Source organism: Nyctibius grandis, chromosome 2 (genome assembly GCF_013368605.1).
Source record: "Nyctibius grandis isolate bNycGra1 chromosome 2, bNycGra1.pri, whole genome shotgun sequence".
Classification (NCBI taxonomy): domain Eukaryota; kingdom Metazoa; phylum Chordata; class Aves; order Nyctibiiformes; family Nyctibiidae; genus Nyctibius; species Nyctibius grandis.
Window position 1 is genome coordinate 109165062 of NC_090659.1, and position 144179 is coordinate 109309240.

General features: G+C 43.3%; 3 protein-coding genes across 8 annotated transcripts in view; 2 read left to right on the forward strand and 1 right to left on the reverse strand.

Moving 5' to 3' along the window:
* Positions 1–9117: 9117 nt before the first annotated feature.
* On the forward strand, positions 9118–56225 carry SLC35F2 (solute carrier family 35 member F2). Of its 3 annotated transcripts, none has more exons than XM_068423175.1 (8): positions 9118–9285; positions 16905–17080; positions 17630–17757; positions 23143–23302; positions 24949–25105; positions 25911–25963; positions 26637–26791; positions 56145–56225. In XM_068423175.1, exons 1-8 carry the CDS (start codon positions 9161–9163, stop codon positions 56148–56150), a joined length of 960 nt encoding a protein of 319 aa, XP_068279276.1. In that variant the 5' UTR covers positions 9118–9160; the 3' UTR covers positions 56151–56225. The 3 variants fall into 3 exon arrangements, with proteins under 3 accessions (XP_068279276.1, XP_068279258.1, XP_068279267.1); XM_068423157.1 differs by lacking the exon at positions 56145–56225 and adding an exon at positions 31231–32578; XM_068423166.1 differs by lacking the exons at positions 9118–9285; positions 56145–56225 and adding exons at positions 16648–16755; positions 31231–32578.
* Positions 56226–81636: 25411 nt separating this feature from the next.
* SLN (sarcolipin) lies at positions 81637–84093 on the forward strand. Of its 2 annotated transcripts, XR_011050316.1 has the most exons (3): positions 81637–81651; positions 82225–82357; positions 83429–83526. XR_011050316.1 is itself a non-coding variant. In XM_068425370.1 (2 exons), the coding sequence occupies exon 2, from the start codon at positions 83535–83537 to the stop codon at positions 83628–83630; it is 96 nt and encodes a 31-aa protein (XP_068281471.1). In that variant the 5' UTR covers positions 82221–82357; positions 83429–83534; the 3' UTR covers positions 83631–84093. The 2 variants fall into 2 exon arrangements, 1 of the variants encoding a protein (XP_068281471.1); XM_068425370.1 differs by lacking the exon at positions 81637–81651 and having other exon boundaries at positions 82221–82357; positions 83429–84093.
* Positions 84094–100487: 16394 nt separating this feature from the next.
* Positions 100488–144179, reverse strand: part of ELMOD1 (ELMO domain containing 1) — a 46209-nt gene continuing 2517 nt past the window's right edge. Inside the window, exons 2-12 of one of the 3 annotated variants that reach the window (XM_068424615.1) lie at positions 131030–131124; positions 119857–120002; positions 119668–119696; positions 118357–118454; positions 114101–114230; positions 110824–110957; positions 109545–109613; positions 109313–109336; positions 106936–106986; positions 105301–105434; positions 100488–102259 (exon numbers count right to left, since the gene is read on the reverse strand). In XM_068424615.1, the coding sequence (XP_068280716.1) occupies positions 102087–102259; positions 105301–105434; positions 106936–106986; positions 109313–109336; positions 109545–109613; positions 110824–110957; positions 114101–114230; positions 118357–118454; positions 119668–119696; positions 119857–120002; positions 131030–131046 (1005 nt within the window). In that variant the 5' untranslated portion in view covers positions 131047–131124 and the 3' untranslated portion in view covers positions 100488–102086. Of the gene's footprint in view, positions 102260–105300; positions 105435–106935; positions 106987–109312; positions 109337–109544; positions 109614–110823; positions 110958–114100; positions 114231–118356; positions 118455–119667; positions 119697–119856; positions 120003–123345; positions 123427–131029; positions 131125–144179 lie in introns of those variants that run through there. The other 2 variants (XM_068424623.1, XM_068424630.1) reach the window with 2 other exon arrangements.

A 144179-nucleotide genomic window follows, 5' to 3' on the forward strand; every position in this document is an offset into this window, starting at 1 on the left:
TTCATAGACTTACTGCTACCTTACACTGTTATAAATGAGATAAAATTCTGAAACATAGAGAACACTTTACCATGAAACAGCTAAGCTTTCAGATAAGGACATATTTTATTTTTGTAAACCCTCCCCCAACAAATCTCCAAGAATAATTCCTCTATCCTTAATTTATTTTTCAACATAACATTGATTTTACTAAGGCTGTGTATATATTAAGACTGTCAGATAAAAATAATTCTGTGATCAATCTTAGTCCTAATGGAATCATAATAGGAAAAGGAATAGGAATAGGAATGGCTAAAACTATCTGGTTACATTTCTTAGTAAAAATGTTTAGGAAAGCATTTCAGCACATGACGTTAAGTGGGTACTTAACATTTTCCTAACCTGGCAACTAAGCTCTGCAATTGTCTGGAAGACTAATATTGTCTGATACTCATATTGACAAAAAAAAAGTAAATTAACATTGCTTACTTTGTGTTCATTTATGAGAACAACTAAATTTCACTTTGCATGTATATTAAACTGTAGGTTCAAAATGTCTTCCAGTACCTTCCCACATGGTGAAAGTTCAACTAAAGTAATGCTATGTTAAAGGTGCAGATTACATAATTTACTCATTAGTGGACTGTCTTGCCAAGATTAAAACAGAGAGTGGAATGCTGTTCCACAGGTCTGGTTGACACCCAACCTCTTTAAATTTTATTCTACTTTTACAAAACATTTTCCTCTCTTTCCTCATTTAAAAAAGGTGTTTAGGAACTGTTCAGAATAAAAATACCAAGACCTAAACTCTAACATTGATAAAAGAGCAGACATATTTAAAAAAAATCTTTAAGTACTTAACACTGAAATAGAATGTTCTTGAGAAAAGGTAATTATTTTTCTAAGAAGGAATTGATATGAAACATGAGCATGTTACTTAACTAAAATTTCTTCAAGCAGGAAGTTTTAATGAAATGGCTTTTGTATATGTAGGAATTTTAGAAAAAAAGAATATAAAGCTGTTTACCTCTGCATTATTTGTATAACCTTATAGTATCTGTTTTCTACAGCATTTTATTATATGTAGAATAGTTTTATTTTACACCATTCAAACGTCTGGTATTACTCATGTCTTGTTGATATTGACAAAAACTGCAATGAAGAAAAAATAATTTGATCTTAGTTTCACATTGAAGTTGATACTCAACTTCTGCTTTTTCTTGTGTAACACCTAATATGCTACTACAGGTGCTGTTCCTCCAAGTCTGGTTTAAAGTGTCAGAAGGCATGTTTTGATTTTAAGAATAATGTCTTTTCTAAAAATAAGTAACACTTCTTCCAATATAGATACAAACAGCAAAAAGAAGAAAGAAAAATAGGTGAGACAATGTAAGACTTCAGAAAGGAACTGGCAGAAACCATGCGTCTGTTAAAACTACTGAAATCACCCTGCATGATCAACCTAATAAGCATTACTGTGTTTGGGTCTGGGCTCTCCAGTACAAGAAGGAAAGCAGCATATAGGAGGCTGTCCAGTGGAGGCCACCGAGATGGTCAGGGGGCTGCAGCATATGACATCCAAGAGAAGCTGAGGGAACCTGGAAAAGAGAAGGCTAAGGGGAATCTTATTGCAGTCTTCATCTTCCTGATGGGACGATGTAGAGAAGACTGAGCCTGACTTTTCTTGGAGGCATGCAGCAAAAGGACAAAGGATGACAATCACAATTTGCAACAAGGGCTTTTCTGACTAGATGTAAGGATTTGTTTTTATTTACCATAAGGACACTTAAACACTGGAACAGGAACACAGAGGGTTGTGGAATCTCCAACCTTGGAGATATTCAAGCTTAGCAGGACATGGCCCTGAACAACCTGTTCTAGGCTGACCCTGACTGAGCAGGGGGGTGGGCTAGATGGCCTCCAGAGATCCCTTCCAACCTAAATTATTCTGCAATTCTATGCATGTTTGTTGATAAACCCTAAGAAACACTTTGAAAGGAACATTCATTAGTGTGGAACAGTTGGAGAACTACATTCACTTGCTTACCTTATAAAAATTAGGACATTCATGTGCAAAATAAATAAAATAAAATTCAGAGCATATTTTAATACTTGAAGGACTGATAGTGTTAATACTGGAGACTACAGAGACTCACAGTGTGATTACTGGAAACTGAATGATGTAGCTGGGTTCTTATGAACAATATAAACCCCACAAATACTACACAGAGCATTTCAGGGTAGGCAGATTCGTTAAAGGGAAACTGTCATGACTTAAATACATACAATACAGAGATACTGTATTCAATACTTGAAAACAAGAATATGGCAAAAATGGATAGGAATGAAAGAACTAGTTTTTCTTTGCTGCTTCTCTCAGAGATGACCATTTATCTGTGCATTACAGTCTGTACAGCTGCATGATATAGTACCTCACACCCAGTCATTCACTGATGAGGTAAAATATGCTGGTGCAACCTCTTTCAGAGAACCACTTTCTCAGTTCCCTGTCTTAATAATATCACGTTGACGCAGCCCAAGTCTGCAACACTGCAAATCCAATTGGATGAACTGTTTGTGTGTCAGGCTAAACTGTCTTCAAATTATACCAATTAATCTAATGAAACAATTTCTTCTGCCTGCAAATCAGGTTTTGTTTGTGATGGACCATCACAATGTTGCCTTAGATGTTCTTACCTACAACTCTTTTGTCAAGGTGTGGAGGAAAAGTGATAGTGCCAGTAAGGTGTAAAAACAGCCTTTGAAAGACTGTCCCAACTCTTCTGCTATGTTAGGAGTGGAAACTGGAGTCTCATCTGCCTGTAAAATACTATCCTGCCCTTAAGCCTGTTTTTGCCAGGGCCTGGTTAGTCTCTTCTCAGCCCTGGTCTGCATACAAGTGGTGAGATTTAAAGATAACCCACACGATGCAAAGTCTGTCTTTCACACACATGCAGGCCGGATCAGCTGTGGATTGTGGCCTTCACCACAGTGAGTTTAGTCTCGATCATTTATGACGATATCCCATCACAGACAAGCAAGTAATCTGAAATGAATACTACAGAAACAATGCAGTCTGAGTTAAGAAAGATCTCAGAATGGAAAGGTTTGCAATTAAATATACACTTGTGTTTTTCCTGTAATATCAAGGCTGAGTGCAATGTCACAGGGTATTTTGATAAAATAATGGGATCAATGTAGTAAACAGACTACTCCATTAGTGATTTAAAGACTAAAATTCCTAATCTGATGATATTAAAAACAGAGCAGGAGCACAGCTAAAATGTGCTTCCCCAAGAAGAACCCAATCCTGAAAAAATGGATCTACATCAGAGCTGCTCTTGTTACCCCAACCCCTTACCCACTATGCCTCTGCCTTTGCACCGGAACTGGAGGTCCTCCCCTTGACAGGAATCTGATTCAGAGAGCTGAGTCAATAAAAGACTGATCTTACTTAAGAAAAAAACCCAACCCCCCAAATCCCACAATGTTTTCTGGTGGCTCAACCAGCTGCATGGGCTCCCTGCAGCATTAGATGGATACTGGAGAAGGGGCAGGACCACACAGCTCGAGGAGGAAGGCTCAGCATCATGCTTCATCCTGGAACAGGAAAGCCTGTCAGTGCCCGGGAGGGTACGGTTCCCAACATCCCATACCAGAGTGGGGCAGGGATCCCACGCTGAAGACATGAACTGGACGGTGGGCATAGCGCACACCAGAGTGTCAGATCCCAGGCCAGAATAACTGTTTTGTACGCTTTGCCCAGTCTGACAGAAATGCAGCCAAGTGCACCCATGTGATCCACACCAAATTCGCTTTGCCACGAGTGTCTCTCTGGAAAATAAAACACAAAGTCTTCCCAAACTTTGGGAATATTTATTGGGCTATAATTCCTAAATAATGTGGAAAGCTTTCACATAGGATTATGTCCCAGCCTGTATAGAGGAAACTCTAGGCAATTCACTGGGTCTTTTCAAATAATATTTTCATAGTCATCAGAGTGATCAACTAAAAACAATCAAAACAATTCTGTTTAGTCCAAACAGCAGAAGACGCCTGTTGTGAAGAGGTCTTACTGTAGGCTGCGGCTGGACAGTCAGAGGGGTGAAATGCTATTCTATGAAACCACTGGGAGAATATGGTTTTCTTAAGAGAAAGAAATCTGTCTGAGGATTGAAGAGCAATTTCCTTCATTTCAGGGAGAAGTGTTTGGGAAAAAAAAAATCATGCTATCAGCATGTGCTAAGTAGATTCAAATTTTGATGGTCCTTGAGCTTTATTATGTCTGCCTTTCTGAGACACAGCTCATGGTTTGAAGCTGTAATCTCCAGTTTTCTCATTAGCTCTTTCAATATCATTTATGTTGGTGTCAGTGCTGCAAGACTAAAGATTCGAGGGAGCTGTGTTTGGGCTGGGTGCAAAGCCAGTGTCCTCTGAGATTTTACTAGTTATTACTGAAATTAGCACCCACATCAGTTTGCTCCAGGGGCACTACATTTGTAGCAAAACCCCAATTATTTTCCTGGGTACAGTTCCAAGCGGGGCCCACATCCCAGGCGAACAGGAAGCAACGGTGGTGTGTGAGACCAGAACTGCTGGTGTATAAAGAGTTGTGTGATCCCATATTAATCACCCCAATAATGCCACCCTCTGTCTTACCATTTCTGTTGGCTCTGGTGGTTTTCAACCACAATCAAGTACCTAAATTCCATTCTTGATCTTTTATCTGAAACAAAACTCTCCATATATTGAAATTCACACCCTTCCTCCTTCCGTTGCTTTTGCTTTATTAATACCTTTTTTGACACTGTGATGCGGAAACGCATTCTGCTTCATATTCCTTCTTAGCAGAGACAGCAGACCCACCACTGCGCCGCAGGATATGTGGATGCAGCCATAAGGCGTGTTTTTGCACTGAGTAGCTTACTGTGATGTTTCTCAGATTCATTTTTTTATGGCTAATTTTAGAGAATAGTAGAATATGTTCATTTCAAAATTGTGATTTCCTTCATCTGCAAATCCTTTTTTTCTATAGATACAGGACGGGAAGGAATCTTCTGGCTATCATCAGGGCTAACGCTCTGCTGCCAGGTAGTTATTTTCTTGTTTCTGCTACTCCTATGGAAAATCTGTTCCAGGCCCTGGTGGTCCTAATAGAGACAGCTGTATTGCAAATATTACTGAGGAACTGCCTTCTCATTTTCAGCCTAAACCTAATAATATTTCATATATACATGTTTGTTCTTGTGCTAATGCCTTTTATTTTTAAAAGTGTCTTTCCTTTTATAGGGTTTGCTCTCGGTGCACTTTCTGACAGCAGTCACGTCCTATCTCAGTGTCCTTTGCCAGACTAGCAAGCCAAGCTCCCGTGGTTTCCTATAGACCCTTTTGCATCTTCTGCACATTTTTCTTGAACAGGAGTAACCAGCATATACACCATATTTCAGAAGAAGTGTCCCCAGGACTTTGTATAGTCCATCTTGACTCCAGCTGATGCATCCTAGGATTACATTTGCCCTTTGTGCAGCTATTAGGCCTTTTCAGCTCACGGCCACTCTGGGAACAGCAAGTATTTCTTTGCCTTAGCTCCTCTTAATCATTTCCAAATGATGACCTTATGCTACAAATCTTTGTTACTAGTTTCCCGATAAATGACATTGTGTTCTATAGTGATAAATTTAATCTCAGTCCTATCATTCAAGTTCCCAAGGCTGCATGGTTCTTCCAAATAGTTTTCAAAAATTTATAACTGGCTTCTAACTAGCAAAAACAAGAAGAAAATAATGAAGCAGCAGAGAAAAACTGCCTTACGTATTGTTTTATTGTTTCAGTTGTTTATCCTAATTTTGCTCATTAGTTTGGCCTTTTTTCCTTCTTTTTCTAAGAGAAAAGTGGTTATGTTGGAGAGGAGTGTAAGACGATGAAAAACTGGAAATGTGAAAATGCGCAATTGTTGAATTAAAAAATAAATAACATTGTATTTCATAATAAACCAGGAACTTTTATTAAATAAATTATATTTGAAAAATCCTTATATTGATATTTTCCCAGAAAAAGCTTAATCAAGGAAAACTCACTCTATTATTCTAAGAATGTATTATATTAAAAAAAGCAAATTTCTTTAGAGACCATAATTCTTGTATGTAGCATGGATAAAGAAACAGGAAAAAAAAAACCCGCTGTGGAGGAAATCATAATCCGACCTTGAAGGACCTCTAGTGGCATAAATACTTCCGATTAAAAAAACCCCTAAAATTATGTTTGCTCATTCTTTTACAAGGAATCTTTTAAGTTCAATTTCTGTGATATTTTTTGTCTTTCCTTTTGTGGATAAGGTAAATGCAGAAAATATAATTTTTATAGTAACAGACAACAAAGAGTCTAGGCGTACAATAGCATTGCACTTTTAAGTTCCCTGAAACTTAAAGCAGATGCTGTCAACTCAAAAATTATGTTCTGTTTTTTTACTTGTTATCATTGTTATCTACTTTTATCACCTATTCAAACTTATGATTTTCTTAGCAGGCAGAACAGCCTAATAGGACACAGTGAAATAAAACTGTTTAACAAAAAGGAGTTGAAAGCAGATGAAGATACCAGAGCTATGTCTGTGCCTCATTTGTTATGGCTGTGCTTATTCTTTTATTTGTTCTTAGCTCAAAAGCAATTTTTTTTGAAAAGCAGCAAAAAAAGCTATGCTGTTACTTTTGGGTTATCCTTTAACCATTCTAGAAGATAAGAAGCTGTAAGAATACTTAGATTCTTAGTTCCTTTCACATTTCAAAATAGTTTGAAATTTAGATACAAATTTTGAATAGAAAGAATTCATTTTTAGATAATTCTACAAATGTATTGCTAATAGTTCTTTGTGAACAGTTTTTCTAAGTCAAAAAAGAGAGATATACCTACTAGTCTGGAGGTGCATTAAGCATCCAAATACATCCTGCATGCAGATAAACTATAGCCACTCCCAGGGATTTCACTCACCCTGGAAAAGACACAGTAAACCATGTTACAGTGAAACTGGTTACTTCTGTAGAGCACCAAGAACAGCATTTCCGTATCTGAAAGAGGATGCACAACCTTAGATGCACACACTCCCAAGTTTCCATCAGTGGACAGCACTGGGGAGTGATAGGATAGGTGTCTCCGGAGCCCAGCAGCCTGGCCGGCACACACTCCAGGCAGCCGTGTTGCTTCGCTGTGGCAAACTCAGGGGCTGACAAAATCCAGAAACATACACCCATGGTAACACTTGAGGTGAACCCTGAATCGTAGTAAAAGCAGGAGCTGAACACAAAGTTGTGTTGAGACGTCTCAGATATCTCTGCATTCATGGCCATGGTTGTCCATAAGCCATAAAAATTTCCTGAGATAGCAAAGTTTATCATACTCAGAATTGAACTTTGTCCCCAAAGCTTAACAAAGCTATCAGCACTTTTTATAATCATTCTTGCTGTTTTTTTTTTAAATCTTCAATTTTTTTTTTGTTAAAGAAATTAAATTACAAAGAGGCTTAGACTGCCTGTTTAAACTCTTACTCCTTTGTTTCACATTTTAGCAGTACATAGATGCCCCCCTAGGACCCCAGTCCTGCAGCTGAGCAGCTCTGCAGTAAAGCCCCAGCCTGGCAGTGGCTTTCTCTTGCGAGGCTGCTGCAGCCTACCTGTAGCAAGGATTTCAGAGAGCTGAGCTTAAACAGAGACAAAAAGCACCAAAGATATGATTTTCCATCTTTGGAGAATCAGCAGCAGATCGCAGGTATAGGATGGATGAAATTAAAGGTGAAGATAATAGTACCACAGCTGTGGAGCTTAGATATGATGAAATGTGCAGGGTCTGATAGTTCTGCTTCTTTTTTTTTTTTAATCTTGTTTTTATACTAACTATCACAACACTGAAACTGATCTTGACAGACTGATTTCTTGTGGGAGTCACAGCAGGATTTTTATTGGATTAGGAATTCAACATTTAAAAATCCATTAACTATTCTGTATACAAGTGAAGGAAAAACATAAAATCCCAATGTAATATAGAAATGGGTATGTATATGTATGAATATAGCAGTATATTTATGAATGCTCTTTTAAGATATATAATTATACAGCTTTTCTCTCATGTTGGCCTACAGCTTTACTATTACATTATCGCAGAGTCAAAGAAGGGATTTGGGGACCAATCTTCTCCCACATAACCAATACCTTAGTGGTTAGGGCCTGGCCCTTGGGAAATGGAAGACTAAAATTCACGTTTCTGCTGAAAAGGGACTGGCAAGTACATGAAGTTATGAAGATGACCTGAAAATGGCAGAATAATGCCTCTTTCACACAGCTTGAATGTCAGAACTGTGATGCCAGCATATCCAGGAGAGTGACAAATATTTGCACCACCAAGAGCAGAAGATTGCTCTTCCTGGAGGCACCTCTGGGGTTTAATTCCATCACCTGTGACACATATAGAGCATCACTAAAAGTGAGAGTCATTAAAAAACCCACCAGGGTATGCTAAATGCCATCAGGTTCTCCAGGTGAGTTTGGCTGAGATGTGGATGAAGAAAACCAGGATGAGGTAAAACCTTAGGCATGGGAGTCATCAGCAAAAAGGTGGGAGTTGAAGCCTTCGAAATAGAGGAGCTCAAGGCTGTGCACAAAGCTGGGTGAAATTAAAATTTAAGGGTTTAGAGTAACTTTGCCTCATGTAACCAGAAGAAATGTGAGACTTGAACTGCCAGCACACGAGGCCAGCCGCAGTCAGGCCTCCACACGCCCTGGGGGTCGAAGCCTGCGGCAGGGCTGGGGCCAAAGCGGCCTTGCAGGGCTCCACGCCAGGGCACCAGGCTGGGGCTGCTGCCGGGAAGCCCCGCAGGCTGCTGAGCCGGAGAGCACCAATATGAACTTCCCGCTGGCGCTCCTGGAGCAGCTCCTCTGCTCTGCTCTGGCCTGCACCCAGGGGGTCGCAGGAAGCCTGCGGAGCGGGGCTGGGGCTCGCCGAGGGGAAGGAACACAACGAGCACCCCCGGCGCAGGGAGCGGAGCCCCGCCCCCTCCGCCCAGGGACGAGCCACGCCCCTCCTGGGGGCGGCCCCTCGGCGGGCAGTTCCGCTGCGCCGGTGCCGCGTTCTTCCCTCCGCGCAGCGTCCTCCCGCCCGCTCGGCGGGCGCAGGGCCGGGGCAGCGCCGCGGCATGGAGGCGCCCGCTGCTGCGGCGGACGCTGCGCCCGGGGCCGAGACCGAGACGCCGCCTGCGGCCCCCGCCGCAGCCCCTCGGCGCCGGCTGCTGGCGCTGCTTGGGGCCAAGCTCTGCACATGGTGAGTCCCTGGACGCGGCCCCCCCCCCCGGCCTCCACATGGAGCCGGGTAGCGCCGGCCTCCCTGCCCGCCTGCCCCCGCGGCTAGGGCGGCGGGGGGCCGTGCCCCGGGCCGGTATCGCTGCTCCCCCCCCGGGCCGCGGGAAGCAATCTTTCAGTGCTCGGCGCCTTGGCCGATAACGCGGTCGGGATGCGGTGGCTTATCTGTGCCGCCGGGAGAAGCCGTGTGGTGCCCGGCGCGGAGCCAACGCCGCCGTAGGGCACCCGCCGCGGGGGGAGGCCTCGGTGCGGGCCCGGGGCTGCGGCTGGGAGCGGAGCGTGGGGCTGAGCGGAGCCGGGATCCTTCGGGAGAATCCTCCAAGCCGTCGCCCTGGCAGAGGCGGGAGCGGCGGGGTGTGGGCGGCAACCGCGAGAGTTTCGGCTTTTGGGGGTGGAGGGCGGCGTGAACGGCGGTTTGGGTGTGGGGCCGCGGTGGGAGCGCAGCCGAGCTACAGCCTGCAGCTGCTGTCGGGCGAGTGTGAAGAGTCGCTTCAGCTAAGATAGGTGTGGAATTAGCGAGGGATGTATTTGATTTTGGTAAACTAAGAGTGTAATCTCCCATGTGCACGCATGCACTTGATTTTTTTTTTTTTTTAGTAATTCTGGCTTATATTTTTTTCTGTTTCCTATTTTTTCTGTGCTTTTATCTATTTCTTATTTTTCTGTACTTTAATGTGTTCTGTACTCTTTTATTAACATTGTTGCGAAGAACAGGTCATGGGGGGCAGAGAGGGTAACAGAACAGAATAGCTGAGAGGAGGTGTGGAGTCCAGAAAGAGCAATATCCGCTTTCCCTCCTCCCTTGAATCAACTTAGGACAGAGACCCGTTCAAGTGTGTCGCTTAAAATGTGAGCGCTGGTTCAGCATGGAAAACTTGGAGAAAAAAATCTGCCAAGGTGTGCAGGCATGGCATGTGTCCCAAAGCTGCCTTCAGTGAGAGCAGAACTACCTCTTCTGACTTGCAGCCTGCGAGAGCTACTGTTCACTTACAGCTTCAGTTTCCGTCTGGGGGAAAAAAAAAAAAAAATCCCTGTTTAAAAGTTTTTTTTGGCGCTCTAGGTTTGGTCTCTAATAACAATTGCATCAGATCTCCTCGGCTGACAAACGGGAGCTGCTGGCTCTCCTGCCAGCCTCATGCTCATGAGCTGGAGTCTCACGACTGGGCTGCGTGGAGGTTTGTGCTGGCCAAGCAGAGTCTTATTCCAACGGGCAAAGCCTGCCTTTCCTTTTGGTTATCAGTTTTTCTCTTTTCCTTACTCCTGCCTGTGAGGAATGCCCCAAAAGACAAGATTAGGACCTTGTTGAACTGTTCAGTAGCCTCACCTGTGCTAGAAGTTTTGCCGAAGTGTTGCCAGAGGGCTGCACTAAGCGAGTCTGTTGATGGCAGTTGAAAGAAAATGAAGAGCTCTGGCTGACTTTTGCAAAGTCTTGTCAGAGATATTGAGTTTTTTTTTCCTTCCTTTTTCCCCCCAGGTGCTGGAGGCTCAGCCGCTTCAGCTTTCTTAGAGGCCTTTCTGAGTCATAGGAAGGTTTAATACTTGTATGTAATAAACAGTTCTTAAAAATATTTTTTCCTGTCCAGGGCTGTCTGGTAATCATGGTGGAACATGGCTTCAGTCTGAGCCTGCATATTCCTTTAATTACTTGCGTGAAAATGTGAGGTCATTCAAATGAAATGGTACCCCCCCAACTCAGGAAGGGTTCGGTAGTTAAAGCTGAAGTGCAAGTGGACTGTCTACATGAAGAGTATTGCCAGGCTTTGCCTGTTAGTGTTGAACTGGTGGCATAAATAAATTTAATTTTTGAAAAGCTGTGTTTATTTTCGTGGGAAAAAAAATCACATTAAAATTACAGGATTTATTAAACTAATAGCCAATAAAACGTTTAACTGTGGGCTTATTAAATTTTCTTTAACTTCCTCAGATATGAACTCTGATTGTATTTTAATATCTTGGGGTATTTTTCTTCTGCATTCCACATGGAGCCAAAGAAAGCCAGCCTGACTCTCATGGTGTCAAGAGCGCACATTGTTCAGCATTGGCTTTAGACCAATTTGTGGCAAACTTTTAAGTTCTTAAAAATCCCAAAATGCCTCCTAGTTTTGCTCATAGACATAGAAACAGCTAGCTAAGATATGGTGGCTGAAGGGAGAGGAGCAGTAATTACTTAGTAGCCAACTACCAAGCAGTAAAAAACAACAACAAAAAACCCCCTGAACTATAAAACTAAAAGGCCTTTTCAGACCACTTAACCTTGCGTCATCTGAGAGTCCAAAGTGATTTAGTCCTTGCCAATGCATTAAAAAAAAGAGCAGAGAGGATCAAGTTCTGGCACAGAAAAGTTAATAATGAATATATTTCCAAAAATGGTGATAAATTATTAATAAGAAAATCACAGTCATCGATACTCATGTCAATACCGGAATGAATGGAAAACTCATGTCTTCGAAGCATTTTTCTTTTAAGAAATTGTCTTGCAAAATGAAACCAATAGGATTTAAAGTTTACTCTTAAATTTTACAGAGGGTAAAACAGGTGGGTTTTTTTTATTTGTGATGGGAATTTAGTGGGCACTGAAATAATTAGGCTCTTGAACCCACATTTAACGAGGGTCATCTTATTCTGTTCAGACTGCCTTAAGCGCAGTTTGTGTTGCACTGGGCACATGGTGTCACCTTCACAATTTGAAGAAATTAATTTTGACACCTTGGCAAATGGTGTGAGGGGAAACCATTGGTGCTTCACGCTGAGGCTTGCACCTGGTGCTGGGCGCGTGAGTCAGGGCGAGGGGCTGTTATTTTACGTGCAGCCGAGAAAGTCACCAGAAATGTAGCGTTTTGGGATTCACAGAGGACATTTTTGAGGGCAGCCTTCCACTGTCAGTGAACAGTGCCTTTATTTGGCTCTTTCAATCTTAACATTTTGAGCCTGTTCAGTAGAGGGAAGGAAAAAAATCCCTGAATTAAAATATAGAAAAATTAGGGAATGAGGCAGGATGGAGCCTGCTTGCCTTGTCAGATGCCTTCGGTACTATAGAAGTAAACGCTGTAGGACTGCTGAGACATACATTAACTAAATAGCAATGATTGCTGGTGCAGAAAGCACTAAGCAAACAGTTCTGTAGATTCTGGACCCGCGTCTCTTCCCATATGCAAAAACGCAAGGAGATAGTTCCCTAGGTACTTTGAACTGGAGAAACTTAGTTATGAGAAAAGCTGAGGATGAGCTTTGTGGAGTTATTCCACTGCAAGAGGGCAACAAGGTCTTTGTTCTTTTTAATAAATGATGGTTGAAGCTGATCAATCATTAGCAAATTTGAATGGCAGCAGATTTTCCCACTTTTAACCTCTGGCTGGAACATGGTTGCTATCTAGTTTGCTGAGGCATATAGAGTCCAGGCCTGTGCTATAGAGAGGGTGCTGTAGTTCAGAAGAAGCAAAGCTGCTCCTTGCGTATCATATCCTGGGGGAAAATGTTTAAAACGTTGCCCCACAGAGTCACAGAATGGTTGAGGTTGGAAGGGACCTCTGGAAATCATCGAGTCCAACCCCCTGCCAAAGCAGGTTCCCCTATAGCACGTTGCACAGGGCTGTGTCCAGGTGGATTTTGAATATCTCCTGAGAAGAAGACTCCACAACTTCCCTGGGCAGCCTGTTCCAGTTAAACAAGTCTATGTTAAACAAGCCAGATACTGTGGAGTAGTGTTGCCTGTGCTTCTGCCCATCTCTGTGGCACCACCTAGGAGGTGGGTGAAGGGGAGTTTGCATCCAGAAGAGCAGGGCTTCTACTAGCCAAGGCAGATTTAACCTCTCCTGGTAATGTTTTGATGAGCGCAATTCATTTTGTGGACTACACAGGCTTCATGGCTTTGTTCCAGTAAAACTGCAGTGGTTTTGCCCAGTCACACCTCTACACAGGTTTGGTCCCCACCTCCACACCCTTGTCCCAGCTAGTCCAAGCACAGGGTGAGTTTAGTCCAATAAATTGCTAAAGGCTTGCTCTGTGCCTCCTGCACTGAGGGTAAAGAAGAAGTATTTTCTGCTAGTTTGGAGCAAGAAACTTTATTTGAATGATAAAATATATATATGTATTTTGTAAATGCCTGAAACTGCATTTTTCATATGTTTTTCACCACATTATTTCTTCCTTGAAATTTCAACGGGTCTTCTGTCATCTTTATCTCCTGCAAGGGAGCCAGAGTTCACAGGGCTGGCAAAGGGCGAGCTGGAACCATCGTCCATGCCTGCTTGAGAGAAGAGGTAGTCTCATCCTGGAAATTTTAGCTAACCTATCTTACATTCTTTTTAATGGTACCTGATTAATTCTTTAGATGAGCATAAGAAGACATTTCTGCATCAGTCAGAATAATTAGCCAGAATGCGTCCCGATCATTGCTGATTTGTTCACCAAATAGCGCAATCAGATCTTTGACCAGAATAAAAATAAATTCAATATAACAGAAGTGAGGTAGCTTCAAAGTGGGGTTTTTTTTTTGCATACAAATACATATATATATAAAAATACATGTATGTATTTTATAGCACTATTTACAGTTAATGCTGTGCTACAAAGTAGCCATGGTAAATTTCTAGCTGAAACATGGTCTCTGTTGCTTACTTCAACATTCAGAATGCTAGAAATAAGAATGTTCGTTCTTTCACGCACCAGAAAGAGTTATTCACACGAGGCTGGATAGGACATGGGTAAAAAACTGGCTGGACAGCCGAGCCCAGAGAGTGGTAGTGAATGGAGTTAAATCCAGTTGGTGGCCGGTGACTAGTGGTGTCCCCCAGAGCTCAGTCTTGGGGCCAGTACTGTTTAATATCTTTATTGATGATCTGGACGAGGGGATTGAGTGCACCCTCAGTAAGTTTGCAGATGACACCAAGCTGGGTGGGAGTGTTGATCTGCTTGAGGGTAGGAAGGCTCTGCAGAGAGATCTGGAATTTCTTCACTGAAGGAGTCATTAGGCATTGGAACAGGCTGCCCAGGGAGGTGGTGGAGTCACCATCCCTGGAGGTGTTCAAAAAACGTCTAGATGTGGCGCTTCGGGACATGGTTTAGCGGGCATGGTGGCATTGGGTCGATGGTTGGACTTGATGATCTTTTAGGTCTTTTCCAACCTTAACAATTCTATGATTCTATGATCTTACAAGATTGTCACGATATATGAATAATATGGATGTGCACTGTTGCTGGGATGGGCAAGGCATGCTGTAGCAAAACATGGGACTCGAATCTTTTGAAAGTGCAGTGTGGCTGGACTTTGCAGAGATTTGCTATCTCATCAAAATGGACTTGGAGAGAAAAATGTGCCTAGCAGCATTTTTAAAGTCAGAAGAGCTTTGGTGTCAGGCTGAATTGAAAACGAGATTCATGCAGCTGAGTTAGGATCTGTGCAGAGATGTCTCCCTTCCAAAAGGAGGGATTGACTGTGTGATTGTAGTTGGCTTTAGCACCCCCAAACACACCCTTCTCATTGTCTGACAGCTGGATTGCACAGCATCACTGAGTGAGTTGGTGTTTATGATGTTAAAGTCACCCACCTTGGGAAAACAAACCGGTGTTACTGGCAGGTGGTGTGCCTGGCACGTGGGTGCCCTGCCAGAAAAGTACCTGGACAGGCTGGAGAGTTGGGCGGGGAGAAATTTAATGAAATATAACAAGGGCAAGTGTAGAGTCCTGCATCTGGGCAAGAACAACCCCATGTACCAGTACAAGTTGGGGGCAGACCTGTTGGAGAGCAGCGTAGGGGAAAGGGACCTGGGGGTCCTAGTGGACAATAGGATGACCATGAGCCAGCAGTGTGCCCTTGTGGCCAAGAAGGCCAATGGCATCCTGGGGTGTATTAGAAGGGGTGTGGTCAGCAGGTCGAGAGAGGTTCTCCTCCCCCTCTACTCTGCCCTGGTGAGGCCACATCTGGAGTATTGTGTCCAGTTCTGGGCCCCTCAGTTGAAGAAGGACAGGGAACTGCTAGAGAGAGTCCAGCGCAGAGCCACGAAGATGATTAAGGGAGTGGAACATCTCCCTTATGAGGAGAGGCTGAGGGAGCTGGGTCTCTTTAGCTTGGAGAGGAGGAGACTGAGGGGTGACCTCATTAATGTTTATAAATATGTAAAGGGCAAGTGTCAAGAGGATGGAGCCAGGCTCTTCTCAGTGACATCCCTTGACAGGACAAGGGGCAATGGGTGCAAGCTGGAACACAGGAGGTTCCACTTAAATTTGAGGAAAAACTTCTTTACGGTGAGGGTAACTGAACACTGGAACAGGCTGCCCAGAGAGGTTGTGGAGTCTCCTCCTCTGGAGACATTCAAAACCCGCCTGGACGCGTTCCTGTGTGATATGGTCTAGGCAATCCTGCCCCGGCAGGGGGATTGGACTAGATGATCTTTCGAGGTCCCTTCCAATCCCTAACATTCTGTGATTCTGTGTGATTCTGTGATTCTGTGAAATCATCGGGGAGAGATGTGGGCACAGGGTAGGTGCAGAATCCTAATGGGATGCTTTCTTCCCTTGCTCGATTACTTTGAGTAGAAACAAATGAATCAGTTGTGCAGACAGTTAAATTCTCATCAGTAGTCTTCAGAGTAAACAAATCAGGTGTGAACTTTGCAGACCTGTACAGTCAGCACAGCGCTGAGCCCCTCTCGCTGTATATTGTGAGTGTACAGGCAGAGCCTGGGATGGTACAAATTTGCATTGCTCCACTGGCAGGAAAAACAGCGAGCCAAAAGGTGCACAGCCATCTGTGTGAACTGCTGTTTGTCTAGGAACATCTGGAACAGTTCACTTTATATTAGGTGAAGAATTGATACTAAAAGCATGAGCTTTTTTTTTCCCCTTAGCTGTGGGTTGGACTTAAAAGGACTCATGTGAATGCTAACATGATCTTTGGCCAAAATGTGTTCTTAACTCCATCCTCAATTACAGCAGGACGTGATGGAATATAGCAGAAAAAAATCCACAATAAATATTAATTATAACAATTCTTATTGTAAGAAAGAAATTTTTTACAGTGAGAACAGTCAGTCACTGGAACAACCTCCCCAGGGACGTGGTGGAGTCTCCATCGCTGGAGGTTTTCAAGATGCAATTGGACAGTGCGCTAGATAATCTCATCTAGGCTCCCTTTCCCATGAAAGGTTGGACCAGAGGATCTTTCAAGGTGCTTCTGACCTGAGCTGTTCTGTGATTCTATGGTTAATGCTTTTGTATTTCCTTAGCACTGCTCAGCTTAGGGTCTCAGCTTACTTTCAAAGACTCAGGTCTTGGAAGAGTCTGAAGGCAGTCGTGCCTTATCTCCATGTTGCAGATTTCAGTTGACTGAAGTCTGAATGGGATTCAGTGGAGGACGAAGGATTTAACTCAGGCTGTGTGTGTCAAAACCTCTCTTGATGAGAATAGATCCTGCCATTGGTTTGAGCCTGCCCAGGTGAGCTGCTTGAAGATCCTTGTGAATTATTGCAGTCTCTATCAGTGTCAATCTAAAAAATGGCATTTTCCCTGTGCAACTAGCAAATATATTTTTAAAAACTTGAATGTTTAATTCTGAGCTTACTCTGTTGTCTTTTGTATTCACAGGTATATTTTGAAAACCATAGTTCTGGGCCAGATGCTCTCCTTGTTTATCTGTGGGACTGCTGTTACAAGCCAGTACCTAGCAGAACAATACCAAGTGAATACTCCAATGTTGCAAAGTTTTATCAACTATTCTTTGCTTCTTCTAGTTTATACAACAATGCTGGCATTTAGAACTGGTATGTGAAATACAGGATGGGAGATTCTGGTTCATAATATTTTTTCTCTTCCACATTTTCCTTTCAGATTTTGAAACTAAAGAACTTAATATTTGTTGTAGTTTTTTGAAGTTCTGCTGAAATTCCTGCCTTGTAATAACACATGGAAATGAGTTTCACAGGTTAAATGTGCATTTAATTTGATTTCATTTCGTGTCTGTTTAAAATTATGTGCTCTTTGGTTTCAAGTCCTATGTTATATTAGGGAAAATAGGCTTTGTTGTAACAAGCTTCTTTAGCAGAGGCTATTTAATATTCCTCCTATTCTTATTAATTTACTCTTTAAACAACTTTAGCCTTATGGTTTTTTTCCTCATGTGGAAGAATTTCTGTGCTTTTCATCATTTGCATTGTCTCCTCCCAGGCTGCATTTTCTGTTATTGTCTCTTTCTTAAGGAGGGGCAACCAAAATCGACATTTCAGTATTATCTATGCTTCTAAAAAGCAATATTCCTGTGCAACATTTAGTTGGAAAGAAACACATATTGATTGCTGCTTTCTTCTAAACAGGCAGTGACAATCTTTGGCAAATTTTGAAACAGCGGTGGTGGAAGTACATTTTTTTGGGACTGGCTGATGTTGAAGCCAATTACATGATTGTAAAAGCCTACCAATACACAACCCTCACAAGTGTGCAGGTAAGGACCAATCTCTCTTTTTGAACTGTTGCTTTTATTACATTTTTGGACCGGTTTCTGAAATGAGATTCATAGGATAGACATGGAAGCGATTTAAGCCTGAAAAAGCTCTCCAATATCTATTTTCTCTCTGCAGTACAGAGAAGAGCATCCTGCATCATGAATTACATTTCCAGGAAGCAGAGAAAATTGACTGGTATTACCGAGTGCCAGCTCTTGAGTTGAACTCTAATTATTTTTAGAGAAAGCACTTCTAAGACTTTGCTGACAGCCACTCAGGTTTTTTCTTCGTGACACAAAATAAAGATTCATGACCAGATAACACTCACTCAGCACAGGTTCTTGCTGATGAGTGGGGTAGATCTCTTGCCTAGTCCTAGAAGCTGTGGGAGGTGTTGTGAGACGTAACCCGACACGTGAGGATGTACTGATGGTTAGCTGGTGTTGCTGACTATGCAGTGAGGGACCAGCCCTATGGCTTTTGGATGTGGCACTGCAGTTCACTCCCCCTCATTGGAAAAGCTGGAAGGGAGGTCAGCGTGCCAGGCTCCTGAAATGCCAGTAGACATCCTATGCAATGCCAGTGCTTGGTGCTGCATTGCTGCGCCAGGATAAATCTTATGTTCTGAAATAGCTCTACAAGCAGGAGGCTGAGGCTGGTGTTTCTTTGCCACCCTACACAGACATAAGCTGCTGGAAGAGTTCCTACTGCCTCCAACTGAAGTTGCATGGCCAAATCCCTTGAGCAAGCTGGCTCAGGGCACTGAGCAAAGTCAGAGTAAACCCTGTCTTTTGCTGTACTATTGGCGAGCCATGTCAGGCCCCCGAGTTAGCTCCCTGTGGGACTTCACAGCTGCTGCTGCTGCTGGAGCAAGGGAGGGGATGGTGCAGAAGCAAGGAGTGAGTGTGTCCGGGGCCGTGCCAGCCTATGCCTGCTCTTACCGATGGTGGATCTGTGGCTGGTGTCATGGCCCTGCTTACCTGAATAAAAAAAAAAAAATGTACCATACAGAATTGGCTGTTAGTTGGAAAGGAGTGTTTAGGTGTCGGTGTTTTACAGAGTCAAAGTAACAAGGGTTAATATTTAAAAGAATTATCTGTAAAGCAGTAAACTCCTGTGGTCTGGGCTCCCTTTAAAGAACTGCAGTAACTTTTCCGTGCACTAGTTAAAGACCAGTAACATGTGCCTGATGGGTTATTATTCTCATGTTTCCACTTCATACTTACGTGTTATAACTCATTAGGCCTCTAATTGCCTTACAAATAATGCCTAAGAAATCAAAGCTTTACGAGTGACACATTTCAGTCTCAAGATCAAGTTAAGCTGATAATTGAGATGCTGTTTGATCATATACTTTACAGCTGAAAAAGCCAGGACTTTGATCCAAATACTCAGAAGTAGTAAAGCTATTCCTATGATTTCTTTCATAGAAATTAAGAAAGAGTAGGTACAGTAGGTTGTACTGTCCAGTTGCCAAACTTGAGCAGTTGCTGAACCTTCTTGCCATGTGGTAACCTTCAGACTGATGCTTCTTTCAGTGTCAGTTCAGTAATTGCGAATCTGTTGTAACTGCCTGTTGCAGTAAGGTTTCTTGCACATTCTCTGAAGTCACCAGTTTCTCACCACTGTCAGAAATGAGATACCAGACAAAAAAAAGCCTGTGATTTGCTCCAGTGCAAGGCATTTGCTATCTGTCAGTAGCAAGCAGTTCTGCAGTTACATCAGAACCTGTGGTTCAGAGCACCCAGCCTGATAGCCTGTCTGCAGTACTGGCTGTGAGTGGGTGGCCCAGGGAGCATAAAAGCAATGCAGGAGTATATGGCACCTTCCTGAATACAGGGTAATTGCTGTTAAAATGCTAGCTGGCTGGAGCTTCAGCTCAGCCCTATGAAACTTACCTTCAAAGATAAGTTTTCTCTGCTCAGCAAGGAACTTCCATGTATTTTCTCACACATGCACACAAAAGCAGAACTGATTTTCCTTTAGTTAGAAAATACCAGCATTGCACGAAAGGGGTTGGAAGATCTTCAAGGAGATAACATTGGAATGGCAGCTCTTATTTCTCTGTAAATAAAGAAAAAGACTTTGGTCCACAACTGAACTCTTTCTGTTTGGCTGTGGCTGAGGCAATGCCGGGGAGACTTCTGTCTGCCAGTGTCTGTCAGTCTTGTGGCAGGACTTGACTGTGCCGCTGTTTGACCACATATTTCATAGCAAAAAACAAGCAGCATAGCTGTGGTTTCATGTTGTTAACATGTTATGTGGCACAATTAGCATTTGCTCTGTAGATAATTCGAGTGGAGGCATTTTATAGGCAGCTGTTGACAGAGTATCAGCTGATGGAAGAGCGTTAACCTCCACAGGAGAAAATGCAGGATGAGCCCCTGGGGCTCAGCTGGAGGCTGCCTGAAGGGAGCCATGCGGGGAAGTGAGCAGGATGAGCTGTTGAGCTTTCTTGCTCACAAAGCTGTCTGGAGCAGGCAATTATAAGCAAACCAATGACCTCCAACAGTCTATGATCATTTATTAACCATGTATTAAAACATCTTTTAATAATTTACTCACCCTACCTTTAAAACCTTCCTATAAACAGTGTGGCCAAGGCTGGCTTGAGTCAAAACATTTGTAAATCAAATCGACAGGTTACTTTTTTTTTTCCCTTGTAAAAATACAGACTAGAATTGCATAAGATGAGAGTTTGCTGAGGCTCTGCTGGCAGTAGTAATCAGTACTGCAGTACTGGCATAAATGTCATAAAACCTGAATAAATAAACTTTATTCTTTTAAATGATTCCATTGACACAATTCATTGCGATGTTACATCTGCTTTGCACCTCTTTGATCTTGATCCTGTACAGAAGAGAGCATTTTCCACCAAAGAGCTCTGTTAACGTAGTAGATGAAAGGAAGGCAAGATCCAGTAGTTGGAAATCAGATTTCTTCTGTCGGTAACTGAGGTTAATTGTTCCCTGGAACAGATAACCAGGGTGTGTTCTTCATCATTTGGTGCCTGTATGTCCTGGCTGCAAGTCCTCCAACCAGGATGCTGTAGCTCTACAGTATGTTATTGGTCTGGATGTAGCAATTCCCCATCTGGCATTACTGAAAGAGCTTGTGGCTCATTATCTGCTACTCCCTTACATCCTAATTAAGATTTTTCTTTTTTTTAAAGTGTTTTTGTTCCACTCTTTCTCTTTGGGTCGAAAAACTGCTTGGGAGGTTGGAAAGCTACATGGTAACATCTCAATAAATGGGGAAGTGAAAGCTTATATATTAATAAAAGAGATGTTTACTATCAGGGGTGTAAAATCTTTGCTTTCTGATTTTTGTAATATTTCTTAATTTCCATGATTGCAACTTCACACCAGAGAGATCAAATACATTTCCATACTCAGGACAGAACTGGTTCAGACCAAAGGTAGAAAAACAGAGTTATGAGAGCTAAACTGGATGTTTTGCAGAAACAGATAAATGATACTTGTTTGATACTCATTAAAACAGTGAAATTCAGAGGAAATGTTAGAATGTTTTTTTTTTCAGCCTAGACAAAAGGTAAGATAGAAGAAAAGGGCCTGGGACTAGATAGAAGCTCACAGCATGATAACCTTTCTGATAGAGCAAAGTTGTATTGAAATATGTGGTATCACATACTGGGACTCATGTGGCTCTAACGTCTCCTGATGCAGCCTGGGCAAGTGCTTTTGCACAGACTGCTCAAACTGGACAAGCTGGAGGCAATCCAAGGAACAAAGACAAATGGAAGGATTAGAGAGCGTTAGGATTTAATCTGTAATAATTCCTCTTAATGCTGTGCTGGTAAGACTTTAATATGTGTAGTTATGAGCGTGTAAAACCAAACTTACCATGAAAGTTTTAAGAGTTTGGTTAAAACCCTTGGGGACGATGGCTGAACTAACGGAAGCCATCACAGCAGAAGGCTGTGGTGGTGCACTCAGGGACGCAGAAGTTAGCTGTGACCGATAATGACTAAGGGCTCTTGCCTTCATTGTAGTGCTTATACCCCAGTCCTGTTGACCTGGCCCTCATACTTCTTAGTGACTTCAAGAGGCCACGTGTGAAGCGCTGACATTTAAGAGTAATTTGTGAGCAGTCTTTGGAAGGCTGACTATATGTTCTACTGCAGACTGTTCCCTTATATATTCTCATGGCACTCTACTGAGGCAGGACAGAAAATACACCTCTTTTCTGCTTGGACAAATTCAGAAACAAAGTCTGTTTTGTTGAGTATCAAACCAATTATGATTAGCTCAATATTCTTGGTATTATTTGGTTATTCTGGAACATTATGACCATCTTATGCTGCAGTGTATTTTTCTGTATTAAGTACACAGCTAACTCTTGATTTTTTTCTGTAATAAAGGAGAATGGGTAGAAGATGGGTGGGTCTAACAAGGCAAAGATAGATAAGATTTTGGGAACACACAGAGAGGGAGTAGTGAAGAAAGGAAAGAAGTCAGTGTCACTGCTTGTCATGGAGTGCAGACATCCTTGAACCGTAGCTATTAAGTCTGCTCAGGGCAGTGTCTGCAAACACATCCAAAGTGCTTCTGTACTCCAGCTGCCTTGTGTGTCTCTGCTGCAGTGGCATGGGTGAGTTAGAGTGGGTTACCTGCTTCTGACTGATGGAGAGTCAGCTCTAACAGGGTAGTGAAAATGCATTGGTGGATTGCAGGTGATTTTGTGGGAAGTTGGAAGATTGGGAAGGTGGCTTTAGGAAAGCTATTCTTCCGTTCGTGTCTTCCTTCTACCAATTTTGCACGTGGCTTCCAGCTCATGTACCTTTTTTTTTTTTTTCAGTAGGATCCGCTTGGGAAAATAAAACTAAAACTGCAGGGTCAGATTCTTGCCCTATTCACTTTGATGTAAAATCAGATCACTTGTATCCTTTAATAGTTTCAGATTTTTACTTTGTGTACATGGAGCCCTAAATTCTCATTGCAGATTTGAGGAGGAGTGAAAAGACAAGCTAGACGAAACTGGCTGGGGAGAAAAGGAAATGTCAGTGAACTGCCTCCTTGTATTGGTGTCATGGGGAGCAATGTGGTTTCAGAGCAACATCCTAGCATTCATTTGTGAAGCTGCAAAGACTGATTAGATCCATCATTAGAAGAGTTTCTACATCAGTGCCTGCCTTCCAGGAGAGCGTGGACCCCCACACCGAGCTCCTCCTTCCCTTGCAAAATGCTTTTCATGGTAAAATGTGGGTCTGACCCCGCTTTTAAATGAATCCACTGGGGTTGCTTTGCAGCTTTTATTAACATCTGAGAGCAATGGAAAGTAAAATCCTGTACATTTGTTTTCAGGATAGTGCAATCCAGATTTGGGGTGGGTTTCTAATTCAAACCATTTCTCTGTACACACAGCTGCTGGACTGTTTTGGGATTCCTGTGCTGATGGCTTTGTCGTGGTTCGTCCTCCGTGCAAGATACAGGCTGATCCATTTCCTTGCTGTTGCTGTCTGTTTGCTGGGTGTAGGAACAATGGTGGGTGCAGACATTTTGGCAGGGAGGCAGGACAGTGAAGGTAAGGAATCCTTTATTGTGGCGGGGGAGAGCGGAGAGATGATTCCTGTGGTGGGCTGACTTGCAAAGGAGAAAGGAGCAAATGCAGGGGGAGTGGAAGACACACTTCTATTTGTATTTCTTGTCCAAGAAGATAGTGGCTGAGGAGTAGCTGATTTTATAGGGAGCTGTGGAACTTGCTTGTAGACTTGGATTATTTCTTCTACCTTCAAAGAGAAACACTTGTGTTAAGCTTAAATTTTGCTGCTGTTCATCAGACTTGATGAAAGGCCTCATTCTTGAAAGCTTGTTCACTTTCACTAATCATGTGAGATAGTCAAATAAACGATGCTGCCTCTCCCTGCAAACCTTGTTCTGCTTACACTGTATCAGCCTGCTGGCAGCCAGACTTCTCTGATGTGCAGTTTTCTATGAGCACAAATAGCAAATAAAAAGTTACTTAAGAGCAGGCTGACTTCTCCGAGTTATCTTTGGCAGACCCAACAGAAGTACTCCACATATGCCCACAGGCCACAGCCTGGAAAGCAGTGGCTTGTGATGGGAGAGCAAAAGGAGACAAGGGCAGGATGGTGGGATTGGTGGGACCTTTGGGAGGGACGCTGGACTCTGGAGACCAGGATCCAGCCGGGCACAGATGAGGGCAGATCTTGTCTTCTCTATGACAGATGCCTAAATCAATCCATTTTGTAGTGATCTTATTTTGCATAAGAATTTTGAATTTTCAGAGCCGGTGGGTGTGACGCAAGGCAAATTTCAGGTGGAGAGGAATGGGGCATTGCCTTCAGGCAGCATACAGATAAGCATGTTTGGCTTTATTCTGGGGCCTTGCTGTAGGTAAGACATCAAGGCAAACTGAGGTTTAGCTTTAATGCTACGTGGTACAAGTATCAGTCCTGAGGGAGAAAAATCATCTTTCCCTGAGACCTTAAGACAGTTGTGCTTTATTCGCTGACCTGGGTATCCTTACTACTGCTTACCCTCGTATTTCAGACATATTTTCTTAGCGATTGCCAGCTGGCTTAGGGAAGGACATTTTAAATCAATTCAAGGATTTAAACAACATCTATCTTGCTATTTAGCTGATGCATAATGGCATGTACTTGATGAGTGATTGTATCATAGGGAGTCCCGTTTGCACAGTATAAATAAATCGCAGCAGGACACATGATACCACCCATCTACAGTGCCCACTTAAGACCTGTCATAAACTTGAAGCTGAGTCCAGGTCCTGCTGAAATCAATAGACTGATTTTACCAAGACTTGAACCAGGCCTTACTGCAAAAGCAGGGGCAAGATTCAGAAAGGCAGAGAGCATCTCTAACTGGGAATTTTCTTAAGTCCATGCAGGGCCTAAGGTCAGCAGAAGTAGAGTTGGACCAGACTATACAGCAGTGGGTTGGTCAGGGTGAGATTTAAATGCTGGGTTTAGCTCATTCCAGCCTGTGCAGGCTGCGGTGAGCAGGTAGCAGAGTCCGTGCCTAGACACCAAGCCACTCATCTGCACACACAGGAGATGTTTCCTTTCCCTTCAGCCTGGAAGGCAGTAGGAAGGTAGAGATGTCAGAGATAAATTTGCTTGTGTTTTTAAGGAAAGTTAAAAAGTGTTTGTAGCATTACCCTTATTGTGGATTAATATTTCTGTACAGGTAGTGACGTGGTGATTGGAGATGTCTTAGTGCTTCTTGGTGCTTCTTTGTATGCCATTTCTAATGTGAGTGAGGAATACATTGTGAAAAATCTGAGCAGAGTGGAGTTTCTAGGAATGGTGGGCTTGTTTGGGACTATTATCAGCGGTCTACAGCTGTAAGGATCTAATATTTATTTTAAAACTAATTAAGAATATTCTACAGATGATTGCTTGTCTACCATGAAATGATGTTGTTGTTATTAAATTAATTCTTTGTTATGTCTGTGTTTGGCCTATATGTGAGTCCTTCTACTGGAATTGTATTTTTGTTGCTGATCAGCATCTGTTTTATATCCTTTTTATTTGCACTACTCTTATTACAGCAATTCTAAAGCTGAAATCCTGCAGTTGAACACATACGATACTTGGCTGTATTTTTGATTTTGTTGATCTTCATGAGACCACTCAGCATGCTGAGGACTGTTCACAGGAACGTATTTATTAATGGATTTTCTCTGTGGAAAATTTTAGGAGATAATCGTTAGCCAGAGGTCTTCCATATTAAACTTCAGTTTAAAATGAAGCCATGTATACTCTTACAAATAACCACGTTAGAGTAACAGACCACATGCACTTAAGTCTATCTAATGAATTTTATGTTCCTCATTTCTCATCATTATAGTTAATAATTTCTTCAAATGGTATATCAAATAAAACTGAATCTCTGAAGGATGAAAAAGTCTGGGAAGAAGGCATGAGAATTAAATAAAAGTGCTCTTGACTCAGGCACTTTAATTTTCAAGTCTTTTTTTGTGCTTGTTAGATGTTGGAGTTAATGTCATTCAATAAAATTTCAAACAAAAAATTAAGGGATTATAAATAAAAATATTTCTTGGTAATTTCTCTGGTAATTAAATTCTCTATTTGAATATGCTATGCTTTTTTTTTTCTTACTGTATCATATCTTTTCTCTAACTCTAGAGCCATTGTGGAACATAGGGAGATAATGAGAATTCAGTGGAACTGGAAAATTGGTATGTGTATAACAAAATGATGTGCATTTTTACAGAACACTGGAAAATGATGATCATTTAGACTTCAAATGCTGGGGATTTAATTTTCTTTCTCTGGATTTTAAGCAGCGTTCATATTATATTGTTGCAAATTTACTTTCTGCAAACTTTGCAGCTCAGCAAAGCGATGAGGTTTGCAGGATTGAACATTAAAACCATTGAGCTTAGGTTTTGAATTTTACATATAGCATGAAACAACTTTTCAAAATAAATTGCAAAAAGTGAAAATGAAACGTGTTTAATCAGAGACATGTTTGGTGTTGGAACATCACAAGAACATTTTTCTATTGTCCTTCCAAAATGAAATACCGGGAAAATGGATTTTATGACACATTTTGATGTCAACAGAACTGTACGTTATTGAGAAATGTGGCTCTAGATTTCTTCAGTCAGTTCTTATGTTAACTAGGAAAGAACGAGAACTTTCTTGTATAGATACAGTAATTTTTGCAATACAGGGTAGTCTTGAAAAAGAAGTATTTCTGCCACGTTCTTAAATTTACGTTCCCATACCTTTTAGGAGACCTTAGCATAAAAGATAAAAATACATAGTTTCAAAGCATTTGTAGAGTATCAGTGTTCTTTAAAATCATTATTCCGTGCCTTAGGAGTAAATTGTCATCTTGTTTTACAGCATTACTCTTCACAGTCTTTGCCCTGTGTATGTTTGGGCTGTATAGCTTCATGCCAGTAGTGATTAAAGTTACGAGCGCAACCTCAGTCAACCTGGGTATTCTCACTTCGGATCTCTACAGTCTGTTCTTTGGGCTTTTCCTCTTTTTGTACAAGGTAAGTACCTTCATCCTTTCACTATAATTTCAGTTACGTTTTTACTCCAAAATTATAAATAAAGCATAATGTTCGTAAAGCCCCTGAATAGTCATTTGCACTTGTACATTTCTGCGGCTTGTATCGTTCATCATTGGCAGATGTCAATCAGGAGGACTCATACGTAGTTAATTACATAGCATCACACCATTAGGCAGATAGTGATTTTCAAACAATGTCACACTTGATGGAATACGTTAGAGTTAATGTTAAGAGAAGGTAAATAATTCAAATGGTAGAGTTCTTGCTGTAAGCCCTGTGTGGAACTGTGTGTTAGATTTGGTTCATCTCTCCAAGTGTCCAAAGAGAAGCTTTGAATCTTCCTGTCCTGAAAGGCATTTGGTGTCCGAGAGAGGAGCAGTTTGGCTTGATTTCCAGAAATTAATATTTTCTTTTTAGAAATTTATGTGTTCATTACCAGCATCTTGGGTTAAGAATCAAGCGCTCTCAGGGATACTGCTAAGGAGAGACTAAAGGAACTGAAAAAAATGCAGATAACTATATTTTTCTGTACACTCCTCAAAAGGCAGTTACTTTTATTGCTCTCTGAAATATTTTTGGTAGTGTCTGTTCAAGCTAAAAGGATTTCATTCCACCCTGTGCTTTTCATCCAGAATCATTTGTGGGAACCTAACTTGTTACAGCAATTGGAGTAATTGAGTCAGTCACTCGGTGACTGGAAGGGCTTAGTGAGAAGCTTGTGAACTTTGCTTAAGAACTTAATTTGTGTTACTCCATGTGGTTGCTTTCTCTTCAGCATTATGGAAAGCCAGAAGCTTTTAGGTCAGATTTGTTTCTGAAAATGAAGGCCAGTTTATTTTACAGCACGGAGGTCTGGTAATGGTAGGATCTGACTACAGCTAGATTTGCCTTTTCAAGAGTCTCTTAGCTCAGCTTTCCTCCCTGTTTTGGGTTCCAAAATTTGCTCCAAGCTACGAAGCATCCATTAAAAATGAATGTAGGAAGCGAACTGTACTTACATTCTAACAATTAAAAAAATCCTCTCTAAGCCACTTTCAAACATGTATTTTGGCACCCAGATAGCATAACTCAAGAAGTGATTATAAATTTATATTCATAATACTAAAGAGGAAGAAGTAAGCAAGAGCTTTGGAAGGGATATTATAAACTTTTATTCTTCAGGATTTTTAGCATATTTTGGGGAGAGGTTTTCCTGGAAGCAGATCATACTGTAATTACTAACTGTGGGGTATTCTGGTAGCAAAAAAGAAAAATTATTTAGAGAAGACTTTGGGGTCGTATTATGAGAGAATTTCAGATATTTATTAAAATAGGAACTTGCATCTGTGGTTGGAAACAATGAATTAGCAAAAAGGGGAGCAATAATAATGCTGCATTTTTAGTAATGAGAGCATCTGAGATACCTTAGGAACTGAGAACTGAGCGCGCCTGATTTTGACACGACTTTTTAACATAACACTTAGCAGTAGAAAATCTTACTGCCAAGTTAACCAGGTAGTTTCTTCACCTATGGGGCAAAGAAACCAGGCAGGACATTTCCTGGATTAAAAAGCACCCTGGGCACAGAAATTTACAAATGAAAATGCAAGGGATCACTCTGTATTCCCCATAACCAGGTGGTATTTCACAGCAAGCCACTGAAGGCTTGGCTGGGCTGCAGAGCGGAGCGAGCCACGGAGGGCTCTGAATTGCTGTGGTCTGAGCCTGCTCGGAGACAGAAATGGCACAAACATACAGTGGCTGCAGCAGAGACCGGGCCCAAGAATTCATGAGGTTTTGACTTGTGCACAGTGTTTTGCTAATGCGCTCAACTTGTCAGCCCCAACCATGTCTGTTTGAGGTGAAATGTGAATTTTGCATACCTGTTTTGGTGAGCTCTTTTTTTTTCTCTTTTACTCCATAATGGATCTTTGCTGTGCTTGTTCCTGATGAGCTCATTATATAGATAGCTGTAATCTCTCAAGAGATATTAAAAAAGGTCTCCAAATGCTTTTGTTGTATAAACTCCTATGGAAAGGAGTATTTTGCAAATACAGACACTAGATGGAGTTACAGTCCTCTAGTAACGTTTAAAATAGTCTTTAGGCCTGATAGTGAGTATGGGGATATAAGCTGCACAGGTATGACTGAAATCAGTGTCGGAAGCAATGAAGTTGCTGCAATATTTGAAATAAAAAAAAAACAAACAGGAAAAGACCACTGAGCGCTCCCCAAAAACAAAAGAAAGAAAAAGAGCTTAGGTGTGTTGGAACAGCATGGTTAAGGTTCACCTCTGTCAATAGCTGCAAGCACATAGGCAGGCCTTGAATCACAGCTATGCTGCAACAGCTGTGGCACACTGGCTTGGTGACTGTGTATCCACTCATGGAAGAATTAACTCTGAGCAGGATCAGAGATACCTGCTGTCTTGTACGCACGACGAGAGGGTCTGGCAGTTGCTGTGGCTGCCCAGTCTCGCCTGCCAGCCACATGTCCTTGCATGCAAGCACATAGAATCATAAAATCATTTTGGTTGGAAAGGACCTTTAAGATCATCGAGCCCAACCATTAACCTAACACTACCCAGTCTGCCACTAAACCATGTCCCTAAGCACCACATCTACTCTTCTTTTAAATACCTCCAGGGATGGTGACTCCACACTTCCCTGGGCAGCCTGTTCCACTGCTTGATAACCCTTTCAGTGAAGAAATTTTTCCTGATATCCAATCTAAACCTCCTCTGGCGCAACTTGAGGCCATTTCCTCTCATCCCATCACTTGTTACTTGGGAGAAGAGGCCAACACCTGCCTCTCTACAACCTCCGTTCAGGTAGTTGTAGAGAGTGATAAGGTCTCCCCTGAGCCTCCTTTTCTCCAGGCTAAAGAACCCCAGTTCCCTCAGCTGCTCCTCATCAGACTTGTGCTCCAGACCCTTCACCAGCTTCGTTGCCCTTCTTTGGACTTGCTCCAGCACCTCAATGTCTTTCTTGTAGTGAAGGGCCCAAAACTGAACACAAGATTCGAGGTGTGCCCTCACCAGTGCTGGGTACAGGGGGACGATCACTTCCCTTGTCCTGGGTACACAGAGAACAACATGTTCACTCATGACCCCCTAGGTTGCACTCTAGAGAAGTCGTGCAGGTTCTGTGATACAGACCTAAGCTCTGCCTGTTTGATGGGAATAGATCAGTTATGGGTAGGGCTGTGGATGCTGCTGCCGCCTCCATCAGGACACCTTCAGAGCTTGGTGTTTCCTCCTGTGCAGAGTGAATGCATGAGTCCAAGCTCCTCCAGGCAAACAGCCAGCGAGGTGAGGAGAGAGGGCACGTATCACAAGGGCACTGTGTTTCAGTCTGCTTTTCCTTTTGCATGGTGCTGTCCAAGGGTTTCGAGCCAAGTGACTACCAGCTGGGAATTGCAATGCCTTAATTGTACATGCCTCAGTCTTTTTTGGGTCAGAGTTCACTGTCCAGGTCCTACCATTCATTTCATCCATCTGTGTTGCTTGATAAACTAGAACATACTTGTCAAGCATGTCTAAGGAAGCTAAGGAGGTTAGGGAATATCGACAGTGGGATGTAGGATGTGCTGTGACCTTCATCCTACTGTTTAATCAGTGTGGTTTGGCAAAGGAAATACTGAGGTCTTCAACAAATCTGCAGAAAAAGTGTTCCTGGCTGTGGATAACTTGAACACTTTGTATTATTGAATCTGCTGTTACGAAGTAAGCATTTATTTCTCTGTCAAGGTGGATGAATCTTAGCAATTGTTGGACTTTTAACAGGAAAGTGAATGGTAGTGAATCAAACACCTGACATACCTCGGCAGTTCATACTCTTACCTCACACCACTGTTAACAAAGCACAAATGCTGATCTTGTAAAAGGAGGCCCAGTCTCCCTCCCTTCAAGGACTTGCTGGGTGTAGAGAGCAAACCGGTTTTGGTCCTGTAATAACATTTGTCTGGCCCTGCAGATGGAAGAGAGCTGTGCACAGAACCACCTGCTCTGGTGACTTGCAGTCGGATGGAGAGATTCGTCTCTTGCCAGAACCTGAAATATTTGGCTGTGCTGAAACAAAACTCTCTCAGGGGTACAGTGTTTCAGCATTCACGTGTGTAAACAACTGTCCTTCAGTATCACCATATTTACAGCCATTTGTTCTCTCTGTTAAGATTCTTGTATGTAGACCTAAGGAACTCCCTATCAAACAGTGTTGAGGATGAGATGTGGAGAAAACCAGACAGCACCTTGTGTCTGTCACTGAACGGAGCTGTTGAATTTTGATTTTCAGACCTGAATACAGATCGTGGTGATAAGTCTCATTACAATAATTTTTAAAAGGAAGGGTAGTTTTCACATTCTTAAGAATTGAAAAGGCAGCATTGACGTGTTTTTACATCAAACAAGACTTAATGCGTCTCTTTCTTGCCTCTGTCAGTTTTCAGGTCTTTATATCCTGTCCTTCGTAATCATCATGGTAGGCTGCATCTTGTATTGTGCCACTCCAACTCGGACGGCAGAACCCACCACCTTGCCACAGCCCAGCAGCACCGGCTTGGACAACGCTGCACTAAAGCTCGAGGAGAATGACAGTGAAACTCCAGCCATAACTGTACAGTTCACAAGAGGAGAAACGGTGGTGGTCAGCACTGATTAAAGAAATGGCAGCATTTCTAAACAGCTTTTTTTTTTTTTTACTGCCAAATTTCCCTCAAATATTAATCCGGAGAATTGTTCTACTGCCAAGGCCTATGTCATGCTGCACTGATTTTAATGCACTGGATAGACTTTTAAGGCCAGATCCTCTATCAGTGAAACTGTATTGATTTACCCTGGTAGAAAATCTGGCCCTTAGAAGAAGAGAGAGTAGTATTTATGTGGAGTCTCTGGGAAGCGAGAGACTTATTTTTAAACGCTTAATTAACTTAACAGCAAATGCTTGGAGGAAAAACTAAGCCAAAGCATGCTCTCAGGTCACTAACTGGAGCAAATATGTTTTATATTGCATTAGGGACCCAAATCTGCAAGATGCTATCTGGGGGCTTCATGGTTTCCACACCTCAGTGCCGGGTACCCTCAAATAGCATCTTGCAAAAGCCACTCGGCTTCTCACAGGATCTAGTTCTGCAAGCCGTGTTACATACATACACCTTCCATGTGCTGATGGACTTCATTCCTCCATGGGAGGATTTGCTTCTTACATTCCACCCAAATGTTCATCTCTTCGTATTGCTGCACTCCCTGATGCAGCTGGGGGTGCTGTAAGTATTTTATTTTGAATTTTTCTAGTAAGGGAAGTTTGCTTTATAATCCCTTCTTTTTCTCTCTCAGTGGCCTGTCGTTTGCTGCATTCCCACTAGGTGGAGGAGACGAAGTCAGGCCCTTGCTCTGTTCAGTAAGAACTGAAGGATTTTTTTTCTGGATGAGACAGCAAAAGGGTTTGAAGTGAAGTTTACTTCTCAGTGAATTTCTCCCTGAAATGGGGATACATTTCTGCAGAAAGATTTGAATAAAATTGGCATTTCTTAAAAAAAATTGAAGCATCTTAGCCAATCCTCATTGCAACAATAATGACATAATCTCCAAAAGGTTAAGTGCTTTCAGTAGATTCATTGGCAGTTTTCCTCCTACTCTTCATATTTACAGTAAATGATTAAAAAATATGAAGCTGCAGTTTTAACATCAATAAAACCATACTGGGATTTTATTTTATTTTATTTTTTTGTACAAGCCTTTATAGCTCAGGTGTATGAAGTAATAAAAGAATAAAGTTTTCAGCAGCTGAAGAGTTGGCTCTTTGTTTGGGTTTTTTAATCTAGAATTTCTTTAGTGCTCAAAATTATATTAATTGATTTTACTGACCAAATTATTATTTTAATGGCTGAGCTTTGCCATAAGAAGTAAATGTGAAATTTTCTGAAGATATTGGTGATGAGGGGTCACAGACTGGTTTTGTGTACTTCTGGTGTAATTTATTCAAGCAAAATAATTCTTTTACCTGATTTAATTTAGCGATAGCAAAACAAACGTTCAGCAGATAATACAGCAATGAACATTGCCTTTTCACTGAGTAGCTCATGCACGGAAGAGTGAAGAGGTGCTGATGATTTATGAAAAGCATTGGGGCCCAGTTATCTTTTGCTTTACCACTGGAGTAAGATTCAGGTCACAGATTAAGACACCCAAACTGGTGCATCTATAGATATCTATACATCTAAAGTTGAACAAGCAGCTGGAGACCAGGTGGGATAAGGAAGTCTGATGGCAGTAGATACCTAAGAGGCCATCTGGATGAAGTTGTAGTTTTTCATACCAAATCTTAGTTGCCTACAACCTGGAGCTAAGTCCCACCCACTGTTACCTGTGTGTTTAGTTAACTATGTGCAGTAATGAAGCAAACAGTAAGCAAACCTATAGGTCTATAGGTGAACGTTCCAGAACCCTGGATGTATTGGTGCATGATGGGATTCAGGTCCTAAATGTAGCTAGTTAGTATTTTGTTCAAAAAAGTTGCTGAGGTCCTGTCTAAAGTGCCTGTCTGTGGGTCGTGATTCAGTTGCCTCAGTGTCAACTGAGACAACCTATGGAGTCTGCGGCATCTCTAGGGGCTGGCAGATAGGACCCAGGATCTAGAGGAGACCCGTGACCTGGAGCAGATTGTGGAGCCCAGCTGAGATGCCCCATGATCTCTGAAATGGCACTGCAGCCTATGGTTGAGACACTCAGCACTTCCCTAATGACCACATGGCGCCATATGTATGTGGTTACTTTAGGTGCTTAACCTCTACACAGCTAAAATTGGATGAGATGAATCCCAGATGAAGCTGGTGGCCCAACCTGCAGCATGTTCTTTCTGTGGTCACGGGGTGGCATTTCAGCATCTCTGTGGTGTTAGCTAAAACAGCTGTGTGCGTCCAGTGGTTGAGAGAGCGCTTTGGTGTGCCTGCACGTCCCATATGCAGTGCGGCATTAAAAATCGGTCTCATTTTATGCACCTCAGGAAAAATAGGGCCCTTTGCACAGGGCCCATGGCAACTGTGAATCACTATGCAAAGAAGAGAAAGCACGAGACAGCAGCTGGAGTTACAATAGAAGCGTGATGTAAAGTGTGGTCAATCAAAGGCTGGCATCAGCGGGTGAAAGCATTACATTGGGAAATGGAAAAAGTAAAGATAAGTTAGCTCCCAAGTTCACAGCATCCCTTCTGGTAGTTCAAAGCAGGGAGAGGTTTTTCCTTTGTGCCAAAGCAAGGAATCAAAGCCCACCAGCTTGCTAATGTTGCAGTAGCTCCACTGGAGGATGATGCTTGGCTGGTGTCCCATAGTGCTGGCATGAACAGGAGGGGACATGGCAGCTGCCCCAGGGAACAGCCCTGGAGGTTTTCCATTAGCACCAAGTAGCACAGGTTCTTACAGCATGTTTGGGGTGGAGCAAGTGGGGTCAGGCATCCACAACGGTGAGGATCTGGAGCAAGCTGTGCCCAGACAAGGGAAGAGGTGACAGCCCAAAAGGCATTTGGAAGTGGCAGAAAAATGCCAAAGGCAGGGACCCAAGTCAGCAAGTGACTGAAAGAAACAGCTAAAAAGAGAGGCCATCCTGTGGCTTCTACCCCTTTTACAGGCAAGAGGTGGGCCACATGTTGAGGTGGTTTTGAGGAGAAGCTGCTGATGGGAGGAGGAAGCTTTGGGGAAATCCTGTTTATTGATGAAGAAGTCACCGAGTCCTGTTGTTCTGAAAATGGTGGATTCTTTGCTTCCCGTCAGGACCCCTCCAGCTGACATGCTCCCCCCACTGTGGGGCCGTGCCTCCCCTGCCTATACCTGCTCTCCCCTGGACCTGAGCAGCGCTCCTGGCCATCTGGAGTGGAGCCTGCCCCTGCCCGGCGCGCAGGGAGGACGTTAGGGCTGGGTCTGCAGCTATCTTCAGAGAGGACTTGCCTAACCCAAGAGCATTTTTTAGTGAGATTTCCACCTGAGAGGTGGAAATCACATTTGCCTATTTGGGATGTTTTTGACCCCAACTTGCTGGTGTTTTTCTCGTTGCTGAGTTGTGGTGGGGTTGCTTCAGTCATTTCAAATGGGCGATGTGTTAAATGGTAGAGCACGTATGGGAGAACATCAGGAGAACTTAGGAGCTTTTCTGTGCCAAAAAATAAAAGCGCACCTGGTTCAAATGTTAATCTACAATAATGCTTTGATTGGGCAATACTCTTGCTAAATTAGATAACCGCTAGCTGTTGTGTGTTTGTCTGGGGCAGAAAATGCTACGACTGTCCTGACGTGAGGAATGGCAGTTATCCCACCTTACAAACCTGAATTAAATCAAGGATTAGATCTTGATTACATGTTAAGAAATAGTGTATCCTTGACAATGTCTTCTGAGAATTTGTAGATATATTATTTAGGGGTTACATTTTGGGGGGGATTGTGGAAGGAAGTTGATCACGCCTCAGACCTCTTTGCTGTAGGTGATTATTGCATGAACAGTTCACTAAAGGTTTTGTGCTTCTGAAACCCATCAGCTTCAACAGGCTGTGTTTGAAGGCTATTAACTCCATTGCAGCAGAATCAAGAGGGAAGCACCTACATTTAATTATTGAAGTCTAGATGCCACTATATTTGTAGTGCAATCACAAAAATGTTTTAATTAGGTGCTTATTCCATACTGTCACTATGACAGGACAAAGGTCATTCTTGTGGCAAGGTAGTATGTTATATTTCTAAACACCGTATTATATCCTGGTTTGTATTCATTTTAATTTTAATTTGGATACTCAGTCCCCTCCATGTAGAATGCTCCCTTTGAGGGGGGATGGTATTTTATTCTCTATAATTAGTGGTATAATCAGTGGTAACATAATGTAGGTTTTATCTGAAAGTAAATAGAAGCATGTATTGACTCAGACTTTGGCTGGTCTTCAAAATGCAGGACCATCTTGTGACATGCTATGAGTGCACAGGCATCTTTTCAATATATAGACCACTAAAATAAAAATGGTGTAAAATGCGTGCAATATTGCAAACATATCCCATTAGCTATGGATTTGTTCTTCTAAGGCTTTTAAAATACGACTGTAATAGTAGCTTGTAATCTTATTCAAACGCACTGGGCCGGGCAGGACTTCTGAGCTGCAAGGAGAGGGGAGCAGTGCGGGGCAGAGTGCCAGCTCAGATTCCCCATCACTTACCCTGGGACAGCTCAGTGATTTGGCTGGCTTATCTTCTGAACTGAAAACTTAAAAACTCTGTTTCACAGACACAGGATGTGATTTAACTTCATACAAAAGATTTTCATGCCACATTGTCAGTAACTAACGTTAGGATTTGTGTTAATGTCACCAAGAAGCTCTGGAAGGTCTTCTAAGCTTTCAGCGAGGAGAAACTTGGTGTTTTTTGTCAATCCTTCTGTCAATGACCCCTTGCCCTTGCCATCCCCATGATGCAAGGCTCTTGTTTCTCTCCTTGTGACCCCACTGGATGCAGGGGGCTCCTCCAGCAGCCCGGGAGGGTGGCCAGCCACACGCTGATGGTTGTGCATGCCTGGTGTCCTACCCTTCCTCACCCTGAATTCCTACTTCCATCCCTGTGGTGTGGCTACCTGGGCAAAGCGGAGGCAAAGCTGACTTGCAGAAGGGCTCTGCATCACAAACTGGCACCGCGGTGCCGTCCAGGCTCTGACAGAGGTACTTGAAGCCTGGCCTTGCAAAGTCCTAAGCATGGGGTGCTGGTTCCCCGAACCTGCTCTGCTTGGGATGGGGGCCAGGTACACCACCCCTACTCGCTGTCTGTCCCATGGATCGGAAGGAAGTAGGTGCAGATTCTTTAAGAAAGATGCATTGCTTCAGAGCACAAGTGAGACATGTATTGGTCCTGGGGAAACAAATGTTCCATTAATGAGTTACATATGCCAGATCATCTGGTACCTCTGAGAGAAGGTGCACATATGAGTCTAACATGTATCTTTTTAACATTGGAATAAGCTGGAGAAAAAAATCCATCTGTCACTTGCATTAAACCCAAGTATCCAAATAAAAATGTGTGACATCCAGCCTCCCTCCAAGGTTTGATTGCAAGACATCAAAAATTATCTGGGATCAGAATGTCATGATGTGTTGGAAAAAATTAAAATCAGTGTGACAGTAATTGAGTCGTGACATTATCTGTGCTAGAGTTTGAGAGAGAGGATGAGCTTTTGGACATCAGCTATTTTGAGACTTTTGACCTTTCCTAAGTCACACGTACTCAGTTCTGTATGATGTGATGTCTGGGACAAGCATATCAGTTCTTGTCAGCACCATTCTCTCACACTTGACGTATTGTGGGATATTTCATTGCGTTATACGTATCTATCTTGTAAATATATATTTCAATCAATTTAGGAAGTTTGACAGAAGCTGCACAAGCTGCATGATCAATTATGAACAATTTTGAGCAAGAAGACAGAGATTCCTAAAAATACAAAGTGAAGGATCCTGGGACTGTCTTGGTCTTCCACCAAAACTCAAGTGTTAAGCAATTTAAGTATTAGACTTGATGAGAATCTGATGAGCTGTGATGTTACAGCATTTAATTTTTAACTTGGGGCTACACTTAAATCTATGCTCATCAGACAAACAGCATCCGAGGTGTTGTGAGTCTCGCCCTCTGAGCTCTCTCTTTGCAGTGCTTGGAGGGAGCAATTTAGCTCTCTCTTGGAGATGACATTTGTTTATTGAGATTTCTTGGTTTGGGTGCCTAGTTTTAGGTGGAACCAAGACAAGTCTAGAGACCCCAACCAAGCGCAATGCCCCATTCTTATGGGCATTGGGGTCTGTCGTAAGGGGCTATCCAAGCTGGAAGTTTTATGTGAGAGACGAAAGAGGCACAGAGAGATTTGCTTTGCAGCTATGGGAAGCCCATGGCTGGTTCAAAAAGATTTGTGTGCAGTGGTATCCAAAGTGTGCATCCTTCTCTCCTCTCCAGGAACAATTTAATTTTTCTTTTGTATAAGAACATTCAAGACTGAAAGTTATAGATTTTATAGAAAAGAGCCATAAGGAAAAATCTCATTTCTTGTACAACACAGGTCAACACATTGTATCCAATTGCTCAAAAGTGAACGTGTAGGTTTTAGTGAAGTTGCAGCATCTCTTTAAAATCTTGATATTAAATTCCCAAAGCAATATCAAATGCACCTCTTCTGGAAGCAGGAGAATTGAATTTTTTCATGAGCTGGCTCTTGGATATATAGAGAGTGAAGAGAGAAAGTTACAGTTCTCAGAGCTCACTGAGAGTATGCAGCCTCCAAGAGCAGGTTCCCATGCCCTTCGAGACTGATGTATTTTTGTTAAGCTACCAGCTGGGAACAGTTGTGATATTTTCATCTGAAATGTATGGCCTGGGGTCAGTATCACCAAACTCAAGCCCATGACATCACCCTATTCAAAATAAACTTTATTTCACTATCTTATCTCCAGCCAGTTTCTCCAGCTGTCGATACCAGGAGTAGAACTTGTGCAGCAAGGCAGAAAGATCACTGGGACTACAGGTGAAAGGTGTGTTTTGTGCTCATAAATCACAGTGTCAGAGTGTCTGGAATACTCCAAAAGGACAGACAATGTATACTGAAACTACATTACAGACAACTTCCAAAGAAGGCATTAAAGAAGATGGCTAAAAAAATTATAAATACATATTTTTGTTGCACAAAATGAAATTTTTCATGTTTATTTAAGAATGTTAAGATGTTTTTATAGAAATACCAAAATTTATTATCTACTGATGGCTGGAAACAGTGCAGTATCTCCAGAAGTACAGGTCACTGAAAGTTTACGTAAACAGCAGCTAGTGACAGCAGTTGCAATTCCTTAGCAATAGTCTTGATGCTACAGCAGTCCAGGGCAATGTTTCTGCTCTGCAGCACCACCTATTGACACCGTCTCTAATTATTTTAATTAGGACACAACAATATAACTGAGTAAGTGCATGACAAAGGGAGTGGTTGGAAATAGGGTAAATGTGGCAGGATGAGGACAGCACAAGAGTATGGCTGCTTGCTAGCAGTCCAGAAAAGACTGGTGTTAAAGAAAATTGGCAGAGTCCGGGTCTCTAGGTTTGCTGATTCTTTATTGAAGCAACTCAGAGTTGGACCACCACCGCAGTGAATGGTACCTGATTCAAATTCGCTATCAGTTTATAGAGAAACTAATAAGTAGTTACATCACAAACTTCTCAAGAGCTTCTGTTAAAAATCCACTAACTATTTCAATTCCTCTTTCTTCCTTCGTCAAGAGTCCACAAAAGTCCATTCTTTTCCATTGGTTAGCTGATCTTTATGTTCTGGTTCCACTCTGGCTCCGCTCGACACCTCATCCTTAATGTTCTTGCTGTAATCAGCATCCTGTCTTGATCCGGGTTGGCCAGAGTCTGGTTTCCACTGCCAGCGTCTCCTAAGTATTAACCTAAAATAGCTAAAGTCTATTTAGAACTTTATTTCTATTAATGCTTATTTCTAAGTATCCTGTATTTCTTTTAAAGTAAAGAAAAGGTTAACCATACATCCTTTTACTAAAGGCATCAGAAAGTAATACTTCTAGGCCTACTCCTGCTTAGCTACTCATTAAGCTTTGATTGATGATTTGTTCAGTCATAGGTCAGGATTACACAAGGAGCTTTGAGAACAATTTTCACGGATTGTGAAAGCCCAGCTGTGTTTATCAGATAGACTTATATTTATTATTCTATTCTTAATTCTTTTTCATCTCTATTGATTCTTATCTGCTTAATTAACGAGAACTTCTATAACAATTTATGTGAAAATTTCTACAACAACTGGGTTTGCTTTAACTCGTTTTTATTTAAATAAGTATTATTTGATAAACCAGATAGCTCATATGTACACAGATCTTTGTAACAAAGTGGAGAATTTTTTAGGTTTTAGCCTCAAACTATTGAGCGAATAAAACACCCCCCCTTGAAAAATTAACTGACACCATGACAGAAGTGCGAACTGACTGAAGAAACTTGCTCAGGGTGGAAAGATGCGCCCAACCTCAAACTAGCCACCACTTCATGTTCTGATGGTAATATCTGTGTGTGCATATTTGTGCCCTTGAAAAATCAGTGAGTTCTTAGAACCCCATGCAGGTACAGGATGCTACTGGTGTTCTTGCTTTGCTGTATTCTTTGCAGGAGAGCTCCTTCAAATCAGTTGCGAGGAGATTGCGATGCTCCTTGAAGCTCAAAACTCTTTGTAATTTGTCTCCCTCTACCATTAGTGTAAGCGGCTGTTGGATTTCCCTGAAGAAATTACTTTCATTTAATAAAGTTTATACATTGCATGTGTTAAAAAAAGAAATCCTGCTGGGTAATCCTCTCTCTTGTAACATCTGTAAATTAATTTGTTTCTTGAGAGCAAGAATGATTTATAACTCACAACAAAGCTAAAGTAGCATGACTAAATTAAGAGGAGCATTCAGGCAGCTGGAATGCAATTAGAGAATAACTGCACACGCCACGTTAATGCGATATTAAGGTTATGAATTTAGTCAAACAGGAATCAGCGTGCACAAAGATATGGTTTCTTCCTTCCTACACTGTTTGTCTCATCATGCTAACAAGAGAGATGTCTGCATTAGCTAGGTGCAATCTGAGGACTACCTATAGATTTCACGTGTGCAGACGGGAGATGCCATCTTATCTCTGCATTGCACCAGCATGAGGATGGTGACACATGCTGTGCTCTGTCAGAGAGATTTTGCTCTTATTCTGCTTGTTTTCCTTAGTCCAAGGGAGGCGTTGGGCAGGAAGCATGTAGTTGCTGTTTGCACAGAAACACGGGGAGCCAGGGCAGGGTACTGGGCACCTCTTGCCCATCCCTGACCCTTGCAGGAGCTGCCATGGGGCTTCCCCTGGGGCAGCACGGAGGCCCCGTGGGAGCCTGGCCCTCGGCTGGGATGTGCTGTGGTTGCGGTCATTTTCTCAGGATCTTGGTTTCCTGCCAAAGGTGGGTGTCCCTTGGTTTGCAAAGAGCATCCACCATGGCAATGGGCTGTCACAGGCTCTCCAGCAGCATCGTTCCGTGCTCGTGAGCGCAGGGTGAAGGTACAGGGCCCCAGATCATCTTACCTGCAGTGAAACCTGGGTCCAGCCTCACTTTCTGGGGCCTGCTTTGAAATACACACGTGATGAGTTTTCCTGGAAGGGGCTTGCAGCAGCGGGTGAGGAACATGCAGCAGGATTTGGAGCCACCTCAGCCCTCTGTCCTGGTGGGGACCTCGTACAGGCACAAGGTGCAGAGTTGCTATGTAAAGCTGGCAGACTGGCTTCTGTCTGGGAGGCTCAGGATGCAAAATGCTGTATGAGATATGTTCTTGCAGAGCCAGGTCACTGGCACAACCTTATGGCATCCGTAACAGTAAATAATGAGGCTGTTTTCTGGTCCCTGAGCCAAGGGCACAGTGGGACAGATGGAGGCTACAGGTTCAACCACAGCTGAGGTCTTGCTTCTGCAAAGAGGAAGGCATTCCCAGCTTCACCGCAACAAATATGTAGAGGGCTCTAAGAAACACCAGAACAACACTAAATTTAACCTCTGCCTTGTATTTGTGTTTTTTTTTTTCCTTCTGTTTTGCTTGCTGTGAATATATTTCTCTGCTTTTCTTGCCCAAATAATGTAAAAATCAGCTTCTTTGGCAGGTTGGTCTAGCAGAAAGGAGAAGGGAACAGGAACAAAAGGAACCTTCCACTGAGGTCGAGCTTCCTCACGCACAGACTTGCAGTAACTGTTTTTCTGAGAAACTGTGAAACATCATGTAATTTGGCTGGTGCTCAAGCTTTGGTCTCCCGGAGCGGTGCGGAGGGGAGCTCTGCTCAAGCGGAGCCTTCCTATGGCGGGATGCTGCGGGGGCAGCAGTATGTCCCTGGGCGTTCACCAAAGCCTGAGGAAAGCAGCTGTCTGAAGGAGAATTGCAGCAGTTGGAGGAGACGCTGCATTGGGTGAGCCCTTTGGCCATTTTGGCGCAGCAGATGACATCCATGGCCACACTGCACCGGGCTGGCTGTGCCTACAGCTGGCGGCTGCGTCCCCTTTGCATAGTACTCATCCCTTGTCTTTCCTGGGCACTGTGTAAATCCTTGGTGGCTCTAAGTTGTTAGTTATTGTTTTGGGGTTTTCTTCAGTTGCAGAGTCTGAAAAGGTATGAAGGGTGAGTCACAGTCCACCAGCAGAAGGGTTTTATCTCGTGAAATTGAGGATGCATGACATGGGGGTCTGTCTGATGGGTGAAGTCCCCCAGGAGGGTGCTGGGAAGCAGCAGAGGGCAGCAGGAGCCCAACCTGGTGCAGCCTTGTCCGCGCTGCCCACCTGGAGTGGCCCTTGCCAGGAACCACGGGCTGGTTTGGTTTTAGTGCAGGCTGACTGATTCACTCCCAAGAGATGATCTGGGAGGGAAATGACCTTTTAGCAACCTGGATGATTGGGATAGCAGGATCCAGGAGTCAGTGAGGAAGCTAAAATATTCAAGACCCATTGACTGGCCCAGTGTGCAGGTGGTGTGACACAGCTCACGGCCCCACAGCTATGCTTCCTTCCTTAAAGCTGGGGCCTCATGGATCTGCCTTCCAGGACGAGCTGCTGGTCAGTGCTGGTCTTCCCTGAGTTTGTCTGGGAAGTCCAGCCAGCACAGGCCATGATTTGCCAACCTTTATTTTATTTTCTGAGTTTCATCCAGTGAAAGCTGTGGCAGAAGTTAGCTGTGCCATTGGGTGGCTCAGGCGACGTCAGTGGGGGAAGACCCAGCAACTCTTCCATGTCCCCAGGTTTGGATGTGCAACATGATCCTGTTGTGACACCGTTTTAGGAGACCAAGCAGGGGTAAATGTACCAGGCCCACCTCACCCACGCTCCAGGTTCCTTTTATAATGTCCTTTGCTCCCCTCTGCTGTGTGTTTTCTGCAACAAATCGTTTGGGTGCCAGGAATCTGCACGTACTTCATCCAGGAACAACCAGTAATGAGCGTTAGTGCAAACTTCATTAATGCCGGTGTGACGACAGTCTCTTAAATGTCAAGCCCATGCGCATGCCTGTGCCCTGCTTTCTTTCAGCGAGGTCTATTTTCGTTTTAAGGCATTCGACACTGTCTCCCACAGCATCCTCCTAGACACACTGGCTGCCCGGGGCTTGGATGGGTGGACTCTTCAATGGGTTAAAAACTGGCTGGATGGCCGAGCCCAGAGAGTGGTGGTGAATGGGGCAAAGTCCAACTGGCAGCCGGTCACTAGCGGTGTTCCCCAGGGCTCAGGTCTGGGGCCGGTGCTGTTCAATATCTTTATAGATGATCTAGACATAGGGATTGAGTGCACCCTCAGCAAATTTGCAGATGACACCAAGCTGGGTGGGAGTGTCGATCTGCTGGAGGGTAGGAAGGCCCTACAGAGGCATCTGGACAGGTTAGATAGATGGGCCGAGACCAACGGCATGAGGTTCAACAAGAACAAGTGCTGGGTCTTACACTTCGGCCACAACAACCCCATGCAGCGCTACAGGCTGGGGGAAGAGTGGTTAGAAAGCGGCCCGGTGGAAAGAGACCTGGGGGTGCTGATCGACAGCTGGCTAAACATGAGCCAGCAGTGTGCCCAGGTGGCCAAGGAGGCCAATGGCATCCTGGCCTCTATTAGGAATAGTGTAGCCAGCCGGTCTAGGGAAGTGATCGTCCCTCTGTACTGGGCACTGGTGAGGCCGCACCTTGAGTACTGTGTCCAGTTCTGGGCCCCGCACTTCAAGAAAGATGTTGAGGTGTTGGAGCGAGTCCAGAGGAGGGCGACCAAGCTGGTGAAGGGTCTGGAGGGTCTGACCTACGAGGAACGGCTGAGGGAGCTGGGGTTGTTTAGCTTGGAGAAGAGGAGGCTCAGAGGTGACCTTATTGCAGTCTACAACTACCTGAAGGGAGGTTGTAGTGAAGTGGGAGTTGGCCTCTTCTCCCGGGCAACTAGCGATAGGACAAGAGGACACAGCCTCAAGCTTCGCCAGGGGAGGTTCAGGTTGGACATTAGGAAGAATTTCTTCTCAGAAAGGGTTATTAGACATTGGAATGGGCTGCCCAGGGAGGTGGTGGAGTCACCATCTCTGGATGTGTTTAAGAAAAGACTGGACATGGCACTTAGTGCCATGGTCTAGTTGACAGGGTGGTGTCAGGGCAACGGTTGGACTCGATGATCCCAGAGGTCTCTTCCAACCTGATTGATTCTGTGATTCTGTGATTCTGTGATTCTGTTAGAGGGTGGCCCATGAATCTACAGAGCACACACTCTTCATCCATTAATGCTGCTCTGCAAAGTCAGTACTGTCCACTGCGATGGGCTGCAGTGTTTGGGATAAGGAAGAGACAAGTCACCCAGAGGAGCGCGCAAGTCACTTCAAAGGCTCCAGTGAGCTACTATGACTATTGCTAATGAAACATAAAATGCTACATCAAACACCCTTCTGGGTTTTCTGTTGGTGTTTTCGAAACTCCTTGTCATTTCTAAGTAGCTGTTGTCTCTCCCATCTACAGTCCCTTCACAGATGTTTTAACCGCTTTTGAATGACTGCTGGGAAAAAAGACACTGCATCGAGGGAAGGGAATGATTTATCCAAGCGTGAAGGACATTTCAAAAGACAAATGTCCCAACCCAGGCAGTTAACCTTAAGACTCCAACAAGAGGATTATGGTCTACTGAGAGCTCGCAGCTTTTTTTGTAGAGAAAAGGACCTTTCATCTCAGTATTGAATGAGGAGAACTGGAGAACCACTACCCTTTCTTTCTGTGAAAGAGTGCAACTGTCTTTTAGTAGTGTTATCAGGCTGCTGGCAGAACTCAGTCAGGTTTGTAACAAGCTGAATTAAGATTGTTTTAAAGAAGACCTGCACTTTGCTTTTTAATTTGCTGGTAGTGCTATGAAGTTTTCCACGGGGACTGTCTCAATTTGCCCCAGGTCATTTGGCTGCCTTTCAGTTAGCAGAAGGGATGGATCAGAGAAATTTCATTAAAATGATCCAATATTCAGTTTTGATTACAATTTGGGGGTGCTGTGTGTTGAGGTACTCATTGCTGGGTCAACCTTTAGCCTCAAGGAAGAGCTCCTCTGAAGATTGTGCCCCACATCCTCCAGACAAAGCTGATGGATTCGTGTCCCTGAGGTACTGACCATGTACTAAAACCAAGACTGGTCATGGCCTTAAATGTCAGTGCAGAACAGGTGCTGACCTGTGACCAAATTCTTTATGCTCTTCCCTTAGAAAAGAGAAGAGAGAGTAGATGACAGCTGCCAGTCTGATTTCTCCCAGTAAGGAACTGTCCTGTGGATGCTTTTGCTGGATGAATTTTGGTCACATTCCTGGTTTGACTGATGAATATTGGCTAAGTAATGGCTAATATTGACTAAAATGAACTGGTATGCATTGGTCTCCCCTTTCTGTGATTAACCATAGCAAGGTTAGTCCTGCCTGACTATAGACATGTCCCTCTGCGGTGGCTCCTGAGAGCATGGTCTGGCAGGTGGGATGCAGACCTGAGTGGTCCTATGGGCCCCAGGAACAAGGCTCATGGGCACAGTGCCCACCTCCAGCCCCACTGCCCTTCCCCTCTGCTGCTGAAGGCCACACAGACAAGGGTTGTTTGCAAGCACGCTGTGGTGTGATGGGGCAATTGGGAGTCACCCAAGCACGAGCTACAGCAGCCAGCCCTGGGGATGTGCCCTGCGCAGGCAGGCCTGAGGCTTGCTGACATCCCGGCACAGACATGGTGCTGTAGAACACCTGACCATCCTGTTGCTGAGATGTAACCCTGCCTGCATCAGGGATGCAAAGCTGATTAAAAACCCTCTTTGTTATGAAAGACACACATTCCTGTGCATGCTCTGAGGCTTGCAATGAGAGCCCCACTGCCAGAAAAGCCTTGCAGCTGCATTTGCGCAAGCTCAGGTGGTTCCAGCTCTTCCCAGCCCGTGGCAGCCTTCGATCCAGCACAGCATCAAGATGCAGCAAAGTTGTGTCCTTCTGGGACGTCTTCCCATCCAATTAAGCTTCTGTGAGCTGTGATCTCTATCTCAGTAGTAAGTTGATCCTCTGGCAGGGTATTTAGTCAGAAATTAATACCTGTGGGAGCAAGATGTTGTGAATACATACAGGGTTAAGTTTTTATTCTAATAACCTAGTTAATAATTTTGCTTTTTCAAGCAAAGAGGGAAAGTAGTGTGAATTCCAGCGCTTTGATCAGGCGGTGATGCTTTGATGCTTAGTTGCTAAGATAAGAATTTAGACCAGCAGTGTTATACAAAAACAATTTGAAAGTACTTTGGTAGTTTTGAAAGTGCCCTTTTTGGAATATGGACCAGGCACTCAGAAAAAGATCTGTGCCCCAACATGACACCACCAAGGGTTGGTGGTGTATGAGGTGGGGAGGAAGCTATGCACGTCCTTCTTTGTAGAGGTAAATGGGTTGAGCTACGAAGCACTTAAGACTGATTATTCTGCTTAGGCTCTGTTGTGAGTGGAGGCTGCTGGGAATCTCAGTGATGCAGGCAGGACCGTGATTCAGGGCAGGCTGCAAGGAGAACACCTCCTCTGATGCCACTGCTCCTTGCTATGCTCTTCCTACCCGGCTGAGGCAGAACATGCCCCAGAAAACTGCATTTCTGCTCCAAGGTCTAGCAACATATCAGTTTTATCTGCTTATTCTTTTCATTCGTAGTCCCTGAAAATGTATGTGGACTTTATCTACTTAGTACAGAGCTTCACCATCTGCCAGTGACACTCAATATTCTCTTTTCATTTTGAAATGGCCTAATTGGCTCGAGGTCATGTTGCAATGACAGGTCTGCAGGCAAACTTTGCTTTGGGTGTCTGATGAAGCCGTGGGAGTCAACAGAAGCACTTCCTTCTCATTTTGAAATGGAGAGAGCACATTCCTAGGAGGGAATAATGAGAATGACCACTTACACTGGTACTTACATGAACCCATTTAACATAAACACAGGAGTAGGCGAGCTCCAGCATACCAATGCCCTGCAGCTGTGTGCAGCACTGGAATCTGTGCTGAGCAGATAATAACACGAACAATAGCTTCCTGTGTTCAGTACCACAGATTAGCAATGCTTGTCTGCAGGTTTACCACAGTAACAGGAGGCGATTTAATTTTGGCATTTTGAAAGTGGTTATTTTACTGCGTTGGCACAAAGGCAAAAATGTGAGGGGTGCTTTTCCACATCTGGGGCTCTACTTATAAGCTAGCAGAAAATATTTTGATCCTGTACTTAATTGTCTTTGTTTCCTTTAATACAAACCTTCTTTTCTTGACAAGAAATCCCAAGTGTTCAGTACAAGCCCCTGAGACACTTGCTTTTACCGTGCTGCCATCATCAACAAACAGCACAGAAATATGAGCGATGGATCGGCTTGGAGCTGTTGGGAGCAGAAGGCATGTGGCTCACAAGTTGCTCATGGCCAAGTGGGATCATTCTTAGAAGAGTGAGCTTAGACAGGTATTTAACTCATAAAGCTGGCACCAGAGCTGTGGAATTTGTGCCCTCTGCTTGGCAGAGGGTCGAGACTGTAATACTCCAGATTCCTCTTTGCACCCCCTCATCAGCTGAGTGGAAACCTTGAATCTTTCCGAACAGAAAAATAATTGGAAAAGTTTTGTCACATTTCTCCAAGTTTAAAAATGTGGTTCTAATTATCTGCAATGTCATGACTGGCTTCAGAAACTGCGATAGTAGTCGTTTGTTAGGTACCATCAACCTTGACATCCATAAGCTCTTCCTAAATGGAGGGGAACTATAATAAGGAAAGTGAGGTCCTACAGTCTGTTATCTGATTTCTCAGCACTGAAGTGCCTTGAATAACCACTTTTGGTATTAGTTAGTTTGGAAATAATGTCAGTTATTGCTTCAGACCATCTCTACCTAGACTATCACAGTTCTGGAAGTGGCCTTATGGAGTCAAACTTCTGTCATTTGTAAGTGGCTGACATTAGTTGGTCAAACACTGAACAGATTTGTTTGCAGTGACTTTACTGCGCTCTGTTTTGATCTTTAGATCTTTCTCCTTAGGAGTGCTGACTTGCAGACAGCACACTTCACTTAAAAGTCCCTGTCTGGAGAAAGACTTTCAGCTGCAAAGGTGTCAGACTATTTTCAAAGCTTTTTTTCATCAGAAATAAGATCTATACTTGCCTACAGTCAACATCTTTGAAACACTATAAACAAAACAGAAGTCATCAACAAACTGCATTAATATTTTATAAAGATATTTAATTTTTTATGGTGAAGCTTCAGCATATTCTTGATATAAAACTTCAGTGTAAAGGAGTTGCCTTGAGAAACACTTCTCCCTGATCAGTACTGTACCACTGGGAACAGTTTATAGGGCTTTTATTTATCAGAGAACATCAGCAACATTTAGTTAACTTAGAAGAAGTGTATTAAAGCCACTTTGCATACTGGGGTTATGGTGTTGTTTGGTTGCTGTTTGGGTATGCAGGAGTCAGCACAGGCTTATTGGGTTTCTGCCTGCAGTACAGCACAATGTGGGTGCGTGAAGTACAGGTTACTTAGAAAGCATGGAAATAAGCTATTTTATTACAGCTTCTCAAATAACACAATGAAATTGCCATGGTCTGAGCAGCTGTGCTGACAGCCGGGACCCCAGGAGCTGAGCCAGGAGACTCTGCCACAGAACTGTTAGGTGCCTGGGGAAAGTCATTTGATCTTCCAAACTCAAGTTTCCCAGGTATTAGAGGGGAACAGGATGACACCAGTGTCCTTTGTAAATGCTTCTGGAGTTAGAGATGAGAAGTAGTGTATGAGTGGTCTGGTCCTCAACAATCTTAAAGGACTGTGAGATGTGCTTGGAATGTAGTTAATTTCTAAAAGTTAATTTATCTAGCCAGACAAGAGTGACATTTCCTTCTTGATGTCCGTTAAAGGACCCTTTAATGTGCAACATTGATTTTATGTTGTAGCACCAATGAATCCGGCATTATAATTTGCCCTACCAGAACAGGTGGCTGTGTGTCACTCTCCCCTGCATACCTGTCTTTCTTCGGGAATCTGGAGGTGGCGATAGAGAGTTTGGGATGCAGACCTGAGGCTGAGCTTCTCTCCTTGGCTTGCCCCAGGTTTAAATTAGAGTGAGAACCAACACGGTTGGCATGAGGGCAAATGAGGAGTATGGGCTGAAATGATAATACAGATTTGTAGGAGATAAAAGCAGCTTTCTCAGAAACACTTCTCTCACCACCAGCTTCTCTCGTGGTACCTGGTCTGGATGCTTACCCTGCCTTTCCAGGTTAATTCCCCCCCTTCTGTAAAGCAATCTTAGCATTTCCTGTGTTCGTAGCATTGCATCCACATTTATAATTCCACGGAATACCAATGAACTTTCCCAAAATCTCAGATTTACCAATGCAGAAGATGTTAAATGCTCACTGATGTATCAGAAGATCATTGCTAAACATGGAAGTTGAAGGTCGCCTTCCTGAGGTCTCAGCTCGTGCCCGCTCGCACAGCCCTGGGGTATGCTCCACCTGCTTCAGAGGCATCCAGATGTGTCCCCTCTTGATGGAGCTTGGGTCACTGCATGAAATGTTTGGTGGTCTAAGTCCTGTTCTCAGAGAAAACAACATAAACAGCAGGGTAATTAGGCTTAGAAAGGCAGATTCACAGGCAGATTTATTGCACATTTATTGGTACAGCCAGTGGATAGGAAAAAAAAAGATTAGGAATAGAGAATTGTGTAGTCTTGTACAGTAGCAGAACTAGAGGGAGTGAATTTCACAGCTTCTGCTGGGAGTTCATCTTCTCTTTGACTACTGCTAGCCTATACCTGCTGGGCATCACTTTTATCTTTGACTCAAAGGACACTTCTGAAGAAATTTCCTTCCCTGGCAATTTTTAAACTTGAAAATATCTCATAATCTAAGACATTTCAAAGGGGAAAAAGAGACTCTGGACCTATTTGCAAGGATGTTATCACACTACCCTCTGGAATAGCATAGTTTTTTCCCCTGTAAGTGAAACAAAAGAGCACTGAAGAAAAGAGGAGAGAAACCCAATGCTTACCCAGGTGCCAAGTCAATACACTTGGAAACCAAAGCAGCATTTGGAGGCAGGTTTGTGTAGCACTATGCCTGTGATTTTTTTAGTCACCTTGAGAGCTTTTAGACCTGTGGGTCCTGGAGATCTGAGATGAGATGATGGTCCTGCCTTTTACGAAAAGTAAGTTTCTTGCCCTTGTGCTTGCAGAGGAATTGTGATCCAAAGGAGTAATAATGGCTTAAGTCAAGAGAGTTCCTTAATTGCTGCTGTTTAAAGAAAATTGTTTGTATTTGGGGGAATCTGATCTGTGATATTTAAATATTCGAAGCTGGCAGTAGTAACCCAATTCTTTGTTTCTCCGCTTAAAACTTCCACAGGCTCTTCACAAAGTAATCACCTTTGTTTTGAAACCAGAACAAGAGGAAAAATAAAGCCAAGCTCCAAATCCAATTGTACGTTGATTTAACTGGCTTGGAGCCCTTCTCCAAGTAAAATCCTGCAAGAGCAAAGAGCTGGACCTGATGAGCTGGAGGTTTTATTCATGTTTCAAACTGAGATCCAGCTCTTCTAGCAACAAATCTACTTTGTAGGTAGGAAATGGGAAGTTTCTCACATCATTGTTTTCAGCCCAAGAGAGCAGAAGGAAGGACAATCATTTGTCATTTTGCAGATACCTTATTTTGGTGCTACCAGAAATGTGTACTATTGAAATTATTACTGCATAAAAAGTCACTGAAGTATCATATTGAGGCATAGCAAGATCCAAGCTTGTTGAGCAGGATTTTGTTTCTGATATGGAAAGCCCATATGGAGAATGGGGTTGTTATGGAAGTCTTTCCTTTAGGTAGACCATATAAGCTCTTGGATGCTTTTGTCTTGCATGGCAAATTGACTATCACTGTTCTAAGCAAATAAGCAATTCCAGAGCAGCACTCTGTGTCATCGCTCTATTCCCAAGTAAAAACTGTCTTTTCCATACAGACAAGTACAGGGAAGGTCAACTGCCTTTCTATTAGCTGTGCACCTTATGCACATACACAGCAGTTCTTTCGCATCTGTGAATTTGCTCCAGAGGTCCTTATCATCTAGGGGACAAGTTTTTAGATCAGTGCTGCTACTGTGAACCCAGTAGATGACCATGCACATCCACCTCAATTCCTCGGGTGCTTACTTGTCATCTCATTGTGAGAGAGAGCCTGGTTAAATTAAAAAAGGAGCAACAGCATTAGCACAACCACACTTCAGCACTCCTGCAAGAAACTGTTGCCTCTCTCAATGTTGTCAAGCTCAGGCAGGGGGTTGTTGTGTGTGTCTGTTACTCAGCTGAGCTGCTGCAGAACACGGTGCAGATTTTGAGGTTGTAAATGAGTTTTAATCTACACTGACAATTGCGTGCATCCCTGCCTTTCCTCTAAACTGCAGAAGCAAAAGCAATTAGTCTGATTAAGAACATAACCGTAGAGCAGGCAATATGGTCTCTAATAAAGCAGGCATGCTTTTCCATTAAAACAATTTGCATAATGTAATTCTATGAAGCATTTTCTTCATTTTTTCAATGTTGTTTTCATTCACTGAGCTCCGTATTACTTGCTAATAAAAAACAGAGCAAGCATTTTCATTTTAAGCACTTCCTCTGCCTTTTTGATGTAAGAAGTTCAAAGCAAAATACAATTTGGTAGCTTACATTCTGATATACCTCAGTGCAGATCTCCTTCCTATGAGAGGTGTTTGATAGCTTGGAGGACACTGTCATTGTTGAGTGGGCACAGGGGATATGTAACCCGTGAGATAGCCCTCTGATTACCATGCTCTTAAGTGCTGCAAATGCCTATCTAAAGCTCAGCGGCTGGGTTATCCATCCCTGCTCACCCTGAGTTGCCTCTGTTTTGTCTGGAACCAAAGTAGCCTCCAGCCAGGTCAAAAATGATGTGGTAGAAGTAGTAAAGATATAATGTTTAATTTTTTTGATGTCCCACACATTCTGCTCTGAGGAACCAGTGCCTTACCCAAGGCCTGGACGTGTGCCTGTTCTGTGTGTTTTGACTTCATGCATTCAAACCACCACCAAACAGAATGAGAATGAACAAACCCTTGGTGTGCTGGAGGCTGAGCAGTCATATCAACATGCAGAAGCTTTTGGCCATGGAAGCTGCCTTCGCTTTTGGGGAACAAGGGAAGACTGAATGCCCCCCTTGGCTAGACGTAGTGGAAAACTACTGCATGTGGGCAAGGTGATGAGGGTGGTGGGACACCGGAACATCTTGCTGAGAGAAGCTGTGAATGCCCCATCATTGGAAGTGTTCAAAGTCGTGTTGGACAAGGCTTTGAGCAACCTGATCTAGTGAAAGATGTCCCTGCCCATGGCTGGGGCCTTGGACTAGATCTTTGAAGGTCCCTTCCAACACAAACCATTCTATGATTCTATGATTCTATGGTAAAATGATGAGTTTGGACCCTGGGGTCCGACATGTTTCCTAATGCTGTGATGGAAAAAAACTCAAGAGGAAGGAAAAGCGTGGTAGCTGCTGCGTATTTGTGAGAGAAAGAGGGAAACCACCAAGGTTAAGCTCTGTAGACAACTAGAGAGGTGCTTTCTGTGAAACCACAAGAAAAAAAAACCCAAAGCATGAAACTTTGGGTGGATGGAGTCATGGCCAGAGACAATGTGTGTTGCTGGTAGTCTTTTACTACGCTCAGGGAAAAAAAAAATGCTTTACATACTTGGAAAATAACATACCCCTCAATTTTTCTGCCTTGTAGAAACAGTTTGCAATTTCATTTGATTCCTTGGGTCAAAAGAAGAAACTATCTAGCCAATTCAGAGCAGGCTACAGTCCACTGCCCTGGTTTCCTTGTGCATCACTGTGGCAGTGTGGTGAGTGCTCCTGTGCTGCGGTGGGTTGAAGCAAGTTGTCTTGAAGATGAGGACTGGATAAATAGAGCAAAACAAAAACAACAAGGAGAATATTATCAGTACATGTCAAGTGAGTCACAGTTTTCCAGGTGTTTGAATGCACAAGTTTTCCCTGCTGGATATTTTGAATGAAGCACATTTTATTTGATTGTGTCAGTGGAAATGTTTTTTCCCCCAGTAGCATTGTTAGTTTTCTTGTGTTTCCTCATGCATTTATTTGCATTAAATGCAAATAAAATCCATATGTTTAGCTACCTCTTTTTATACTGTTGTGCATAGATATAAGTTCTTTAAGGTAGGGTTATTGTTGTTATTTAACTGCTTGGTTCTTGCTGGTAATGTTCTGATCTTTAGATACTACCATTGTAGTAATAAAAGAGAATGATGATAATAATGTCTTTGTGAGGGCACTTGCTGAAATTGCTTTTTGGGTATTGTGAAGAACTTTTACTTACCAAATGATTAAGAGAATATAAATTAGAAGTAGTTAAAAATTTGAACTTATCTGCATGTACTTCTCAAGGAGATAAGGGGACTCCTGTTCATAAAATCTGCAGTGCTCAGTCAGGAAGGTAACAATCATGTGTGATTCAAGTAATCTATGATACCCAAAAGCAGCAAATCACAAAGCTATGGCAGTTAGCAACAGCAATCAGGTGACAAAGAATGATGGATCAAAACATGTTTCTGCAAAACACGTTCATTATGAATGACAAGTATTAATTAATATCACTGGTTTCATGCAAATAAATATCACATTAATAATTACCATACTCCGCTGAGGAGCTCTTCATATCTTAAATACAGTCTGTCTTTCTTGCCATTGTCTCGAAGGCTGAGAGCATATAAATCTTAAATCATTTAAGTTTCAGTCTCAGTCAGGATCAGTTTTTGGCCACGGCCTACCAGAGCATGTCCTTGGCCATCCGTAGCCTCCAAAAACAGCAGCAGAAGCAAGAAGAAAAAGGCAATGCAGCCCCACCCTCCAGCTCCTGCCTTCAGGATATGTCTGCATGGGGCTGGATAAATCCTATCCTCGGTCTCCAAAGGTTTGGGGAACGGAGAAGTTGGCTTTAGCTTTTCGTTAGTCACTTAGTGTAAATCATTGCATGGCGGGGTAGGGGTTTGGGTGGCCAGGAGGGAAAGGGCTTGGTGTGCATCTCAGGGGGCTGCAGGGGAGAAGATGCCTCAGACCCACGCTCCATGGTGAAAAGCTGGCCAACAGTGATCAAAACAAGATTTGACTGGCTAGGGGCCCAGGCTTGCCCCAGTGAAAGCCACGCTCGGTCCTGTGCTCGAAAGGGGAAAATTAGTATCTCACAGCAAACTGGAAGGTGAACCTATGGGATGCAGTGATCCTGTAGCTGGGAAGGGAGACAGCCCTGGCGCAGGGCTGGCGGGGGAAGAGGCTCTTCCTGGGCTGGGCAGGGAGGACAGCCCTCCTCTCCCATGCCCTCACCACTGACCATAGCACTGGGATCTGCAGGCTCTGGTCTAACGCACCATTTTCTCAGGCCAGGAGCACGGGCATCCATGCAGTGAAGATCCCCATGGGAACTCCTCTGCCATTTCCCTTACACTACTCCCCAGTGCTCCCTGGGGAAAGATACCATTTGAGTCTTCAACAGCAGCACTGAAGCACGCGTTTTTCTCCTCAGGACCTGTCAGCTGCTCTCAGTGGGGAGGAAAGTGCAACATAATTAGCACTCAACATCCAAGAAGCACCAAAGGGCAGCCCTTGGCGGTGGCTCTGGTGCTTGGTGGGATGCTGTGACTTGCTGGGGAAGTCCTGCACACAGCCAGAGAGCTGCTGCCTGCTTACTGCTGCAGCCCTCATGCCTGGCCTTGCCCTCGCCGGAGCTTGTAGCCCTGCCGCAAAGTGCTGCAGCTTAGCACTCGCGTGCGGGCTGTCTGCACCTTGCAAACCCTGATGATAAATCCTCCAGGGGATTAGTGTCCAGCAGCCCTGGCTGCTGCCATTCCTGCTCAGCTCCCTGTGCAGAGCTGGCCCCGTGGTGCATGGGGAGAGACGAGGTGCCTGTGGGGTCCGCAGTGCCCCGGGGGGAGGGCACGCTGGGGCCGGGCAGCTCCGTGGGAGTCCAACCAGCCACACAGCCTGGAGGCTGCAGCCATGGCACAAGCCAGGGCAGCGCCGCAGCCTGCCCGGTGCGGCGGGGCACAGAGCCAGGGGCATCCCGGGGGCTGCTTTTGGCCTCCCTTACACACCCTGGGAAATGCACCAAGGGAGTTGCATGGGCTTCACCACCCTTTGCCCAAGAAGGAGCTGAGGTTCCTCCTTTGCTTTCTTTAAAATATGAATTCAAGCCTTACTCTTTGCCCTCTCTGCCTGCCCCCCCCAACTCCCAGTTCTTGCAGTGAGTTATTTTTCAGCCTCAGTTTTTGTAAAACGCAAGTGTTTCTCAGGGAGAGAAATCTGACAGCTCTTACCTAGAAGCTGCTGAATAATCCCAAAGGTAGGAAAAAATTAAAGTTAGAAATAAAAGGAAAAAAAAAAATCAAAGCTATTTAGTTATCACCAGAAACCCCTGAGTGCACTTGATCTCTGGAAAAATATGTTAGAATGAAGCTGAAAATCCAGAAAAGGATAACAGAAAGACAGGTGATAAATTAGGGCCTGATGCAGCTTGCAGTGAACCAGTGGGAGCTGAACGCCAAGCACCACGAAATGGTGGGCTGAGAGCTGCTGAGCAGTGCTGCGAGGAGAGGACGGGCGGCTTTTTGCAAGGCTGTTTTTAGGTCACAGTTACTTTGAAATTACTATTTTTTTTCCCATCAATAAGTGAAACCTAAAAAAGGCAAAAGGCATCTCGTAGATTTCCTTAAGTGGAAAACACCCTTTAAAGTATGTCTGATAGTGATCTCAGAAACAGCTGCCCATCCTGGCAGGCAGCGGCAGCCCAAACACGCTATTCTTAGACCAAGAAAGCGTAAGTAGGTCTAGTTACAATCGGTTCTTGTAAACACCGTCCCCACTAAAATCAGAAATCGATACGAGGTCAGAAATTTGTAGTATGCTGAATCAAAGAGATAAAACGGATGGGGTTGATTTAGTCTCCAAATACTTGTTCTTTTGGTTCATCTCAATTTTTACCAAATGCATTTTGCTCCATATGGTGTCAGTGGTCAGCGACTTCTCTCCGGTGGGGAAGGTACCATGAGTCCTCCTGAAGGCCTGGCAGAAATAAGGCAGCGGCGCAGTTTAGGGATGCCTTTTTATTTACTCTTCCTGAGGTAAAGATAAATAGTTAATGTGACTAAAAAGGAAGTTGCAACTTGATAAGTGCTTAGCACTTGCTGATAAAACACACCGTTAAGTGTGAGCAGAGTGACTCCAGCCACAGTGCCACCGTCTTGTTTTCCAGAGATGAGATGGATGCACAGGTTGTGCCAGTCCACCTGAGTGCCTGACTCCTGGAAATGTACCTCTTCACCTCATGCCTGTCCCTGGCCAGCGCTGGCCTCCTGCGGGCCCTGGAAGCAGGTTGGAGGGACCACCTTTGGGCCACGTTGACTGAACAAGAATTTCAGGTCACTTTCTTCACTGGCTTCACCAAGGGCTTTCCAGAGAGTGGGGCATCAATGGTGACCAGATGCAGGAGGCAGAGGTGCCTGGAGCAGGGCTTCCCAAGGTGCCCTAGAGGACTTATCATTCCTGCTCTCCTCCAAACTCCTGTGAGAGTTTTGGAGCTACTCATGTCTGGTTGACACCACACCAAGCAGCAGTGGGCTGCTTTTGTAGTGCTGCTGGCTGGAAGGGAGGGATGAGGAGCAGCAGAGGTAGATGGGGCTGGGCAGTCGAGGTGGCCCTGCAGGGCACTGCCCCTCTGAGAGGGCTGTGCAAGCTTCTGCTTCCTCCCAAGAGTGGCTCTGCCTCCACCAGTGATGCGATGCTGCAGGACACATCAGCAGGGTTCTGGCTTCCCCAAAGTCACTGCTCTCTCCTCTGTCTGTGCTCTCACCTGTCTCCCTTTCTGGGATGGAAATATTTAGACATGGAGGGAGTTAATCTGTAGGCTAAAAAGAAGATTTGGGGTAAAATGTGGGTGGTAAATCCAATGCAGATTTTAAAAGTGGACTTTTTTTTAACTGCCCAATTTTATTCAGTATTTTATCTGCTTTTGTGGGCTGGCATTATAAATTTGTTTCTACTCTTACTCCACACATGTATTACATTACAGCTCAGGGACATCCTCCGCATCCAGTTGAGCACTGCCTAATTATAGCTCGAGCTGGCCTTTTAAATAGGCATAGCTTCTTTTCCAAATAACGTTCTTCTCTGCCTTTTTCTCCATGAAGGTAGTTGTTTACAGCCACCTTGACAGAGGAACCGAGACCAAAACGTCTTTAGAAGCATTGAGCTCATTCTGATCACGAGAAAAACTTCTGTGCTTGATTGCAGAGGATGAGAAGGAAAGAGTACACCAAAAGGAGGTTTCCAAACAAGCCTGGTAGGCAGGGCAACATGAGGAGACTGATCTGTGAGCTCTCACCATAAAAGACTGAGGCTTAGTTGAGCCTGAAATGAAAGAGGGTTGTCTTAATTGTGAGTCTGAGCCCTTTCCTTGAAACTATGACCGAGTCAGAGGACTGATTTAATTCCTTGCCCTTGTTAAAACAGATTAAAAAATTCTGACACGGTTGGGATCCCATTATCGGACAAAAGCCGGGTTAAATCGTTAAGAACTTGTGTTTTTAACTGAGATAGACTTGCCAAGTCTTGTGATTTATAATGATTTTCACAGTATCTTTGAATTCCTCCTTGCAAGTCCAGTGCCTGGAAGCATCCTAGCAAACAAGAATACTCCACTTTAACTGAAAAGTGAATGTGCATCTACTGTTGTTAAAAGAGCTTGAAAATAGGACTCCTGAAGTGCAAAACCATCAGGCAAATGACCTCCTGCCCCAGCAATTTGTGTTTCACCTTTCGAGTGAATGTTCTGCTTTCCAGGTCCTAAATCAAACGGCAGCAATAATACCACTGTTAAGTTCATGAGTAGCCATTGGCTATACTGTGGCTTTCAATATGGGAATGAAATTGTACTTATATATAGCTGACACAAGATACGGTTGCAGCTTGGGTAGGTCTTGCCTGTGTAACTGAATATATCATTCATTCTATCAACTAGGCTACTAGAGACCACTGATGGAGGTGTTGAGAAGACTGGCATATCATACCAACTTTAAAACTAAATTGTCTGCTAAATTCATTCATTAGCAACACACTTGCTAATGGGCAATTTTTACACAATATAAGCATTGTCACTACACAGAGAACTCTCAGTCCCTAACAGTCATACTCTAAATTAGCTGTGAGTACACAGTACTGTGGAGCTAACAGTTTGCACTGCCTGCTGCAGACTTGGTTGTTCATAATCACCGAGGTCCCTGGTCATCAGCTCTGAGAGCTCATCTGTAAGAGAAGTCAGAGCCCAAGGGGTCTTTCTTCTCTGATTTTCCTTGTTTATGCCTAACGTTTTCATGCTACTGCCCCCCTCCAAAAAGGGGCAGAAGGTCTCCTCTGCTCCTGATACCACTTAGCATAGAATCATAGAATGGTTTGGGTTGGAAGGGAACTTAAAGATCATCTAGTTCCAACCCCCCTGCCACAGGCAGGGACACCTTTCCACTAGACCAGGTCGCTCAAAGCCCCATCCAACCTGGCCTTGAACACTGCCAGGGAGGGGGCATCCACAGCTTCTCTGGGCAACCTGTTCCAGTGTCTCACCGCCCTCACAGTCAAGAGTTTCTTCCTAATATCTAATCTAAATCTACCCTCTTTCAGTTCAAAAACGTTGCCTCTCGTCCTGTCACTACTTGCCCTTGTAAAAAGTCCCTCTCCCGCTTTCCTGTAGGCCCCCTTCAGGTACTGGAAGACTGCTATGAGGTCTCCCTGGAGCCTTCTCTTCTCCAGGCTGAAGAGCCCCAACTCTCTCAGCCTGTCTTCATAGGAGAGGTGCTCCAGCCCTCTCATCATCTTCGTGGCCCTCCTCTGGACTTGCTCCAACAGCTCCATGTTGGGGTTCGTATGTTGGGCCTCCAGAGCTGGACGCAGTACTGCAGGTGGGGTCTCACAAGAGCGGAGTAGAGAGGCAGAATCACCTCCCTCAACCTGCTGGCCACAGTTCTTTTGATGCAGCCCAGGATACGGTTGGCCTTCTGGGCTGCAAGTGCACATTGCTGGCTCATGGTGACCTTACCTTATTTTATTTTGTCTTGCCATCAGTCCTTCTTGTCCCACCTACTCCTGGGCCCTTGCACTTCTCTTGTCCTCTCTCTGGCAACTTTTGTTACTTGGATGCCTCCGATGTGCAACTACAGCTGTCTTTGCCCCTTTGGTGATCACTTTGCTTACATACTTTTGAAAAATTGTGCCTGGCTATGCCATCACAGTCTTACAAAATACTTGCATGCTGTTGTTAATGACACTATTTTAGTGTCCAGGTTGAAGGCAAGTTAATATAGATGATATTCTGATTAGTGAACTTCTATAGGTGCCAGGCCCCTGTTTTGGCTACAACATACTGATATGAAAAAACACAACTAATACTCCATCTGCAAGAACACGCAGTTCTATAACTGAAGTATTAAAGAAGATGATGCAGAAGTAGACATCACAGTGATCTAAAAAAATAGAATCCAAAGGTCTAGATTAGCAAAAAACTTAGCAGGAGTTTAATCAATTAGAAACCATGATCAGACTTTTTTGGTAGCAAGTTCAACCTCCTGCTTCTGGCAAGGCCAGCCTGGCTGAAGGACTTTTGAGGCTCAGTTGGGACTCCTGGGAGCCTTTTCTCTGTAAGCCTTTCTGGAGCACTTTGCCCCCAGAGAGAGCCCTTTGATTGACTTCTGACATCCTCCTGGGGGTTTCCAGCAGGTACCAATGCCACAACAGGCAAAGCAGTGGTCCAAATGGCAACAGCTTCCTTTACTGACCCACTGCCAGAATGAGACTCTCTGAACAAAGAATGACATTGAAGGCCTGTGGGCCTGTGTCACTGTGTGAAGGGTCAGTGATCCCAAAACTAACCCGGGCAGGCTAGCTGTGGTAATGATCATTGGGATCCGAAGAGGGACTGAGACAGAACTGAGTCACCGCAGACCCAAGGTGTCCCTCCAAACCAGCCAAGTCATGCAACGGTAAGTGCCTACACATAGCCTGCACTGACTGCGCACCATGTTTGGCTCCAGGGGTCTGAACAGGGAGCGTGGGTTGGTACCGCATCTTGCTTGGAGGTCTCCAGAGCTCCCACCTGGTTCCCTTGGGGCCCATATGCTGGTCTCTGCACCTGTGTCCCACACATGCCGGAGCAGGGTCCTCACTAAATTCAGTGGTGACACTGGTGGTTGCTGTGCAGCCATCTGCCTGGAGTGTAATGAGAAGTGACTACAGCATTTCTTTGGGAGATGAAAGACTTGGATTCAGTTCCCTCAGCCTAGGGAAGACCAGGCTTGCATCTCCCAACGCTGCTTGTGGGGGACATTTTTCACCCAGCACTGTAAAACAAGGCATTCAAGGCTCATGGGATGGTAGGGAGTGGAGGGAGGTCAGGACAGTAAACGGGTAATGAAGTGTCCTTGACCTGGCTTGGCTAAATATCTGACGTGGCACTAGACAGATGTGGGACGTGGGACACAGGGTCATGCTCCCTCTCTTTGGCTCTGGGGACCACGCTGCATAGTACCACTCTGCTACACATAGAACAAGGGTTATGTACTCGTCATTACCATTTCATGTAGTGCCTACACACTCAGTTTCTGGCTAATGAAATGGAAAGATCTGTTAAAATGTTGAAACTGGTTACACTTTAGTTGTATTTCCATTTTCCTGATATTTCTTGGACTTCAGAGAGCCCCTCTATTGGTCAGTGGCAAAATCTCAAATGTCTAGAATAAGACTAGATCCATCTTTTCATGAACAAGGTCACTATTTGAATATAACATTTCTGCATGACAATTTGCCTATGGCCTGATTTAGCAAAGCTTCTCAAGTGCATTCAACTCTTAAGTGAGAAGTGCTATTCTGAAACCAGCAGCTGACTGATGATGTACAACTAAGCATGAGCTTACACACTTGATGGGATGCCGCAGAGTGGCTCCTCGCCTCTGGGTATTTTGGCACCCAACCAGGCTGCGGGTGCATGGAATGGCCACCCCTCAGAGTTTTACACTTATTTTATTATTAATCTTTTGCCACTAGTTAGAAAAGAGGTTGGGATCTAAAAGCCACTGGTACTGTTGAACTTTCCTTCTCTTGTCCCAGCTCCTCCAACTTCAAATAGGTGTGCAGCTCTCAGAAGACACTCCAGGGAAAGTGCCCTCCTGTGGGACATTTAAATGCAATTGTTAGTGTTGGCTTGACTGCAAGCACCCAGCGAGTTGCACATCCACATTCCTTCCACTGAATAATTAAGGCACTTTTAAAATGTCTTAAGACACTTTTGCTTCTATGCAAAGAGATGTTTTTTCAGGCCTAGATCACTTACAGGGTTATTCTTTGTTGTTTAATCCGATTTCATCAGCTGCATCCATTTTGGGGTTACCTCTTGCTAGCCAAACAAGGGCTTTCTTCACCTGAACGTGACAGCAGATTATTTAACCAGTCCCCTCAGGAAGAGTCATCTAATCCTTCTAATCCTTCTTGATGCATTCTCTTGCTTTGCATGCCTGGAAGAGTAAGGGCACCAAACTTTAGCTGAAATGTTATACTGCAGGATCCTCGCTGTCGAAATATTTCATTCAAACAAGTCTTCTAGGATCAGATAATGCCCAGCTGTACCTTAATGAGATTTTGAAGCAAGAGCTGACAGGTGTCCTGTGACAGGGATGGATGCACATGCCATGGATGGCTGCAGGGGGAACTTCAGAGCCCCAGACTCCATGGCAGTGGCATCCTGACGCTGCCCCAGCCATGTTGACAGCAGGCTCCAGCTCTGTGTTTTACCTCGGTTGTTTGAGACCGTAAAACAATGATCTGGGAAACCTACCAAGCCTCAAGCCTATGTTGGAACAGGGCTGGTGTGAATATATATAACTGCAAGCTGTAAAGAATACTTTAAATGCTGCTCTAGCAAGGACTAATGATTGAAAAGCCAAACTCTCCCTGGAATTCTGTGTCTATGAAGATTAGCTTTCATCCCTCTATAAATTATCGGAATCTATCCTTTACCTCTCTGAAAACACCAAGGGCTTCAAATTATCTACCCACAGCCTATGACAAGCTCTGAAGCTCTGGTAGAAGACCCAAATCCACAAACATTAAAAAGCCAAAGTACCAATATAATAGGGAAATAAAAGTTGCCACGTAGAGCAAGGACAGGGAATTTGTGGATGGTGTGTTTCTTTTTAAAAACATAATTTTGAAATAGACTTTTAAAAAAAGATTTATTAGGTTGTTACAGAAGAAATTTACAGTACATAAAGTATACACACGATACAAATATTTTGTAACATACAACTTTAACAAGGGAGATTGATTCCTGCTGGCTTTGGATTGCAATTTTTAAGCAAATTTATTTCAGCCACAACAAAGGGGTTAGTGTGAATCCTGCATGAACTCCCAGGCTTCATATCTAGACCTCCTCCCCTCCTTGCTGCGAGCATCTCGCTCCATGGCTGTGGTCTTTCTGTGCTCAGGGAGCAAGTTTGTTTTGGAATAAAATGCTTATAACAGGCAGCTGAGGGCTATTTTGGTGTCCTTAATGGTGTCCAGTGCATGAAAATATTCCTTCAGGTTCTTTTCCATCTCTAAGAATTGCAAGAAAAGCTACTTGTCTATTTCTTTGGACTAATGCAGTCAGAAATTTTAATGTCTTGGGCTTATACGTACCCACACAGATGCCCTTTTTCTAGTCATCTCCACCTGAGACTGAAGCAGATGGCTTATGAAAGTTGGAGAACTCCAGCTGCATTAAGGAAAAGGTGCCCCAGCCCTTCAGCACTCTCAGGAATTTCTTCTTGGCTTTTCTGGCCTCTGCAGACTTCCCCAAAACTTTCCCAGACCCGCGTAGAGCCAAATTGCAGCAAGATTCTTACTTCCTCGAAAGTAAGTGCCAGGCAAGCGGGGAGCCTCGTGCCCCTGCGAACGGCTCAGGCAGGCACCAGAGCCCACAAGGCACACTCAAGAAACCCTCTCTCCATTCTCAAGGGGCTGCAGGCTAGACCCTCCCAATGAGGGATGACTGATACCAAGGCAACCATCTGCCCTAGCACCACCCCTCTGCCCACCACCTCCCTGTCCACAGTGGCCTGCATCGGCTGAGACCCTGTGGAGGGGGTTCCAAAGAGGCTGAGTTAGACGTCACTCTCCACAGACCGCTGGGGGATCTCAGACAGATTGGCCTCATTAGGCTGAAGATGTTCTTTGGCTGTATAGCCCTAAGACTTAATCATACAGCCAGGTGAGCAAACAAAATATCACGCTGATTTTCTGTATATGTCTTTCTCATCTTCCCCCCCCACCTCCTCTGGAATTATCTAGGAATAAAGAAGAGTCAATGCAACAGTTCCACGGTCCATGAACTATTTATAGCAAACAGCTTTCCAGTATGCCATTTATAAAATGGAAAAATTATAGCTTGGTCTTTAGTGATAGTCAGAAGCTTTGAAATTCAAAGAAAAGAACTTGCTGTATATAAAGTAAACAAATAACAGTCTTTTGAATGAAAAAAATCTTTTTTTTAGAAGTAGTTGTTCCAAGCTTTCCTTTCTGTCTCTTTGCAGTAAAGCATCCAACACCCTATTTCAAAGATTTTTGTCCGAATGAAATAAGTAGACCTGAAAATATTTTCCATTTTTTGCTATGTCTTGGCCTGCAGGTGCATTCAATTTTTATAAGAGTATAAGAAGTCCAAGAGATGGACAGAATAAGCATTGCTTGAACTAAAAAGCATGAAAGAGCCTCTCTGGCTTTCCTGGGGTTTAAATCAGGCCCTAGAGGGAGGTTATTTTGCCAGCTGTGCTGTTTCTCCCTGAGCACACTGCAGCTACAATTTGCGGTAAACATTAACTGCTTCTCTACTGAAATTTTCACATTTGCCCATGAATATATTATAGCAAAACTAAGAAACAGTACAGTACTTACAGATCAGATGAATTCATGTAAATGTTCATCACCTCAGCGAACAGTTCTTAGGAAAGGTAGTGAGAAATAAACGGTGAATAATTCCTTCCCAGTCCTACCAAGAGGGAGATGGGAGAAGAGACATTTAAAAATCTCACTCAAGGTGTCAGTGATTTTCTCCAGGGCTTTCTTAGCTCAAACGGTTTTTAGCAAAATAAAACAGTGTGGAAAAAAAGTTTGAAGAGAATGTTCCTAATGGAAAATGGTGCATCCAAACCCAAGTGCAGCCAATTTAATACTCCTGACATTTTCTGGAGGCTCGGATTATGCAAAATAAGGGAACATGGGATGTACCATAGCCAGGTGAAAGCCATGCAAGCTCATGGACCTGCCTCCTCTTACTGCCGCCAAGCTGGTTTTAGGTTGTAATGTACTAGCTAGGCTGAACGGCTGGTGGGAATTGGCTTTTTGGTTCACAAAGTAGCAGTTGTCACTCTGCATGCACTAGCTTTCTGTGGCAGAAGCCAGGATATTCCTGTGGTGCAGTATTTGCGTGCCTCCTAGCACAAATTTCCACCTGTATAACATGCTACCCTTTAAAAACACTTGAAATTAGGTGAGGAGCTATTAATGATTTGCCTCCTCGGATACACATTGATTAGTGTATCTACATTGCAAGTAGGAAAATGCCATAAAATTCCCATATTTTGGCTGCCTGAACTTGCCTAACTAGGTTTTGACTTTTACATCACCATGAAATCATAACATAGGCTTCTCGGGTACTGGGCAATTCCCCAGGGTCCCGTTTGCATGCTGCTTCCAAAGGGCACTGCAACCACATTTGAATTACTGAACACCTTCCTCTGTTGGGGTGGTGTGTCAGCAGTGTGAGCGCTGGCATTGGTGCGATGCTCTGTCTGTGCTCAGCCCAGTGGTGCTTTTTGCCTGTCATGAACCGCAGCAACACAGGCCATGAGGATGCCAGAGTCGTGACACAGAATCATAGAATCACAGAATGGTTTTGGTTGGAAAGGACCTTTAAGATCATCAAGTCCAACCATTAACCCAGAACTGCCAAGTCCACCACTAAACCATGTCCCTAAGCACCACATCTACACATCTTTTAAATACGTCCAGGGATGGTGACTCAACCCCTTCCCTGGGCAGCCTGTTCCAATGCTCCATCTTGTGCTGCTCCGGCTGCCCCTGCCGTGAGTCTCTTCTCTGCTTGCCCTGGGAAGTGGATATTAAACAGCAACATAGTGTGGAAGGCTGGACAAATCCACAGTCCAGCTTAGGAAGAGGGTATGCTCTTGTAGCCTGCATAGATGTACAAAAGCCAGGTCTGCACATGTGTCCACTGCTAATCCTGTGTCTGAATGGTGCTTGGCACAATGGGATTCTTGACTATGTGCCTACATACTACAAATCAAAGCAGACGAGGACAGTGGTGGCTTTCCTTAAGAGCCACTCTTTGCTGCAGGACTGTGACTGTATGGTTCTAGTGCTTCATTAATCTCAGGGGGTGACATCCTATTAAATGTCCTTAGCACATTCCAGAAGTTTATTTTGTAAATATTTCATGGACCATAAGTGGAACAGCTGTTCCCCTGCGGCACCGTTAATAGCACGGGTCCCTCTGCCGGGAGTCCCATTCTCTGCTGTGCCGCTGTGGCTACCCCAACCCTGCCCCTCTCCTGCATCTCCAGTGTGCAGGGCTGCTGCTGCTCTCCTGGGCACTATTTCATGCTTTGCTTTATACCTCAACCTGGAAGCACCCAAATAAAGGTCCAATGAGGTCTACCAGGGGAGGAGACCTGAAGAACTGGGCAGGAAACAGGAGCGAGGGCAGGTCAGGCTACGCTGAGGCTGACCAGCCTGGCACGGTGTTAGTCCTGCATGGCCGTGTCTGTGCTGCTAAATAAAACAGGGCAGGGGCAGTCCTTTGCCCTGAGAGCAGGAGGCATGGCCCAGCTGTCATGCATGTGGCTAAGCTCTCTTCGCTCTTAAAATGGGGCGATCACCTCCAAACTGCCTCCGGTGAAGGGTCCTGGTGTCACACTTCCTCGAGCTGTGCATGAGCACAGTCTGATACAGCACCTATGGGGCTCGGCCAAATGTGGGTCCTGGGTGTGTTACTTCTGTTTTTTAACTGGTATGGATATGACCTCTGGGACTAGTGGGGAGCACAGAAATCACAGAATTACAGAATCACAGAATCACAGAATGTTAGGGATTGGAAGGGACCTCGAAAGATCATCTAGTCCCATCCCCCTGCCGGAGCAGGATTACCTAGACCATATCACACAGGAACGCGTCCAGGCGGGTTTTGAATGTCTCCAGAGAAGGAGACTCCACAACCTCTCTGGGCAGCCTGTTCCAGTGTTCGGTCACCCTCACCGTAAAGAAGTTTTTCCTCATATTTATGCGGAACCTCCTGTGTTCCAGCTTGCACCCATTGCCCCTTGTCCTGTCAAGGGATGTCACTGAGAAGAGCCTGGCTCCATCCTCATGACACTTGCCCTTTACATATTTATAAACATTAATGGGGTCACCCCTCAGTCTCCTCTTCTCCAAGCTAAAGAGACCCAGCTCCCTCAGCCTCTCCTCATAAGGGAGATGTTCCACCCCCTTAATCATCTTCGTGGCTCTGCGCTGGACTCTCTCTAGCAGTTCCCTGTCCTTCTTGAACTGAGGGGCCCAGAACTGGACACAATATTCCAGATGTGGCCTCACCAGGGCAGAGTAGAGGGGGAGGAGAACCTCTCTTGACCTGCTAACCACGCCCCTTCTAATCCACCCCAGGATGCCATTGGCCTTCTTGGCCACAAGGGCACACTGCTGGCTCATGGTCATCCTGCTGTCTACTAGGACCCCCAGGTCCCTTTCCCCTACGCTGCTCTCCAACAGGTCTGTCCCCAACTTGTACTGGTACATGGGGTTATTCTTGCCCAGATGCAGGACTCTACACTTGCCCTTGTTATATTTCATTAAGTTTCTCCCCGCCCAACTCTCCAGCCTGTCCAGGTCTCTCTGAATGGCTGCGCAGCCTTCCGTTGTGTCAGCCACTCCTCCCAGTTTTGTGTCATCAGCGAACTTGCTGACAGTGCACTCTATTCCCTCATCCAAGTCATTAATGAATATATTGAATAGTGCTGGTCCCAGTACCGACCCCTGAGGGACTCCGCTAGACACAGGCCTCCAACTGGACTCTGTCCCATTGACCACCACTCTCTGGCTTCTTTCCTTCAGCCAGTTCACAATCCACCTCACTACCCGATCATCCAGACCACACTTCCTCAGTTTAGCTGCGAGGATGCTGTGGGAGACCGTGTCAAACGCTTTACTGAAATCGAGATAGACCACATCCACAGCTTTACCATCATCTATCCACTGGGTTACGTCCTCATAAAAGGCTATCAAGTTGGTTAAGCATGACTTCCCCTTGGTGAAGCCATGCTGAGTGCCCCTAATGATCCCCCTATCCTTGATATGCCTAGAGACAGCACCAAGGACAAGTTGTTCCATCACCTTTCCGGGGATGGAGGTGAGGCTGACTGGTCTATAGTTACCCGGGTCCTCCTTCTTGCCCTTTTTGAAGACTGGAGTGACATTCGCTTTCCTCCAGTCCTCAGGCACCTCTCCCGTTGCCCACGACTTAGCAAAGATGATGGAGAGTGGCCTAGCAATGACTTCCGCCAGCTCCCTCAGCACCCGCGGGTGCATCCCATCAGGGCCCATGGATTTATGGACGTCCAGGTTGCTTAATTGGTCCCTGACCCAGCCCTCATCAACCAAGACAGATTCCTCCTCTATCCTGACTTCTTCTGGGGCCTCAGGGGTCCGGGGCTCCTCAGGACAGCCTCCAGCAGTATAGACAGAGGCAAAGAAGGCATTCAGTAACTCCCCCTTCTTTTTATCCTCTGTCTCCAGGGCCCCCACCTCATTCATCTGTGGGCCTACATTGCCTCTAGTGTTGGCTTTACCTGCAATGTATTTGAAGAAGCCCTTTCTGTTGTCCTTGACCTCTCTTGCAAGGTTTAATTCCAAGGAGGCCTTAGCTTTCCTAGTTGCCTCCCTAAATCCTCTGACAACAGACTTATATTCCTCCCAAGTGGCCAGCCCCTCCTTCCACGATCTGTACACCCTCTTCTTCCACTTGAGTTTGCCCAGCAGTTCCCTGTTTAACCATGCAGGTCTCCTGGTACTCTTCCTTGACTTCCTACCTGCTGGGATGCTCTGATCTTGAGCTCGGAAGAAGCAGTCCTTGAATGCTAACCAACTATCTTGGGCCCCCTTACCTTCTAGTACCCTGTCCCATGGGATTTCCCCTAGCAATTTCTTGAAAAGGCCAAAGTTCGCACTCCTGAAGTCCAGGGTTGTGATTCTGCTAGCTATTCTGTTCCTGACACATGAGATCCTGAACTCTACCATCTCATGGTCAATACAACCAAGGCTGCCCTCAACCTTCACCGCTTCAACCAGACCCTCCTTGTTAGTGAGGATAAGATCCAGCAGCGCTCCTCTCCTAGTTGGCTCATCCACCATTTGCATCAGAAAGTTGTCATCAATGCACTGGAGGAACCTCCTGGACTGAGGATGGCTGGCTGAGTAGGCCTCCCAGCAAATATCAGGGTAGTTGAAATCCCCCATGACAACCAGGCCCTGTAATTGCGAGACTGCTCTCAGCTGCCTGTAGAAGGCCTCATCACCCTCCTCATCCTGATCCGGTGGCCTGTAATAGACACCCACAACAGTATCACCCCTGCCAGCCTGCCCCTTAATTCGCACCCACAAACTCTCAACTCGCTCCTGATCCGCCCCTGGACAGAACTCAATACATTCTAGCTGCTCACTCACATAAAGAGCAACTCCACCACCTCTCCTTACTGGCCTGTCTTTCCTGAACAGGACATAGCCATCCATGACCACATTCCAGTCATGCGAGGTGTCCCACCAAGTCTCTGTAATTGCCACTAGATCATAGCCCCCTGACTGAACACGGATTTCCAACTCCTCCTGTTTATTCCCCATGCTGCGTGCATTGGTGTACAGGCATTTCAGGGAGCGAGCTGAGCACACCGATTTCACCCCAGGGGGATGGGAGGCCTCCTGGTCTACCTCAACACTAGAGCGTTGCCCCAGTGGTGCAAGCCCGCCTACTACCCCATCCCCCTTCGAATCTAGTTTAAAGCTCTCCGAATGAGCCCTGCTAATTCCTGTCCCAGAACCCTTTTGCCCCTACGACATAAACCTTTCCCATGTATTACCGTCATGCGTGGTGTCTTATAAAGCCAGCCATTATCAAAGAACCCAAAGCCCTGCCTGTAGCACCAGTCTCGTAGCCAGGCATTTATAGAGAGAATCCTACTATTCCATCCCACGTCATCACCTGAAAATGGAAGGAGGGAGGAGAAAACAACTTGTACCCCAGACTCTTTCACCAACCGTCCTAGGGCCTTGTAGTCTTTCTTCATCCCCCTCAGACTACGGGATGCAGCTTCTTCCCCACCTGTCTGGAAGATCAGCAGGAAGATCCCTGGGGTCTCAGGGGGATCAGACCCCTCCACTCCTCCCTGTGTGCCTGAGGGTTTTGTGAAAAGAGAAGCAGCAGCAGAGACACAGGCCTGACAAATTTATGGGCAGGCAAATCCTGTCCCACTTTTGTTTTTTTTTTTTTTAAACTGGAGCTTAGCTAAAGTTTCAGCAAGCCAGTAAATGAGGATTTGCACCTACCCATGTGGGAAGATAAAGGTCAGGTGTAGCAATCCATGCTTTGTCCTAAAAATGATGCTAAAACCGAGCTGATGTTGTGAACCCATGCTATGGGAGTAAGACCTCCTGCCAAAGGAATCAGAGAAGCAGCTGGGCTGTCACGTCAGTCCAAAATGATTAGATCATGACACAGCCAAAGGCTTGGCTCCTACAGGAGATACTTCTGGTTTTATGCTAAGCCTGGTGGGACTGAGATCGAATAATACAATGTATCTTTTCCTTCGCTCTTTGTGTCATGTGCAACCTGCTAACTTGGGATGGGAATCTTGAAATGTCTGAATCAAACACAATATAAAGGGAATAGAAAATATAAAGCAGTGAGTCTGGCAGAAGTGCAGAGCTGGTGGGCACTGAGTCTTGATGCCCCCTCCCTGGCAGTGTTCAAGGCCAGGTTGGATGGGGCTTTGAGCGACCTGGTCTAGTGGAAGGTGTCCCTGCCCATGGCAGGGGGGTTGGAACTAGGTGGTCTTTAAGGTCCCTTCCAACCCAAACCATTTTATGATTCAGTTATTTGAGATTAGTTGGTAAAAAACAGTTATTTACACAACAGTGTTTTTATTTGCAGTTTTCTGCCCCAAATTGCATGCATTTCCAAACTGGCTCTGTTTTGCCTGGTTAGAAGTACTAACCCTGGCCAGACACAACAGTAAATCCCATTTTAGGTACCACTGCTGACCAAGTGAAAACTGAGGTGGGGTCAATCCTGTTCAAAAATATTTGTGGCCAGATGCAGAAAGCTCTGTTCCCTGCATCTGTCTCCATACATGTTCACCCCTGTTCTTGCTGGATATGGTTCCTGAGTGCTACTAACCTCTTTGTAAGTACTTTGGGCCCATCACCATTTTCTAAGACACTGTGACTTGCCTGTCACCAGTTTCCCTGAATTTGAACAGGCTTCTGCTTGGCCATTTTTCCTTGCAACCAGGTTTAATGCACTCTCTTTCTTAGGGCACTGCCAGGGCAAGACCTTCTTTTTCTTCCAAGTCAAATGCCTTTGGAGAGAGTAGGCAGGCAAGGGTGTGCACAGCCATGCCTCTGGGGGGAAACAAGCAAGCTCCTTGGCTCAGACTATCCCTCGCATCCTACCCCCCCTTCTATACACATACACACACACACTTCTCCATTGCTCCTTGGCTGACGTTTCCCCAGCACCTCCCCTTCTCTCAGGCCGGCCATACCCAAGCCACGTGCTGGCAAACCTCAGAAAATAATTGGCACAGAACCAGCCATTTGTTATTACAAGGAGGACTGCACATAGAAAACAACACGAACTAGCAAGGTTCGTGTGCCCTCATTGCCCAGGTAATCATCAACAACATCAACCCCTGCCAGTGTATCAAAGTGAAAAAACTGAACTTTAGCTCTCAAGATAGTGAAGCCATATCCCTCTAATGTTTCCTGAGATAACAAGTTTCTTGTCTGACCTGGCACAGTTTGACACTTCTCTCCAAAAGTGTAGCGAGCCCCACAGGAGCTCTGCAGAGGGTTGGAGCGTGGTTCCCTGGCTGTTTCTGCTGGATTAAGAGATACTTTTTTTAGCCAGGGTTGACACAGGTCAATGTCATGTCATTCAGCCTGAGCGGTGGATTAGGTGTCAGATGGTTGCTAGGTCCTATGGGCAAAGTACCGATTTCGATACTATTATCAAGCCAAGCCAAAGAGTTTACTGACCTGTGTCCCTGACCCTCTCTGACAGGGAAGAGTTACGATGGAGTAGGAATTCATGCTTGCTGCTAGTTTAGCCAGACCTCCTACCTGGAAAGTGTCTCATGTGGTCCACAAAGATCTGGAAGGTGGCAGATAACACCTCTTCCAGTCAAGAAGAACTGGAAGAGACTTCAGAGGAGCAGGTGCCAGAAGTGCATTCAGCCAATGCTTTCAACACAGCGCTTGCAAGCAGAGCCTCTTGTAAGCACCTGTGCAAGCATTTGCACAGTGGACAGTGGCTAACACTGGCTCCGGCTGCCGTAAACACCAACTGAGTGCTGGCGGGTCTGCCGTTCACTGCTACAGGATTATGTCTGTGGCCTGATCCGGAGAAAGTCATGCTGACAGCTGCTAGTGCCCAGGTTTGATATTAGTGATTGCCTGATCAAGCCCTGGGAGGGTAAAACAAGTAGTTTCCTGTTTCAGAGAAGGGAATGAGTTATAACCTGTTAGTAGAGGGTATGATCCTCCCAAGTAAAGATATGATAGCTGAGCAGGGAGTGGATGTCCTTGTTTTTTTCCCTTAGCCATATCACACTCAAGTCTGTAGGCATAAACGTAGGTGTCTGTGTACTGCTCACTTGCTGCTATCTATCTGCAGTTGTATCCCTCAGGTAACGAAGCCTCCATCTGCTCATACCGAGATGTGTTAATTGATTTTGTAGAAAGCAAAAAGTGGATTTAACTGTTCATCAGTGATACACAAGTGTGATTACTAAGACAAGAAGAGGCCAAGGAATATTTATCACAAACAAAAGAGGAAGCTCGACCTTAGTGTTGTAGCTATCTAGGGTTAAAAGACTTTGCTCCCAATACACTACTGGCCAATGGGCCTGTTAAAAGTTGTTGTTCAGTCTTAACACCTTCTTGCAAAAAGCCCAGACAAACATATGTCTAGCAAAACAGATTGGGAGAGCAACCTCCAAATGGCTAATTACAATGGATGTGGAATTTGACCAAGCAAGAGGAAGGAAGTGCTGGGGGAGCCCAGACTGAGGGTGCTGGTTTGGGCTGGTCCACAATTTGGTTCTTCAGACTTTTTTTTTATGGGTTAGATCCTGACAGTCGCTAAAGCTCAGCTGAGTTTGGTAGCCTGGAGCAAGGATCTGGGTCCTGGAGGGGGAGGGGGTTGCTGGATTGTTGAGGGTATCTATGTCTGACTTCTCATTTATTCCATAATAGTACAGGGCACTGACAAAGAATACCAATTTATTTTCATTAGTTAGATACAACACTCTGGTCTGCATTGTCTTGAGCCAAGGTTCATTTCATATTTCATTCCACTAACCCAGAGTCAATGACTGATTTGATTAGAAAGTCGTTAGAGACCTCCTGACTCTCTTTGGCTGTGTATAAACACCTCAAAGATGAAGGGTGAAACAGTGCCGAGTGGGGATCTGCTCCTGCCTTCCCTCCCCATCATGTCACTCCAGCCCATATTAGCTCTGTTTGTCCTAAGGAACACAAAGCAATGCCACCACGTGCTTAGGGCTCAGTCTGGCCCCGGTTAAAACCCATAGCAAGATTCCTCCTGAATTCAATGAGAGAAGGATGAAATCCTTCATGGGCTGACCAGCACCATGCAAACCTGGGTAGGAAGGAAAGTTGATTAGAACATGGCTACTTAAATTAAGAACGTGTTTGCTATTATAGTTCATACTTTTCTCAGGAATCAATGGCTTATTTGGGTCACTATGGTTACTTGGTACTGTTATGCAAACCCAGCTCAACCTATCCTTGGAATGCTGGATGTGGGCAATTGGAAAAATACACACTACAAATGCTGCGTTAATCATGCCAGAGCTCCTCCAATTGCCTCAGACCCATAGGAACAATACTGCTTGTGCTGAGGGGTGTCTCTCACTTGGTTTTGGTTCATGGAATAAAATGGTTTAAGATGAGGATTGTGGCTTTTCTTGACAGAGTGAGGCTAATTAATACTGGCCTTGTGTTTGGCTCAATAAATAAAACAGAAATGTGAGTGTCAGCATCTCTCTGCAGAGGGTTGGTGTGGGTGTGGTGAGCCAGCAGAGCCATGTTTTAGGTACTGTTTAGTGGCAGTTTATCTATTCATTTCTCCCATTTACATTTGTAGAGCGCACCTAAATCTTGCAAAAACATTAGGTCTTCCAGCCCTTTTGGCTTCCCCCTGTCCCCAGCATCGCCTGAGTAACTGAGGGTTCTTGTCTACAGCATCCAGAAACTCAAAACTACTGTAAAAACAGTATCTAATTGTTGACTGCTAAACTACACTCATACCAGGGCTCATGCTATGAAGCATTTATAGAGATAAGCTTCATTTTTTTGGTTTAAATTCAACAATATTCCTGGTTCTGATACAGATTCCCCGCTTAGTGTCATTTCCTGTCTACTAGTCATGGGCTGGACCCAGAGCTCACCCCCATGCATCCTATTTGCAGACCACCATGCTTCCCTTTGGTGGTTCCTGTTTGGAAGTATGCTACTTCCTATCCACCTGTGAGCTTCCTAATTCCAGACAAAGGGCAGGTGCTTCCTACCTGTTGTTTTTTAATCCCCAGACAGGTTCCAGGCTATGGCTTCAGCTTGCTGGTTCTGTTCACATGGTGCTCTGAGTGTCCCCAGGGAAGGACTCTGATTCCTTTCCATGTTCCCAGGGATGGACTCTCTGTCTTCTTACGGTGGATGCTGGACTATGTAAACTGCCCACTGCTGGTATTTACTTCCTGATGATCTTCTAGCTGAGAGGGTGATGTCCCACTGTGTTTTTTTTTTTTTGAATCAGGCTGCACCATTTTGTCAGAGTTTGCTGTTGGCATTTGTAAAGTGGTGAGAATGGGAGGGAATGAAACCTTGTACTAACAGATAGAGCATCACCCAGAATTTGTCACTTATTTGGCTTCCCAGAGGTATTTGAGGGCCCAATTTGGCCAAGATTTAGCCAGAATTTCAGAGTTTTTCCTTTATTGGACTCAGGTGGGGCTATCAAAGGATTCATTTTCCAGGTGCACACAGAGAGAGTGCCCCCCTCCACTCCTTTCAGATGGTGTATGCACTGGCTGCTCCACTGCAGCACTCTCTCTTCAATAGTCCTTGTCCTTCCGGACAGCCCCCACCACCTCACTGGGCCATACCCCGCCTCCGGGTCTTTATAGCTGACCAGGAATGGTTAACACTTCTCTGTGACTGCCACAGCTTTGTGATGAGGATTTGGGCAGGATATTATCTGTCTGAGGAGAAATAGTGCTGCTTTCTTGAAATGCAGCACCTGCTCCATGGCATCGGTGTTTGTTGTTCTGTGGTATATATGAAGCATCTTGTCCCACAGAGAAGGAGGGACCATGCACTGCACTGGGGTAAGGGCATCCACACGAGTAGCGGTGCAGCTTGCACGTTGTGGCGGAGCTGGGCTGTGAGCTTTCAGAAACAAGTTCATTGGCCCATAGCCCTGTAAAACCTCACAAACATTGTAGTTTGAAAGTACCAGGGTGTGTTGGCACAACAGCTGGTGGCTACCTAGTAACTAAAGGCAAACCTTCCTTGCAGGGAATATTTACAGGCTGCCTTACAAATGACTCCAGAGTTAAGAACTTGTATGACAGCTGTATGTGTTAGAGCTGAAAGCTTCTCACATAGCAGTAGTGCTGATATGGTTGTTCACAGAGATAAAAATTGTGTTTCTACATGGTGCCAGGACATAGTTTATTAAAGACTCACTTCTTTTCACGTAAGAGAAGTAAGCCAGGCTGTGGGCACACAGACACCTCACCCTGGGGTAGAGTAAGGGGAGAACCTGCCTGATATCAGTGGCAGCTCATGGCCAGACTCCTACTCAGAAATAACTTTACAGTAACTCACCCTTTTTTTGCAGAGATAAGCACCCCTTCTTTGCTTATACAACCAGTTACCAGGCTGTAAGTTCACAGCCTCCCTTGTTGCTTTGTGTCCATTCCTGTTCCAGGATGGCTGGACCCTTTGCTGGAGACTTTTGACATGCTGATAGCCACAAGGGTATCATCTTATCAGTCTTGCAAGAGCACTGAACATCAAGGCCTGAGTACAAAAAGCTGCACTTCTCTGCCTGTGCCTCTGACCCTGCTGCACCAAAGTTTTTGCTCCACCACCTGTAGAAATTTCCTCCATCACTCAGAAATGAGTTAACAAAGGAAGACTGTGTTTCTGATTTGAACGGGTTCTTCTTTGCTTCTACCATCAATCCCTTTCATGTGTTTCTCTACTAGTTTGCAGATTGTTTTTTCTTCGAACAAATGATGTCTAAGTTTTTTCTCTGTTCCCTTAACACCTCGTATCTGTGGGCAGGAGTCTGCTGGTTCAAGCATAAACCCCAGAAATGGCATCCATTGCAATAAGGAACTTTTACTGATGTGGCCAAGCTCATGACTGCTCTGCTCTTGAAGATGTTGCTGGCGCAGGGACTCATAGTCTCCGGGATTTGTTATACACCTGCCTGCTCTGTCTGCCCAAACTGCAGCTCCATCCAGCCGCACATTTAAGCATTTTAACTGTGGAAGAGCGTGGCCACAGCAATCTGCATCTCTGTGACCTTGACCCTGATTGTTGAAATTATCTTTACAGACGGTTAAGCTCAAAAACCTCTCCATAGCTTCTGCCAATACTGGCTAGACAAGGGAGTGCAGTGAGAGCATATCCCAGCGCATAACCGTGAATCCCCTACTACCTTCTAGTTATCTTCCAGGAGAAACTCATTAACTGCAAGATCTGATGTTTAGTATCACTGGGATAAGTTGCCTTTTAATGCCTTTCCTTAAAGTCCAGTGGAAGATGAAGGCTGTGTCCCAGAATTCAGCTCCATTCAGAACAAGTGGGAACACATACGAGCTGAGATGTAAAATGTGTCTATTTTGGCTAACTTTCTACAGCATTTCTGCATTATTTCACCTCTGATATTTAAGCTCCTAAATGCTGTTCACTGTCTTGATTATCCCTGGGGTGACTGGGTCACTGCTGCTGCAGGTGAATTGTTGTTTTCTTCACTCTTGACCTGACATTTAAGGTAGTTTGGAGATAGCAAGCTATAAAAGACTAAAACTGAGGTCTCCGTCTCTTTATCCTTCTTGTCTTACCTCTCATTTGTGGTGCCTTAGAAGTAATTTCACATTGTCTTCTTTCCCCATTGTGTTCAGGGCTGCACGTGATCTTTTATTGGTCTAACTGCATTACCATGCGGGTTTGTAGTTTAGCTCATAGTACTGCAGCTTTTGTCCAGTTGAAAATGTTGTATAGAAATAAGAGGAGCATTTTCTGACTCTAGGCTTGCTGTGGAAAGAGATCTGAAATTAATAAAACTAAAAATGAAAACAATAAAATAAGCCTAATAAAAACATAAGAACAAGTCTAAAAATAAATGAACTCTGACAGAGAACAAGGGTCTATGACCTGGCAACAATTATAAATGTTCATGTGTCTTGTGGTCCATACTTTGGTTATTGTAATCTACTCTGAAACATTTTTCCTTGTTATCCTGGACTTTTCTGGTCATATTCATCTCACATAACTGTGGAGATAAAAAAGCTAAATACCTTCCAGAGAACTGTAAATGTCTATTTTAGGTCAAATAAATTGCCAGTTGGGGGACTCTCTCCCCCCACTGGCTGTAGTGTGATACTGATACTGGAAGAGATTAATCCCACCCATCAGACACTGAAAAATAGTGATGATTCCCTGCCTGCCACTCATTCCCTATCATGTTCCCTTTGAAGATTGGCCTCACTAACAAGTCAGTGTGAAGCAAAGCTAAACATGGATGAAAGATTGTAAGAGAAAGTGCTGTGATCATTAAAATTTGGCAGTCTCGTTCACCAATATTTTCAGTGATTTCTAGAAGGACAAGATTGGCAAGCAGCAAACATCAAATGATACGGGCAAGATGTTCTACTTCTGCTCTCCACACCCAGCATATAAGCTCTTAAGATCCTCACTGTGCTGCCATCTCATCCTGGCAGCACCTATGCTATCCATAGGTGCTTACATTTTTTGTCACTGGAGTTCCCTAAGACCTGAAAGACCAGCAGTGTCAGGCAGTTGGCTCTCTACTTTGTGCCTCCATTGCTGTGCAGTCCTTTTCCCATCTGCCCCAAGGGACAACAGACCTGAATCCAGATCTTCATGTCCCATGTGTGTCTATCCCAGTGGTCCTGCTGGGGAAATGGAGGTACAGTTTGCTGTGGTTTGAAAAAACGATGCCTGTGGCATCTGAGGATTGGTTCAACGCATCTAGCTTGCTGTAGATGGTAAGGCATATGCAAATGCAGTTAGTAACTACTTTTGTGACTGATTTCTCCTTTGCTTCTGCTGATCTGATGTCCCTGCCCATTTCGGGACCTTCAGTTTTGTTTTACACTTTAGTAAGACCCAAAGGACATACTGATGCTAATGTAAATATCATACAAACTGTCTGTCAGACTCTCCTGATCTGCTGGACAGGCAGTTTTACATAGGAATAATACATGGCATCTCTGGGCAGGGACACTGTGCACTGTTGGCTTTGGAGGATGAAGAGTTCTATTCCTTGCATTGAGGAAGGAGCTCAACAGTGCCAACCCATTTAGCTTTCAAAATAGAAGGCTAAAAGGCTTGACTCACAGAGAAGGCTAAAACCACCTGTGTCTAAGATAAGACATCAGTGCTTCAAGTGGGTCTTCTAAGAAGATACTCATGATTAGACTAGAGAGTAGGTGCCGATTTGAAAATGAACCAATTATTAGCAGATCTAAAAATATATATACTGCACTTAGTGAGAAAGGTAATGAGGAGGGCAAAAATGAACACAATCTGCTCTAATTATGTAAGAATGCCTTTGAAAGATTATGTGCTACTTGATTAGTAGGCTGGGAAGAACTTGAGATAGTCACAGCAACTTTAAATATAGACTAGAGCCTTAAGTTTGAGTATGTGAGGCATGAAGAGGGAGCTTTGGCACAGGCCATGTGAAAGCTGAGAACATCCAGATCTGTCAGAAAAAAGAAGAAAGAATAAAAGTGCCAACAAGAAAAAAATATTCAGCATAGTATCTAAACCTCTGGGTTAGCATTTAAAGTAAAACCATTTAGTTCATTCTCCTCTTTCTCTTCTTTCTACTTCCCTAATCAGTATTAAACCACTTGGTTAAATAAAGCATCCTTTTAAAGATATGGCCTTTAAGGTCTTTGGGTTCTTCGTATGGAGGAGGAGTATGGTTTGTTGGGGCTGGTCAGAAGTTTCAGCCTCTGGCAACTGCAGACTCTAATCTACAGCACATTGAAGTCAGACGGTCAGACTCTGGTTGGATTTACAGCTAATGTCCAAGTACATTCCATAGCTCAGGTGTGTTTATTCGTAGCCCTTGCCCAGTGCTGAGTCTTTTTTTTTTTCACAAGTCTTTGTATGTGTGTGCATATATATATATTCTGTCAGATGACATCAAGAGTAAATGTAACATAGTTTGCCTCTTCTAAAGGTACTAGGGACTAGCTCTGTCAATCAAAAAGCATTTCTTAGCTTGTTGGTCTCAGTTCTAGCGAATGAGCTGCCTTCAAATTGCTGATAGGTTGATGAAAATTACTTTCTCTGCTGTATGGAATATTTGAGTTTGCTATTTCATTTTTGTAATGCTGAAAGTATGTGGGATGTTGTGCAGAGAAGCTGAACTATGAACAAGTTGCTTGGTCTAGAGCTATTCATGGAATGAGCCATCACAGTTGCAGGAACAGACCCTTGTATTGAAGGGACACCCTGACAGTATGAGTAAGAGGGAGCCAAAACCCAACCCTGTTTTGAGTCCCAATCTAGCAACCCCAATAGGCTGAATCCCAGAAATTTGAGGATAGCCAAGCAAAGATCATGTTACATTTGCTCTGTTTCTACATCCTTCCCCTGGATTCCCCTACCAGCTGGTATGTTGGATTAGGTGAACCTTTGTTCTGGTCTACTAGTGCATTCTTGTGATGCTATATGCTCTTCCATGGTCTCCTGTAAGATCCTCAGCACAAAAATGAGGGAAACATCTGTGCCCGTAGAGAGAAAGGAAGGTGTCGTGGTTTAACCTCAGCCGGCAACTAAGCCCCGCACAGCCGCTTGCTCATTCCCCCTGGTTGGGATGGGGGAGACAATTGGAAGGGTAAAAGTGAGAAAACTCGTGGATTGAGACAAAGACAGATTAACAGGTAAAGCAAAAGCCGCACACACAAGCAAAGGAAAACAAGGAATTCATTCACCACTTCCCATAGGCAGGCAGGTGTTCAGCCATCTCCAGGAAAGCAGGGTTCCATCACACAAAACGGTTACTTGGGAAGCCAAACGCCATCACTCTGAACGTTCCCCCCTTCCTTCTTCTCCTCCCCAGCTTTATATGCTGAGCACAACACCATATGGTCTGGGACATCCCCTTGGTCAGTTGGGGTCAGCTGTCCCGACTGTGTCCCCACCCAGCTTCTTGTGCACCCCCAGCCTACTCCTTGGTGGGGTGGGGTGAGAAGCAGAAAAGGCATTGACTCTGTGTAAGCACTGCTCAGCAATAACGAAAACATCTCTGCATTATCAAGACTGTTTTCAGCACAAATCCAAAACACTGCCCCATACCAGCTACTGTGAAGAAAATGAACTCTATCCCAGCCAAAACCAGCACAGAAGGGCATGCAGGAGCTCTGGTGTTTATTGTGTGGGCTGATTACTGACATTTATAGCACTGTTTCCCTACTTCGAAGAAGGGAAGTTTTCTAGCTGTCACGGATGAAGTCCAAGTTGAAGAAGGTGAACTGGGACAGAGCAGGAAGGGGCTCCCTGTCAGTGTGGAAGTGCAGATACAGGTCTGGGGACCAGAGCTGAGGGGTTCCAGTTAAAGACAGACATGTTTTGAGTTTTCTGTTGGCAAAGAGTAAAATAAACCCCAAGATCTCCAAGATGCACAGCCCAAGGGGAACCTTTGGGCACTGATGTGCAACATTTAATAATCAGGATCAATGACCCTCAAATATTTCACCCTTTTCCTGGTGATTTATGTGATTCAAGGTGAAGTGGATTAGCCATTGCATGAGAAATCCAGAGATTTCTCCTTCAGAGCATGCTGGGGAAAGGAATAGCCTAGGGCAGTTTCATGGCAGATATACACCCTGCTTCCCTTGGGTGGAGGGGGAGCATCTTGAATCTGGATTTCCCAAATCCCCTGTAAGTATGGGGCAGGTTTGCCCAAGTGTTCCTTGAGAGGACAGGCTTTGGTGGCTCAGCCCAGAAGAGCGTGCATTGCAATAGGATCCTGCAAAACTACTTAGGCATCTAACTCCTGAATGAGGCATGGGTTAAGCCTTTGCTCATTCATCTGTGTATTTTAGCAGAGGACTCCCACGCAGCATGTTGGCTTTTGTGAACATGCTGCCTGGGTGTCTAGGAGAGCAGTGGCAAGGCAGTCAAGCCAATGCCCCAAGGAATGGGGTTAGAACTAGATGATCTTTAAGGTCCCTTCCAACCCAAACCATTCTATGATTCTATGATCCTAAGATTTCTGCAGTTCTGGTCCCCTTCCTACCTCCAGTGATTGTGTGGGAACACTATTTAGGGGCATCATCCAGCAAAACCCAAGCAACCCTCCCCTCCACCCCCATGGTTACCCACAGCTATTTGTTTTGTTGTGTTTTTCATCGGGTTGGTTTCCAGCCAGACAACCTCCCTCACCAGGAGCATCGCACCGTGATGTGAGTGCTGGCGCTGCTGCAAAGGGTGAAACCTGGGAGCTGATGGAGGGCGACTGTCATGGCAAGCTTGGATACTCTGAGCTACGCTATCTTCCAGCATGTCCAAATATAAATACAGAAGGCATCAGAATCAGTAAATAATCTGCATACTATATATCATGTGGTGTTTGGCAGTGAGAATAAGGCCAGCGTTATGGATAGCCTTACACACTTAAACCTGATCAGGATCCTCATGCTCATCTGGCAGCACCGAGTTGCAGAAGTGACCCCTCTGACTTCAGGGGAAATACTCGTATCATTCATCTGAAGCACAGGCTCTGAGCGGGGGAACCCACGGCAGCGCAAGGCTGGCAGAGTCTGCTCCGGTTTCAGCCCAGCCCACTCTGGAAATGGCATTTTGTTTCCTTTAAAGCAGTACACCTGAAAGACAAATAGCCATTTCTTTTTGTTCACGTATATAGCAAGTTCTAGCAGTGCCTTGGGCAGAGATAAGCTGATGTGGGGATTACCACTAGCTAGGCCACAGAGCAGTGTACTTTCTGGGAAGAAAGGCCGCAGGGTGGCAGAAATCCTTCTCTGTAGGCTCAGGCAGATGGAGCATTAATATCAGCATTGAAAAATCGATGAGGGAAGAGCACACAGGTGAGTCAGTGGCACTTTAAAACAATGGATTGTGCTTTTCAGACCTCTTACTCCCAAACTTTTCTATTCAGCAAACGAACCCGGATTTCAGTAGTCTGTGTTTAAATGCAAAGAATATTTTGTTCCTATTCACTTTCTTTTAAATGCATATGAACTGAAGAAGCTGTGGGGACTATAGCTATATAGGACAGCAATAGCTGTACTGTACTTGAGAAGGTAACTGTGTAGACAGGGCTCCGTACACTGGAAATGATCTTGAGAGATCCTGAAATCTGCAGACAGACTTGTGCAAGGGGCTTGCTCTTTCCTTTTCTTTTCCCCACGTTGGGCATGAAGAGACCAACAGGCCAAAAGAAATTCTTGTAAAACCCCATTGAGTCCCAAGGGCTACGCACAGCTCTGCTCTCAGCACAGCACCACGTCAGAAGAACTAAAAGAAGCAAATCAGCCTGCAGAGCCCACTGCATAACCAGCCTTAACCAAACCCTGCAGCCCAGCTTAGCCCTTTATAAATATTTTGGGGGTGATGTCAGCACCTGGGTTGCCAATGCACTTGTTGCTCTCCTCCCTCAGCCTACTTTAGTTCCCACACAGGGACGGAGCATCCAGACTGAGTGGGAGATAGGCAGAAGCTGAGAGGGAAATAATACCTGCAGCGACCCAAAGTCCAGAGGCAGAACCACTGGGCTCCATTTACCTCCTCAAGGTAAAAAACTTGGCTTACTCATTAGGTCAGATTTTCTCTTATCCAGGGACATAGGAGGCTGGCAAAACAACTGGGGAATGTAGGAATTTGTTAACTGCATGCACTGGGCTTTTAATATTTAATCTGCAAACTAAAGCAGTTTCCATTTAAACTCTCTGTCTTCATTCGGGTATGGTCCCAGAGCTTCTCTTGTTTGCACCATAGATGTTACAGCCTAATCTGGCTTCTCTGCGAAGATTTTGGTTGTGTGGCTGAAATCCTTTGTCTAAAGCTTATGTCTCATATGTTTAAAGGTTTTTAATTTTATTTATATGATATACAGATGGGATTAGTGCATGACATTAATGATGAATTATTCTCATTTCTCCGTGTGAACTCCAAGAACATATAAAATTCAAAACTTGCTGTGATAAAGTGAATAAAAACAATAACTAACAGAAAAGTTTTCAAATACGACTTGAATGGGATTTCTGAAGTAAGAGATCTAGAGCAGCTTGAAAGTGCAAGAAAGTCAGAAGGTGCTTGACAAAATGCTATTTCATCTGTAGAATTAACTCACAAAATTTATGAAGTTCTTCAGAAATGAAAATGTCTAACCTAAGGTTCTCCTTGTACTTTTAGTGGTAACATAAATAATTCAGTTTTATTAGTCTTTCTTTATAACAGAATAGTTTGAACCTAGTTTCTTTAAAAAATTAAACTATGCAAACAAATATAAGAATTTAAAGCAGTCTAACCAGTAGTATATTTACAATGCATATCTGTTGAAAGTAATAAAAGGGGCTTGGGCAATATTTATTTGAAAATGCTTGTGCAAAGCAGGGCTAATTTCCAAGGACTGCTTACCCCTGCATGGTGTATTTTGGGGTGACACTGAGAACGCCTCTTGTCAAATGCTGGAAACCAAAGAAGGTGATAAGCTGCCAGAGACAGCTTTTACTTTTTAGTGTCCCCAGTGCTTACTAACTTCTAGCCACTGAAATAACATTTATTACCCCAATATAAATAGCTCTGCTGAACCTGCCACCTTCGTGCATCTGATCTTCACATATTTTTCTTTTTCCCTAAAAGAGCCCGTGACCTGAAGGTTGAGCTCAAGGACACTCCCAGCAAGTCCCTGAAGTTTTCCCTCTGCTCTCCCTGCTGACCTCTGCTCTCCCCTGATAACTCCCGAAAAATGGAGCGATCCACACAAGAACTTTTCCTCAACTTCATGATTGTGCTGATTACTGTATTGCTCATGTGGCTCCTTGTGAAGTCTTATCAGGAGTAAAAGACAATCAGGAACTCTGGGAGGTGATTTAAGTGTGTGTCTCCGCAGACATAAGTAACACCCACAGCATGCCGCTGTGATTAGCTTTGAGTCAGTTGGGGATGTCGTCCATTTTTTTTTACTCTCTCATACCTGGTGCCTGTGTTAATGTTTGTGATGGGTCTATGATGGTGTAATTATTTTATTCTGCAGTGATCCAGCTGTAAGATGTAAAATGCAAGATCCTTAGGAACTGTTTGACGTGGCTTTCTCCTCCGGTATTTACTGTGAGTGCTGTAACCCCTTGCCCGCCATGCCAGCTTGTTTGGCGTCGGTGTTAGGTTCTCGAGGGTGTAAAACTGCAGGGTGCAATGTAACTGTCTGTATTAACCAGGGTAAGAGGCACAAACTCGCATAGCAGAAAGGAATGTGAAACCTCTACTTCTACTTGCTCGTTTCACTTAAATAAAGAACATGTAAAACATTTTTTTGTAGCATTCCTTATCCCTCTCCCAGTCTGACTGCAATTCACTGAGAGACCTGCCGATAACCGTGGTACAGTGCACCGTGCATGGCTGGTGGTTTGCTTGTTCCTTCCACCCGCATTTTTATTTATATTTAAAAAAAAATGCTGTAGAGTGGAAATCCTGCAACTTAACATATATGAAGCCACATGAATGAGCTGTTCAGGTCACTTTTCTGTTCAGAGTGACTTACACCGTTGGTGCCTGTGGACGTGGACTTCAAAGAGCACCTCTGTCCCACCGGGGCATTGTCAATAATTGCATTTTCTGAAGCTGGATTCCCAGGATCCTATTTTTGGCCAAGCTATGCTTGGAGCAGTGCCTGGAGGGACGAGCCCGGGTCAGTCGCAGGCGTAGGCGGCTGCTGGCTCCACAGCCCTGCTGCCAGCCTTGCTGGGGGCGGCAGTCCCTCGGGGTCTGCTGCGGTGTGCCAGGCACCATGGCACGGCCATACTCAGCCTTGGTAGGACGAAGTGTGAATGTGTCTTTGTTGCTGTGATGGTGTCGTTGCCTGCTAAAAAATCTTGAGCCAGCTTGAAGAGCCCACAGTCCCTGGGTTTGTGAAATCAGTAATCGAACTTCTCCTAGGCATTCCCCATCTGTTATTTTAATGGCTTCAGAGAATCAGTGTCTTCTACAAAATACAGCTTTCTGTAGGAAGGCAGCTAGATGTGTGCCACACTGCTGACGCAGGTCTTCTTCTCCTCCGGGAGCCTGCAAGGAGCGGGCAACATCGCGAGACCCAAGGCAGGTCTCTGGTGCGGTTAGAAGGAGCAGTGCTGTCCGTGACAGCTGGTACTCGGGCCTGGGCTTTAGGGAAAGACAGCAAACGTTGTGGTAGCACCATTTGTTAAGTGTGTGTGTTGCTTAAAGATTGCTAGTAAATGACCCGTTGCCCTGTGTCACTTGTGCTCTTCGTCTAGGTTTGCAGCCACCCCCGCTGCAGCTGGTGCCCCTCATCCTCCCAGTCAAGAAATCCCCAGCCCAGTGCAATGATAAAAATCGCCTCTTGTTTACTCTTGGCTGCAGCTGAGCAAACCTCCTTCCAGCATTTCCAGAGATGTCAAATTTCCCTCGAGAAAACCGAAACATTGAAAGGAACTTTTGCCAGCGGTGGACGCAGCCTTCCTCTGCAGCCCACCTTGCACCAGATACTGCTATATTTTCACTAACTTACATGATCGGTTTGTGTTCATAAGCTTGGCTGAGACACACAGCAGTGACTGGAGAAGGACATGGAAAAATCTATTTTTAAACAGCAAATACTTGATAATTCAGTATGAAAGATTCTCATCTTTCATGGGCTCTGTGACTCCCTACCCCAGCTGAACATGGTGTCTTCATCCAGCATTATCAGACCTTCCCTGTGGCTTAAAAATAAATTTTCAGAATCTCTCCTGCATCATGTCTTTTACAGCGGACCTCACTGCTGTGCACCGGTCCCAACTGGCAGGGCTGAGGCTTTTCTGCCAGTCCCAGAGCACACGGCCGCTGCTCAGGAAGAGCAATGTCATTGGCAAATTGACATGTTTGGGCTCATCTCAGGCTGGCAATGGAAAAAATAGAGGTGTGGGCTTCACTGGCTGAACCAGAAGTGGTTCACCAACAGCTCAAGGTGATCCTAGCAATTTCCAGGTAGGAAGAGAAAATGCTCTGGAGAGTTTGGGCCATCCACAACTTTTGGCCATCAGTCTTTTTGAGAGTAGACATGCATCTAACTTTGACAATATGATTAAGGTAAAGTACCCCAAACAAGTTGCTAGAAGTGAGAATACCAGTCTAAGCAGTTCTCTTTTCAGGCTTTTATAATTTTTAAGCAGATTTTGAATGAGATAAGTTATTTGCCTGAGTCATTTGCTTAAAACTGGAGAAAAAGACAATTCAACTGTTAGGGCCAGATGCTGTGAAGAGCCAGCACTGTGCAGGTGCACAGGCATATTAGTGTCAAAGAGCATCAGCCAAATACACACATACAGACAAAATTCCCCAGTTTGAGGGACCTTAATGTAGATGTTTGGTGTGACCCTTGAGTCTCAAACTCTCTCCATTATCTTCCTGCCTGCCAAAGAGGTCCTGGAGGAGAGGTGGCTCTCTGGTAATGTATCTTGCTAGCTTTTTCCAGCCCTTTGCAGTGTAATGGAGACTGAGAACGCCGGAGGACTTCCGGGCTAACAGTGATTAGTCTTTAGCTTATCAGAAAAGTTATTTTAGGCAAAAATTTTATTAAAACTATATTTTAGAGTAAGTAGCTGCTCCAACTCCTCCAGCCTCTCTGGGCAAACTGTTCCAGTGCTTGACCACCGTCACAGTAAAAAGGCTTTTTCTTATCTTTAAATGCAATTCCTGCATTTCAGTTTGTGCCCATTGCCTCTTGGCCTGTCACTGGTGAGAAGAGTCTGGCTCTGTCTTCTTCATTCCCTCCCATCAAGTGATTACATACATTGATAAGATCCCCCTGAGTCTTCTCCAGGCTGAACGGTCCCAACATTCTCAGCCTTTCCTCATATGTCAGATGCTCCAGTCCCTTCATCATCTTTGTGGCCCTTTGCTGGACTTGCTCCAGTATGTCCACGTCTCTCTTGTGCTGGGGAGCCCGGCACTGGACCCAGCAGTTCAGGTGTGCTGAGCAGAGGGGAAGGATGATCTCCCTCAACCTGCTGGCAATGATCTGTCTGATGCAGCCCAGGAAGCTGTTGAGCTTCTGCTGCGATGGCCCATTGCTGGCTCATGGTCAGGTTGGTGTCCACCAGGATCCCCAGGACCTTCTCTGCAGAGCTGCTGTCCAGCTGGTTGGCCCCAGCCTGTACTGGTGCCTGGGGTTATCCCTCCCCAGGGGCAGAACTTGGCATTTCCCTCTGTGGAACTTCATGAGGCTCCTGTGGACTCATTTCTCCAGCCTGTTGAGCAGAACAACACTCTGGTGTATCAGCCACTCCTTTCAGTTCTGTATCTTTACTTTACATCTTTCCATACATATATTTACATACTTTACATAATTTTAATTAACTGATACCTGTTTCAAGCTGCAGACATCTATCCCTTCTTGGTGGCCCCTAGCACATTATGAATGAAGTACCATGAAAAGTATTTATTATGCAAGCTCTCTTTTATATCTGCAAGCTTTTTTTGTTTTTTTTATATATATATATATATTTATACATATATATGTAAGTATATCAACATTTGACCTGCTATAAGTTTTACACATAGTGTGCACAGGATATGAACACAGCACAGTACCTGCTCCTGAAGAGGATTGCCAAGGTGACACTATACTTTCCCTGTTTCCTCTCTCATCCCACCTACTTTGTTAAAGGCACTCTGTGTAGCAACTCAGGAAATGCCAACGACAAGTAAAATGGTGGTTGCTCATGACTTTGACCTGACCTGAACAAGGCAATTTTCATTCTGGCATCTAAGTATAGATGAATTAGCCTCACCCAGAACCAGAAGTTCAGCGGTGGCCTTTCCGTTCACTTTACTGGGCTTTGGATCAGACTGTAGCTACCTAATTTTATATGTTCAGATTTCAAAAGTTTGGCTCTAGGCCTGGTAATTTGGAATTGCTAAGCACTCAGCACTCCACTCGACAGAAACTAGAGACCCAAGAGTTCAACATGCTTTTGGGAAAAATCAGACCACTAGTTTGTGTGCCTGGATACCAACCTAGAAACCAAATTTTAGGCACCAAGATTTGAAGCTTTGGCCAAACATTAGAAAATTGTTCAAAGGGGTTTATCAAAATCCTTTTATCAATCATCAGAAGTATTTTCAGTTGAAACACGTTTCTATATTTTTTGCAAGAGTAGTGTTTTTCCTCAAGGAAAACTAGAATTTGTGAAAGGCAAACACCATGCTTGAAAACCCACTGTGTCCATTTTGCTTTTGAATGATGTCATTGCTGCTGTAGATTACGTGGCTTGTGCCCCCTTCCTCCTTTATCGCCCAGGCTCCAGGTCAGGCAGGTTCTCTATCTTGTGTGACATAACCAACCACACTCATGATGTGTCACCTCCAAGTCACAAGGTAGGAAGCTGCCATGCGATGAGAGAGAGAAGAGAATGGAAGAAAAAGTGACTGACACTAAGGAACCACACGTGCTGCATTTCTAAGTGGGTTGATTGCAAACCATTTATTGCTGACATATTTTTTTCCCAAACATTCACTCAAAATTCAGTTTTCTGTGGAATAATTTGCACACTGTGTAAGCTCTGTGTGTGTGTTGTGTGTATGTGTGTGCTCAGTAGATGACATAGAGGGAAGAAAATGGAAAGGCAAACCCCAAGATTCTCAGCCTTATCAAGGCAGTATTTGTGTGTATGCATGTAAGTTTTCTCTGGACCAAACCAAGAAAATGTTAAGCATAAATAACTTCCTTGCTACGTAGCCAGTCCAGCATGGTTTTATTTATACAACTCCATTTGGAAGTGTCCCAAAGGCGATAGACACCCTTGCAATTCAAGAAGAACTTAGCCCAATAATTATCTATATTTTAGTGGTGCAGTGAGCTAGGAGGGATCAAGAAGACTGACAGCTGCTGACACCCTGGGATGCCATTGCGGGGGCTCCTAAATCATTCTTCACCTACGCAGCTGAGCTGGTTTGCCCCTTGTGTGTCAAGTTTACCCACAGATTAGCATCTCACAGGTCTGAGCTGGAAAAGCTTTTGGCGCGTTTCCCAGGGCCGTATACAGCTGGTGCTCAAGCCAATCAACTCTGACCTCTTAGCTTAACAGTTCAGCTGTCAGCTTCTAAAGAGAGATGACAGCATTTTCAAGCAGGCTCCATTATGCTTATCAGCTAATGCTAATCTCTACTCACACTGGGCTGAACTGTGAGTGTAAAGGAGCATGAATTCATGCAGAATGAATGAAGATGGTCAGTTTGTGCCGGAGTGCTTTCTGTATTGCGCTTGTACTTCCCAGTTCTTCACTGTAGTGGGTGGATGAGGGATATGAGTAATAATTTGGTTTTGGCAGCAGTTGTTAGCTAAATGTATGCCTATGCTTACTTTTACTACAGCTTGTACAGCAGGGTCCAGAGAGGCATTTAGATAGAATCAGAGAATTGTTTTGGTTGGAAAGGACCTTTAAGATCATCAAGCCCAACCATTAACCTAGCACTGCCAAGTCCACCACTAAACCATGTCCCTAAGCACCACATCTACACATCTCTTAAATACCTCCAGAGATGGTAACTCCACCACTTCCCTGGGCAGCCTGTTCCAATGCTTGATAACCCTTCCGGTGAAGAAATTTTTCCTGATACCCAATCTAAACCTCCCCTGGCACAACTTGAGACCATTTCCTCTCATCCTATCACTTGTTACCTGGGTGAAGAGACTGACATCCACCTCACTACAACCTCCTTTCAGGTAGCTGTAGAGAGTGATAAGGTCTCCCCTGAGTCTCCTTTTCTCCAGACTAAACAACCCCAGTTCCCTCAGCTGCTCCTCATAAGACTTGTGCTCTAGACCCTTCACCAGCATGAATGTGCCTTGATCTATTTGCTTTGTATATATGTCTCTTCCTGTACCTGGAAGAGCAGCTGGAGCTGTTTCTCTCTTCCAAATGACTGTTCTCTTTGTATTTCACCTCTCCCTTCCTGGGAGGCAGGCAGTGGCTTTGATCTCAGCCTCACAATCATAGTGTACACGGTCTTCCACAACAATTGCATACCCTGTTCATGTCTGCTCTGCTCTGCTGCCCCTGCCCATGTCTATGAAGGTCTGAAATGAGTGTGGCTGAGGTGACCTGAAGATAAAATCGATGGGGTCAGGATAATCACAGTGACCCAGGTATCTAATAGTTTAGGAGGAACTTAATCCTTTGTAGTGGTGTCCCTTGGGAGAAGGGCTCCTGGAGAAGATCCTGCCTTGTGCTCATAGAAATCTTCGCATTTATGCTTGCACTGGGCATAACTTTGGTCTTGCACATTACTGTGACAGCCTGGCCTAGATGCATCCTCCAAAACATCTAGCAGGAGTGACCCAATTCCTTAATCAAAACTATGGAACATGCTGAGCAATAAGTAATCTAGAATGGATTTTGCATGTACCTCTTTTCCCTGCAGTAGCCAGACATTTTGCTGTTCAGCTTCTTGTCCACAGACGTCAGTTGGCATAGCTGAAAGCAGGGACATAATTTTTTAAATACCTGCAGTGCAGTTTCACTAGTGACTGCCAGTTCCAGTAGGATTAACCTGAGCCTTTCAACTAGGTTAGGAAAGATCTGCTTCCGCATGCTGCAAACCATTTCCCCAGTAGTCTTCAGTGGAGCTGGGCTAGCCCCAAAGCTATAGTGCTCGTCTTCTAGCCATAAAAGCATATCATACTGTGTCCTCTGATAAAGAACAGGATGGAAGTCAATGAAATTCAGATGGGAAACACAACAAACAGCAATTTCAACAAATAAAGGCCTATTTAGCCTGAATCAGACCAAGCCCAAAGTTAAATGTATTTTTTTTTCTGGAAATATTACTAATTACAAAATGGAGTTGGGTAGACTGGAACATCTGATTGTTAATCAGAACTGGCCGATAAGAGAGGTGGTGACTGGGAGACAACCAGTAGGACATGGTGATAAATATCAGAAACACAAAGAAGATGATATTAATAAGGAGCGAGCAGCATAATTTAAAGAAAGCTTTAGAAAAATAAACTAACTGTTCAAAAAAATAATATAGCACTCCTCTAAACTGACATTTCAAAAATAGGAAAAGTGCAATTAGGACTGAACTGTCAACCAGAATATGACATGCTAAAGGACACCAGAGAGGCTGTAAGGTAGAAAGCACAGCGGTCACAGAAAAATTCAGTTACCCACTGCCTCCACAAAGTGGGGAACTGTCAGACTGGGCTCTAATTCATGCTACATTTTTTAACAACATAAATGACTGTTTCTTGGGCAGTCAGACATCACAGAAGGAGAAGACGTGCAGCCATGAACAGCACATAGAGTCAGGATCAAATGTTGCCTTTGAAAAATGATGGTGTGATAGTGACCACAATGTGAATGAGAGAAACATCCTTATGGGAATGGGAAGGCTAGAAGAAGAATCAGCAAAGCACAGGCAGTATTTATAAATAAAATACTACTGTTCAGAACACAAATGCATCCAAATTGGGAAAACTGATACGAACTCAGACATGTTAAATAAAAAATCATAAGGAGGGCAAGAAGAAAAGTTGAGTAACAACAGGCCAGATGCATGAAAAGCTAATAATAAACCACATCAGAAACAGGAAACTTGCCATGGAGACTGCTGGGTCTGCAGGTGATAGATGCAGAACAGGAGTGGTCAGAGAATATAAGTTTGGTACAGGAAAGGTATATTAATTACCTGCAGCAATGCTCTGTGGAAGGGCTTAGGAGGGTTTCCACACTAGAGCTTTTATCTGCAGGTGATGAGTTGGAGAAACAGTCTCAGCTGAAGGGCCAGAAGTCCATAGAATGAGCAGTGATATATCAGCAGGACCAGATGATGTTCACCCAGTGATTATAGAGGAACTCAGATATGAAATTGCCTGCCTAGTTACTGTGGAGTGTAACTTATTGCTCACGTCAGACTGGCACCAGGGGAACAGAAGGTGGCAGATGCATTCTCAGTTTTTAAGATGGCTGCAAAGGACAGCTGGGCAGTTACAGACCAGGGAGTTTCATTTCCGTATTGGAAAAAAACCCCCCAAACCACAGAAAAGGAAACAGATAGAATTCAAAGGCACGTAAGTGGAAAAAATCAGCGAGGCTTCTGCAAATAGAAATCCTGCTTTTGGTATCTATTGCCACTCTGAAAGAGTCAGTGAACATGTCAGTAAAAGTGAGCAGATCGATACATTTAAAAAACCCTAAACTGCCATGGGATAGAAAGGGAAGTTCTCCCTTTAACTGGTTGAAAGACGGAAAGAAGGTGGCAGTGAACAGTGAAATTGTGTAATAAAAGGAGGTCCATAAGAGACTTAATTGTTTAACATACTTCCAGGAAAAGCAGGAGGACTGCAAAATTTTCTGGCGGTACAAATGTCATAGATGAAGCGTTGTAGAGTGTCATCTCAATGCCAAATGATAAGTGGTAAAATGGTAGATGACATTAAAGGTTGACAAATGTGAAGTAGGACACAGGGAGAAAAATCAATTCAAGATACAAAACAATGAGCACAGCAGACACTGGCACACAGGAAAGATCTAGGAATCACTGCAGAGAGTTCCCTGAACACATCAGCTCTATGGACAGTGTAGGAAAAATTGCACAGAGGGGCAATAAGATAATAAAAAGCATTGTGGCAACTTCAGCTGGAGAAGAAATGAAGCAGGCTCTTAAACTTGAAAAAAAAAGGTGACTGAAGAAAGGATATGAGTAGTAACAAATAAGGGCACATGCACCAACTATTTACACTTTCTCAATCTATCAGATAAATAGCAAACGTAATAGGACATATAAAGCAAAAAAAGGTATTTCGCAGAGTAAAATTGAACTGTAGAACTCAGAAGTACAAGATATTCTGAAATAAAACAGGACAAATATTTTAAAAAATGTTTAGACAAATCTGTGGAAGGAAAAAAACCATCAAGACCTGTTAAATATGAGGATAGATTTGCTGTCTCCATAGAACGCTTAACGCACAGACTGCTAAAACTGAGAAGGTATTCTGAAGGGTTATTGCTCCTTGTTTTACCTATCGTCAGGGCACCGAAGGGGCTGGGGGCTCCCCGGGGGCAGCAGGGCAGGGCCTGGCAGCTAGGGCCCATCCCATCACCCCACCAGGGCATGCCAGGGGCAGCTGGTGTCAGACCAAGCAGCGGGTGTTGGGCATCGGGCACCTCAGTGGGAATGGGGACAGGCCAAGCAAGAGAAAAGAAGATTGTTAAGAGATGTAACAGCCTTCAAGTATAAACAACATAGCAGCAAAGAAGAAAGCAATAAGCTTTTTCCATGCATGCAAAGTAAGGGGCTTGATTGTTAGCAAAGGAGACTTTAGAGCAGTTTTCTTAGTCTAAGCAATGGAGGGTACAGTTGAGTACTGTGCTACACGGTTATGTGGGGCTACCAATATCAAGAGATGCCGTAAGTAGTTTTTAAGAAGGGGTTCAAACATCCATCAGAAATAGAATCATAGAACGGTTTGGGTTGGAAGGGACCTTCAAAGGTCATCTAGTTGCAACCCCTCCTGCAGTGAGCAGGGACATCTTCAACTAGGTCAGGTTGCTCAGAGTCCTGTCCAACCTGACCTTGAATGTTTCCAGAGATGGGGCGTCTACCACCTCTCTGGGCAACCCATCCCAGTGTTTCACCACCCTCATCGTAAAAAATTTCTTCCTTATATCTAGTCTGAATCTACCCTCCTTTAGTTTAAAACCATTACCCCTTGTCCTATCACAACAGGCCCTGCTAAAAAAAATCTGTCCCCATCTTTCTTATAAGCCCCCTTTAAGTACTGGAAGGCTGCTAGAAGGTCTCCCCAGAACCTTCTCCAGGCTGAACAGCTCACTCTCTCATCCTCTCTTCATAGGAGAGGTGCTCCATCTCTCTGATCATCTTCGTGGCCCTCCTCTGGACTTGCTTCAACAGCTCCATGTCCTTCTTATGCTGAGGGCCGCAGAGCTGAACACAGTACTCCAGGTGAGGTCTCAAGAGAACGGCATAGAGAGGCAGAATCACCTCCCTCGACCTGCTGGCCATGCTGCTTTTGATGCAGCCCAGGATATGATTGGCTTTTTGGGCTGTGAACGCACATTGGTATTAAGTCCTGACAGAATACGAGAGAGATGTAGGAGTCCCACCGCCTATGCAAGGCAAAGTATCACTCCGCAGTTCCCAACTGCCTGTGGGTGTTTCAGACTCACCATTTTAGATAGGTACATGGTCTTAAAAACAATTTTGCTATGTGCTTATCTCCCTCTTTGAAGTTTAGGCATTTGATATTAGGGCTATATTATTGATTACATTTTCAGTAGCATCACAGATGACCTAACCCAAATGGCATAGGCTGCACTGCCTCCCACGGTGCTCTACCCCAAAGGCAATTCCCTCTCTGGGAGGAAAGGCGTCTCTAACTCCCATCATTCAAATATCTAGGAGCTGTCATTGTTGTGCCTGAAAAATCATGGAATCAAACTGTGGCATAGAAGTTTATTACCTTTATGCATGAGACTCATAGGCAGTGATTATAGACGTTCATAATAAATTTAAGAGGATCACAAAAGATACTGTTGCTGGACAGCAATGTTTAATTTGCATTTATAGGTGCAAATTAAGAATACAGAATAAAACACTGAAGTGCCAGCATCTCTCTCCCTCTGACTTGCAGTTCAGACAGCTCCAAAATGAAGTGAAATGCTGCAGGTTCCCAAATGCACTGCATAACCTGTCTGTAGCTTTTAGGTCTCTATTGGAATTAGAAACTAGTTTAGTGCTCCAAAAGCGCTGATATTTCTACATGATAAGGAAGTCACTGACTGTCTTTTCAAATAGTCTCCCAGGATACAAAAGCTTAGTTTAGCTTTTAATACAAGGGCACTCACACCACTGATCAGGGAAGACTTTCTGACCTACTCAGCAGATCGTTGATGTTCACAACTCCATCAGACCTGCCTTTTTATCCAGCAAATGAAAGGAGAGCACCGTGCTGGGGTTATAACTCCATGCTGGGGCTCAGGGTCCCCTATTCTTTGCTGTTGCTGGGTTCATCTCTTCTGGCCAGATTTGGAGCAGGTGTAAATTTGCACAGCTTCACAGCAGACGGGCATGACTTGCGCTAACTGAGGCCTGTCTCAGGCATCGACAAAAAAATAAAATAAGTACTATTCTGTGAGACAGAAGCAACTTATTCTCCCTGGAGGGAGCCTGCTGGGAGTTTGAGGGTGCTTTAGGGGCAGAATAACCCCATGCACTAAATTAGCAGCTGAGCTAGAGCAGCTCTGTGTTCCCCATGAGCCACATGCTCATGCCCCTTTCCCACAGCCCTCACAAAAGGGGCAAAGCAGTTGGAGGCAGCAGCCTTGAGATGGCCAAGCTGAGAGCAACCCTCCTGCTCCTGGTGTCACCGTGCCCCCCTGCAAGCTGGGCCAGGGCAGGATGGGATGAGGGTCTCACCAGGTCAGCTGGCGCCTGCTCAGACCTCTGCTCCCACTGTTCTTTTTCTTCTCTTTTTTGGCCACAGAGCTACTGAGAGGTGACACCCACATCCTCTGCAACATGGTTCTCTGCCAAATGTGTGTGACAAAGGGTGAAAGGGAGAGAAGCTGAAAGTGTGGTGGGGACAGAGACATGGAAACTCAAGGGAAAGTGTATGTTGGTTGGCTTAAATTCAAACCAACTTACCAATATGAATGGAAAACTGGGAGAAAGTGAAGAGGCAGATGATGGTTTAGTCACAGCAGCTTAAAGGAACATGTAAGACCATCCAGAGCCAAATCAGCATCACAAATACACCTATCAAAGAGAGGCAGCAAAGTGCGTCCTCACGTCTTCTGCATCCTGCCCCTTTGGCATTCCCCCCATCCAGCACATCAAGCAGGGACAGCTTCACTAATGTGAGCAGGCAGGTTTCACAGGCTGGATCAGCCTGAGAGGTCATGAGGTGCAGGACACGTGCCATTCCCATTGTCTGGGACTGAGTCAACTGAAAAATGTTGAGTAGTTCCCAAGAGTCAGTCTGCAACTCAGCAAAACTCACACCTGCCTTTGAGCAGTCAAGGAGGGCTCGTGTGCTTGGGTAATGCTTGCTTAATGAGTCTTGCCAGAATGATGCCTTGGTTTGGCAAGGGCAGGTGACAAAAGCCAAAGGGCTGAGCTGATGTACTGCTTTTGAGGGTTTTGGTACTGTTTTGCCAGAAGGATGCCTTGGTTTGGCAAGGGCAGGTGACAAAAGCCAAAGGGCTGAGCTGATGTACTGCTTTTGAGGGTTTTGGTACTGTTTTTGCTGGGTGTATGCACTGTTTGTTGGCCAGTGGTGAGATGGGCACTGCTCGAGTGCTTTGCTGGATGGATTAAAAGGAATCTGCTCAGAACAGAGCACATCACCAGGGAAAAGTTAGAGCACTCAGCTGTCAAATGCCTTTGACACAGGTGACCATGGCTGTTTTCTCAAATTTGGTCTCTCCTTAGTTTCTGAGAGTGTCCTCTCCTGCCTCCCACCTTTCTGATCATGACTGCCACAAGTCCTGTGAAGGATTCTTTCTATTCCTGGGGTTCTCCATGGGGTTCTGCTATTGGTCGATTTTTTATTCCTGCTTCAACATTTTCTCCTTGATTAATCTTGTTTGCAAGCACAATCTTGGCAGTTCTTGCCCTATCGATGAGTCACAGAGCGCTCTCTGCTTCAGACTTTTATCCTGATATCCATATTACAGCCCCAAGTTGTTCACAGTTTCCTAGCAACTCTCCCCTGCTTAAGCCTGATGTGCCTATGAAGCTCTTTCCATCTGTGGAGAACACTCCCATCTTTTCCTTGGACCATGACCAAGGGCTCCACTTTTGTCCCTAATCACTCTTTAGGACTTTATATCTAGGCTATGTCTACATCCTGTTGATACTTCCTGACTGGCCTCTCTTGAGAAGCAGAGCCTTTCTTATCTATCCCCAGAAGTAAAATTTGCCCCCAAGGTTGTCCTCTTCTCAGGCCCTGGACCATGCAGTGTTGTCATGCTCAGACCCACTCAGGACCCTGCACACGGCCCTCGCTGAGCCCTCTGTGCCAACTGCACCAGCCCCATGTTTATCACACCAGCATCTCTATGTATCTCCCCTTCAACACTCCTCTCTCACTTCGGACTCTGTTTTTCTTTCAAGGACCTTCTCAGCCTTGTTGTATCCACCAGGAATATGTCTGTCCTCATTTCCAGTACGTCACACTGTCATACCCTGTTGTCCTTTGGTTAGGTTTTTCACAGTCATCTCCATGTGCTGCCCTTGCAACTGGGAAAAACTGCCCATAAACATGCAACAAGCTTCCTCGTGTCCCTTTCTCCAGCTCCTCTTGTGCCACCCTGCTTTGCTGAGCTGCTGGCTGTGCTGGTAGGTGTTGACCCCATGTTCCTCTGTCATGCTCACCTCCCTTGTTTCAGGCTGGAAGCTCTTTGGGGCATGGGCCACCTTTCGTTACATATTTTGACACTCCTTCAGTACAGTGGAGCCCGGGTCTAGGAACACAGCAACACAAGTAACAAACCCTCTGCCCTTCCCCGTAGTTCATTTTGATCTAAGGTGCTGTACCCAGTTCTTGCTTGGAGGTTTTAGAGCTAAATCTCTTTTTCTAATTATAGTTCTATATAAAGAAGAACAGTTCCCTTTATGAGAATAAGTAATGACCTGATTTCTAAGTGTGCTGCTCACAGGGGAAAGCACACAGCCAGTCCTGCTATATTCCTACATGAGCTTGTAGGAAGACTCCTGTCTAATCCTTGGCAAGTCTTACAGAAAACCTGCACTGCCACAAACCAAGGAAAACAATGAATAATTCATTTTCTTATCTGTTTCAGGATTGTTTTCTGCAAAACATCTATTTTAATATTTCATGTGCTTTTTAGCTGCACTATGCTGCAGATGCAAGCGTACAGAGGAGAGCCATACTGCTTTTCACTGTGTAGCCTGGAGGATTCATTAGTGCAAAATTCCACGTCACACTGGACAAAATTCCAAGTGAGGAGGGAGAGATGAAAATCAAGGCAGTTAGCAAGATACAAAGAAAGTGGAACAGTTCTCTGAAAATCAGAGATTATGAGGAGTCTTCCTATGATGCCGAAATGGTTGCATGTTGATGATGTCAAGCTTGTCAAGAGCCAACTGGGGGACAGAGGGAAGTATATACAGAGTTCCCCTATTTCCCAACAGTACTTGCCAAACACATGAACTCAGCATTTACAGCACCGCACACAGTTACTGTCTCGGGCTGTACCTGATTCCCACCTCAGTCAGATCCAAGTGGCAGAGCTGCAGACTGACGCTTCCTCCAGACCTCACGCAGGAACATCTCCAATGTGCAAGACCCCACTAGTGGACAACCCTCCAGTGTTGGCCGCCCCTGGGGAAGGGTCAAAACCCGTAGGTCACATTATGACAAAAATGGACAGGTCAGCAAATGAAATGTTAAAAGCTAGCCATAGTCCACCAAGGGCAGGATTAAGAAGGGAATGATGATACCAGCTGCATAAAGGAAACCAACATGTGAGTTGTGCTACCACTGATTCTTTGGGTCAGTAGCGGCAGATCGGGGTTCATTAACCCAGCATCAGCACTCTATTCACACGCCTCCTGCCCCACCTAACAGCACTTATTTCAACTGGGAACATGCTGAAAATTCTCCACTTGCAGCAAAATGCATCCGCCAGCACCGCTAAGCCATCACCATCCAGCCGTGCCACGCAGGGCACACAGTACAGACCAGGCAGCGGGTACAGGTGCTTTTAAAGGTTGCTCTTCCATTAACGAGGACAATGGATTAATTCCCTTTATCCTCTACATGACAGGAAATTTTCCAGTCCAGCTTCAGCGCTGCTCCAGAAAACAGCCAGGAGATACAATTCTCCAAGACAAACTGCATAGATAACATTGGCTTTCTTTGCTTCTAAAAATAGCACACAGAAATACTGCCAGCGCCAGCATTTGAACAAGTACCTTCCACAAGAGCCAGTAAGAAGCACAGCAAAAATAATTCTCCCTTCCCCAAAGGAAGAACAAAGCTACAAGCCAAAAAGTGATGGGAAGCCGGAGGAGCACTCGCTCTCCTCCCAGCTGTACCCAAAACCCCAGGTGTGGATCCTGCTGGCGCTCACAGCGCTGGCTTCACTGATACTGGCAGAGCTCCGAGTTTGCTGAAGACAAATCAGCGCCCACCTACATTGCTGAAGGAGCCCAGGCAACAATTTGAATTCACTTAGCTGGCATAAGGAAGCGCGGTGCTACGGGACATGGCTGAATCTGTAACGCAGAGAAATACAGGTCACCCTTGTGTAATCTCACATACAGAATTAAAGAACCACAACACCAAGCGGCCCTTTTTTCTGGCTTTAAAGCAAACATTTCTGCATTTTAAATCACACACAACTTGCCAATATCAAGTTTTCATCAATGATTATATTTTCCTCTGCCTGCCCAAAGCAAGGCATATTTTCTATAGCAGCAGTACATTACCTTGGATTTTACAAAGGAAATGAGCAGCTGTGCCTTTTTACAACACCTGGGTTGCACGGCGCTGCCAATGTAAATTATTTGCCTGAGAAAAATACTTGTTAAAAAAAGAAAGGTGCCAAAGGGCTTTGCAGGCTGGGCAGGCAGCACTTGCTGCCCGTGTCATGCAGGGCCAGGGATGATGTTTTCCCGGCAGCAGGCATCTGGCCGGCTTCATGGGAGCCTCCGGGAGAGATCTCAGGTGAAGTGCAGCAACCAAAAGGCTGTGGAAAGTTTTTCAAAAGATCCAAACTAAATCACCTCTACTCTGAATTAAACCAAAATCTGCACCCTGTGGCGAGTATAAATATTGATTCTACTTTCTTGAAATGACTTTTTATACTTTTTTTTTTCCATGCTTCTTTCATTTTCTTCTCCCTAGGGGAAGCAGCATCCAGTTCCTCACAGGTCAGTTTGGAGATGTATCAGCAACAGTGTAAACTCTGATTTTTTAAAGAAAAGTTTAGGTTTACATCGTGGTAAGAGGCTGTTCCTGGGGAGGAGGGAAGGCAGTGTCAGACAGACATCCTCCTGCAGCAGCGCACAGCCCATTTGGCAGTCACCAGGAACACCCTCTGCCCCAGGTTTGACAAGGATTTTGAAAGCAAGGATGTCCCAGGCCAAAGCTGGAGCACGAGTGGGCAGGATGGTAAGAGCTATAGGCACCAGCATGCAGGGGCTCTACAGGAGGAGGAATTTCACACTTAGCTTCATTAAATCAATCTCCCTGCAAGACAGGATAAACAATCACCCAAAGCAGCTAGATTATAGTGACACAATCTGACACAGAGCCAGATGACATTTTGTAATTTTATTTGAAGTTGACACCTTGAGACAAGGCATAACAACTGAGAGGATTGCACCAGTAAGAAGGTAGCTGGGACCTTTGTGCCCCACTTCCTCCCGCAACTCCATGAACTCCAGTGCAGAGTATTAAAAATAAACCAGCGCAGCCTAACAAATTGCAGGAAGTATTTAACTCAAACACCAGGGCAGGGAAAGAAAGCGAGATGCTAAAATTTGAAACAATGAAAACTGTTACTAGAAACTTATTTTAGAAGCTTCAAGAGTGACACAAAGTCCTCCATATCTAATGATTATAAATAACCACTTTCCAAAATCAATGGTAGCAAGTTAAACATGCACAGTTTTTATTCCTTGTATTTTCATGCAAAATATGCAATAGTTAATGTTTCCAGTTCCATATTTCCAATTTCATTGGAGAAGACTAATTATTGCAACACCCATAGGGTTTTGCCAGTTAACTCCCCAATGAGTGCAAGTTTCCAGCCCAGAAGAGAAGTCCTGATCCCCATCTTACATTTTAGCAAAGAAATGAGAGGGCTTAAATCCAAGGAATTTCCCAAGAACTTTAACCACTCCCATTGCTTTATTTTTTACTTACAAAGCGACGGCCCAAGCTGTAACTAGAAAAGGTATAAAGAACCTGATCCGAGGAAGTTCAGACACTCTTCAGACTAAGGAAATACCACAAAGCTGTTACATCCCCTTTTGCCTGATCCATTAAAGTAAAACAGCTTTCATCTGTATTACTGCATATCTCAAAAATAAAACCCAAAGTGCTTCAGCTTAGAATGACATATAATTTATTCATATAATTCACAAGTAGTTGGACACTACTCAATTTACTCTCCATATGCAAGTGATTTACACAAACATATAAGACTAAAATTGATTGCTTAGAAGGTAAAAAATACCATGGGTATGAAATGCCATGGCAGATTCAATATACTACACAGTCTTAGTGTCAGACACTTTTCCTCATTTGTGTTTTTAGAAAAACGGCAGTTTGCCATTTTCAATTCCTTTTATAAGTAGTGTGGGAAACAGGTGGTTTTTCCTCTAAACCTTCTAATCAATTATTTCTCCCAGTTCTTAGAAACCAAATTGACAACAAAAGCAACATTTTCAGTAATTTAAAAAAAAAAATATATAGATTTTTACTCCCCTGAATTCACCAAGTACAATGTGACCAAATCATGTTGCCTTCCAAAATGCGACACAAAGTATTAACCCCTGTATATTCAAAGGAATGTGCAGGAATTTAGACCATGCTTCAGCATGGTGGTGGTGGTGACAACAGCCTGATGATAGAATTTTTGGCCCCTACCAGTATCCAGTAGTTGTGAGTGTGTTTGCAGTTCACTGTGAATATATTAGCATCCTCAGACCATTTAGTATTCATGCAGCTGTGGAAACTGATTGTAATTCTGCATAAACTCTTCTCACTGAAACTTGTATCTTATAAGCCTCATTAATTCTGCATTAAGCATATATGGCTGCATGGAGAAAATTGGGCTTGAATGTGTTTGTCTGCATTAGATTAAATCACACACATTATCTTCTAGATGAGGTCCAAACATGTATTTCACTTGAAATGCCAGTAGTTATCTTAAAACATACCAAGAAGTTAAAAAGCTTTCACAATACAAGATCCAGCTACTTATTCCACATATACAAAAACACAGCTAGAGAAATACAATTCAATTGTTGATGCTGAATTTATGAGGAAAGTCTAAAAAAAATAGAAAAACTCTGATAGCTGGACATCAATTCGGAATGTAACACTGCATAATGCCGCAATATGAGCATCCATTTAAAATGAGAAATCCCCACCAAGAGAAGCGTAAGGGGATCTAGTATGTGTGACAAAAATAGATGAATACTGCACCAAAAACATGCATACAATTGCCATGATCATTCAGTATGCTAGTGATGGTCTAACACAGGAGTGAGATGGTGTTTCCAAATAAAATTGAGGGAGTAACTACATATTGGTTAAACTTTCTGATGCAGCAAAATGAGGGCACAGAGCCATCTCGGGGTTCTGGAGCTGTTTCAAGATTCGCTTGTGAAATTTCTCTCTGACACGATTGAACTCCATTATGTCCAGTGGGTCCTCTTCAATCCAGAATTTGTGGAATTCATGCATTAAGTAGCCTACAAAATAACAAAAAAAGGAGATGTAGAAGAGAAATACAGTATGTAAAGATCGCATACAAAAATAGAAAGAAACCTGCAATTAACTATTATGATTTACACAGAGAAACCTGGTCACCGAGGTCTGACACCTCACAATACTATGCAGGGACAGGACCAAAACCTTTTTGGACAAACCCAAAGTTTGATGTATATTATACATTGGCAGATCTCACAATAAATGCAAGAAGTCACTAGTTGTCTTGACATATGGATACATTAACTAAAACACTGAACTAATAAGTGTAAGAGCAGGGGAAGATGCTGCTGACGCTGCTCCACCAGTTTTTGTTTATCTCCAAGTTCTGCCTCACAGATACTTCCTCATGGCACTATTGTTTACTCTTCACTAAAAAAGAGCATACTTATAGGTAACTTAACAGTTACCATGATGCCTTTCTGTATTATGCACAACTTCACCCTGTGTGTGCCTGACCTTGCTGGAAATGTTGTTTAACACTTATACTTATGATCCTGAAAAGATGAATGATAATGTGATATACAGAACCACTAGCTTTGGTAAGATATCCCTGTTTTAGGCAGTAACTTGATTCCAAATTGGGTTTAATATACAGGCTCTGATTAAGGCCTTTATCCTCTCAGTTCTGTGCCATCCTTGGACTCGAAGAGTTTCACTGACAGGAAAAACATTACATCCAACACTAGGACTTCAATAAACGGGACCCAACCTCTTGATCCCAACTTCCACAGCAGATGAACCACTGAGGAAGTATAAGCTTTCAACCCAACACAGAAAGACGTGCAGGTAAGTTATCAGTATTCCAGAAAGCGAGGATGCTTGTTGTAAAAGAGACTTAATTGCTTTTATCCACTTATTTCTGTTGTACAACAATTACAACACACATGCTTCTAACTTAAATTTCAAGGTATATTTGCATAGTCATATTTTTTCCCCCATCATCAATTTGAGAAACTTAATTCAAAAGGTATGTTAAGCAGCCACAGGCTGTTTCATTCCAAGAGATGTTACTTTCAAAGAAAAGCTCAGTAAAACACCTTTTAAAAAAAAAAATCACTACATAAAATGTAAAACAGTTAGATCTTCACCCTCCAAAATCCAGGAGATTTCCAAGAGGTACCATCTGTATTTCTGCAGTTACCATGTTGAGTGCGTTACTGAGCAATGCAGTTTCATGCATTGCTTTTACAGTCAGAGAAGGCAACAGAGCCCAAGAGAAGTGGGCCAAATGCAATTCTCAGCTTCACGTGCATCCCCGTGGCCTGAGGGAGAAGAAGGGTGCAGATGAGGCTACGTGGTGGATCAGCATTTAGGACGTCCATGCAGTACAACCACTGTGCTCCTCTACCAGCAAGGCTGCCAGATGGGCAATGTAATTTTGACTTTCCATTTCAGTCAGGCAGCCTGTAGGCATTTAATGCAGCCTAATGGTGTCTGGGTTTGAAGTAAATTTGAAGGAAACCTAGGATGACTGAGGCAGGGAGAGCAGAGAAACTGCAAGAGCATAAGAGCAAGGATTTGTCAGACTCCAACAGAATCTCTGGATGAATCATCCTTGCTCCAGGAAAGTTTTTCTCTTGATGCTTTCTCTACAATAAAGTCCATTAGATAACCTCAAGTTTTTCCTAGGATGGCAGGCAGAGTGTTGCAGGAACATCCACCACCTTTACTGGCCCATTACTACACCAGAGACCCATACAAGTTTTATCCCACTTCATAAGTCGTACCTGCACAGGCTGTAGAGGGAAGAGCTGTCAAAATCAGCTCTCCCTCTAGTGTTGTCATGATGGACTGGTCATGCTGGTCAGTAGAACAGTCCCTCCTGCAGCCAAGACTTTGGCAATGACAAGAAGATATTGTAAAGGTACTGAAACATCTCTCTTTCCCCCTCGACCCCCCAGATTCAGTGGTGGGGGATTTTAGACATGACAAGAAACCAGAACCAAGAACAAGATATGAAGATATGGGAGCCAAACAAATCATACTAGACACATCTGTTCACAGGCCATGGGCACATCAGGAATTTGTCAAAAAGACAGAGTAAACCATCCAATGAAAAGATGACATGAAGATGCATAAGTGGATAAAAAAAGACAGATAAGTATCTACGTAATTATCAAGCCAACCACCACCAAAGACAAGAGCCTAGCAGCTAAGCTGCCTGGAGTTCCTACCAGCCAGTCTATCTAGGGCAGCAACCCAGAAACCACCACAAAAGGGAGAGCCCTGCTACAACATATCATCTGCCTACATGGGATTTTGGGTGAATGAGTTTTATTAAACAGCATCCTTGTTCTGAAAAGCCTATACTATTCAGTGAAAGAGACGCACAGGACACTAATATTTGCCATTTATCCAGTTAAGCAATAAGAAAAACAATAAAACTGTTACTTAAATAGACAAACAAAAAAGAACAAACCCTTCGCAATTCTCGTAAATGTGGAAAAGAGTGCAGCCTGGCTTCTTGTTATCAGTTGATTGACTATACGTTGAAAAATATTAGATGTTTTGCTCCCACTGTGCAAGGATGGACAGCAGGTCTGTGCTGTAGAAGGGATGTGTAAATACAGGGGAAAGGGCTAGGAAAGCATTATTTTGAGGGGGGACAACTCTACTGAAGGGTGGAGGGTAATGCTTGAACATAGATGCAGATATCTTAAGACAGTTTGATTTATGGGAAAGCAATCTCCATAAACTCTTTAAAGGACCTTTAGTTTCTTATTGTTATTTAAAACCAGTCTAAGAAGATAGGAAGATCACTTGTTCAGGCCCTTGAAGATTTTTTGTTTGTGTTTTTGTTTGTTTTGTTTGTTTTACCCCTTGGTTTGGTAGTGGCATCCATCACAACTAAGAACTGAATCCAATTCAGTATCCTAAAGACAGGAGAGCAAGACTAGCATGATAGTGTCTGTGCTGTGTCAGCAGGAGATGATTTTTTTTTTTTTTTATAAGTCTGAGTAGTACAAAAGCGTTAGGAGGAGTACAAAATATGTAGTGCCTTCCCCGCCCCGCCACCACTTACAGAATGTCTGCTGAAAGTGAGTTAGTGTTGGTGCTTCTGGAGCAACATTGTAGAAATGCGTCTTCAGAGCTCCACTCACGAGCAGGTTGTATGCGAGGTCTGTTATGTTAATGCCCACAATAGCAAAAGAATAGCTGTAAGAAAAAGAAGCAGCATTTGTGGAGTTTGTCATCTTTCAGCATGTTGTAAGAAACACTGATGACACTAACACTGCAGATTGTGTGCCAGTGAGGTGTATTAATTCTCTCCTTCGTGTGCTTCCAAGGTGGGGTGGTGGAAAACAAGAAAAACGTTTATCCTGCCTGCTTTGTACACTCTAATGGCAGTGCTTCCCTCGTGAAACATATGGTCACAGTGAAAACAGGAGTTTCATCACTGTGCCAGCATTTTTCAGTGGAGCAGCACAGATTCATTCCTACAGAATAAGAACAAGCCCAGGCATCCCTGTGCTCCTGCACTCACCTCTGACACAGGGCAAGCACTCCACAGAGCGGCTGTGTCTGCAGGGTGACCCATCATTTGCTATTTTAACCCATCTGCCCAACTGGAATTCATTACCCACAGTTAGGAACATCAGGTTTCAACAATCAGTCCTATAAAGATATTCATATGGCTAAAAAGCCTGTGAAAAAGATGCAGCTGAGTCACCTCCGATTTCTTTCTAACAGAACTAGATACATAGGCCAGAAAACAGGCAAGAATCTAAATCAGAGCGTGCTGGAAACAGAAACAAGAAAAATCAGACTAATGAAGCTAAACCCTGTCATGTTAAAGAGATATCAACAAGGGAAGTATATTTAGGCACAACAGAAGTCAGAAATTGGAAGTTATTTCTTAATTTGTGAGCCTGTTGCATAAAGAGCTTGATATTTCTGGCAGTGACTGTTTCCCAAGAAAACATGATGTCCCACACGGACATTTAGCGATAAAAGCAAGCTTGTTTAGTTATTCAGTGATTTTTTTTTCCTCCTCTAAACACAGCTGTCTTCTGTAGATTATCCTAGGTATTTTTTCAATTATCTCTATCAAGCAAACTGAAATACCTTTTTTTTTTCCCTTTGACATATTTCAGGAGGAAAAAAAAAAAAAAAATCCAGAAGTGAACTGCAACATGAGGCCTAATGGCAAGTTTCACAGAAAAAATGAAATAAGGGCATTAAAATGTTGTATTACAGATTTTCAGATACACTCATAAGGAACATCCAGTTCCATACTCATTAATGATCAGCTATACCAAACCCACTGCTTAAGAAAAACAAACCTCACTACTATTTCTTTCCTATTATACTTTCCTGAAAGCAGATCAGAACCTGTCTCTGACAATAAAAAGTGAAACTTGATCACATTATGTCTTAAGAAGAATTAAACTGGTATTAATCACTGCACTATTCATAGCACAGAAAGAAAGCTTCTCCTTCCTACAGCATTTTGGGGTTATTTTTCCTAAATCTTACTTCAAACTGTTTTTCCTGTGATCTTTGACCAAAATCAAGGTCTGGTTAAGACAATACATGTTAGAATGTATACTGAAATTTCCTTTAAAAAGTGACCAGGAAACACCTTTTTCCCCTCAAATATACAGCATCATTGTTAACTGTTGTGTTTGTGGCAGCTTTAAAAAGATTTTTAACTTACCCGATTGCCTTATCAAACTTTTTCTTCTCCCATTCGGCTTTGCTGAATTGGCTGGAGGGGGGGTGGAAAAAGAAAAAATCCAGATATTGCCATGCATTGCTAATTGACAAATATTTTCTTTCAATTTCTTTGATATTATAACATTCGCAGACAGTCGCCCATTTCAAGTCTTTTTATACCATTGCTGATAAATTTGTCTCATCGTTACAAAGTATGTGCCTACATCAATGCTCTCAGTAAAAGCCAGTTATTTTCTACACTGACCACGAGGATGATCTACCTCAGTTAAGTCTAAGCTACACAAAAAGTTGAAAATGTCACATTTCTTTTAACTAATCAAAGATTATTTTAGCCTTTTGTGTTCTTGAAGATCTACGTGACACTCATCACTGGAGGCATGATTCACCTGAGGAGGCAAACATGAAAAATAATCCTCTGCTAGACAGTTTTTATGTCCAGCCAAACTGGAAACCACACAACAGCCAAAACTAAGGAACAGTATTTCCTGTTTTTTGGTACAATAATGCAGAGGTTTTTCAAGGACACAGGGGGTCCCTCCCTTAAAACAGAATTACTCAGGGAACTGTTTATTTCTAGATTAAATTTCTGTTTCATTTAAAAGAGCTGCCTGATGCAACCAGTCAGCCGACATCCCACTAACCAGGCTTTAACTGTACCTACTCGAATGGAGCAAGTTTAGCAGAAATCACTGCCTGCATTTATCAGTGGCTAAAAGCATGCAGGGAAACTCCCCTATCCAGTGGGCTGTGAGAGTTTTGCCTTAGTAAGGCAAATCAGAGCTTGCAGGGTTTAGATCCCAAATTACAGGGTGAAAGGGTCTTTCTTGGACTATACTCGAATTACAATAAGTACATATTACGCTAAAGACAATCCCCTGAACTTCACATAAATATGGTATTTAAAAATTGTTGCCATTAAGTATTAAAGATGCTAATAAGTTCATACCCATCCTGACCCAGCTGTTACCAGGTGGCACATATAAGCACAAAACTTCTCTTAAATGGCTTTCATTCTCTAAAATCTTAGCCATCTTTGTAGGGTGTGGCATAACATCAGTTAAAAGACCTCAAGCAAATGTTGAATATTAAAGGTGGCATATATAGGATGTTGACAAGCAATACAGTTCAGAGATAGAAACTACACTGATCACGATCACATCAGAAACCAGCACGGCTGTTTTGGCACAGCAGCCACACCAGAAGAACACCACAAGCACCACCAGCAGCATCTATCTTCTACCAAACACTCTTTCAAAGGATAGAAATTGCACATGCTCACACAGCACTCCAAGACAGTCCTTGGTAATCAAACATGTAAATGAAGAACACTAACGGGATTCCCTGCTTCACAGCCCCAGCACTGAACACTCAGCATCTGGGTAGTATAGTTCTGTTTCCCCTGTAAGAGTTCAGTTAAACGAAAACCTTGGCCGTTTTCTATAACACTGCTTAAGCATCGTGATGGCCCCTGTTCATCAGCCTACGTTAATAAAAATCATCCGTGGGCAACGCAATACATAAAGGCAAGACTGGAATTGTGGGGGATGCTCGTAGGAAGAGAGTGAATGCCAATATATAAAAGAAACCCCAGATAAACTAAATTTGAGGGCTGACTCTCAGGCTCAAAGTCTGTGGTTTACATCCCCCCCCAACCCTGCAAGTACTTTTTGGCACATAATTACCATTGGGAACTCAGCCATAAAATACTGAAGAGATCAAAAGCTTCACAGGATTCAGATGTGGACCTGCTATATAAATATCTAGCACTACTGGCAAAAGAAAAATGTCATTTGGGGCAACTGATTACTATGTAACTGGCTACGAGGCATTTCTGCCCCCCTTCAGCAATTATGGAATAAATCTCGTATTCACAAACTGTTCACAACACAGAATTTTTGCCACTTGAAGGTACCTCATCTCAACACTCAGGACATTGGACTAGCCAGATTAGACTCGCCATTAGTGAAGGCAACCAGAATACGTGATTATGAATCAAGTGGCTCTTCAACTGTGCTAACAAACCCTTGGCCTAGGCTACTTTTGATTATCAAGTCAGTCACAGCTGCTGTGACCATAGTGGTACGGCTTAGACTACAGGTAAAAGTCACCCAAAATTTGTTAGTGGTACTAAATAGGTCTAAAATATAGTGCTTTAGCTACATAAGTGAGGTTGATTTCATTCTTTATATATAAGCATGCTCGTATGTACCCAATGTTGCACCATCAGCTACATTTGGTTTAACTTTAGAGAAAAGAATATGGATCTCCTGGTGTTGCAACATGCCAAATTGTAGTATAGTTTGATCTTTATTTACATGTAGGGTCTCATAAAACTAAGAGAAAAGAAAAAAAAATACCTTAGTTCCTTCTTAGTGACTTCCCTTCATTATGAAAAGACAAAAAGAAAAGTAAATAAAAATACGAAATCACTTGAAATTAGAAGTTAAGTGAAAACATTTAACACTAAGTTTAACTATTTCTAAGATTCAGTATACAAGTTTGTATGTGCCAATACCCAAGCATACGCCCAGCAGAAAGCAAAAAACCAGCCCCCTCCCCAAGACAGTACACTCCTCTCTCAAGCATTACCTGTATTTAGGCTGAAGAGAATCAGAGAGAACTTGCTGAGCTATCTCAGTGTCCCATTCGGCAAAATACCTGCAGATATATATGTTTAGAGTTAATTGTTAAAGAAACACAACAGAAGAAGCACCTGAAGCCACACTAAGCTGTCCATACACACCCTTTTAAAGGTCACTACATGCGTTACGTGGCATGAGTAGCATTTAACTTGTTAAATTCATTAAACTACCACTAGGGTGCCCCAAATGAAAGATAAAAGCAGCCTCAAATTACAAGTGCAATCCTATAAGCGGTTAGTTAACGTACATTACCAGAGTCCCCTTTCTACCCACCCTACAGAAAATCAGTTGCCTATTACTAGAGCATGTTGGCTGCTGAGCTCAAGAGAAAGCACTTCAGGCTTCTTGATCTGGCAGATTCATTAAGCAAGATAAGAGTCATCACAGGAGACTAAGAAATGAAACACATTGTAGAGATTCATCTCCAATGGAAGTTCAAAGCCAGAGTCAAGAGTCCAGATCCTCAACTGAGCTTTGCTAGAGAACAACATACAGGTGGTAGATGATTTATGTCCTTCCATCTGTAAAAGCAGAAAATATTTATTTTTGCCCTCATAGGGAGAGGTTATTTTTATCAAATGTTTCTAAGTTACGTAACTACTTGCAGTAGATACAAGGGCTGGAGGAAATAACAGGCATCGATCAGTTCCCAAATTACCAACCACATATATGGTACCAACTCCTGCTGTGCGTGAGGCGGAGGGAACAGTGATGTAAACTCACTGCTTAATTTCGGGTATTGACAGAAATGGAATAAGTAGTCCAACTACAGAAGTCTGCCATCTGTGGCTGCATTTCAAGTGTTTTGCCTAAGAATTCAGCGTGAAATTCCCAAACAAGAAAGCTGAGCAGTAACATAACCCTTCCACCTACCCACTTCCAGGGCATTTTGTTTAAGGAGATCTATATATTGGTGCAAATATACTTTACAGCACTCTCTTCCCACAAGAAGCTAACTTACTGTGTCACAGCAAAACTAAAAAAAAAAAAGGGCTTAGCAAGTGATATTAATGAGCTGAATTAGGAATACTGAAAGAAAGGAGATCCCCTTCGAAAAGATAAACCCTCCAAAAACTGGGCTAGCAAATAAATTCTTTCAGGTTTTTTATATGAAGTCCCTAACACTTTTACAGGTTATTTCCACAGACTTGCTAAAAATCTGCAAGTAATGCTGCTTTTCATGACTTCAGACACACATAAACCCATCTACAGAGGAACATACTTACACCAAGTTATATAAGCCCAGAAGACCCATCCCTCTAAAGTCTGTTTTAGGATCGTCACCTTGGAAACCAATTTCACACCACTGCTTCGAAATTCGAGCTTTCAGTGGCGAATTGGACTTCAAGCATTTCCACAACTAGAAAGATTACAGGTAAAACATAATTAAACTTCCACACATTAGTATGGCTTTTTCTTCTTTTTAAACCAAGCTAAATTCTGATGTAACATCACTGCATTGCTATCCCAGCAAGCCAAACATGAAATCAAGTCAAATTCCTGGGGGTGAAGAGGGTGGGGAGGAAATCCTAAACCACTCTTAAGTATTGCAGACGGTTTCAGCCCTACAAGGCCCATCTGACCTTATCGACAGCTGCTGTAACGTCTTGCACAAGGACTTGTTTTATTCACGCTTTGTGTGACAAACTAGCATCTGCCTCCATAAGCACAGAGACAGGAACGGGCTGGAATTTGGTTGTAAATCATTGACAGAGCAGCAGGCAATCAGCCCTCAGGTCCCTGAGGCTCTGCAGCAATCTTTTCTCCGGCATCTTTTGCAAGTCTCTGGAAGGGTTATAAATCAAGAGTGCTGACTTGGCTACCACAGTGCTGAAAAGGATGGTGGAGAATAGAAAAAAACCCATCCATACAAGAATAGCATGTGCCACCTTCATATTTAACTAAGGGGTGAATCATTCATTGATCTCACATAGCATAAGGACAAAGTGATTTAACAAGCCAGATCCTCAGCTGGAACAAATCCACTCAGCTGCACTGGTCCAGTGATTTTCATGCCTAAATATCATGTTGCTAGGCACATAAAAGCAGCCTAAATTGACATGTCTGACAAATACACACCTTTCCACACACCTCATGTGCCATATCACAAATTCACCCTTTCCGAAGTATATTAAGAAATCAGGTGTTCTCCATAAACCATGAATTGGCAAGTAGGGCCTCAAGCAATGCACTTCGACAAAGCTTACCCAAGGGAAAGAACTGTATGCACATTTCCCAAATAAACAACCAGGAAATTGTATTAATTTTAGCAATTCTAACTGCATTTAAAATGAAGTGCCTTAGGAAGGTTAAAACTTTAATGATTTCACTTTGTAATGACTGCATAAAGCATCATTGTTTAGATCATATTTGCTATCTTTCTTGTTCATCCATTGACAGTAAACACAGTATTATTCATTAGTGCAATCACATTAAGTTAATCTTTCATTCATAAAGTGCCCTCCTGGTAAACATGAATAAATGATAGACATTAGGTACTCGAATTACTCACTGCAGAGATCACTTAGCAGAATATCTAGAAGGAATGAAAACCAACCGGCCTATTCTTCCCCAGTGTGGGTTGGAAACTGAATTAAACCCTTGGACATACTTTTGTTTGACACGAGAATTCACAAAAGCAAAACGCCTGCTGTAAACAAGTGCTAATACACAGGGTACAGATGGTGAAAGATACTGTCTACAACGTTCCGAATTTTACAGCATAAGCTGCACTGTTTAATCTCCCCTCAGACAAATGCTTGGTTTCCATTCTGCTTTTGTTCTCCTGCAGTTATGTTTTTAAAGCACTTACGGGACTACACATCATTGCTGATTTTCTCAGGAGCATCTAAGAACCAGGACCTGGCCCTCACAGGCTGGGTGGCCAGGAAGGAGACCACAGACAGCTCCTCAGTGCTTTTCACCTGTGATCCCATCCGCAGACCCATCTCCTTGCTCTAGAGGCAGTGTAGATGCCCAATGCATTTAGGAATGCTTTCCTGGAGCCAAAGGCCCTCGTTAAACCTGCAGCCAGGTACCTGGTATTTTCAGGGACCAACACTGTAGGCACCTGGATCTCCCACCTCCAAGACACAGGCTTCCTCACTGGGTAAACCTGCGTGTCCTTTTAGTTAAAGCCCACTCTACCCGCAGAAATTTGTGCTTTTGGCTGAACTGGGGCAGGACTTGAAGAGTCGATCTGCCCCATCCTACCTGGTGGCTAGAGCACTCCTTCAGGAGCAGCTCTGGATTTTGACTCTTCCTTGGCCAGACTCCCATCTCCCAGCAAGGAGCCAATCTTTAAACACAGCTTTCCAGATACGTAACAGGAGCTCTTTGACCATTTGAGGCATTTTTAAGAAACAATTATTTGCATTGCTAAGTGCTTATATAAGAGGCCTACTGGGATTTTTGGAAGTGCCTGGAAGCCCAAGTAACTAAGGTAACATTTCCAGAAGCTCCCACTGTAACTTGTTTAAGGCACCACACTGCAAACTGCAGTGTGGAAAACAGCTTCATCTTCATGTGCTGTAAAAATCCCAACAAACAAAGTTGACTGGGGACAGAAGCAAAGGAAGTGTTTAAGTTTGCAATATTTTTTGTTGAAAAAATTAAAAAAAAAAAAAAGTGGTATGTTTTTGTAAGATCTCTGAAAATTCTCTAAGAAGGCATTTTGCTTGTAGATAAGCTAATATATCACTGTTCTATGTTACTTGCTATTTCTCTGAAGCATATTGCACTAGCTATAGGACCAGAAGAAATATTGGGACTTGCTATTAGACTATTTTCCACCCCCTTTATTCTTTCCTCAATTCCTTTCTAAGATAAGAACTCTCTAGCTCTCCCTCTGCTTATGGTTTCAAGATCATCTTCCTAAAAAAATACTTTTTTTATCTGCTCCAGTGTAAGGCTTTCCTGAAAGCATTAAGTATGTAAAACTCAACCGGTATGGTTTTCATCACTGTGCATGTATTATGTAAAGAATGGTTTCATTTTGTTTTCATTGGAAAATATACTTGTTAAATGTAAATATGTAATTTATTGTCTCCCAACCTTCCATCCCACACGATGAAAGCTAGAGGTTTGCCACTGGGATACACAGACAATGTCTTCAAAAATCCAAGAAACTGAGGAAAAAAAATGGTTATTCTGGTTAAGAGAGAAAAATATCCTCGTCTTGAAGAAATGTGCACTGAAATAGGACATATGTCTATTTTTCCACAGCTCACAGTGCAGAGCTGTTATCTGCAGTAAGAGCTGGGTACCCAGTGCCTAGGCATAGTCCAGCCAAGGGACATGCATTCATCAACCAGCGAATGAGCTGCTTGCTTGGCAGGTGTTACACCCAGACTAGATTAATATGCTGTATAGCCTAGTCTTAAAACAGGTACATGATAGAGGAAGGCAACAATACCTCTCGATGTTTTAAAGTGGTTTATAAACCAAGCCATTTGGAGCTGGCATGAAAGAAGGATGCCCTATAAGTACCTCTTAAGCACCTACCTTGAGAAGCATTTCCTCATGTTGGGGATTCTCCGAATCATATGGCTCTCTGCGCAGCTTTTCAACCTCTGCAATCAGATTTCTGTACCCCACAATCTGCAGCAGGCATGCCTGAAGAGATATTCCCAGCCTGAGGTGGGGGTAGAAGGAGCAACATAATCCAGCTCAATCATATGTTAACCCTGAAACAACACTACCATGTACATACTCATTTAATTCATATGAGTAATGTTACATCAATTAATTGATAGTCTAATGCTTTAATTACAATGGGAGAATTTCCAAGAGATCAGTATTACATTAAACAAGGCCTTGTGAAATGCATAGTCTTACTTAGCACCTTCCTTAGATAATAAAATTGGGGATTTTAAAAATCTTTGAAGTGTGAGTTTTCACACATTGAAATCTCATTGTAACTATACACACCTGCATTGAACACCTACTACAAGCACATCACTGAATCTTTCCTCTCATTCAAATGGCAGCTTCTCAAACAATACCCTAAGACCAGAGATGTGAAGTTAAAAAAGGGGTGACGGGGTGGGGGAACTCAGCAAAAAAGCTAAAAATACTCATTTTGCTTCCATGCCACAAAAGCTCGCATAAAGATGCTGAAAACCCGAAGTAATATAGTTCAAAGATCTGCCTCTAGGCAGCTTTTTTTTCCCCAGTCTCATGTTAAGAATCACCATAATGGCTCTCTTTTCATTATAATGCAGATTTTACATTTCCTTTTTACATTTCATGATGCATCATTTAAAAAAAAAAAAGCCAAACGCAAAAAAAACCCCAAAACCAAAACAAAAAACCCCACCAAACATGCGGCTTCCAAGGCTTTAAATTACAAAGACTTATTTAGTTTTAGATTAAGATTTTTTAATATTAAATACAAGTTATGCAGTACACAACTCATAAAATATTTAATTATATATGGGAATAAACCCTTTAATTTTAAATAATGTCTGAAATTAATTGAATGCCTAGTATGAATTCAGAGGGCACAGTTAGATCCGTATCCTCATTCCTCTGCAGAACACAGGCTGCATTGATATTAAGCTGCACAGGTTCCTCGTCTGTCTTGTTTGATGTACTGAAACATTTTGGTTATTCTATCATATTGTTAAATTTTCTGAGCTTCAATGCTTATCTTTTGAGATTAATCTACAGAATCAGAGATGTCATCATTAGGCCATTTCTCTTGCTATAATTGCATGCTATTTGTGGCTATAACCTTTATGGAATAACCTATGCAGTGTTTTCCCTCCTTTGCTGTTTGGGGTTTTTGTTTGTTTGTTTTAAACATGCTTCACTTGCTATACCCGACAGTTTTACAGAAAGGCTGTATTTCAAAGAAAGCTGAAAAGCCTGATGACTGCATGTGAATTGCTGTAGTACATCACTAAACCACAGCCACAATGTTTTAAACTACTCGATAACCTCAGAATAGCTTAGAGCAGAACACCACAGGCAGTGACAAAGCAGAGCAATTTTATATTGGGAGAAAAAAATATAATTTTAAGTTCCAAGTTGCATGACATATAGAAAGCAAGCCATGCTTGCATTTTATCTAAAGCCAGTCAAATGCTCTGTGCAGTGTTATTCAAGGAGGACAGGGGGGAATTAGTTTCCCCACTTCTCCTTTTCATTAAGCTTTTGCTCTCCTCCTTGCCTCAGCAGCACCAAGCAGAGGACACGGGTGAGTTGCTGATGCCCCATGCCTCCTCCCTGCCACCCCTGTGCTGGCGGTGGCAGCTCTCAGAGCACAGGAGCAAGCTGCCTGGGCCTGCACCCCACCTCACCCAGCTCCAGGTGCTCCACGAGATGGAGGCAAGTCCAAAACTGGCAGTATCTCATGGACTGCGCATGTCACCAGCCGGTTATTCAACCTACTTGCTCCCATCACTAAACATATACACTGTTATCTCAGAGGCATTGACAGATGATCGTGGCAGCCCACAGCATTCAAGAACAGCTCAGTGCAAACACCCCTGGGATGCAAAGATGCTACAGTAACAAAAATGACTGCATACAGATTTGCAGAAACATATAGTATGACACACGGCCCCCTGTCCTTACCCTAGGACATCTCAAGTCTCTACTATGCAAGGGAAGGTCAGAGCTTCTGAACAATACAGTTTGGATGCAGGTTTTTTTAAGTTCAAGACTAGGCAAGCCAATGGATTTTTCCTTAATCCTGTCTAAAGAAATAGCTGACCTGCTTTTGCTGAAGTTTCTCCAGAAAAAATTTGTATAAAATAAATGGCTCACATGTAAAACTTCAGTGCAGACACTTAAAGTTTAGCAGAACTATGATTAATTTACTATCAGGAGCAATTTAGTGGCAGGGTGTGTTTCTATGTATGTGGCACCACCTTGCACATCCCAGGCCCTTATTTCTCACTGTTTTAAAGAGATATTTCACCAAATTGGGGGGGTGGGGTGTGAAACAGTCAGTCCCATGAAGTGTTGAGTGCATGGGTTCTAGTCCAAAACGATTAAGCGTTTGTTCTGTGCTAAGGATATGAACATCACCTGAATTAAATAAAAACTAGTTTAGGGTTTTTTCGTTTGTTTGTTTCTTTAACTAATAGGACCAGATCACTCAAAATGTCACTTAAGGTTCGGGGACCTGATGCATGCAAACAGAAGTCACTTGCACCTTTGTGCTTGCTCTCTTCTGGAAGACAGCATTTCTTCAGAGGCCAAAGGCAATGCCATGAGGAGAATCAGATGGTGATCTCCAGTGTCATACAAAATATTATTTTAATGAATTCCTTGTTTTTTTTCTTGGAATTATTCCACCCAGTTACCCAAGGGTTTAACACTGAGAAGTGAGTACTTGAATCAGCCTGACTACTAATGCTGCAGTTACTGATGTCCACAGGCCAGGCTCTGAGCTGTGCACATTTACATCCTGCAGTTTTTCCTCATGTGTCACCTTTACTAATTTTGCCATCGCTGAGTTTCTTTCTGAATTTCAGCTATCAGTGTCCCGTACAATACAAGAGCACCAGAGCTGTGACACACTCCTCAGATGGGCAGCCTCTCAGCACGGCCTCACATCCACTTGAAGCAGCTGCTCTTTCATCACCCTCCTGGAAAAGTTCTGGGCCCACTCCCAGAAGAACTTCACAGGGCTTCTCATCTATGAGAATTAGGTGTTTTCTTTGTTTTCTTCCCTTCTTTAATGGTTGGGTCACAATTTTTTCAATCCAGGTGGACAGTGGTCATTGTCCACAACAGTTGTCTCTCAAGTTACAGAGACACCCAGTGTGCTCTACTTCCTTTATGATCAGTGAAGCCCCATTTTACGACTAGTCAGTTACTGTCCTTTTCACTGGGGGGTAGGGCTGGGGGGGTCATTCTTGTATTGAGACAAAAAAAAAAAAAAAAAAAAAAAAAAATCTTATTTTTCCAACTAAGCTTTTGGGTTTTGCTGTTGCAGCAAGACCTTAGGACCACCTTACCTGTTGACACTGCTGACCACTTAAAAGAAAAGCAGCTATCAATTTATGGATGCCCATTTTGGATTATGTACCTCAATTTCAAGTTTGGGAAGAGGAGTGAACCTCAGACTGATCACCTGAATAATACAACCCTCAACATTTCTCCCACCGATTCCTGACCTAGACTATCTTGTGCCTTAAGGTAGGGGCTCAGAAGTAAGGCAACCACAAAAGTGTTATCACATACTCTTGAAATATACACTTGCAAATTATAATGGTTTGTTGCCAATCTCTTCTTACCACTAACATTTGTAGCATTAAAAGAATATCAGCTATGTTGTATCGTTAAAACTTGTGTTTGGATCATTAAAGGCAGTTTTAAAATTTAAACCAGTATATCGGTTATATCAGTTACAACAGGATGATTTCTTCCCTACTCTAATGACTGTATACAGCCTTACTAAGAAGCCATCACTGTCACTGCCAGGACTACCTGCCTTGGTGGTATTTTATCCCTGGGGAAGTGGACCCCATAAATCAATGCATCAACAATATACTAAGACAGCATGATTCAGAAGCAGCTAGATAAAGAGATTCAGGACTTGCCTATTACAGTCACCATAAAAGATCATTCATTTTTGCATCAGCTTTTTGACAGCAAAGCTTAAGTTGGAGTTTTATGCTGAGAGACAGAATTCATCTTCAAATTGTGTGCCACAATAGCTATGGAGAACCAGTTCTCCATGGACCTAGGCACTGAAAAAAAAATCAATAATTCCCATTTGTTTTGTAAGGAAACCATGAACTTACTGTGGATTTATATCTGGATTAATCCTTTTCAGCTCCATGATGTCATCTATAGTTTTTTCAATAGCATCAGGGTGAACACTTACTGAAGTTTGCAGCCGCTAAAAAGAGGTTTTAAGCACATATTAATTTTTATGGACACTATTATTCAATAGAAGTTAACAATGGTAAATTTGATACCCAAAAGCTTCTAGATTAAGAGCCCAGAAGACCCAACTCAATATATACACACACCTTTCCAGTCTATTCAACCCTACTGACTAGTTTCAGAGCACTAGCCCTATAAGAACTCGAGTCGCTTTGCCATGCCATTGTAGTCAGTCTATCACATTTCTGTGGCAGCTGCCAGTGAAGATGATCTGCACTGAGGCCTTTGATCAAGAAGCAGCTTCAGACCATCCACCCAATTACACTGGAATTGCTAGCCGTGTTTGACGACCCCTCTCCCAACATGGTGCAGTAACACAGTAAAACATTATTCCTTTCTCTTGCATGTCATTGCACTTTGTAGAGATGCCCCTGAAAGTTCAGTATTCAAAAATCAACATGCCTACCAAAAAATTAAGAGGTTGAACTTTCTGGTGCTTTGACTCCAGATGCAGGCTTTTAAATAAAGATTCTGCCTTTCTGTTTGTGCTAGGAATACATTTGGAAGCACCACGCTGAACTATGAGCTATGTGATGTCATTTTTGCTAATGCTGAGGTAGGCTTTTCAACATCAGTGATTCTCGTGCCAAAGAGAAATGAACGGCTGAATGATACTATTTAACATATACACAAATGCTTCGTGAGAAGAATTTAGGTTAGCACAACCAGCGCTACGGTGAAAGCATGAAGTGGCAGAGGCTCTTCTCCATTAGTGTACTTAAAAGGAAAGCAGAGAACAAAGTTGTCTTGGCTATCCAGGTACTGCTGCCTTTGGCCTCTTTTATCCCTGCTTTGCAGACAAAAAACCTGAGGTGTAAAGTATGTAAGTGACTTACTGCAGACTACAGAAATTCTAAGACAGGATGAGGAATCAAGCCAAGAAACCCCAAATTACAACATATCGCCCTTGTCATCTCCACCATGGCCTGTTGCCCCCTTGATTCCATCAGTGCCACAGTGTGCCTGTCCCTGGGGCACAGGACACTCCCTGACTTTGCAAGATCACCTGCTATTGCAGACACAAGACCCTTTTCAGTAGAAGATGGTTTTAATGTAAAATCACATCAAAACTTAAAGTGATTTTTTGGGGTGAGCAAACAGCAGACTGAACATACCAACTACACAGGACACAACAGAAAAGATGAATGATGGGATCTTTCACTCACCTTACTTTTTGAAGCTTTCAGTGATGCCTCTGTAAGAGAAGAGTATTTGAAAGCATCATGTCAGACAAGCTAAGTTTATATTGGATTCATTTAATAATTTATTTATTTATTCATAAGAATGAAGTCACACTATTTTTAGGACATGCAGAAAGGTACAAAGGCATGCAGAACTAAGTAGTTTGCAGTTACCTATTTTCATAGTTCTGGCAGCTCCAGGTTTGGTATTGTAACAGATCCTTTGCAATTCACATCGACCTGTTAATTTCCTGACCACGAATTTCAGGCAGCGCCACAAACATTTGCAGTAGAAGTACAGGCATACCTGGACAAACATCCTGGCAAAAGAAGAAGCCTGAAAATGAGAGTCTTGAGCAGAGTTTGTTTCAATAAGGTCAAACAGACCACCCAAACAGAAGGTACTTCCTCACCCCAAATTCCCATTGCCTAAGGGCACCTTTAAAGAAAAAGCAGCATTCACACTGCAAACATTTATCCTGGTAAGTGTTAAATCATGGTTTTTAGTCTTAGCCAACAAAAAAGCCACACACAAAGCACCAGAACTGGAAGCACAGAATAAGTCAAATCCTAAGTTCAAAAGAGCATTTCTAGAAAACTCTTTGTCCCCTTAAAATAAAAGGCTGTACAGTTCCTGCTGACACTTTGGCGAAACAGGACTACATGAGAAGGGAGCACAGCTCACCCTGTTATCATGGCTGCTGAGGATCCCGGAAGCCCCTGCACCCTGGCTTAGCTTTGCCTCTGCATCCAGCTGCTCCAAGCAGAGTGGCTGGTTATCCTGACAAATATGAATCATCACTTGTGTCAGGTCCTGAAGAGTGATTATTAAGGAAATGAAAGCTTCCACCCTTCAGGAGAGAAGGTGTTTAAGAACCTGTCCTGAGGACTGCCAGTTCTTCCCAAGATCAGTTTTCACACGGTGCTGATGGTGCTCAATTTCTCAAAGTACAGAACTGACAGTAAGCCAAGAAAGCCCTTATTTAGATACTGTATCCAGTTTTGAGCCCCAGCAATACCCGACAGACTTTGACAAACTGGATGGATTTCAGTGGAAGCCCCCTGAGATGGTAGGGCTGGAGCACAGCCCCCAGTGCCTGTGGGAAGATCAAGGAGGAGACAGAGCTGGGCTCTTCACAGGGGTGCAAGGCAGTAAGACAAAGGACAACAGTCATAAGCTGAAACGTAAGAGGCTCAGCCTAGATATAAGGAGAAGCTTTTTTCCCCCATAAGGACAGTCAGTCAGTGGCACAGGTTGCCCAGAGAGGCTGTGCAGTCTCCTTCCTCAAATTTTTTTAAGCCCTGACTGGAAGAAGCCCTGAGTAGCCCAGTCTGACCTCAGAGCTGACCTGCTGTGAGCAGGAGGTTGGACCAGAGACCTGCTGAGGTCCCTCCCAGCCTGAGCTATCCTGTGATCCTATGAAAGCCTAAAAAAGGCTGTATACATGAGAAATGCTCTATTTTAAAGTTTGTTAGCATTGCAGCTGCTACCAAAGCCCACATACTGCTATCACAGTTACATAACACACCCCAAAAACAGATTTCATGGGCTACAATTTATTTGGACACAATTTAGCTTTCTTGTTTCTATGGCTACAAAGGCACAGATTCTGCCATGTTACCCAACTGTCAACCCCCACGGGGTGCACCAGGACTTGAAGTGGGGCAGGATCCACCCAGGGTCCTTTGGTTCAGAAGCACATCTCAGAAAAGGCAAATTTCAAAGACCTGACAAGAGGATGATTGCCAACTGGACATGGTCCTGGGCAACTGGCTCTAGATGGCCCTACTAGAACAGGGAGAGTGGACTATACAACCTTCAGAGGTCTGTTCCAACCCCAATCTCTCTGTGATTATATGCTACTATTACATTATGGAAAAACATCAAGACAGTTTTGATATGCTAGCTTGCCATTAAATGGTCAAAAATAATTCAGTCCATTATGTTCTAAGCCTGTGTATATGTGTATTCATCATTAGCCCATTATCTCCTCCACATGCTGTTGATGCTTTCAAAAGATAGCTATTTGTTGAGAGACTCTGTATTATCCTTTTCAATGGAGTGCGCTGGTTATTCTGAAATACTGAATTCCAGATACTCAAATCAGTTATAGCTTTACTAAAGCTTGAACAGCTCCATCACTTCCTAAACCATCCTGAAGGGCATGGCGTAGAAGGACATTCAGGGACTAGAAGATAAGTTAACTCACGTAAATGTCCACACAGGAGTTTAATCTGCTGTATGTTCACTTTAGCTTAATCCCCTTTGAAGGAGGATTAAGCTAAGGGAACTAAAGCCATTTTATGTCTAAATGGAGAGCATCCACAGAAGTATTTAACATGCTTTAAAAGCATCCACTTTATCTTCACGCTCTTAGTTAATTCACTTAACACTCCTAAACGCCTGCATGCAGGCGACCCCCTTGTCTTTATGCAACAGGAAGCCTCTATTTTAGATACTAAGTGAAACCTAAAGAATAAGGAATCACTCCCATGCTAGAATCATGTTTTAGACAAGTAAAAAAAGTTTCAGCTGCTGCCACTGAAATATTTGGGTATTGTGCCCCGCCAAGATGTGCCCAAACACACTCTATGAGTAATTCATACGTGCTTCACAGCAGGTGATCACCTTCAGTATTAAGAACAAGACCAGTTATCAGGAGGCAAGTCCATCATCAACCAAGTAGCCATTCTTTAAGTTTCCAACAGTCAGAAGTGTAAGTCAGTTAAAGAGTCAATCTCACGTAAAGTTAACGAATGCCTTTAACTGCAACCTTTAATAGTGGCTTGAAAAAACCCACAGGCTACCACTGGGCATTTTGGTTTTCCAGTAGACATTTGATATGAACCTTTGCAGATTTGACTAGTCCACCACCCCTGAAGAATCCAAACACAACCTATAGCCATGCCTCAGCCTCCTCAGCACAGCCCAGCTCTGTACTCAGGCTGAAGGTCCAGAGAAATGAATACAAGTGATTAATGCCAAACTGGAAGGTGGTAAAACAAAATTCTGGGTTTCCACCTTACATTTGTAGTAGAGTTAAATTTGCTTTCTTTTGGCCTTCTTAGTTTCCAAAGGCTAGGTCTCTATTAGAGCAACAATTCACTACCCAGAAAACTCATTTATACGGAAAGAAGGGAGTAAAGACTCACTTCACTTCATGTTAACAGCCCATGTGAGAAGATTTCCTTCTAATGAGCGAGGTAGCTCCCACAAAAAAAAACACCTCCTTTAAGAAAGTTCATGCCTACTCTTAATTGCCTCCAGTGCTGAAACATCACAACCCATTTCATTACTCAAAATCTTGTTTCTTACTGTATTGTGTGATGTGGATAAATTTTGGGGGCGGAAGAAAAAAAAAAGTTGAATTATATGCTGCTGCCTTTAGGCTCAATGACAGATTTGCAAATCAAAGGAAAAACTCTAAAAGGGATAGAGCTGTGATCTTCCATGGTTGCAACCAACTTCCCCACTGAAGTTTTGCTTTGACTATGGTTTGCACCAACATTAATAAAAATGCATCTACTAAAAAAAGTCACTACAGCATGCAACCACTACATCTGTGATCCACTAAAATATACTTAGCAGCTATTACTAATAAAGCAGACAAACACTAGTTTTGACTAAGTGGCTTATAGAAGAAAGTGAGCCTTTATGGATACCTTCAATTTTCTACTACTCAGCCACCTCAAGCTTACAACAGTTGAAATCTTCCGTTTGTAACATGAACGGCATAAAAAGTAACAAGTTTGATTTCAAGGAGTTGTTCTTTATAAAATGGAATCCTTGCTTGCAGAAGTCCTATAATAAAAGCACACTAGTGATTAAATAAGACAAGTTTGATTTTAGCTGCTACGTACTTCAGTTCGTGTAAGCAAAGTGGAGACACTGGCAGCTACAAAACAAAACAGAGTATTATGAACAAGAACCCCCACAGAAGCATAGCATGAGCCATGTGTCTGACTATGGCACAGTGGCATTAGCTTCTGGTTTGTTTTAGAGTCTGATTTCAAACCTCCTCTCCACTCATCCTCTTTTCTGTTTTTGTGGTTTGTTTTTTTGTTTTTTTTTTTTCCCCCCACTTGCCTTTGAGGGTTTTCTCAGCACAGAAAATACTGTGCTTCACCAGCAGTTTGTGTAGTCATGTACAGCAATACTTCAGATCCTAAGGTGAGCTTTAAGAACAGAAGTATTACAGAAATTATGGTGTTCCTCAGAGACTTGCAGTTCCCTCTTCCCCATCCCGATACAAGCTCCTTCTCCTCTATTACATGCAGCTGTACAGACCTACACATTTGTGTTTATACATGCAAAGTGCATTACAAGAGTTCATATGAACATTTATTCAGGTGAAAAAAAACCCAACTGCATAATAAGATGCTGATGCGCATAGGCCTGATGAACAGGCAGCTCCCTTGCCAAGGATGCTGTATGAGTGGGAACACATGCAGCCATCCTCCCATGAGGAGTCAGGGTTACATTCTCAGTAGTTGATGCCAATCACTTGGACATTAGAAGGTACCTGTTAGCTCCTGAGCAACATCAATGCAACCCAGCATAGTTCTGCCAACTTGGCTCACAGAAAGGTTCACTAAACTCTTAAGTCAATACTACAGAAAAATGTACTGGTTACTTGGGTTCCAAGAAAAAAAAAAAAATATGTCAAAACAACAAAACATTCTGAAACAAGTAAGTATTCCCTTGCATGTCTGGAAGAGACTTATGGAATACTACCCAGTGCTTAAAGCTACCACCACAATAGCCTGAAGTACCACAGAAATGTAAAGTTTTCGTCCGTATAATTAACAAACATCAGTTAAAGACTGGTATATGCATCAAATTCACCTCTCCTTCTTCCTTGCTCTTCTACTTTTAACTAACTCACTCCTTTGTATCTTCCCTGCTGTATGTCACTCTACTTCTCAGCTCTAATTTTCTGCTAAGAACAGCTTCAACCAAAAGAAGAATTAGGCAATCAGTACCTCGCAAGGACTACTGGGAATGCTGTAAAACCAAGCAAGCAGCCAATCTATATCAGCAATAACAGGGCTTAGTAGAAATTCTGGAGAGCTCTCTTCCATGAGGGAGGGGAGGAAGAAAGCGGGTTCTACAATTGCTAGGATCCTTGCAAGACACAGAGAAATTTAGAGCCAAAACCAGCACAAAGTAAGAGTACCACTGCAGCAGTCACAGCACTTCTCCACAGCACGTGCTGCTCTGCCTGAGGTAAGAAAGCACACAGCAGCAAGAAGCAGAGAGAACCGAGCATGTTGTTCCACCCCCTGCCATTGCAAAAGGGAAGGACAGAAGTGGTTCCCAAAAAGGGGTCTCAAGGTTTGCCCTAGACTAGCCCACCTGATGTGGGTCAGTGTGATGGGAATAGCACACATGATGGCTATTAGAATTTACATCTCTCTCCAATGACAGTATGACACCACATTTTCATGAACTCTGGCTTTTTTAAAAGGTGACTGGCTCTAGCCAGCCTTCTCCATGATAAACAGGCAGGAGCAAAACTGAGCAAAGGTTTCCAAAGTTGTCTAATATTTCTGCGAAACTCTTTCCTGTGTGAGCTATGTTCACCTAAATAGCAAGATGTATGTATAATGCAGCATGGGGTATTTCACTGACACGATGGGAAGCAGAGATTAATTACTGTGCAACATTTTTGAAACTAATAAAATAGAAGGTGCTTATTCCCTCCCCCTGGTAATTTCAGAACCTTAGTATTTTCAGAGCTAGTAACAAACAGAACAAATACTTTGGGTAAAATGAAACTTCAACTAAATACCCAATGCTAGTGACTAGACATAAAATTGAGGGGGGGGAAGCAAGCAAACCCAAAAACCAACCGCCCCCCCCCCCGCCCCACAACTCACTAGTTTAAAACAATGAAATAAAAGTCACCGAATCTACTTACACATCATTTTCTTTCCTGTATGTCCTGTTTTAGGTCCTATGGATAGGAAAGACTCTTACACAACTATTTTTCCTGAAGGACACAGTCAGCTCTGAGAGGAAAACGTTAAACACATACACATTTACTTCCAGAGAATTCTGATTATGGCTTGAGAAGTCAAGGGCACACAAATTAGTTATGGATGACAAGCTATCCAAATAGGTGAGTAAGCAAGTGACACTACCCTGTTAGGAGCTAATTAACTTGACTTTGATTTATTTGTATAACTTACAGTTTGTATACAAGGTCAACCAAGAAGTTATGTACCAATCACTGTTTCTGCCATAGGCAAACCTGCTATTAGCTCCTTTAAAACACAATAAATTTTTTTCGTTCTGTGCCTTTGCAGACTTGACAACTGAAATCCACCTTATCTCTCCATTTAGACATGAAAGCAAGTCACCGTGGCAACTAAGGAAGACATAAGAGTAGTTTTCAACAGCAGCTTTCCACACTTTCCCTGCTCTTGCCTTTTGCCGACTTGATTTTCATTTTATCTGATGTGACTCCAGTAAGACAGAACTTATGCTTAAAATCTGCTAGTGCTTACAGACTGTTTTGCAGTAGATCAAGAGAAGGTGTCAAGTTTCTAGGATTTATTGAAAAAACTTAAGTGTCTGCTACAGTTGGTTCTCCAAGTTGTTATTATTTCAGATGTTTAAGATAAGTTACAGTCAAAGTGGACGTGTCACTGACAGACTCCTCAAAAGCACCTTACAAAAAAAGAAAGCACTGAAAGATTAAGTATTTCACTGAGAAACAGTTTTATTATTTTGTAAGTAATACTTCAGACTTTAGGAATAATTCATATCGGAGCAAGCTGAGAAAGAAAAAACCTAGAACAGCTATTTTCATTCAGACATCGCCTTGGACAGAGAATGAGCATAAGAGTCCTGCAGTTTATTGGCCTGCAGCACTCCCTTAAATTTACTGATTCAGAATTATTTGAAGTACTGGACTGTCTGTTTAAAAAAACCCTTCTCTTCTTCCACTGGAAAGCAGCAGCTGTTGAAAGCAGGTAGATGAAAAGCTAGAGCTGAACGTCTGTTACATCAAGGATCCCCCAGTCTAAAAAATTATATTCTTATAAAAGACCTAAATGTCAAAGTAAGCACCGTTTGTGTAATCACAGCCCCTTTCTTTGCTATTCAGACGTGCAACACAGTCCTGGGAAAGGCAGCAATAGAGGAAGTAATCCAGATTGAGAAACGAGACTGCACAAGCAACCGATTCAATTTAGGACTTATTCTGAAGTTTTGCAATTGTTCAAATGCTGTAGGACTTCAGTTTATTAAAAGCAGTCTTACTACATGGCACCACAACATGTGCCTTCTCGTATTTTTTAATTATACAATGGCTGAACTTTGTGTTAGAAATGTACTATGAGACACATTTTTTTAAGTTACCTTTACAATGACATTTTCAGTTTCCAGTTAAAGTAGAGATGGTGACTGTTAGCGAAGATAGGTAACTTCAGAGTCCAGTCATTTTGCAACAGGTAAAGACTACCTTTCAGAGTATGTCTTAAAGGGAAAAACCACAAACAAAAAAACCCCACCAAAACCAAACAACCCACCCCACACCTCAAGTAAACACACACATCAAAAGCAATAAAACATTATGCCATAAGTTTTTAGAGGGATATTGCATACTTGTCTACTGTTCTAAATATCAGTGGGAACAAATTCATCACCTTCACATAAAACAGAGTTTAGCCAGTGTTGTCAATGGCATGAAGCAAACATCTTTTTACTTCCTTTAAATATGAGGATGTACATGTGTTACCTGTACAAAACTAAGCAATTGCTTCAGTTGTGGAATAGTAGTCAACGTTCAAAGTTTTACATATTCCATTGCCTTTCATGTGAGGCCCTTAAATCTCCATATATTTGTGGATCGTACTGATTGTAGGTGAGACATCTGGAGTGCTGTGTCCATTTCTGGGCTCCCTAGTACTAGAGAGACATGGACATACTGGAGAGAGTCCAACAAAGGGCCATGAAGGTGATTAAGGGACTGGAGCATCTGTCGAAGAAGGACAGGACAAGAGGCAATGGGCACAGACAGAAATGCAGGAATTACATTTAAATATAAGGGTATTTTTTGGTTTTGTTTTGTTATTATTTTTAAATTATAGGAGTCCACTAATCAGAACAGGTTGTTCAGAGAAGCTGCAGAGTCTCCATCCTTGGAGATGCTCAAAATGGGACTGGACACAGCCCTGAGCAACCTGCTGTAGCTGACCCTGCTTTGAGCAAGGGGGTTGGACTTGACGATTTCCAGAGCTGTTTTTCAACCTCACTAACCACAGAATCACAGAATGGTTGAAGACTAAACTGGGCATCTTAAAAGGAAAGGTCTGAGAGGAAAAAAAGACAATTCAGTCTATTTTGTATTTAATATCAGCATGTCAAAAGAGAGACAGAAAATGTCAAGCTGATTATAAAAAGCCATGTCAACAGTCCAACAGATGAATAGTAGGCACATCAAAAGCAGCATGCAAGTTACACTAATTCCTCATTATCTGTACTCACATCTGCAGTATTTTGTTTAGAAGACAAACTCCAGTAGCAATCAGAGAGCCCTGATGCGGTATATGCAGACTTGCCCTTCGATAGTAGCAGCAGAGACTACAACATGCCTCCAGTACACAACAAACCTAACTCAGAGCTGAGTGGCATCTGCCCACAGGTGAGAGCCTTCTCTTACAACAAGCTGGATTTGAAAGCCACTGTTGAAAGTGCTCCTTGGGTCTCCAGGTGAATATCTGCTGCATGAAATTGCTGCACATAAACTACTATCACTACTCAGAAAACGCACTTGAGGTTATCAACTTTAGAGATGAAAGCCCTGCTCCTCTCTCCATCTGTTCTATTAGATTTTCTATGTTGCAGTCACCAAGGTGACTTGCAGTTTGTGTAGACTTAACTAAACACGTTGGTTTTAAACGGAAATAATCTATGCCATCAGCATCAGCTAGTCTGGTGACTGCTCCATGTTGTGCAACAAGGAAAACTCTACCACTGAGCAGCCCTTGCTATCAGTACACCACATTCAGCCCTGCATTTGATCTTCACAAACAGTTAAGGATGCTTTTAGCAAGCTCCTGGGCAGCTGCTGCTAGTGGTAATGGACAAACACTAGGGGACATAATATACGTTAACTTGCTTATTTTCCAGCTGATTTCCAAGCTGGATGGCTTAATATCCTTGTCTTGCACATAGATCTCACTGCAGCTCCAAACTGCCTTATTCCCTATCACACAAACCTGCAACCACAACAGATACAACAGAACTCACTATCCCCAATAAGTGCTTTTCTTTGAGGATGACCCCAGTTTATTTCTTAATCTCCCCATATTGCTTTTATATTTACAAAACACAAGGAGTATAGTACTCATGACAGTTCATGTTGAAGGACTAACATAAAATAAGAAAATCCAGATGCTTGTAAGTAAACAGAATAGCTTTCCTATTTCAACAGCATTTTCCTATTTGAGGTGCTCTGTATCCCTCCCCTCCCTGCCTTAATCCAACTTTCTGTTCAGCATTTGGAATACTCGACTTTCCATGACAAAGTCCTAAACTGTGCTGTTTAGATAAGCAATTGCTTTTCAGAAGATCTACCTTGGCTACTTAAGAGAAGCTAACACCACCAAGACTTCTCAAGTCTTTCAGGATTCACTGTCTTTAGAAATACCATGAAGAGAAGTAGGAGGTAGTTTCTTTAAGACAGCCTCAGGAAACCAAATATTCAAAACAGCATGCTGTCACCAACATGGAAAAAGCACCAAGGGGCCAGGACAGCCAAAAGAGGGCAGAACAGGCAGTTTAAAGGGAGAAGCAAAGTGTTTACTGTAGTCCAGGAAGAGCTGGCAACTTAGAAGTTGTCAGCAGCTTAGCTTCTCCATCAGGAGGGAGTAAAATTATGTTATGCTCAAAAGATACCAAGCCATTAAGGGGGCAAGCCACAGCACTCTTTGTGACCCCAGCTGGAGTCTCCCACCCCATCCACTGGGTGGTAGAGTCCCATTTATGTGGGATTCAAGGCCCAGATCCCATATGGCACCAATTTGTGACCTTGGGCCAGGCTGCTGAGCAAGTCTGTACAGAGAAAGAAAGGTAAAAATTATAGAGGTAGGACTGCTGAGGTGGAAATCATTAGCAGGATCCAAGAAGGAAGTCTCCAATGTGAGATGTTATAAAATTGTAAAGGGAAAAAGCACCTCAGGGATGTTAGCCAGACTAGCTGTTAGCCATCAGGTCACCGGACCAGCATTAATGGAGTTGGTGGAAGGCTTGGGACCACCCAGGATCCATGCCACAGAGCTGCAGGGGCCAATTCTTTCCCTCCTGACCCGGTGCCTATCAGGATGGTGAGCACACTAATGCTTAGCCGGATGGCTCATTAAGTCTTAGCTGCCTTTTGGGGGTGTTAGCAAATAAATAATTGCTTTGTACTTTTAACCTGTGTATGTCCTGCGTACAGAGTCCTTTTGCAGCTGGCTCAAGATACCTGAGGAAACTGACCCAAACATTCCACAGAAACGCTTAAGCCAAGGCTGGCTTGGCAGCAAAGTCATTACAGATGATCAGCCTAGAGGTAATGATGCTGATATCCATGGTATATAAGATTCTTTGCTATAAACAGTCTGACAAGAGAGAAAAATATAGTGACAGATGCTCTATAGAGAAGCATATGTTTCAGCGCTCTTAAAAAGTTTTTCCCATACAGACAGAATATGATTTGATTGCTTTATACACAAATTAAGCTCTTGATCTGTATTAGTTTCTAGGATTGCTCAACTCTCTCCACTGACTACAGAACAAAGACAAAGTGGACTGTCCACACCTACAGCTGGTGTCTGCAAGTCCCCCATACTACGCCTGGTTTATAGAGAAACAACTGCAAGTTATACATAGGAGCAAGTAATAGACATTTCTCCCCAAATTGAGCACAACTGGCTTCAAAAACATTTGCACATCTTCACCAAGCATCTCCTCTTCTCCGCTTTCACAAGTACCACTCCAAAAAAACAGACAGCAGACAAGAATGGGAACGAAGAAACCCAACATTTTTCAAGCACTGCTCTATGTTACTGTTTCTCCTATTTTCCCCTGACATATCAGACACTACTGATTTGATGCATCACTGCTCCAATCCCATAAGACAGTTCCCACATTCTTTGCTTCTATAAAGAACTGGAAAGAAATTTTAAATTAAACCAGCTTTAATTAAATAGTGAAATCTAGGTGAACAGAAAGCAATCTAGTATAAACTAGTTTACACCTTCCATACTATTGGTAATAGGTAAAACACTTAACTCACTGCAGTACAGAAGTAATTAGAATAATTTAATACTTTTGAAAAAAATACAGAACGGTTACCTCAGGAAGTGTTTCATGGTGATGGTTTGGTTTGTGTTGCTGAAGCCGTAATCTATTGTTCACTGATGACCTCTTCTTTGCAGATGATATCAGTGCTGTAGAAATAGAATTGAGATTGAGATTTACTAACAGAGAAAAAGAAGTAGTACTTCAGTTTTCTAAATTGTTCTTGAAACAAACATCTATGGAAATACATGGGAAAGATGTTAAGAAATCTCATATCAATAAAAACAAAATGAAAAATCATAATTTGTTCACATTCTTCAGCCTGAACACATACTTTGACCAGACTATACTATTCATGTCTCTTTTCAGAAAAGTCAAAAATTTGACTAAGACTCCAGAACTAAGTGAGAAAGCTTGAAGAAAAATCTAGACAATTTCAAACACTTCTTGTGTTCTTCAAACACCTGTCTGGTTCACAGCAGCTTCCAAGTGGCACTTTGAAGAGACACTCGTCTCACTCTGTTGTTAAAAGCCCTCTGCTCCCCAGAATTCACAACAGCACTTGGAGACCTTGGGTAAAAGTAACATATAAGCAAAGAGCTACTACCGGGTTCTGATTTAATTCACTATAGAAGTCAGGTAATTAACTTTCCTGGTGACCAGCTTTATTAAATGATACATATGAGGTCTTAAAATAGATACAGCTGACCAGGTTGCCCATCCGTTATGAGATCTGGCATCCTACAGTTAATTTTCATTGTTACCATTTAGTTCCAGTAGAGGAGAGGAACAGTAAGAATTCAGGAAGAAACATCATAAATACAACCCTGCCCACATACTGCAGACTCTTCCCAGTCACCGCCTCTTTACTTCTGGTTTCTAAAATGGAGTATTCACATACAAGCAATATTTGACTAAGAGATGCAGACTTCTCAGATTACTGTACTTCATATCCTGTAAAAGGCAATGAAACATCTTTACTTACTGCCAGAAAACAGAGTACTGTTAACACATCTGCTACCAGAACAGCTTAATGCAAGACTTAAAGGGAACAAGACCATGCTTTCAAGCTCTGTGCTAGTACAAACCATGTACAGAGGCCTGAATGAAAGCTGCGCTGTTAAGAAATCACTTAAGAGCCCATTTTTCTTTAGTACTGCATGCAGCATGCTGAAAAGTACCTGAAGGCCTTGAAAATCTGGCCTCTTTTGTCACAAGTTTATAAATCTAGAGAACCTCAAATCTATTTTCTTTTGCAGGATCTACAAGCACCAATGGGATAAAAAAAATCTTCTTACCCTACCTTGTTCTCATATTCTTTCCCTTTTGTAAGTTGCAAGTTTTTACATCATGCTGTTGCCTACTGACAGGAACAGAACAAGCAGTTAAGTTCAGAAAAATGCAGCTATCTTTTTGGATTACATCACATACATCTTGCTAAAAATATATAATCCCTGAACTGTGAAAGCTTCATTCACTTATATTGTTTTTGACTGGTTGAATCATGTTGCTGTCCCCTGCATACAGCTGTAATTGGTGCTGGCTGCAGTGACACCTGCTTGGAAGGGCAGGGAGATGCTAACATCAAACTCTGACTCATTAATGAACACAGTAGGCAGGCTTCTAACACTTCCTGCTACAGCTTTTGATAGGTCTTTGACGACAGCAAGCACAGGGAGCACAGGAGATAGGCAAAAACTGGAGGGGATGTAACCTGCTTCCCTTCTCCAGTCTAATAATTTGCTGTTTAAAAGATACAGTTTGTGAAAGATTCTCAGAGTCGAGTCTCAGCTTTTTAGCATCAACTTGAACAAAGGAAGCTTCACCACAATATTTGACCCATAAGGGCAGCAGTGTAAGGAACACATCAGAAGTGCCGGAAGCTGTCAAATCAGCCCCCTCTAAAAGTGTGTGCTGGCCTCAGCCTCAGAGGTCAGCTTCTTCTTGATTCTGATCAAGGTCCTTGCTGAAAATGATGCTGCTTCTTTACTACTGCTTTAAATGGAAGAGAAGTTCCACTTGCCTGAACTCCAGAATTGGCTCATCCAAGTGTGGCATGGTAGAAGCTTCCAGACAGTCTCCCTTCAAGACCAGTTACCAGCTACAGGCAATTATAAATTCATTTTGAATGCTCATTTAAAATTAGACTGTTTCAAAAACTGTATTTTAAGAAGTCAACATGCTGTTCATAAATCCCTGACCTTCTACCGAGAAAGCTAAACTCAAAGGAAGGTTGCTGGTTGCAAAGAAAAAGCATAACTAAGTGACACAACAAGCATGACTAGTGGTTAGAAGTGACAATTTCAGATCTCTTTAAAAGCCACCCTTGGAATTACAAGAATAACTCTTCTTGCTCTCAACCTTTTAACTCAACATCAAAGCCCTCCAAAGCTTGGAGAGGAACAGTTCACCCCGAAGGCTTCAACAGTTAGTCCCTACGGCACAGACCCAGCCCATAACCAGGTTAATAGACAGGTTATGGCTTCAAAAGCAGTTTCCTCCACTGGAGCACAAAGCAATGAAGTTCCACCTAACTCTACCAAGAAGGTTTTCAAGACCTGGAGGCAAGACTTTCAGCACAAACAAAAGTACAGAGAGTCTATGCTGCTGTCTTGGTTCATAAGGTAAAAAGCTCACTTCAACGTCTGGCAGACAGGCCTTGTAAATGCTGTCATCTTCTAAGTACAGGGATAGAAATTATTACCGTGCTCTGCGATTCTTGCAACAATTCATGTATGTGGGCACACACATACACACAGCATTAAGCTGTTGACATCCAGGCTAGACTGGGAAGCAAAATTGGAAGGCAAGAATTTACAGTAACCTTCAAACAAATAGGACTGGAAGGCAGCATTCCCCTTTTCCATATACCTCCGTAAGTGATCCTTTGGGGGAGTTCAGTAAAGATTTTCTGTGAAGAAAACAGTGTTTAAACTCTTTAAAAAGATTGTTACCACAACTTACAGCTGAGTAAGTTCAACTATTCATGAACCTGTAGAGCCACAAGATCTAATTTCTGTCAACCTCTTTTCCTCTCACAATGTAACAGATTTCTCTCAACTGAAAAAAGAAACAAAGCCCCATACAAAATAAACTAGTACTCTATTTTACTCCCAGTAAAGTTGTTACAGCACCTCAGTGAACAAGAAGAGCAGCTATAGCTTTGGACAACAGTTACACCACTTCAGAGTTTGCCCAAAAAGTTTCAGTCAATTGCCCTTAGGTGTGCTTAGAAAAAACCCAAACATTTGTGGTCAGGGAGGGACTTAAGGAAAGTTTCCTCAGCAAGTTGGATGTCTGCAGATCAGGAAGGCTTTCAAGGTCCAGTTGTGGGAAATGAAGACACACAGGAGGAAAAGATTTCTACAAGTGACAGATAGCCATGGTAATGGATGTTTGTGAGCTTGTAGAAAGAAAGAGCACAACAATTATACAATTTAGTTGAGATGTTGACAGCAGTTATGGATTTGGGGAGACTGAAATACAAGTTTCTGAAGACTCAACTTCCTGCACTTTTGAAACATCACTTTTGTTAGAAAGTGCCAGACTTGAAGCAGGACGCCCAGAGCCAGCAGGTACCCCGTGGGGAGCTGACTGTTGGCCACAGCACCCACCCACCACTCTGAAAGCCTGAGTTTGCGCTTTTACATGGTTTCACTCACGTGAACTTGCCACTGTGTTTTTCTGCAGCCTAAGAAAACATTCTAGCTTTAAGCTATACACACTCACATTTGCTCACTGAGGAACCTGCAAGATACTTCCCCTCCTCTCCTTTTGTAGGCAGCTTTTCAGCCTTTTCTAATCTTAAGTCATGCAGCTGGAGTAAGCCTAAAGACAAGTAGGTCCGACTTTCTTAGTGATCTTTCATTAATTCTCTAGAAGTAGCTTACATCAACAACACAGATCCACCACTGAAAACTTCTTGGCCCGTTGTTTAAAGCTTGCTCTTTGGTATGAAGAGACTCATGTTCTAAGGCTCTAGATTGAGGATGATGGAGCAAGGATGCAGTTTGGATCTCCCATACGCTCGAGTTTCTCAGCTTGCAGGATTTTATCCCATGCCACACCACTTCCACAAATCAACCTCCTCCTCCCTCCCACAACACACTCACATACCCATTCATTGCCAATAGTTTCATCCAGTTTATCTTACACCAGACAGGAGTTTCACCTCCCAAAACTAGCTGCAGCTTTTCTTGGAAGAGCAGCAGTACTACTACAATCACAAAGAACAGCAAAACTATTGCAAGATCTGCCTCAAAATATAAATGAAGCTTTCCTTAAATAAACATTAACTATTTGAATTCTTGTGACTGTATGATCTTTTAAGTAGTATGGCAAAACATGCATCAATCTGAAAGGTTTAACAGTTGCTGGAGGCTGAAAGAACTCCAGATTAAGCCTTAAAAGTCACCTCTTTATCTGAAGCTGAGGGTTTGCTTTGTTCATCTTCAAGAAAGCTGCAGATACAGCTGAGGGAAAGAGTTGTGTTATTTAATATAAATCACCATATTTGCACAGTAAAATATAAAACCAAGGTAGTTTTCTTCACAAGGTTTGTCTTGCAAGCTAATGACTCACCTGGCATATTGCAAACATTTTTAGAAGGTTTACATTCCAATTATAAAGAAAGAATAGCTGTGCTGAAGAGACAAATCATCAGAACTATTAAGATGAGCAAGCTGAATATAGGACTTTGTTTATGTAGATCATTAGATTACAGTTCATCCAAACTTTCCTCCTCACAAAAAAAGGACATATGTTTGAAACAGAAGGCAGTAATTGCATCAGTCATCTCGAGTGCATAGAAAAAAAAAAAGTCATTCATTTATTTACTTTTAGGTTTAGTTGTTACAGTTTCAAAGAAGATTCTTCTGAGCTGAATGCCACCAACTACCATCATGATGTTGATTTCAGGTTGCAGCTTTTCTTTCCAGTAGCATCCTGGGTTGCCACCTATCCCTCATTCACCTCAAAAACCTATGCATGTTTATTTGTGAGGAACAACAATCTTGAGCCTTATGTCACTGAAAACGTTTTGCTACCGTATATTCAATTTTTCTTTTTTTTCTGATGTGAATGTTAATGTTTCTCTATCCTGGACACCAATCTGCGATAACTAGAATTAGAAAGGGGAAGAATAGGTTATATTCATTACAAAATGACCCTTGAGGTCCAGTTGGATAGCAAGCTGGCCACAAGCCAGCAGGATGCAAAGACAGACAACAGCACCCTGGGCTGCATAAACACAAGCAGAGCCAGTAAGTAGATTGAGGGAAGGGATTATCTTCCTGCATTCAGCACTCTTTGGACCACATTTAGACACTGTCCAGTTTTGGGCCCCAGCAATACACAAAAGACACCAATAAACTGGAGAGAGACAAGCAGAGGCCACTGAGATGATCGGGGAGAGGGTGGGGGAGATGGGCTTGTTCAGCCCAGGGCAGAGGCCGCTTTGGGGGGTCTTAACAGCACCTCCAGTGCCTGCGAGGAGGTCATCAAGAAGTCTTAGATGGACTCTTCACCACAGTTCAGGGCAGGAAGGCGAAAACCAACATGCATAAACTTACTTAAACAGGAGAGGTTCAGCCTGGATATAAGGTGAAAATTTTTCCCCAAGAGGACAGTTAGGCAGTGGCAAAGGTTACCCAGAGAGATTGGGCAGTCTCCATCCTTTGAGGTTTCAAGCCCCCCCTGGATGACACCCTGAGAAGCCTGACCTCAGAGCTGACCCTGCTGTGAGCAGGAGGTTGGTCTGGAGACCCTCTGTGGTCCCTTCCAGCCTTTGATTCTCTGCTTCCCCCACTGTCACTCTCACGGGGAGATCTCAGATATCCTGAGTTATACCCAAGTACTCTATACAATAGACAGGGTGCCCAAGTCCTTGCTATTTTATTAGTTTAAGAGCTACCAACTTCTCACTAAAATCCTGTACAATTTGCAGTGTTTCCCATGAAACAAGCTCAGTTTGAGGATGGAACAAGTTTACTTCCTCTACCTCATCTCTCCCCACTGCTCCAAGTCAAAAGCCTTCACCACTCGACCATAAACAAGTTATTTTAAGGGACCTACAATTCAAGAATAAGAGTCTACATGGGTCTTGCCAGTATCAATATAACACACAAAACCCCAAAATACAAATAAACCTCCAATGACTCTAGGACCCCAGTTTGGTCAAGCTATACTAATTCTCAGCAAGTATTGTTTATGAGGCTAATCCACGGAATAGCCACATACCTACTTGCACCTTCCAACTTGCATTCATGCCCAAAGGTGGAATAAAAGTCACTTTAAAATGTATTTTAAACCCCAGTGAAAACAGAGAATCTTTGACCATCTCAATTGCAGCATAGTCATTTATAGGTCACAGAATCACAGAATCGACCAGGTTAGAAGAGACCTCTGGGATCATTGCACTGTGTTGGCTCAGAAGTGGCTTTGCCTCACACCAACAGATGCAGCCACTGGCAGGACCCACTTCAAAGATCAACAGCAGATGCCTGTTTTGTGTGAGCTCACTTTCACATCTCAGCACAGAAGGGTATTTTCATTTCCATGTGCTCAAGACAAGGCTGTATTCAGCTTCAAGCGTTCTTTAGAAGAAAGTCTTGGAACAAAACGTCACACTTGATTGATGAAGCTAATAAGCAAGACTTGACTTCAGTCACACTGTCACAGGTAATAAGATTTTTTCCTCTCCTAATCTCCATCACACATTGACATTTTATGTTTCTGTATTTCACTAGGAGAGTGAGGGAAAGGCTAGACATGAAGTCAAAATTCAGTGAATTTTAGTCCTGTCTAGAAGAGCTTGTGAGCACCAGTACACACAACACAATTAAGCAACACAAAGAAAGAGCCCTGAGTAAAAGCTTAAAAATCACAGCAAGGTTGGGGGGGGTGGGGGAAGTAGCACAAAAAAACCCTTCCCCCACAAGTGCAGACAGTGCTTTGAAAGTCTCTACTTCTGTAGTCCTAACTTAACACTTCAATTCAGTCCATTACCGACTCTTTAAAGTAGTAAATAATTTCACAGATACAAGACAGAAACAAGGAAGCATCAAAAGGGTCTTACAATGCCTGTAACAGGCAGTCAGGTAGGACTGCATTTGGATTCCAGAAAATTTACTTGCCAGATCTCACATGGCCAGTTACCTCTAACACCATCCAGTTAACACACTGCAGTTCCTCAGTAGATTTTTGCCCAGTGATAACCTACAGTTTGCTACAGGTAACACCAAACCACAACTCAGCACTGCAGAAACATCTCCACAGTTCATTGCTATCTCTGTCCTTTAAAAGAGAAGGGCTGTACCTGACCTTATAAAGCAAACTAAATCCCAAAAATTCAACAAAGGAGACATACAGGCAGACAGACATATTTTGCATGCAGAACTATGGTAATAATCTACTTTTACCAATGCCTATTAGCTCTGCTCTATTACAATGTTGAAAGATGTTCAGGAAAAAAAATTGCATGAAGTCAATTCAGGTCACCAGTGAAGACTTCACTTCACTTCTAATACTAAATACAAAGTTAAAAAGCAGAGAGGAAGCTTTCTACACCCCAGAGTACCATGAATTTCAAGTGTAATCAGATGCTTAGCTTCAGCAGAAATCAAAATATCCAAGTGTTGACTCTGTCTATAATGTTTCCATCCTTAACAAGCTTACTTTATTTATTGAGGAAAGTGTATTTTATCCAGAAGAGGCCAGAGTAGATGATATTATCAGCTAAAAATGAAGTCTCACGCTTGCAAAACAGCCTTCAACCCATAGCAACTTTTTTTTTCCCCCCTTCATGCATTATAGAAAGGCATAATTTTTAGCCACTTCTTATGAACTTCCACTTGACCCCTGATGAGTACACCCAGGAGAACAGCAATCATCTAAGTGGCTCATGTGCACCAACATGGTTTGCAGTGCAATGTTTCTGGCCTACTTGCTCTGTTTCCAGACACACCGTACAACAGCTTGTACTGCGAGGAAGCCTGTTCTAAATAAAACATCACACTTTGTAGCAACATTCCTTCAAATTTAGAATAAATCCTACAAGACTGGATCCATAAAATCGAAAGAGGCTGCCTGGTTAGCTCCCAAACTAATCACTGCAGAAGCTCCATGGAAAAAAAAAACAAATGACTATTTCCAAAAGTGAATGACTGATGTACTTTTGCCTTCCCTTCTTGGTTTCTATCTCATTGCGTAGATGAGAGAAGGGTACAAGGTAAAAGGCAAAGATGAAGTATTCACTTGCTACCAAAATTAGCTGAAGCCTAGATTTGCTTTAGAGCCCTACCAATTCCCAACATGTTTAAGGGGAAGAAACATCATCCTATCAATGAGCCACATGCAGATCTGCAATGTCAACAGAATTACACTAGAGATGCATCAGCCTGAAAGCATGTTGGACTAAGGACTTCCGTATTTACCTTGTTAACTGACAAAAAAAAAAAAAAAAAAAAAAAAAAAAAAAAAAAAAATCAGACAAGGACACCAGATGTGTCAGGACAAAGGCTGGACAATGCTTTCAGGCTAGAGGAGCATAAAGCAATTGATTTACCCAGGAACTTGGTGAAGATCAGACACAATTCATACCAATCTAATAGAAAATTGTTTCATGTGGTGGCCAGTTTTCCCATCACTGCATCCAGATTACTTTGGCATGCAAGCGACAACTTTTCCATGGAGCTGTCTGTGACAGACATGTAAGAGTAGGGGACATAAGAGTTTCTGCATGTCCTTTTGTAATTTTACAGATGCACTGTTCCCTAAGACAGGGTTCAAGAATAATGATGTCATGAAGCACCACATTTGTGAAACGGAGCATCCTATAGTGAGTGTTATGCACCAGCTGTTAGCTGCCTGTGGTCCTGCAATCTGCAGAAGGACAACAATAAATGAGCAACACACTTAATCTGCAGTCAAGAGAACAAAAGATCTCATTGCAGGGGTTTTTTTCAGATTTCATGGCCTACTATTTCATCTCCTGTTTGCTGCTCAGTGAGGTGTTCTGCATCCCAAAGGGCAGGAAACCAGGACAGCTCCAAGTACATGACCTTGCTGGAAGTTCTGGTTATGTGTTTGCTGCCCAGAACATCATGTGCAGGGTAGATTGCTCTGGTTTTAACCAGTGTCTGGGGGGAGAAGTGGAAGAAAGAATCTATTTGCCCATAGAAACTCCATGCTTCAGTTGAAACAGGTTTAAGGCCTTCTTTAGGGGCCTTAGTTCTGAATGGTAATATGGTAAAAAAAAAAAAAAAAAAAAAAAATCACTTTAGGGTCATCTTTCCAAGTCTATTGTTTAGACAGGACTTTGTACCAGCAGCCATCAGTTGACTCTTCAACTTGAAGATTCACAAATATCTTACCAAATTTTAGTTTCCATTAACAAGGATTGTGATCAATTGTGGAAGTGACTGTCTTTAGACTCACTTCACTCTTCTGTAGCTCAAGCTAATTCCAAGCAGCACCAAAATCAAGCACTACTTCTGTAAGCAGTGGAGAAAGAAAGCTTAGATGGAGTTTGGTGTCAGGGACATTCACAGCAAGGAGGGATACAGTAACACAAACACGCCTCTACCTTGACAAAGCAAAAGGAAAAGGTGATGAAGATCTGCAAGATCTGCAAAAGGTAAAGATGGAAAGAATGGTTTTGAAGGTTAATAAAGTTACACGAGCTGGTAAGCAAGACTGAGGAAACACACTTTCAGGCATGGCCAGGAACCATCCTTCCGTGGTAATTGCACAAGACGCCCTTTCTCAACCAAGTAGAAAAAAGTCAGTGGCAAAGGAAGGCTGAGGTGCCACGGTGCTCTCCTTCCCTCTGCCACCTCCTGGCTCAGTCTTACTGGGTGTTTGCTTTCTTTAGGTGCCCAGTCTTAGACAGAATAGGATGCTGGCAGAGGTTTGATAGCAGAAGATTGGAAAGAGAGGGGGAAGACAATGTGGGAAGAGAAGAGAAGACAAAGGAGAGGCATAAAGACCATTGGAAACTCTTCCTGCAACACCATTGCTGAAGGGGAAGAAGAACAAAACAGAGCCAGGAACAAAACTAGGACAGGATGATTGGCAGCATTGCCGTAGCACAATAATTCTTAACACAATGCAACACAAGTCTTCTTCCTCAGAAATCTCTTTCTACTTAGAATAGCGGGGCATACATTTTTATAGTCCTACCCTTTACCTCATAAATGTAAAGTGATAGTTAGAAAAACTTACAAAAGAAAATAAAACAGGTTTCCAGAAACACTTGCAGCAGACACACCCATAATAATTCAGTAATATGAATTGATCTCATCCTTGAGATGGTAACCTGTATGATATAACACAATGTGCAGACCCAACTTTTCTCCAGATTCAGTGGGTTGGTTGTTTTCAGTGGGGGTTTTTTTGTTGTTGGTAGGTTGGTTGGCTTTTGGACTGAATGGTGGCCACAATCTCACCTTTCATGCTTAGATCTAGTCCTGAATTGCTTGGTTTCCATATGATGTTAACTGGATGTACAGGATGCACAAGAGCAAGAGTACTCCCTTGCTCATACTGTTGCCACTCAACTCCCCCTCTGGAAGAAAAACATCCCTCAGCAGTTTTCAAAAAAATCTCTACAATGCAATACATAAGGGTGGGTTGGGAGAGAAAAGCCACTCCAAGCTAAAACAGCCTGTAGTATAAAAAGACTGACGCTAAAACATTTTCTCCTTCCAAGGGAAACCTCAGTTCTGCAGTTCTTGGGCATCGTGTTTGCATATAGGTGCCTAAAGGACTCCAAAGATGTTGTATAAAAACAACAAACCCTGATCCAGAACACTTGTACTGCAGGTGGTCGGTACAAACAAGGTTCAAAGAACATGACTACCTCAGATCCTTGGAGATATCATTGTGGTCCCCCACCAAACAGTGGGGGCAGAGTGCATGGCCTTTTCTTAATTTATGCCCAGGATATGTCCTGTTTTCCATATCTTCCTCTGAGTGTACCATCTCTCCTCTCCCTTCCTCAAATGGTCAGCAAGAACTCCTCTTTTCTTCCTTCAATCCATCTGTTCTCCTCAGGCTGCTTTAACACCGACAGCGTGAGGCCTAGTGAGCCCAAATTTAACAAACGCCACATTGATCTTAGTGTTTCAGAGGCACAACCTGTTTGATGGCATACATCCAAGCCAATGTTTATATGGATGTGGGCTTGTGTGAAAAGCATAGTGGGAGAAGGAATGAGAGACTTGGTCTTATAACTGCCTACCAGAGCTATGGAAGAGGACTACAGTTCCCATGACCACAGGACTGCTTTGTACTAAGGTGTCCAATTCCTAACACCTGCGTGCCCACCCAGTCGTGCAAGTATTAGTGCAGTAACAAATTGTTGCTACACCATGGACAAGCCTCAATACCCGAAGCATCCTGGAGAACAAGGAAAGGTAGGGATTTATTTTTAAATATATAAATAAGACTACTGAAAAAAAAAAAAAAAAAAAAAATCAGTGGCAAAACTTCTGTTCGTTAGCAGTGCGGTCTGAACTGGCCAAGGAGTCCTTGTTCAATATGCTTATCCCAGCAGCATCACAATTTTGGAGTCCTATGAAACTTATCGGTTCACTTTTGGCAGACTCAGACACGGGCACACAATACAGGCTCGTGTGGCAGATGGTATATACGCTAAGGAATAACTCTTATGTTTGTGAAATTGCTAGCCAGTTGTACACAGTCCCAAATAAGCATTCTTTACAGAAACAGCCTTTCTTCCTCAGGCACCTTCAGAAGACACCAGTTAACTGTGAGTGAATTAGCAGCATGGCACAGCGAGCTGTGGCGATAGCACCTCGTATACTTATTTTCTTAGTTTTTGTTTGGTCCTGTCCCTTAATCTCTCTGCTTGAGCCTCCTTCCCTGAAGGAGCAAAATACATACCTACCACAGGAGCTACAGCTACATCAGTGCATAGCACAGACCAACAGAAGTGGCTCTGCTGAGGAAAAAAGTGGGTGCCAAGTATTTAAAAATTGAAACTACGTTGATGGAGGGGAAGAGTGTTCTTTTTTAAACAAAACAGCTGACACGGACACACTAGAGCAGCTCCAGCCTGGTCCCCAGGACTGAATGCCAGGTTGCAGTTGACTGTGCTCCCAAAACAGACCCCTCCCATTTATTCTCAGGTGCTCCAAGACTCATCCACAAAGTGAGGTAAAGAACCAAAAAGCAGGGAAAACTGGACATTTGCATTCAAAAAACACACTCTCCATCTCAGCTAAAACATTAGCTTAGACATGTCTTTTAAGACTAAAAACTCCTGTGAAGTAACTAGGTACAATACCATTAGAGACGGGAGCACTCACAGGTAGGCGCAGTTTCCTATAGACACAGCCACAAGGACCACAGTATCCTGTACCTCCTAAATCTGCTCTAACAAGTTGCAACAATCTCCACATTGTTTTCAATTCCAGTCTTTGCACCTTCTGGATTTCCTCTATTCTCCAGGCTCCTCTGTACATCTGGCTGAACCAGAATGAAGTGCTCAGTCTGAGGATCTGCAGACAGATTAGGACATGTTAAAAACACTATGCCCAACCACTTAGTTCCACTCAGGTACTATATCCACTATAAGTGCTGGAAACTATCTTGAAGGGCCTCTCAGCTGTAACAGAAAGCCGAGAAGTGTTTGCTCACATTTTGCAGGAGACAAGGGCATAGCATTCCAGAACAAACTGCCAGAAGGCTTTGAAGCTAACAAACTTGGTGTGGGGCTCTTCACTGGTTTTATGCTAAAGTGGATGAGAACTGCTCACTCAATTACAGCTGAGAGGTACTTTTAAGAAACCAATATCTTTCACGCAAGAGTCAGTAATCGACTGGGAGTGCTCCCAGAGCAGGACTCCTGGTTTAGTTTCATTGGGAGAGTTCAGGTCTCTTGTAGCGAGACTGCTCAGAGACCTGAAGCACCACAAGGCAACTGGAGAAGGTCTCCAAAGGATGTGTCAGATACTCAAGCTGGACGTGAGACAAATCGCTTATGTAAACATATCCATAACTTGTTTCAAGGCAAAGTCAAACAGGGTCAGTTTAAGCACTAAAATGCTTGCTTTGCCTTGAAAAGGAGGAGTGCTCACACAGGTCCCACGTACCACTGAGAAGTGACTCAGGAAGCTGCTCCCACAGCCTCTGCTGTCAGACTACTCTTTCCACTGCCTGCAGGAACTAGCAGCGTTTTCCA

Excerpts from the sequence above, each read along its gene's own strand:
- SLC35F2 (XM_068423157.1), top strand. The coding sequence starts at position 9,161 with ATGGAGGCGCCCGCTGCTGCGGCGGACGCTGCGCCCGGGGCCGAGACC. Across the intron at positions 17,081-17,629 it reads AATGCTGGCATTTAGAACTG|GCAGTGACAATCTTTGGCAA; the intron begins GTATGTGAAATA and ends TCTTCTAAACAG. Across the intron at positions 25,964-26,636 it reads TCAGTGGAACTGGAAAATTG|CATTACTCTTCACAGTCTTT; the intron begins GTATGTGTATAA and ends CTTGTTTTACAG.
- SLN (XM_068425370.1), top strand. The coding sequence starts at position 83,535 with ATGGAGCGATCCACACAAGAACTTTTCCTCAACTTCATGATTGTGCTG.